The sequence below is a fragment of the Cygnus atratus genome, chromosome 12, assembly GCF_013377495.2.
Source record: "Cygnus atratus isolate AKBS03 ecotype Queensland, Australia chromosome 12, CAtr_DNAZoo_HiC_assembly, whole genome shotgun sequence".
NCBI lineage: Eukaryota > Metazoa > Chordata > Aves > Anseriformes > Anatidae > Cygnus > Cygnus atratus.
The window spans coordinates 14,824,285-14,962,607 of NC_066373.1; the positions used below are offsets into that span (position 1 = coordinate 14,824,285).

General features: G+C 41.6%; 3 protein-coding genes across 3 annotated transcripts; all 3 read right to left on the bottom strand.

The window, feature by feature from the left end:
• Window positions 1-4,643: 4,643 nt before the first annotated feature.
• On the bottom strand, window positions 4,644-71,452 carry SLC6A2 (solute carrier family 6 member 2). Its single transcript, XM_035543435.1, has 15 exons — window positions 71,423-71,452; window positions 69,388-69,670; window positions 48,995-49,126; window positions 44,993-45,230; window positions 32,664-32,802; window positions 31,683-31,817; window positions 27,487-27,590; window positions 25,429-25,553; window positions 24,594-24,706; window positions 21,154-21,282; window positions 18,911-19,010; window positions 12,391-12,491; window positions 8,897-9,064; window positions 6,305-6,376; window positions 4,644-4,667 (listed from the first exon to the last, which is right to left on the bottom strand). The coding sequence occupies exons 1-15, from the start codon at window positions 71,450-71,452 to the stop codon at window positions 4,644-4,646; spliced, it is 1,893 nt and encodes a 630-aa protein (XP_035399328.1).
• Window positions 71,453-94,436: 22,984 nt separating this feature from the next.
• LPCAT2 (lysophosphatidylcholine acyltransferase 2) lies at window positions 94,437-124,309 on the bottom strand. Its single transcript, XM_035543320.2, has 14 exons — window positions 123,877-124,309; window positions 118,860-118,999; window positions 118,111-118,328; window positions 116,740-116,852; window positions 114,337-114,397; window positions 113,284-113,342; window positions 111,974-112,008; window positions 109,795-109,849; window positions 106,609-106,691; window positions 105,949-106,074; window positions 105,107-105,260; window positions 98,275-98,373; window positions 96,340-96,481; window positions 94,437-96,078 (listed from the first exon to the last, which is right to left on the bottom strand). The coding sequence occupies exons 1-14, from the start codon at window positions 124,018-124,020 to the stop codon at window positions 95,834-95,836; spliced, it is 1,674 nt and encodes a 557-aa protein (XP_035399213.1). The 5' UTR covers window positions 124,021-124,309; the 3' UTR covers window positions 94,437-95,833.
• On the bottom strand, window positions 102,178-103,681 carry CAPNS2 (calpain small subunit 2). Its single transcript, XM_035543321.2, has one exon. It carries the CDS (start codon window positions 103,545-103,547, stop codon window positions 102,801-102,803), a length of 747 nt encoding a protein of 248 aa, XP_035399214.1. The 5' UTR covers window positions 103,548-103,681; the 3' UTR covers window positions 102,178-102,800.
• Window positions 124,310-138,323: the final 14,014 nt, after the last annotated feature.

Consider the following 138,323-nt stretch of genomic DNA (forward strand, 5'->3'; position numbering starts at 1 on the left):
TGGACTTCTGCAGTGTATTCCAAATTGTTTAGCTTCATCTAAGAGCTTAACTTTCCCCTGCTTTGCTAGGTGAGGCCACAGTCCCCAACAGGAACATGGGTATGAGTCTGAGGAAGGTAGACTGAAAAAGCATTTTCCTTCGGAGGAAAGCTTCCAAAAGTTTTTATAGAAGATCTATCTCCCAGTACTACAGCCAAGCTTGTTTGTTGAAGTTCCAGTCTGAACCATCATGTTGGCTTTTAATTTAGGGAGATCAAGTTCTTGCACATCGGCTGACCCATGTCAGCCCTGAGAAAACTGTGCTAGAATAAATGTTTTACTGCTTTGAGAGGCTCAGAACATGCACATAATTCCTGCAGGTAGACTAATATATGCTGTCACTTATTGAGCTGTGATAAATGTCCTATATCTGAGTACCTCAGACCCATTTTAAAAAGTTTTAACTGGGTGAAGCAAATAAGCCATTTGTAAGTCTCACCTCTTTCAAGATTCTTGATCGAAGGTTTAAATCTGGGTCCTAGGAAAGAGATTAATGCTTGCCAATGCCTCGCAAAGCTCAATGAAATCAGTCCAGGACGTGAACGACAGCTACCTGCTCCCACAAAAGCAAATACCTGTTAATGGTTGCTGTATGAATCAGAAGAACTGTAAAATAGACATGAAAAGAAAAATAACTTTCTACGTGCCCTCCTCCTACAACCTAGCAGTACAAAATAAACTTGATTCATGTTAAAACAATAGAGAGTGGATGTATACACAAGATGTTTGGGCTTGACGTTTTTAGTAATAGCATTTAAAAGGCATTTTGCTGAGAAGAAATGGCCAATTATGGGGAACTTCCTCTGGGAAAATTACATACAACATATATTGCACGTGCAGTTAAGGAACGTGTACAACCGTAACAGCCACGTATTTCTCCTCCTATGTTCTATATTTAAAATACCATGTTTGATCCTGGATTTCCTTCACTAGGGTAAGATGTTTCAAGTGTTGCCAGGGTGTATGCCTCGAGACATGACAGAGCACAAGAAAGACGGACAGAAAAGGTTTGGCTCAAACAGAGGCCAAACACTAAATGCAACTAGTGCTTTTTGGGCAGCTGCCCGTGAAGGACCCATAGTCCTTCCAGTAGAAATATAAATCTCTGGAGTTTTAGTAATGTAGCCATAGAACAATAACTGATGAAAAATGTTCCTGCAATGCGTATGGAGGGAGTACAAAGGAAAATGGAGAGCCTCTCTTTGGTGTTAGTTAACTTTCTGTGGCTTGATGAAACAACGTGGGTCACAGGCAGGTGGTCTTCAGTAACAGAGAAGAAGGTAGGGGTGGCCAGAAGGGAGATGCTAACGTATGACAGCTGCTTCCTTTATCAGATTAAAAAAAGGTTTTCAAGACTATGTTTTTCTAGAACTGTGAAATAAGCAACTTAATCACTTCACCCAATTTTCTCCACTGGCTTGCTACTGAAACAGCCAACTTAATTAGCAGGGTAATGATGCTGCATCTTGAATAAGCTTGCAACCAAAATTTTTGCGTTTTGGAAGTGGGCTGCCTACTCCGTCAGCATATACTTGTCATCGCAGGGGGTATCTGGGAGAGCACCAGTCCCCAGAGTGGCTCTGCTCCCCAAGTAGATGTAGGTGAGGGAAATGGGGAGCTGCTTCTTGGCTGAAAATTCAAGACAGAGGAAGACTTGCAGGTAAGAAACCCCCTGGGTGATAAGATCCTGACTGGGTAATCTTTTTATCTGCAGTGGTCGAACAGAAGGGAGATGAGGATCTTGGTGGCATTTGCTATTTTCCATACTGAAAATGCATTAGGGAGCTTAAAGTGGAAGCCTAAAAGGAGCTGGGTGCCAGAGCTGTGGCTTTTTTATTACTGTCTATGCCATAACACTGGAAATAAAATCTTGTCTTCACAAGGGTTTTTATTACTTGAAAGGGTATTAATTTGATTCTAATGGCATCATTTATCGTCCAGGAGGCATGAGGTAGTTGAGCATCTTATTCTGTGGAGAATTGAGGACACGTTCTCCGTTTCTGGGACAGAAGTAAGTCATATTATTTTGTGGTTACTTCCTCTGGGTGACGTCTTGAACTTAAAGCCCAGCTGTGCAATCATGCATCATCTCTTTCATTAGGGCTATTCCTGGTAATAAGATTCCTGCTATCTCTGATTTGCCAATTGTCTTCTGTGTAGATTGCACATTTTGTCTGTAAAACCTCAGAACAAGATGGTAAAAGTGCAGCGGAGTCCTGAGCTATAAATATTACACTAAACCTAAGAAGCTAAACAGTAACAAAAATAACGTAGTGGGTATTTGCCTCGGGAGTTGGGATTTAAATTACAATCAGACCCTTATGCGCTGGGTAAAGCTGTTTCCACTCCCATGTTAAGATAGCTTTGTCCGTATTTCAGAGCGGAGTGGTGACGAAACAACTTTTCCTGCATGGGTTTTGCTACCCGGGTGGTGGTGGGGTGTTTCACAAGTGAACATGGATGCGGGCTGTTAACATTTACAAACATGAGCAAACCAAGCAATATATAATGTGACAAGCAGTTAAAACTCCCCAGTAAAAAGCCCCTTGGAGTTTCAAAACTTGGTAATTATATCTATGCTAAGAAGCTTTTGAGCGGTGCCAAACCTGTGACTGAAGCAGCTGTATTATTGAAAAAAAAAAAAAAAAAGCTTTATAACAATGAAAAGATTCCCCTGTAGTTATGGAAACAATAAAAATGGGATTATCTATAAAGTTGGTGGGATGTTTTTTTGAAACACTCACCATATTTTCACTGTTTGGACTTTCCTGTAATTACAGAACTAAAACAGTAACCTTTGAAACTCCTTTATTATTGAAATATATTTAATACCAGGGTTTAAATGACTATTGGCCATCAGCTGGACCAGAAGATATGACTGCCTTTATAGTTAGAAGACTGTCCTTTGGTTTAAAGCCCTGTTTAAATAAAAACCACTGCTTTGTCACACAGTCTTTTAAAGAAAATGGGACAATACTTGGTTTGTTCCAATCAATCAATCAAGTATTGATTCCATTGGAGGAAAAGGAAGAATAAGGAAAGAAATTTTCTGGCAGTGCTCAACAAAAATGGCCAACATCACTTGGGACTTCTGAATTGGATTATATAAAATGTGGGTGGCTGGGGGAGAACACAGGGAAAAGAAAACAATACAATTGTTTTATGAATAAAAAGCCCCATCCTTGTAAGTGGTCTCTTTAAAAAGAAGCTCTGCATAAACTTAAAAAATGAGCTGAATTGAATACATAGAGGTAAAAAAGAAGAAAACAGAAGAAAAAAATCAGAGGTAAGGTCCAGAGGTAAACTCGAGGCTGGATTCAGCTCGGAAGCTACTGCTTCTGAGAATTCTGACTTCTTATAGATCTAGTGATAAATACCTACAGGAAGAAAATCAAAGCTACCAAATCTAGTGATCACTGGGAAGATACTAGAGTGGTGTGTGACCACAGAGAGTAAGAACAGCACCCAAATGCAGAGTTTGTTTTGTATCTTCTAGCTTGCATAATGCTACCCAAGAGGAGAGCAGGAACAGGGTCAGGAAGCTGAGCATGCCTAAAATATCCTTCTAATTAATTCAACACAATCTTACTATGTTTTGGTAGGTGAATCCAGGTGAGAGTATAACAGCGTGCTCACGATAGCAGAATAAAACCAAAGTTTGGTATTTTGGTGCCTCTGGGAAGATTAAATAATTCTAAAAATAACTTTCTATATATTTTATATATGGTACATTCTTTATTTGGCATATAACAAAAAGATGAAAGTCTGACTATTTGTACGTGACTCTTTACAATTAACTGGACAAGTCTCTAGAGTATGGATCATGTGATAAAGCTATTTTAGTTATTGGCAGAAGGGAATATGTTTTCGACTAAGCACAGTGTGGTATAATCTGTATTCTGTACTTAGTAGCCACACCAGGAGTTCTGTTCCTGTTGCTTGTCAGCTTGTAGAATTAAATGGACAGAAAGCGGCGCAGACATGTACAGTAAAGACAACCTTCTTCACCAAGAGAAGAAACTAATAACAAACCCCTGAAAATGAAGCACTGTGTCTTCATTTCAGAAGGATGCAAACTCATATCCCAAAGGATAGTATGGCAAGAAAGCTAGTGACATTAATACATAGTTAAAGTTGCTCTTTTCTCATAACTGAGATGTACTTTTCCTTAGATCTAAGAATGTTCAGGTGGTGTTGGTTTAAAGCAGGTCGTGGCATGAGTATCTGAAGTAATTATTACTGTCTGAAAAGTTTAATTCACTTCTTCACGATAAAAGAGCATTTAACATATGTTGATTGCTTTTTTTTCTCTGCTCCCCCCTCCTCCACTTCTACTAATAGCGAAACTCACAAGTTTTGGTCATGTAGGGATCTCATGGCACCAAAGGAGATAAGAAAAATTAAACGGAGTCTTTAAAGATCATTTGAAGCCAAGTGATAGAAGGGAGGCATTGAGAACAGAGAGCAGATGTCTTCCCTCAAAGAGTCAGGAGGTAAGCTCTGAGCCAGCCTGGTCCAAGCGTCATTGAGGGAGCTTTGAACTTGACTTTTTTGTATTCCCAGTTTAGCTTAATTTATTGGCTTTTTCCTCAACCTGTCGGTTGTCATATTGTTAGCCAGTGTTGAAGCTGTAAGGGAACAGAAGTGGTTTAATAATGTTGAATCACGTGATAGTAGTTAGAGAGATTTTAAGTACATTGCTTGACAAATTTAGTTACAAAGAGGTCTCAGAACAACCGATAGATCACAACTAAATTTCATTGGATTCCAGTTAGCAGTGAGAAACACGCTGAGTATAGAGGCTATTGATTCAGCCCTCAGCTTAGTTTTAATATCCAGAGCTGTGGAAACATGTGAAGAAAACTTTTGTACGTGCTTGGTTATTTTGGTCAGTGTTTTGCTTACATCCTTAAAGAATAACAAAGCACTAACTACACTTTAGTGATAAGACCTATTCCTAGATGCTTGTTGAAGGCACCACCAAATTAATGTAACATGCCCTCGTGTTTGACACATTTTGAGGGGTCATTGGGGTTTTGCTTCAACGTACACTCTTATTTATAATTTAAGTGACGTCTGTTTGTTTCCTTTTTGCCATTACGGATTTGGGTTCAGAAGACCAGTGCTATGTAGGAATTGCTGTGCATATCCCATTCACACAGGAACATCTGACTCTGGAAAAAATTAAACTATTACTTACAGCTGCAGCATTACAAATCTTTGGATAACTGATGGCAGGAATAGGGGAATGAGAAGGCAGAAAGAGGTGCTTTGTTACTACAGAATCTTGGCCACATCGCATAAACTGTGGTCATGGAACAGGAAGCTTGTTTCCTGCTTCCATTCTGCACCCCATAAATCTGCACTGGGATTATTTTATCTAAAATTAAAAAATATATATACTTCAAACAGTTTTTTTCCTTAGTATTTTTCAGAGTAAGCAAAAGGCAAACTTCTGTTTTCAATACCAATGTACAAACCAGCACTATAAAATCTGGGTCATGTTTTGAGGTGGTGTGCATAATTCTAGTTGCTTTCAACTCTGAAGGCAGAAAGTGGTCCAGCACGGATGCTGATAAGAGTAACAAGATTCATATTTGCATCCTTTTTATCTTCTACGGAAAGGACTTTACTTCAATGAGCTCATTTTATTTGCTAAAAGGAAAGCAGCATTTGGAAAACTGTAGCATATATTTCATGGCTGCTTAAAAAGTCTCCAGCTGTGTTTCAGTCAACTGTAGGCCTGTGGGGAGAGCCTATTCCACACAGCCTAGCACAGGATTTCCTTAGGGCTATTATGTCTAAGCTCCGACACTGGATTTTTGGTTGCTGTTTACCCTGTGTCATACTTGAAATGTAGAAAATATGACTTCAGATTGCTGTGTAATAACTGAGGGAGAGGATGTGACTTGTTTAAATGCACACTATAGCCTGGAAATACATTTATCTCTTGGTGAGATCTTATTGTGATTAGACATTATGACCTAGGATACCGGATTTAAGTGATGTGCAGCATTGTCTATTTTGCTTAGTCATTCCCTTACAGTGCTGGAAGGAAGGTGCCAAAGCCTTCCATCACAGTTGGTGCACATCGTACTGAGCCTGGTGCATGTAGTACTGAGCCTCCTGCATGGCGCTGTGCTGGCAGGAATAAAGAACCACAGACTTGGGGGGATCCTCTGGAATTGGTGCAAACCTGCAGTTGTTGCTAAAGGCAGGAAAGGGTTGGTATGAGTAGACAAAGCATGGTGAAAGGAGTACAAACCTTAAACTGCCTGACATTTCCTTGGGCCACGAGTTGGTGTTCGTTTTCAGGTGTGATGCAGTAAGCTAGTCTCTAAACCAGAGGGGAAGAAGAAGAAAAAGTCAGACGTATGAAGTGGGATTATGTCTGCAGTCCCCAGTCTACAAAGGGGAAGTGTGAACTTTATTTAAAACAGTAACTTAAATCTTTAATATCACTGTCATGTGCCTTTAACTCGGTCACAGAGAGCAAGCTTCTTGTAAGCCCCTTGATATTAGCATTTAATCTAAGAAGCGACAGCAGAAAGTTTATGCAAATACTGAGTCCAAATATTTAGCAAGAGCGTATGGAAAAGAACACCACGAACAGGACTTACATCCCCTGAAATTCACACTTCTGATGTTAGTGCTGAAATGGGGTTGGCTAGACCCCGTGGGAGAAGAAGGAGGTGCTGACTGTATCCCTGCTCGTCTCCCTTGTCTGCCCACTGCCGTGCCATTTGGATCATATGCAGATTTTGGTTTACCAGGAACTTTCAACTAACCTAAGGACTTCACATTAGACTAAGTGCATGCTTTGAGCCATGATTTAGGGTATATTATACGGTATTACGGTAGTCACTTCGACGTAATATAATAGCACTTTGCCATATTTCTCATGAGGGGCCTGAAGAACTGCTATCTGCAGGAGCTGTAAAAATAAAAATTTGCGAACACTGCCAAATGAATGAAGGTTCTTTTTTGACTGTTTTTGGCTTCTGCATCCCACTGTCAGTAAGCTTGTGCAAGCTGGCAAAAGCCTGTTGGGGTAGTACGCATTATTCAATGATACTTAGGTACTGTTAGAAAATAAATTTGTAAACACACAGAAATGGAAAGAACTGAAGGGCTAATAAAATAGCCAGAAATGAAACCTAGACGTTATGTGTGACATAAGTGAGATGCAGGGCAAGAGGGGTTCCCACTTTGGGGTGCCTTTCTGATGGGAACATTAAGAGGTGACTGTAGTGTTTTGGAAACAAGGCATTTATCCCTTAGGGACTGCCAGGGCCATGCAAGGGGGATGTGCCCTACCCAGATAAAGGGTGAGATGCTATTTTCTGCTTAATTCTCTGTGTAGTGGTGTTTTGGTGTTTAAGAGCCTCAATGTCCTGCTGGAGCATTGCATAACTCTAGCTGTAGGAAAGGAAAGCCTTAGAGCTAGCTATAAGTCTGATTTTAGATTGGGTCATAAAATGATGGCCATGGGAGGGGACAAAGACAAAAACTGATGCTGTATAGCAGCGAGGAGTTCTACTTTCTAACCTAGAGGTTTTAAGGCCATAGATAAGAATTTAAAATGACAGCAATGGTAAAATTTATATGATCAGTGAACCTGGGTCCTGTGCCATTCTGAACTGATAAATTAGGAAAAGTATGGGGGAATGAATTGTAAGGAAATAAATGCATTTTTCACATGGAAACGAGGTTCCTTTTAAATAGAGTTAATAATAATATTACACATAAACATAAGTGAAGTTAAAAAAAGCTATTAAGCTTTCATTGTCAAATCCTTTACTGTTATGAAAATCATTCGAATTAGTTTTTTTTTTAATTCAGTGCCTTCTTATTATACTACTGCTTTTAACAAGATGGTCACAAATTGTTACTCCTTGGGATTTTGCTTTATTCAGTGCATGGAGCATGTATATTATGGGTAAAATGGGTTTATGCGGTGAAGGATGCTGCTACTTAGCACCCTGGCTCACTTACAGCAGTACAGAAGCAAGAGGCTAGATGATGAGACCACAGGCAGTGCCCATACTATAGGAGTTAGGAGTGCTTCTTGATTTCCAGATCTATTTCAGCACCTTTGTCTCTCTAGAATATAAAGTTTCAAGCATTCTGGTCTTAGTGATGAATACAATGGAAGGATCTGCATTGATTCTATCCTCTGCAAAAGGTTGGAGTAATTCCATTAAATAGATAAGGACATGTGTTTGACAGAGGAATTCAAACACTGAGTGGCTGCTGTTAAAGATAAAATGCTGGGCTAAATGGAACCTATTGCTCTGACCCAGTGAAGCATTCCTTCTGTCCTTGCTGGATGCTCATTAAGTGAACAAAGGCACTCCTGAACCCAGGGCTATGCTGGGGGCACATCCTGCCTCCCAGCACATGGATGTAGTTTTTAGAGATGGGTGCAGTGCTACGACAGCAGCTCTGAATTAACTTTGTACATAAGTCTGTAACACTCCCATGTAGAGTGATAAAGCGTGCTTGGGGCTTTGTTTAGGTAGAGCAGCATGAAGACCATCAGTTCAAGCTGAAAATGAAGATACCATGGTTTGTATGTCTTTTGTTAAGGACAAGATCTTAGCAATCAGATCAGTTGCATGCATCAAAAATCAGTTTATAAAATGATTATAGTGCTCTCTGGAAAGCTAATTTCTCTCTAGAAAGTAGAACAGGATGCAGTAATTCTGCCTCAAAACCCCAACCCATCAGACAGTTGGATCCAAAAGGTCACTCATAAGTAATAAGTTTGGGGAGCAAGAAAAATAAACTGCCAACTTCGATCCAGCGTTTCATTTCATAGCAACATTTCATGACATTTTATTAGCATTTCACTTACTTCTTTAAAGGTCCCACGCACATTCATAAATTTATAGATAATATAGGCAGGCACGAGTATCATGGAAGATAATGCTATTCCCCAGCCAATGCGATTTGCCCAGAGAGGGAAGGTGTAGTCATCGTAGGTCAGAGGTTTGAAATTTATAATGCTGACTATCACAACAAACTAGGGAAGAGAAAATAACACGCATCATTGTTTTGAGACATGAAGCTTGGCTGGAAAACAGATCTCATGTGTTTGCTTAGGCAGCTACCCTAAGGAATATTTCAACCCAGCTTTACCATTTACCTTCATCCTATTTATAGTGTGTCTCGTACTGCTTAAACCGTTGATGTTTTTGATGCATTTACTAATATTAACAGTTGTTTCCTTTCAGCTACTTTGGCCATGGAGTATTTGATATTTTGGTGGGAAGTTCAGGTGGTTGTCTGCCACTGTCTCACTTAAACTAGTGTTAGAGATATTAAAATAAAGATTCTGCAGTCGAGAAAGACCTATTCAGGATCTTTGTTTCCCAGAGGCATTAGGTCTCATTTCCGTAGGAGTTCTGTACCCATTTCCCAATGAGAAGCATGTTGTAAACTCCAGCACAATACAGCTACTGAGTAAAGGTCGTGCTGCCTTAAGGCCTGGAAAATAAAGTTTTTTTTTTTTTTTTTTTTTTTTAACCTCCTGGTGCTACCCTATCCAGTACTGGAGGTAGGAAGGAAAGAGCAAGGTACCACCCTATTTGCTTCTTGTTATTTCCATATGGGTTGCAGAATTCTGTATTTGATTCTCTGGACCTGTATGTTCTGCTCCACGTAGCAATGCCAAATTGTAGTATTTTGAGCTTAGGATTTCGAAGGCTACGTGTGCAAGGAGAGTAATGGTGTGGGTTAAAGGAAATCGACAGTGAAATCATTAGACAAATACTGATTTCCTTTAGAGGTTTTCTTGCCATGATGTACACAGCAGCAGTTAGCATAGAGGAAAGACTTCAAGGGGATGTTTCCTAACACCAGATATCTGGATGACCCCAACTTGCCTTGCTTGTGGAGAATTGTGTTTACTGCTAGGAACTGCTGTAATACATTACCTGTCACCAACGGGGACTACCTCTGTTAGGCGAATACAGGATTGTTAAAGAAATAATTGAACCGAAGTCCGACAATTGTATAGCCTTTTCTGTATTATCCTAAACTACATGCATCACAAAACTATATCAGATTTTTATTTGCATAGAAGTATTGCTTTAAGAATGCACAGCTTTTATGCTATTAAGTCTTCTAAAATCATAGCAAGGTCCAATATCCATATTATTCATCCTGACCTTTTGATTTACAAATAAGCATAGGAGAAGATCCCAATATAAAACTGTAGTTTTGTTCTGAATCTAACCTTTACACAAAGCAGTGCTCACTCTTTGGGATTTTTTTCCCCAAATGAAAAACACAAGTGCTTTACTACAGATCAGGCAGCTTACAAGGTACATTTAATACATGTTTGGTGTTTCACATAATTACTCGGTATAATTGTATGCTACTTACTCTAAGCTGTCATTCTACCATTTGGGCATTATGGGGTCCTCCAGTAAAAAATGAATTACCAGTGGGAGATGTGCTCTAATAAATGTGATACAAATGCAATGATTTTTAATCAAGTAATGTCCTTGAGGATGTTGTTGCAATTTCTGGGTTCAGAGACAAAGCACACAGGTGAAAGGTTATGTCTCAAGAGGTGGTATACATAGTATACGCTTTGAGAGAAAGGGACAAGGTAAATCTAGTAGTAAGTAAAAACTTCTAAAATGCCTTCGTGAACTGCTAGATATAATTAGTAGCACATGGTGTTGAGCTGTTGGTATGATACTGGAAGACTGAAAGACCTGCAGCAGCCAGAGATCAGGTTGGGAAGAAAAAAGTATATACGGTTGTGTCTATGGTACTATTGCAGTGATGGAATCAACACATTCACATTGAAATTCAGGCTTTTTTTTAAAAAATCAGTCAAAACAAAACAAAGCACAATATATAATGTATACTGATTCTTTTCAATTGCTTTTCACATTTTGTACTAAAGGGGAAAAAAATCCTTCCTGGGTAAATCACTGCATAAATATTTCCAAGTCTTGGCAGAAACATCTGCTGGATGCTGTTGGATTTGGACTAGGCAGCCATCCTAGTATGCTGCTAATTCAGTGCATGAAGGCAAAGTCTGTATTAGTTGTCTTGAAGAAAAATATCTGCAATCCTCAACAACCGGAGCATCTGGAAACACTGCCCAGTGCACATCTTTGTGGAAAGGCAGAGAGCTTTTATTTACAGTTTGATTTGGCAACTAATAACATCAAGGTGAGTAAGCCTTGGAGCTGCAGATCAAATGCACAGTAACAAGCAGCAGATCCAGATTACAGAGAAGTGGATTGAATGTGGTTTATCTGTAACCACGGAACCCCAGCGGGAGTCTGCAGAACATCTAATTACTGGAATTAGGAAAGGTTGACCTGGGATTTGGTTGCTGTAATTAAGTGTGAATTTTTCTTTTAATATTTTATTCTAAATGAATAATTTTATGGCTCCAAGGTAAAGATCGAAGTCTTTAGATCTGACTGCTGTTTACACAGGTACATGGGTACATGTAGTCTGTGCATGATATGTTTTTTTTTTCCATTGTCAGGTCTAGGTAACAAAGATGTGTGCTTGTATAAGGCAGGTATATAATGATGCTTCCATTAAGTAATTTTGATTTCTGTGAGAAGGGGCATGGTGCATTCCAAATAATGTGTCTGATCTGATTTGGTATAAAATGGTGACCTTTAGTTCATGAAGTCGTTCTTTGTTTTTCACTTTCATTAACTATTTTATACAGTTTTCAGGCCTTCTAAATTAAACTTTCTTTGAATTACCCTATTATTCCTGTTTCAAAGATGAGGCCAGCCACAGGATGTTGCAGTTTTTAAACTCAAATCCGTATCAGCTGAAATGAGAATGGTGAGGGATGGTGAACCTGATGCATTCTGATATACTTTACGTAATTTTATTCCCTATAGATAGCAAAGCTTTAGTAGTAAGGGCATTTCACCATTGATGAGTTCAGCTAAGTCATAGACAGACTTGGCCTTTCTCTCCAGCACACTCTTATCCCTGGCTAGGTTATTTTCCCAACAGAAAGATTTTTGTTTAATGCTTGGGAGGATGCTGGGAAGACACTGTCTGAAGCCATGCTTTGTGTTCCCTAACAAAAGCTATTTCCTTTACATCTTGAAGAAGTGAAGGAACAGAAGATGATCTCTGCCACAATTAGCTTCTCCTTCGCAACGAAAATATTTTATACAAAATACTCCCTATGATATTGAAGGAGAAAAGAATTAAATAGGAGTGCCTTCTAGTCATCCTGGCAACACTGGGCATAACAAAGACTACCTTGCTCGATACCTTGATACTCGATGGCATATTCTAGGAAAGGCATACTAGCATTCTTTTGATGATGAAATAATTGTCAACACTTACCAATAGAAAAGCAGGGCTAACAAATTTCCAGCACAATCTCCAGTAGAGGCCTGGCTTGAAGCCCATCATTTGTTGGATGTCTTCACTGAATCTGTCCACACCTAGAAGGGATGTGGACATCAGACCGGCATAAATCTAAAATGATGAGGTGTTGGTATATCCCAAAACATGTGGTCTTCTTTCAGAAAGACTTCCGAATCAGAAAAAATACAAGATAAAATTGATCTCCTTTCAATGAGTAGGTGCATCTTTGATATTGCTATATCCAAGAATTAAATACCTGTGAGCACATAATGTCTGTTGCAAATAGCTTTACCATTGGAAAGGGGCACTTAACAAATACCTAGCATTTAATTTGTGAACTGGATGTACAGTTCTTGTAATAATTGACTATTGTAACCTAACCACTCAGCAGTATTATGAGTATATTAAAGGAAAACCCAAACCCTTACACAAACTCTGATAATGAGATAGATTCATGATTCCTAAATTTACAAAGGAGGCTGTATTTGTTTTGCTTAGTGGCATGCTTCACTTATCTTTCAACGTTTCATTAATTACCACAGAACATTCATTATATTTATGACAAATGTCATTTCATCTTTCATCACCTATATAAGGAATGGGGTAGATGCTTCTTCTGCTCAGTGTAAATGCATACAAAATAAACTAGGAAGGTGCTGCTGGTCTGTTTTAGAGTATCCTCTGTGAGTTTGTGAATTACTCTACGATCTAGAATTTTCTGAAATTGTTATCTCTATGCATCTAAATATTCAGTAATATCATACAGCTTTTGTGGATACCCTAGAAGATAAATGATCTGTTCATGTGAGTAAAAACCATGAGTAGTCAGAACTTCTACCTATTGCAATAGTTAAGGCAGCAGAGGATACCAAGAAAATCATTAAATGAAGACAGATCAAAAATTAGTCTTGCTCATTATACCAGAAATGTATAATACGGATTTAGAAACAGGGGTGACTTGTTTGCTTGCTTAGTATCAAGACCTTGATATTAGTAATATACAATATTTCCATTGTATTTTCCATTCCCATTTGTATATTAAGCATGCGAGAAATAGCGTATGAGGCTTTCCTTGCCAGCAAAGCTATATAATGCTACTCCATTCAAATCACTGAAGTTAGCTATCTATAGTGGGATTTACTGCACCACAGTGTAGAGAAATGTAGGTCACAGACAAAAATTCTCAGCAGCTTGATCAGAGGGAAGAAGAGCTGTAAGTAACTGCTTATCAGTCTTTAGTGTTTCTTGCATCCGTGTAGTCTGAGACTTTTCACGTGTGTTGGTACTTAGTACCTCTGACAGTCTAAGTACTAATAGCTATAAATTGGAATGGTAAATGGAGATCTTATTTTGGACAAATAAAATGCAAATAGTTGTGGTAGAAATCTCCTCCTGCAGGCAACACAGAAAGGAAGATCTCCTGACTTTGCAGACTCCCATTCAGAAATGCTCTCTAGAGAGTGACTTCAGAACTGGAATAGTTCATTCAACACAGGCCAAAGCAAAAACCACAAATTTGCCACCCTAGGTTACTCACTGTTACAGAACGGGTATGTCCTGAGGAAGGAAGAAATGACGTTTCGCTCAGCCCCTCCTAATTCCTTATGGGTTTTACAGGTTTACGTAAGTGTTCTGCACTCCATGTCTGAACACCTTAGCATTGCATGAGTACAGCGGGCTTTCTGTGAGTGGCATTAGCCTCAACCGGTTACAGATTTTGAGTAGTTTACAAAGGCATTTCCATGCTTTGCAGTAATGGATTTTATAATGGGGTGATTATTGCTGATATCAAAAAGTGGGAAAAATATTTCTTCAGAGTTGTCTTTGAAGAAGGAAACAGTCTCTAACTGCATGCCTTAAGGATACTGGCTCAGAGATAAGTAGTTCTCTCTAGCTCCATCTGTCTGGGCAGACTGCTGGTTTGTAGTTGATAATTCTGTTTAATGTTTTCAATAAGTTTGATTTTAATCCTGAACCCAATAGGTAAACAGCAAAAAGGCAGCTTTTTGCAGCACGTTTGTTAGAGATGCTGTATAGTTTGTCGTAATTGTTCCTCTTCATGTGGATCCATTCAGTAGTGTTTATTTAATTTAAATAATTAGGACAGCTCAAGTTTGCCCTTTGCATGGAGCCAAGGAAATGTATTTACAAGGTCTGGACACTTGAATGTGAACTTTGATTCTGCTCCCCCTTCCCCCAGTATTACATACAGGTGAAGCAAAGTAGCCAAATTTAAGAAAGGATCTGTAAATGCTCTTTGAATTTAATCTGATTCTATTTGCAGTGCCTTCTGTGAACTTTAAAGTGACTGAATTTCAACTGCTGTGAATACGGAGAGTGAAATTTATCATTGTGCAGAAGGTCAAAGGACTAGATAACCATGAATAAAAGTTTTGCAGATGGCAGACAGATGTACCCACAGCTCAAACAGTGCTTTGTGTTCAATATCTACTGAAAAAAAGGGATAAACAGTCCATGTTCTCAGACTGCTTTTTCAACAGCATGCTTTTTGGGTGCTATACATCTTCAAATAACCATTCAAAGAATCAACCTGTGAAGTAGAATGTAGCTACAGCTATATATGACAGTACTTGTAGGGCTTTTGTTTCTTTTGCAGTTTTTGAAAGCATTTACACTATTCTTTTGTGATTCTGTAGGATAACATAGGCAACTCAGTAGAATAAACCTAAACAGGGTGATTTCTTCAGTCATAAGACGGAACTGGTACCACAAACCAAACTCCTGATTACTTGCTGGAGACCTGGTGTCAAGTATAGAAATAACTTCCTTGCTTTTTCAGTGAAAAACAAGATAGATGTATGTACAATTTGTGACCAGGCCCCATAGTTAAATACACTAAAGAGAATTTAAGTGTAGTTTCTGAACTAATACACTATGTAGCTGCCTGGGAATGTCTCCACTGCAGTTGCCTATTAAACAGCGTAGAAAACTTGGCCCATTCTCCATGTACATAGTATCGGGGTGTCAAGGGAATTAACATGCGAAAATTCAGATTAGGTGGAAGTTGAAAAGTAGATTTAACTATAAATGCAAGTTATCCTCCTAACATTAGGACAGGATGTTTTCTTCCATCTTGGCGATGCAGAGATCTGAGTTCAGACAGAATTGAAGTACATGTTGACAATACCTCCTGCACTCCCTGTGTGCTAGACCTCTAAGTCATTTGGCTATACAGGCTTAAGAACCGTGCATTTGTGCAGAGGTGAAACTCTTGACTGGCCATGGCTGAAATATTTTATGGGCATGTTCCCAGAAAGTAGTGTTATAGCTACAACAACCATTTGGAGACCTAGAGGCATTTCTTGTATGTGGTGTTTTCCACTCCTGTCTTGTTTAACTCTGTATGCCTATGTGATGTGTAGTATTCTTTCATAAGCTTGGATTCTTATTTTTTACTTTGGAAAGTAAAAATTAATAATAATGCCCTGAATGCCATATATTTGATTTAAATGAATCCAAGAAATCAAGTGAACTACACTGAAATAAAAAAGTAGTAAGAAAAAGGAGTTTTGAATCAACTTAGCCTATTCTATGCTAAATTCGCTTTCCATGTAAATGCTACTTTTTGCTTCTTCATATTAGTAACTGTCCAGTTACAGAAGTATAAGGGATAACACAGTTTGCATGCAAATGAAGGGTTGGAGTAACATTGCTTCGTTGAACCATCCTGTATTTTGGCCCATGGGAATTACAGTAAGTCACAGAATCATTGAATTGTTCATGCGCGAGGAGTTCCTGAGAGGTCTCCGGTTCAACCTCCTGCACAAAGCAAGGCTAGCACAGCTTAGAACAGCTTTCTCATTGCTTTGTCCAGTTCTGACCAATCTGTTGCAGTATGTAATTATCTTTACGTAGAAAAAAAAATCTCCTTTCAACTTGATCATTGTCTTCTGTTCTCCTACTGTGTACCTCAGTGAAAAGCCTGGCTCCTTCTTTGATAACCTCTGGATTTGGGTCAGAGGGAGAGGTGTCTGGCTTTTCTTAAAATATGCAGCAGAGGAATGGTGTCAGTGTTGCATAAAGGCAAAACAGTGAGTCACAACCCAAATGGATCCATATGTTAAAACAAACTTGCTTCCCCTTCTCCCTTACATGTTCAGGTGTACTTTGCAGGAAGAAACTTCCCAGTAAGTGGGCGTAAGTATAATTTGAACTAAATCTAAAAATTGCCACATTTTTGGTCTGTGCCAAAATGTCATGCTTGCCTTCAGGCTGGCTTAATGTTCTGCTGGGTCATTAAGGCAGCTGGGGTCTATCAGGAAAAAGGTAGACAAGACCATGCCAGATTGAATCAGTCAAAGCAGTTTAAATAGCACCTGGGGCTGTAATAAGTTCTTCTTTATAAAGCAGCAGGTCATTCTGTGTCAGTAGAAGCATCTGTCAGCTGCTTAAGACAATGAATAGATGGTTTCTTGATTATGAGGAGGCAGGAGGGAGAAGGGAAAGGATGATGAAGGGCAGTAGTTGGAACAGTTAAGGTCTGGCTAAGCTTGGTTTAGACTGAACTGCATCCAAAGCCTAGCTGTTGTAAAGCACAGTAAATCCTGTTTTAATAGGGGCAGATAATAACTTGCCTTTACTAACCAAAGAATACTTTCATGCCTCTGCTTCCAAGCTGAGCTAACTCTTTTGCATTCAGCTTTTACAGGGATTAAAAACCTCTGAAAATCTAGTGCGTCTACATGTTTTGAGAGCAGCATATGAGCTGCTTACTAATTCTGTCATCCAACATCAGCATGGCGTTGTTTAAAGCTAAAAGCCTTTTCTTTAGTAGGCTGAACAGCTTTACATGTGAATGCCATTCTTTCACCTCATGTGCTCATCACTAGCTTTTAATTGAGAGAATGACTAGAAGAATGTGGTGGCGTAGTACAGGTGGGATAAATTACTGACTGAGGGAGGTAAATGGCAGTAAGGATGATGATGGCTGAAACCTTCTGAATCATGTCAACTGTAAGCATAATTTTTAAATAGGAAAGATAATGTCCTTTAGGGATAGAACAGCCTTATTGGGAATCAGGGCAGCTACTTCCATACAGACTTCAGTGGGTAAAAAAAGTAATGTTGGCTACTGTGACTTTTGAACCCCAATAACAATGAAGAGAAGAGCTGTGGCAAACCGGGAAGTATGACATGAGAATTAAGGGGAGATCAGGAGGAAAAATAACAGCTCAAGAAAGTTGATTAATCTAGCAGCCAGCAATTTCACATATCAAAGATAACTTGGACTGCTGCGGTGAGGTGACTTGTGTAAGATCTAAGATTTTCAGTCCTAGATGGGTGATTGAGCTAATCACGGGTTTGTGATTAATATTGCATTGCTGAACTGTTTATCTCTTACCCATCCAAAAAATGAGGGGTTCTTCTGCATCACACTGCCAAAACATTTACAGTGCCTCTGACAGAACTGACAGCAAACAGTCTTTTGAAAAGTAGTTTGTAGAACCAAGGGAACAAATTTAAAAGCAAGCCAAGCCTTGCAAAAGGGAGCCTGAATGTGTATTTGGCTTTGAAAGTGGATAAGCTTAGCTGTTAATGGTAACTGGTGGTCAGAGATAAGTATTGAATTTTCGAAAATAATTTGGAAGCATGTATTCACAACTTATATTATCTGTGAAGGTGGCTGGAAACATGGTCAGTGAGGCTACGAAGGCAGATGTGCTGACGGTTTGTCTTTTCAAGTTAGAAGGTTCCTTTTTGTTATTTGGGAAAAAAAAAGAAGAGCTATTCTTTTTGAAGTCCTTATAATTTTACAAATCTTGTCTGTGAAAAGATAATGAATAGTGTTGGCACGCACAGATTCCAGCCTAGTGCAGGGGATGAGGTGAATTATCCTAGAGCCAGCCATACTGAGGTTAAAGCCAATTATTGCAACCTTTTTGTGGCATAAATCATTGAATTTTTTTTAACCATTTCTAGGATGTTGGATATTCCATGCCATGCTGTGAAAGAAACAATTTCTAAACTGCTGGTGTTTTTATAATTAAGTAGAATGCTGCCTCAAACCGAAGTGGCTAATGTAGGAATTATTACAAGTTTAAGACAAACTACCTTTGTTAGTATTGCACTGGGGGCTTGGGGTTGGCCCTGGGGAAATTGTGGATAGCAGGAACAGGGGAATCTGTATTTAAGCTAATCCACTTTGAAAGCACGAGGTATAAACTTGCTACTGCAAGTCGTGGTCTGTCTTAACAGATGCAGAATACTGGCAAAAGAGGTAGCATTTTCATCTCGTTGCAGTCACCTTCATAAGTTGATTTCCTTTGGATTTGTGTGGAGTTTCAAAGTTTACCCCACTAAACATCTGCATTCCTGTCTCTATTTGTAAATCAGGTGAAAATTGTTGCATAAAACCCGTCCCGTCATGCCTTCGTATATACAGTGCCGCACTAAATCCCCTTAAGACAATGTGGGAGCCTGCCACGAGCTCACTTGGAATATCAAAGGCTTTGCAGGTGTGAAGGGAATTGCTTACCATAAAACCAGGAAACTCCAATTGCCTCCATTAAAACAGCAAACAATATGGACGTCCCAGCTGCAAATGTGTCCAGCAGTGTGAGCACATAAATTCCACCCTAGCGTGGGGGAGTTAAGAGATGCAACAGAAGCAAGTTAGAAGTGGAGTCATGTCAGCATCAGGTTAACAGAAATCTGCTTCACTTGAAATCTCTTTACTCAAGTCTTTTAATATGGAACCGGTGCTGCAGACACATGTTTGTATGTACACACAAAATAGTGGAACTAGGCTCTTCAGAAGGGTTGCAAATCTTTTTCATCTGCCCTAACTGAAAGGGGAAACAGAAACCTCCGTGTGATTAAGGAGTGCTCTCAGCACTCCGTATTTTCAGTGGCAATGGAAGGCTAAAGAGGAATGGAGAAGCACGGTATGTTTACTTGTTTCAAAATGAAACTGAATTAAGTGTTTCAAGCCATGCTTTGTCACATGTGAACAACAAAAATGTGCGCATTTGCAACGCGTTTCAGTTAAAATCCTTTTTTTCACAACCACACTCAACTTGCCTAGGCCTGTTCAGAAGGGGAGGGAACAAAGGAATTAGTTTCTATGCTTTTCCCAATGGTATAAATAGCATGTGTGCTGTTTAGATCTCTAGGTGGTTTTAAGCTCTGCAGTTTTTTTTCCCTGATTAAAACCATGGTTTTCCAAAACAGCTGTGCATATTTGCAAGATGGGAGAGACCACTGCTTAGGCCTTGTCTAGGTTTTTAATTCTGTGGGGACTTGACTGGAAACTGAATGAACTTTGGTTGTTGTGTGAGAAAGAAAATGTTGTTTATTCAATGGCATTTCGGCCTGACCTCTTGTTTTTGTTCTACACCTGCTCTAAATGGATGCCTTCACTATCAAAGCTTAGTGAAGTGAACAACAAGTATGCTTTTGTAAGAGACATGTTTTGAAAATACAGCCTCAAGTTTTTGGAGCACAAAATCAATCAATTTAATGTGATGGTATCACAAGGAGCTTTCTTTGTAACTTGTGCACATTAGAAATGTTCTCCAGCCACGTGAACCCGGACATCTGGACGAGTGCGGGCAGTTCAGTGCGTTCCAGCTGGTGCGGGGACTTCATTCCAAACAGGTGCCATTATGTGAAAGCTACAGCCAGACTGCTGTCTCAAACTGCTTCAGCCTGCATGAAGGCACTGGGATCGCACCCATAGGCACCTCAGTTCTTACCCACTGAGTTTGTTCTGATATCGTACTTAATTTTTTTTTTTTCAGTCAAAACTGAGGATGAAGAAGGAGCACGTTGAGGTCTTTAGGTAACAATGGAGATGGCATGGTTTTAAAAGGACAAACTTTAAATGCACGTATTTTTAGTGTCTCCAATATTTTCCAGTTTGAGAAAATGAGAGTAAAAATATTGGGGTAGTCTTCTAGTGTACATAGAGCTTTGTTATCTTAAATTAATGCCATTTCAGTAACCTTAATAGGTCTGGAAACCATTTCTAGGGGAGGGAGAGAGGTTCAGCACATCTATTTTCATTGCGACTACCTCATGTTTCCCTCATTCTCTGGCAGTTTTGATATTTTTGCTTACAGAAATTCTTGCTTTTTGGCAAAAATCAGAAGGTTCTCTTACTGCAGGACATCCAACCTAGTAGACTGTGGTTCTCATCCTTCAGTTAGTTGTCAAAAGCCTGGTGAGGCAAATCATTCAGGATGAAGAAATCTCAGGGTAATGGTGGTGAAAAAATAGCTTACTAGATGTTCAGGGTAGGTTATGTGTCATTTTATGGTGTTAAGAGTAAGAGATCAGATCTAGGAACATTAAGAAACACATGGGGGGAGGAGATCATTGTTCTAAAGTCCCTTCATGTGAAGCAAAGGCTTCTTATTTGCTTCACAAAGAAAATAGCCAGATGTCTGATGGACTGGTCACTCAAAATTCTTAGTTCCTCACAGAGGAATAAGTATTCAACGCAATTCTGTTTAATATGACCTCCCCCCAACATTAAGAACATAAACAGTTCTTTGAAACAGAGGTTTGTAGGTTCAGATGGTAGCTAATAAGCTTGTCCAAAAAGAGCAGAGAAGCATCGTGTAGGTAAGACTGAAAGTAACATTCTGACTGTAAGGTTGTTTAAGAATTAAAATTTGTCTATAACCAAAAGAGTCACCTGAGCCCCTTGATATTTCCAGCTGATGAGGTTAACTGCATTTTTAGGGTATTTGTGATGGAAATTTTTGTTGTACTTACATTGGTAATGCAAAAAAGGGCAAGTAGGAAAGTGCCAAACGACACGCCAAAGGTGAAGAGCTTTCTGTGCTGCTTCAGAATTTGGAAGTCGTCTGCCAAGCCAGTGATGACAGCTTCCATTCCGCCCATCTGAGGAAGGGAAGGCAGGAGTTCTTGTTAAACCGTGCTGATGTGTTCTACATACAGAGTAAAGAATATAGGCAGCTTGTGTAATTTATTCCTAACCACTGTATGGCCGCTGACATTTCAGCTGTATGTGTTCAGAGGTACAACTGGTTGTCCCTTGGTACAGAACTGAGTCAGGGAATTCGCCATCCAGTGCCATGACTGGTGGTTAACTGCTGTATCCTCTGCTGGCTCACCGGGACAGTGAGATAGTAAGGCAGTGTGTTGGGAAAGATAGCATCCATTCAAATAAAATCTGGGAAGAAGTTTTGTCAGAAGTAATTTAACTCTCTAAGAGACTTTATGTATAAAGAGAGACACCGTACTTCACACGCACCCAGGGAAAATCTACTGAACAAAGATTCGGTTTAGCCATTGGTTAATCAACTCCAGTTTGACAGAAATCTTTACAGACCTGGAAGCCTCACTGCATAGCAAGCTTCATGTCATTTTTATGCTGACAGCATGAAAGAATTTTTATTTCTTTGTAGAATTCGTTTCTTTGTAGAATTCAATTCTGAATATTAGCTTTGATTTGTTTTTGTTGTATTTTAATGTAGGAAATGCACTTTCCAAATTTTCATTGAAATTGCTGAATTATATATATAGGTTACTATGAATTTTAATTTCTTTCTACTAATGAAAGCATTCTGCTCCTCCTCAACCATAGTTATGGGGGAATGAATTCCAGTGTCCTGTCACGATAAGTTTGTTTGTAAATAAACTTGGTAATGCTTTTTGTGGTGCTGAAAGATCATAGCAAAACCTGGAGTGCTTGGTGCCATGCAAGAGTTAGTATGTGCTGACATATTCTGTCTCTTTTCTGTAACAATCTGATGAAATGAGCATTTCTGGTTCAAACAGTAGCAGAGTTTTTTTTCTATAGAATATGGATGATTCCAATCAAAGCCAAGTTGCTGGGGATGGTGGAGCTCTTTTTTTTTTTTTTTTAAAGGTAACTAATGCTCACAACTGAGGTCGCAAATCGTAGCGTGGGCTTGTGCTTACTGTTTTCAGGGAGGGAGTGGGGGGCACAATTGAGCGCTGTGCTGTTAAGCCCAGACATGGCTTGCTGGGCTCAGATGTTGTTACTGTGTTGGCACTTTAATGAGAGTGGAGAAGTTGAAGTGGAAAGAGATGGTCTGGATGATTTTGGCTAAGAACCAATTCTTAATGTGCCACTGTTTATTCCACTGGTTAATTCCCCATGTCAAGCTAGATATATACTCCAAAAAGTGTTTGCAAACATTTCTTCCATTTCCTGTCCTTTTCATTGTTGCTTGCTGAAGATTGCGTGATCAGATTTCTCTTTGCTTAAACATTTGGACAGTTACATTTTTGTATAGATGTCTGCATTTCTGTGTCTGTGCAGGTTTATGCACATGAATAAAAGTGGTTGTATATAATTATTCATCTTTACCATTGGGCTTATTTGATTTTTAGGTTTAAAAAATTTAATTTTCCCTTCAGGGGCTTGATCAGTCAAGTAGGGGGGAGAGTTGAGAAGACCACCCATAACAGATACTGCATGTCTCAAGTTTTCTTAGGTAAATGATTTAAAAAAAAAAAAAAAAAAGAGCAAAATATGAACAAGCAAATCCCTCCTCCTTCTTCTCTCCCCCAGCTGTTTGTTAGAAAGACAGAGCTAACTTGGTCACAGTTTTTCAGCACGTAGTATTGTAATTATCTCCACAAGAAACAGCTTTCTCCACTTGCAGGAAGAGTGTGTTCTGCAATCTAAATCCTTGTCTTTGTCACCCAAATGTTTCTAAACATTGCTTGAATTTACCACTGTTGTGCAGTTAATAGTCTTGGATCTAAACTCGTGTGCATTTTTCTCAATTCTGCCTTGTTTCTACTGGTCATTCATGTCCTTCCACTGTGCTGAAGCTTTCCTTTCTTTCATGCTTGCTTATAGTTGAAAAATGTCCAAGCTACAAAACCAGATTGCAATCTTGTCTTAAACTTTTGAAGAGGAAAGGAGATTTTACTGTGTAGGTTAAGATAAACTTCACTGAGCCTGAGCTGGAATCCTCAAATCCACACGCTTGAGAAACATTTAGACTGGAATCTGACATTTACAACTCAGATTTCACTTTACAAGATCTCATTCAGCTATTTGCCAATGATTATCACATATTTCTTCTGCAATCTCATCATAGTTTTGCTCTTTTCCATGCCAGTTCATTCTTTGTCTTTCTTGTCCTTGAAAATGAACTTGTCACTTCCAGCAGCAAATTCCTAGATCAGCTCTGCACATTTAGAACTGCAATGCTTTATGCCTCAGACAGAACCCCCCATGCTATCAAAAATGAGTGATTGTTCATTGTTGACTATTCTTCAAAGACCCTGTTTGTTTTTCCCCCAAATTAATAAACTTTTAAGCTAAATATAATGGGATGTCTTTGCCTCTTTGGCAAGAACAAAGCAGTGCAGTTGTTATGGGACATTGGGATATCTTCTGTAGGGCTGAAGTTTCTGTGATCCCGAATGTCATGGTACAGTCCAAGTCATCACACTAGAAAGACCAGATGCACTCCTTTAGTGCTGAATAACAGCCAGAAGGCCAAGCTTAATACTGAGTTTAACTGCAGAGAGAAACATAGCACTGCTAATTCTTAATTGTTATGTCCTTATTGTGAAAACAGGTGTTTCAGTATTTCCTAGTCTTCATTTTATATAGGTAGGAATTATATAGTAAGATAATATGAAACTACTATGGAAATATTCTGATGCAATAAATAAATTAAATTTGCAGGAAATTCACTCTCACTACTTGTAGGGAAAAAAAAGCCATCAGACATTGTCTTGAACAGATTAATGAATTTCGGCACATGTGAAAATCACTTCTAAAAACCCCTCTACTGAGTGCTGTACAGTGGCTTGTGTTTTGCAAGCTGGGTCTGAAATCTCATTGCAGGTTCATAGTAGTAATTGTTCATAGCAGTGGTGTTGGGTCATACCTTGGAATAATAATAAAAGTTGATGAACAGCCCCTCCCTAAGGTCATAAAAAAGAAGAGGTGAGTAATTGTTTGCTGGCTTGTAAATTATTTGATCTCTTCCTAAACCTCTTAAATATTGTGAGTCTTTAATTAAATATACTGCAAGGAGTAATGCTATTGGTATGTTGGCTGTGACTGATAACAGATTCAGGGAGCGTACAGAATGTTTATTTGAAGTGCAACAAAACCCTTATTTAAGGCTGATACTTCTCCAGTTATATTCTGCAACGATCGAGGAAAAGTGTCAAGGCTAGAAAGAAAAACTACTTACAGAACTGTCGATGCCAAGGGTAAGGAGCATGATGAAGAATACCACAGCCCAAAACGTGGATCCTGAAAGAGTTGAAATTGCCTCTGGATACAGGATGAAGACTAAACCAGCTCCTGAAATAGAAAAGTAGAAGTAATACTAAAAGGTGTTTCACAAAAGTGTGTATTTTAATAAGATAGATTATGACTAAGTTGACTCCTACATCAGTCCACATCACACTGAGTAGCTGTTAGACGAAAATTGCATTACACCAAAAATACACCCAAAATACTTTAATAATGTACTCATGAAAGTTTTGTGTATAAAATCTATTCCATTCTTTTACACTTTAAATAATCTTCTATGGTATTCACGATCTTTCTAGCTATTTTTCAGCTAGGTAGTAAAGAAAGATCCCTGTGGATATGGACTGCTGTTTGGCAGTAGAATTCTTGGATGTGATAAGGGAGATACAGGAACTGAAACCACGGGTCACCTGTTACCAGTGAAAGGACCACAGCTAAGCTCCCCAGGAGCATTCAAAACAGTTATCTATGGCACTGAAAAGCAACACTTCCCCAGGATACTAGGCAGTGGTAAATGCCTGTTTGCTGTAGAGGCTGAACTTGTGCAGGGCATGATGCTGGGGAATCTCAATTCAGAAGAGCTGAGATGAATCAATATAATTTACAGTTCACATTTTAGCAAGGCACTTTTACGTAGTTTGAGTTCCAAGTAATTTCATTCAGGTCACTTTCATGAAATCTTTTAACACTTGTTTGAAACAAATATAAACATATTTGCAAGGAAATGATGGATGAAAAGGAGTAAAAGTAGTATAAAATTCGCTTCTTACCTTCAGTGGCTACATCCTCAATTTTAACTTTATGCTCATGAGCCATGTAGCCCAATATGGAGAAAATTGCAAATCCTGAGATGAAACTTGTGACGCAGTTAATAGTACTAGTCAGCAAAGCATCCCTAGTGATAGAAAGAAGAATGGCGCGGTTAAAACAAACACATTAAGGTGGGGATTGTTTTGTGATACTAAGATTCTTGTGAAAATGCTAGTTGTGCAGTTATCCTGATGATCAAAAGCTTGTATCAGCGTACTACGCTAGGAAATGACCTACTTCTGTTCACTAATTTGGTTTTAAACTAAATTCTGCTCAAAAAGAAGATGAGCAAAGTTATATTAAGGTATCAAGGAGTAACATCATCAACCTGGTAGCCATAACATAGCAAAAAAGTGGCTTGTAGAGAAAGAGACTCACTAAGGAATATTTACACTAGTCAGGAGCAATTCATGTGAGTAGATATTCAGGAATATTTTCAGATAGGTCCAGGAGTAGTTTTAGCAAGCTGTGCAGCCATTCACAGTAATGACAGTGGATGACACATTTATCTGTAAAAAATATACTACTTTATCAGTCTGTACAATTGTTACTGTAAATGCACGTTGTACAAATGTAACCTTTAAGCCAAATAGGCTGTTGTAGCAAAGCTGTGTTTTTTCCATCTGCCATGGTATTATGATAGAGATATGTGTTTTCCTTTGCATTAATGGCTCCTATCACCAAACTAGCTTGAGGACAAGTAGGCCCCATATCTCTAGTCTAAATATATACCTAACCTGCACAGTGGCTGATGTGCAGTCTTCTGCTGCATGTGACCTTCAGAACAGAGGGAATGTCTCCGTGAACGTCAGTGATGCCAAAGGGTGCTTTAATAAGCAGAGAGTAAGCACGTTTCCTTTCATCAGTTCCACTACCCGAAAACACAGGTGCCATATGCCAAACTTTACCCTCCTCTGGATCCTGCCACAATCTGAAAACCCTGAAGAGTTTGTCTTACAGGGAGGGCAAGTCTTATGAAGCAAACCGAACAAATACAGTAAACTAAGAACTAAATAATGCCATTTCACATATAGTCTGTAGCATTTTCTTGATTTCAAGTGTATTTTTTCCATTTCGGAGCAAAATTACTGAGAATATAGACTGAGGAAACATTTATACAGGAAGCTGCTATATCACATTAATAAAAAATCTGCAGAAGACAATAAATGTTATTTTGGAAGATTGCTGTGGTTAGCATTCTAAGTTCTCAAACCTAGTGATATCACCTACTGTGAATAATCAGAGGCTCTAAAGTCATCCTGTGTTGAGTACCAAGTTCTCGCAAATTGGTGGAAGGAAGTATTCCAGGATTTTGGCTTTTGATCCATTTAAAGCTGCTCAAATCTAAATGTTCTCTTGCATCTTTTCACTGGAACATTTTTGCTATCCATCAGTTCACAATGTATTTATAATACATTTACTTTCTGAATTTATATTTCATGGGAAATTTCAAAAAAAAAAAAAAAGTGTGTTTTCATTCCAAAATGGAATGTTAACAAACCTTCTGAAAGTTGGAAGTTCTCAGAAGGTGCAGAGTGGCTCTGGTTGAATTTCCATGGCGGTGATTCAGCAAAACAGTTATAAACCAACTTGATTTAAAATACATTCCTAAATTGGAGCTCAACATAAAATATCAGAAGCGTAAGCCAAAAGCACAAAAACAGTTCTAAAAACTGGAATCCTTCTGCTTTTAGTTCCTGGACCAATAAGCTTTCATCCCATGTTCACTGTTGCTCTTAATGGTACTTTTGAAAGGCAAACACAAGCAGAGTTTACACAGCTGTCTAAAGTCTAAACCTAATCCCATTCTGTTTTGCAGTGCAGCAGATATCTTGGCAGGTTCCTGTTGCTAAAATTTCAGTAAGACTGTTTCAAGTTTTGGTTGGTTGCTATGTCTACACAAGACTGGTCATCATTAATAAGCGACTGAAGATAAAAAGATATTACTTATTCCAGCTGCATTTATCAAGTAAAATAGCATCATTCTGAAGCAGTAATGAAAGCTTAGTCTGTCTTACCTGTAGCAGTTGTTGTCAAACTTATTGTAACTGGCAAACGCAATTAAAACGCCGAAACCAGCTCCTAAGGAGTAAAATATCTGAGTAGCTGCATCAATCCACACCTGCATAATGACACCAACATTGTCAGAGGGTCAGTTCAGTCCAAAAGATACATCAGGGAAATGAGAGAATGGTACAAGGCAACTGGCTTTTGAAAATAAGTGATCAGTACTCATGGTTGTGGGAGTGTAAGCGCTGTGCAGCCCCCACGAACTGTTTCATGGAGCACGCTCATGGTCTGAAATCACTCAACAGGAACTGGGAAAGGCCAAAGTGGTGGACAAGCCTGCAGTGCATGCGTGCTGCTGCGTCTGGGGGTATACCGTTTGGATCTGGACTCCTGAGCTTTTGTTGAGTGCTGAAATGATTACATGAGTTTTCTTCTGGCTGACAGAAATATGCTTCCACTTGCTCTTTTTTCAAGTCAGTTTGGAATGCACAACCGAAAACCCAAAAATAGTTTGCAGGTCAGGAGCTACAGGACATTTTCTTTCCCATAAGAGAGCTTTCTTCATGGGACTGTAATTACATTTTATATGATTCTTTCTTGCTTCAGAAGCTAAAGCAGGACTTACATGCTGTGAACAGAACCATTCAGGCTTTGTCACCTTCTTTCTGCCTTGGTTGGAGAAGGAGTTATTCCTGTGATAAACTGTTGTTAAATTTCAGTTTAGACGCAGCTCAGTCACTTTAAGAATTGTCCACTAGGGAAAACTTCTTTAATGCTGTAACATTTTCTAAAGTGACTCTCCAGCCCAACATCCACTCACAATGTGCAGACAGCAGTCAGGAACGATGCCACAGTGCTAGTCTGCTGAATCAGAAGCCTGAAAATAGTCCTCCCTGGTTAATGAGGGTTTCATTTATTCAGTTGTTACACAGAGGTATTTAAACAAACATCTTCACTCTAAATTCCATAAGGGTAACAGTCAATGGTGTGAATAATCCTCAACTTTTCTTAAAATGGTATCTTCAGCTTTGGCAAAATCTGCCAAGTGCTCGAGGCTACAATAAGCACTGGATTTTTTTGCCATCCATCTCTGCAAAATCAGACCCAATGCATCAGCAGAGGCTCTCTAAGGGATCTAAGCTACAAGCTCCATCTGCCTTGGGATGGTAATGGTAAGCTTTCGTGTTTGGCCTACTCCAAAGAAAGAGAGTTTTAACCCATTTTAACATGATTTATGAAGGCATTTATGCTGACGATCTATTTTTCCTCAGTGTAGATGCTTTCAACTCATGCTTTCTAAAGATTAAACTCTTTATTGAACTCTGGATTTGGAGAGAACTATTGAGAGTTGATAATGATTTGAAAGATGAACTGAACAAGAAGTTGTAGCGCATTTACTGTATACCAGTGGATAGGTGGATGTGGTTTTTCTCAAGCTTCTGTTCAAATAGAGTTTAGGATCATGGATTTTTTTACTAAATAGTAGTGCAATTCTGTAAAATGCGTTCCTTATTCATTCCTCTTATAGCCAGCTACATCTTTGTTTCCACACAAAAGTGGAGATCAAATAGGGGTTTACTCTCTAAAGTGTGTTTATATGGATAAGAGTGCAGAAGGAGGAATGTAAAACCTCCTATAATTTTTCTTTAAAAAACAAACAAAACCCACCACCACCAACAACAAAAACACAAAACTTCACATATGTTGTGTTGCCAAAGTGCATGATTAAAAAAAAAATTGCCTGAACTATAAATAAACATGTGTTTCCATCACAGGGCATTTGTTTTTAGTGGCTCTCTACCTCTTCTGTGTCTTGCCAACGGAGTTGTACTCGTACTTCCCCTCTCTTACTATTCAAGCACTGTTAAGTATCTGCCTAAATTCTGTTGATTCAAGTATGAGTTTAGCACCTGCTGCCTGGCAAGTGAGCTACATGTATGTTAAACTGTCTGTTAAGTCTAAGATCCCAAACTGTCTGCTCAGTAAGAGCCTTGGCTCATAATTTGTTTCCTTATCAGCTCCTAGGAAGTTGAAGACAAAGAAAAAAAGAGCAGAAACCAGAAATTCCATTAGAACTAAGATTAAATGCAAAGCATTCCCTTTGATGTAACAAAACAGGATGGGAAATGGTCAGTGGGGCTGGCTCTTCTGCAGTTTACGTCCATGTTCTTTGTTCTCTTCTGCTGAACATCTTCTGATTAATGCATAATCTAATGTACTGTTAGATACTGTTTTTTATATGCATTAGAAATGAAGAAACAAACGTTTTACAGTTGGTTGTCACCAATCCTTCTAGTTTTCTGAATGTCTGTTTATACCATTATAACTTTTGTGTGTATTCCTTCTCACATACGTAGATTTAAAGAATTTCTGTGCTGCGTGGAGGGAAAACGTGTGCACCTCTAGATGTCATGTAATCTTCAGGAGACTTGTTAAGGCATATGAAGGAGCCAGTGCCTTCCTTCTCCCCTCTTTAGAAGAGGGACCCTTTGTGGAACAGTATCACTGAAAACTGAGGTGCCTTAGGGCTTGCTCAGTGCTGTGCAGTACGTGCCCTTAGAAAATGAGGGGGACCTTTCACATTGATCAGGATGCTCTAATGCCTTTTACAAGAGCATTGGCAGAGCCCACTGCAGGTCATCACTGTGACTTATGGCATTTTTTGGTTAGATTAATCATTTGGGAGAAAGAAATAGATTCAGGGACACTGACATGGAACTGTAGGGGCTGAAGACAAAGATTAAACACACGCAGCCATTGCAGCAGCAGGTGGCCCAGGTGCTGAGCAGGAGGAAGGCTGACATGATAAGCAGTTTGAGAAACTTCTTATAATTGATCTTCTGACTTTTATTATTCTAGAGAAACAGAATAAAAATTAAAGTAATCTGAAAAATGTAGTCTTAGCAACAAATAGCTTCAGGGTCAGCCAAGTAGCAGCTGCAGAAACGTTAAGCCAAGAAACAGCAGTGCACAGAAGTATTGTTCCAGAGGCAGCTCTGAGCATGAAGGCCTAGACTCTGAGCTGAGGCAAGCTGGCGCTGCTCCATGGACATCCAGAACATGTGATGTTTTTTCTGAGCAGCACTTAAAACATTTTTTAAGAAAACATTTTTTAAGAAAAATTAAGCAGCTCCTTTGTTCATCCTTGTGTCTTTGTATTTATTTATGTACATGCATAAACGTGAGCAACTGAGGTGGCTGCTGCTTTGATGGCAAAGGGGAATTGCAGCCCAGTGTTTGAAGTGGGTTTTGCTGAACAATTAGAAAGATCCAGGTAGAATGCGCATATGAAACATATAGTGCAAGGATGTACAGACTAACTAGGCATATCTGAAAGCTGCGAATTTTCAAGAGTTCATGTCCTACTTATAGAACTGTGTCCTTGCTTTTCAGTTTTGCATCTATTTGAATGGTCTGGAGACCTATCCACAAAGATATTACGAGTTGTTTATAAGACAGCGATGATTTTGGAATAGCACCATGGTACGATCTATCTCTACTTACCACACCATTGTTCTTTGTAGGTCTGAAATACTGGTGATTTTGTGAATAATGCCTATACTCGTAGGTCTTGCTTTACAAAGGATGAAATAACTCAATCATTAGTTCCAGAGTACTCCACAAATTGGGTTGGTTTGGATGGATTTCATGAGAATATCTTGCAATGTTACATGATACAGTGAAACGTACACTGCTTTTGATAGGAAGGGAAGAACCCCATAGTGTTGAGATTGTTATTCATATGAAGGATAACGATTAAGAGAGATGGTCCTGACTTAGTATGTTTACTACCGTGTTCATAGGCCTGGAATTTTGTTTACCAAGTAAATGTTTAGCCTAGTGATTTAAAAAGGAAATTTTTTTGAGGTAATTCTGAGACTTCGGAGAGCTGAATTTGTGTGTGACTCAATTTTCATGTGCAAACAATATTGTAACTTACGGGGTACACAGTCAAGCATGGACTTTTTAAGGGACTGGCACACCTGAAATTGCCCTCATACAGTTTTTTAGTGATCAGGACAGTCTGGGTTCAGGCTGAGATACTCCTGTTATGGAGAGCGTTGGAAATCTAGGCTATCAGAGACAGTGGGCTAGTGCAGTGTGGCTATATGTCTTCAGAACTTAGCTCTAATAATTTCAGTTTTAATAACAGGGGTAACAGGTTTAACAATAACATGGAATGAAAGCAGAAGAGTACACTTACTGTGGCTTCTTTTAATCTTCTGAAATCTATGTGGAGGTATGCATTTATTCCGTTGTATGCACCGGGCAGGGTTATTCCATGTATTAGCAAGACAAATAATACAACATAAGGCAGAGTGGCTGTTATCCACACAACCTGCAGACAACAGAGATCCCAGAGGTTAATGAGCTGTTACAGATGATTTAGGAATGAGTGAAAAATACAGCAGGCACTTCCTTGGTTTTGTCCATTCAGTTCTATGCAGTAGCTCTTTTTAGGATGCCTTGGGGGAAATGCTGGGAACTATAATGAAGAGTCTACGTATCTGTTTTTAGAGCAGGAGATGGTTTTGACAAGCAGAAGACTTGGAGTGCTTAGATATTACCAGTGTGTGTTAGACTGCTCATTAGCTGTTCAGGCATCTGTTAGTTTACCGAATAATGCAGTCATTGCCTGATGTTAGGTGGTACTTTCATGAAACTGTACACAGAGCTCTCAGGTATCTAACCCTAGAATTTCTGGTGAGGCGGTTTCTGAGGGATGTCAAAGAGTAATGTCAAATTCCTTTCTTTACGTAATATTTTTTTCTGGTCATGGCATTTTATGTAATAACAAAGCATCTTAAACCAACAAAACATCCCATTGGCTAAGAATAACAAAACACATCGGCTACGTTGGCTAAGAATAGGAGGCACATTAGAGATGATGCAAAACATCTTTGTCTGTCCAAGTATTTTCTAGATGAGACCACCAATGCTGAATTGAGAATAACGTGCTAATAAAATTCCCAGTCAAAACGTCATGCAACCAGAATTTGTAGATAAAATAAAGGCTGAATCTGGACTGTGTATTCACACTGTACATATACCAAGGCCTCTCACACGATTTAGTTCCTGAGGATCCCTCAGATGCAGTGATTTAGTGTCTTGCTCCCTAAAATAAGGAGACTTCTTAAAGGAGACAAAGAATGTAGTTGAGATAGAAGGACAATATTATCTCTACCTTTCCTGAAGTCTTCACGCCTTTCCACAGACTAAAGAAAAGAATGATTACCACCACCAAGAGGCAGAGGGAAAGTTGCCAGCGAGGCAAGCCAAGGTCATGGATTCCACGGCTTTCATGCAGGTGCAGAACTCCTCGCCTACATACCAGATACACAGAAACAAAGCGAAGTCACTGGGGGAAAAAGCTTTTATCTCCCTCATCCTGTGAGCAGCGCAAATAGCTGTTGCACTGCGCTAGTAGCTGCCCTACTAGCAGTGCTAGCAGTTAGAGAAATCTCTTTTATGAAGCCAGGTGTTGTGCTGCCTTTATGTTCTCACTGGCACATCAGTGTCCGCTTAGCACCATCGTTTTGGAAGTGTCATTCTCTTTTTTGGTCTGTTTTTTATTTTTATTTTTTTCCTTGAGCACCAAACAGATGCCCAGAGGGGCTGCAGAGTCTCCACCCTTGGAAATTGGCTAGTAAAGGCCCTGAGCAGACTAACTCAGTTTTGAAGTTAACCTTGCTTTGGGTAAGGAGTTGTATTAGATATCTCTTAGAGATCCCTTTCAACCTAAATATTCTGTGATTCTAGATAAGCACCAGCTGGCTTTCTGCACCTTGGGCAGTTCTGAAGTTACTTTCAATATCTTCTTGTATAGGCTATTGTAAGGCTGCAAGTGGGAGAAGTGGTCAGATAGGAAAAGCAACAGTTGGTAAATCTAAAATGGATATAGTGCTCTGTGTTGTTTGCTGAGGAAATGGAACAACAGTAGAAGAAATTCTGTTGCTTACCAGGGCACACTAATTCTTTGGGGATCTATAAAATGTGAAATGAAGTGTAGAAAGGAGTATTTCTCCAGAGGGCTGGTGACATCTAAAAGAGATGTCAAGAACACATTGAGTGCAACAGGCTGAGGGATGTGAGTGGGATGTTAGAGTAGATCTCCCTTTAACTCCATTCTATGCTGTTGAAGGGTTTCTTGCTGCTTGTTCAAATCTAAACAGAAATATTTTGCTTTGCTTATAGCTGTATTTGCAAAGAGGAATGGCATTGTGGCTGGAGCCCTGTACTAGAGAAGAATTGCAGAGGTAACTCCTGGTTCTGATAGGCATCTAGGGGAGGTTGGCTCACGGGTGCAATTCCGTAGTCTTTCAGTGCCCATTCAGAACAAATCATTGTGACCTTGGCTCCTCTCCTTTCTCTATTACCTTTACTTACCATGCACTGCTTGGGTAAAATAGACAGTTGTACTCTGTTGGCAGCTCTTAGCACCATGATGACACAAGTCAAAGACTCCCTTTTCAGTAGTGGACTCCAGTGTATTTTATGAAGATAACTACAGTTTGGAGAAACTGAAGTACGGAGTGACTTGCCCTGCATGACTGCAGACATGTAGAGAGTAAAGCCACCAGTGGAGTTCCCACCCCAGTAGATGTCCATGTATTTCAGAGTTAACTTAAGCACTTGTCTTACCAAGCCAGAGATGAGTCAGACACAGCTGAATAAGCTCTAAGATAGAGCAAACCTGTGTCAACTTAAGTGGGGAAAAATGCAAAAATGTCTCTGTACTACTGAAACTGTAGAAACATGCTAGGAAAATAAAGGCCTATGGGTACAATCTATCTGTTAATATAAAGTAGTTGGATGTGATTCCTGTTTCATCCCTAAGGATGAAACGATCAGCTAAGAACTGTAACAGTTCTGCTTCTGTAGTTTTTCACATTTAATAAGAAATGCTGTATTCTTGAGCTGTTTCTATTATTTATCCCCAGTTGAATAAAAGATGCTTTTAGAAAGCATCCTCCTAAATTAAGCAGCTGATCTGTTTCTGTTGCATTGTAAGGCTAATAACACGTGAGGCATTAAAAGGGTAATGACCATGTGTCTGTGGCATCCAGTCAAAGAACCTTCCTGTTTAGAAGGTATGAGAGCAGTTTAACTCGTACAACACTGTAGCTGTCATCAACTGTTACCCGTGGAAACAGTAAAACAGTGAGACAGCCAGGCTTCTTGATATCTCATCCAGAAATCCATCCATCTTTACATGTAAATAAGTAGGTGGATGTCACTCAGCTTTTCCTTAGTGTGAACAGAAGCTACCTGTGGTTCTGCTAGCAGGGTGTATTTTCATGGGGGATGCAGAGGTGTAAATGGGTTCTGGGCAGAGATGTCTGATTCCATTTTACATTTAACCAGGCTGGGCAACGATATGTGTAGCTGGGAAAAGCTTCACAGACCTCACATAAGATCATTTGTCCAGGGTCTTGGGAGGGATTTGGCAATCTCCGCTACCACAGCCACACCGTTATCACTATTACAGTTGGACGTTGTAAGGAAAGTCCTTTGGCTTACAACGTGTAGATGTACCCTCAGAAAAACTGAATCAGAACTTGCATACTTTGTGCCCATTTAGCTTTTTATTCTTCTTGCCCAAATATTTTTCTGGATTTGTAAAGAAGCCTGCTTCCTTCTGTTTGCTTTCCAAGAAGCAGCTAGCAATGTGTCTTGCTGTTCGGAACACTTGCCAGAACTGCCATTTCCAGTGTGGGATTCCCAGGATTTTCAGGAGAATCTCCAAACCAAGGGGTCTGCTCCCGTAATCAGGGTAAGGGATCATAAAAAAAGAAGAGAAAAATACTTTTGTAACCAGTCAAAACAGCTGTGTAACTGATCAGCTAAGCAAGGGAATCTTCATAAACAACTGCTGTTTCTGAGCTCTAATACTGGCAGGTTTTGCTTCCTCTTCCTTTTTTTTTTTTCTTTTTCATTTTTTTTCTTTTTTCCCCTCTTGTGACCTCTGAAAGCTGCCTTTTTTGAGAATTGCTGGGAAGTAGTTCATGAGTGCTTACCCATTAGAGGCTACATTTGTGTTCCAGTTGCTCCATAAAGCAAAGAAGTCTGGTGCTAGACTGTGATTTGGGTTAAGGTGTGCTGACATCTGAAGAAATTGAGGAGAGAAGCAGCAAACTACTAGACTAAACCTTCTTGGCTTGAAGGATAGCTCTGTAATGTTCTTTGAAAAACAGACTTTTTTCCAATTTGCCCTTCTCAAAAAAAAAAAGAGCTCAGCATTCATCATGTTCATCAGTTACTGTATATCAGTGATGTTATAGAAAGTCCAGTCAGCAGCTCAATTATGCTACAGTTATTCTTGTTTCACATCAAGTAGTACTTTATTTCAGGAGCAGCTGAAGCTGCTTTTGCCCTGTCTCTGCTAGGGCAGGTGGAGTGATAGATCCCTGGCAGGCTCCTTCAGATTGTACTCAGGCACTTCCCTTATACTGGCCCCAAAGAGGACAATGGCAGTAAGGGATACTGCAAGATCCTCCATTCCTGAAGCTCTGAGCTCAAAACACCCGAGATTTCAGCCTTTTGGTATTACAGCAGAATGATGCAAGGTGGCCAGTGTCCATTCCTGAACTGAGCTTGTCTTACTACAGGATTGTGCCATTGCCCAGTGCTGTAAAGATTCTTGTTTCATAGAGAGTTTGTCCACATCTGCTAACAAACTCATAATTCACAGAATCTGTGACTTTAGAATAATTATGAATCAGAGAAAAAGCAAAAACAGAGGCAGTAAGGTACCTAGAAATAGTATTTTGCCTGCAAATTTTCTTTGTTGAGAAAAAGAATGAAAGTAGGTGAGATATATGCAAAAAGGAGAAGAAAATGTTACAAGGGGGAAGGATGGAGAATAGACACTAACAGATGAGCTGATAGAAAACAGAACAGGGACATACAGTGCTGAGCAAAAGAAAAGAGGAGCTAGTAAGAAATGGACTTTTTTTTTTTTTTAATTTTTAATCAGGCATTTGTGCAAAGGAGCCTGATTTATGCTAAAACCACTTTCCGTGTAAGGCAGTGTAAATTACATTTGCAATGACTTTGAGACTGTACATCACTATAAATATAGGTCCCAAGAGTCTGTCTGCCTATCTGCAAGAGGAGAGTGAATGTGAAGGCATTTCAGATTGAAGCTATATTCTGGCTTCTCTCTTTGGGAGATTTATTCTGGTCCTCTCTTGTCCAGCATTCCATGCTGGGAAGGCTCCCCAAGCCAGCTCACAGCTCTGGCACCAATTCTTGCTTTCCTTTCACACCACGTTCAGCCAAAGGGAAGTAGTTCACCTCTGCTGAAATCAGCAAATGGCAGGTTGTTTGCTGGATCCCTGTCTTCTGTTTTGTCTTTGTGTAGAGCTTGGTTCCTCTTTAATCTGGTGTCAGATCCCAGAGAGCCAACAGCTGTTGGGTATTCACATATAAACCCTACAAAAGACAAATCATCAAGGAGGCAGCGGGCAGCTGCTCAGAGGGACTCAGTAACGGATGGAATCATAGCTACAATAATGTCTAACTTGGAGCAAACCACTTCTTCCCCGTTTCTTGGTGTTCCCTTCTATAGAATGAGGATTATAACAATCCTTCGTTTTGTCTCCACTCTGAGCAATTTAGAATTTATTCCTTATGGAAATGGTGAATGTTAAGTATAGACAAGGAACCACACAAAGGAAAAAGAAATGCTAAGGGTCTTGATCTGAAAACTCCTCTATGTTGTTCACTCCAAAACATGTAATCCATAGACAGAAAACAGGGTAAGAGCTTTAGATGTTGAATTTTCCTACATTACTTTGTCAGATTGATTCTTTCTAAGGATTTTGTAAGGAGCCTTTTATGTAATTCATCCCTGGGGAGACTTCCATGACTGTTTTGGAAATTTAAAAGGTTTTATACAAACAGGTCAAGTTAAAGGTCTTCGAGTAAGCCTTGTTTTTCTGATCCCAAATCAAATATAGTTTTAGGTTTCAATACAAATATGATTGCACAATTCTATAGGGTCATTCTTTCTTTTTAAATTTAATGTAAAAATTATTTGCCTAAATTGGATGTGATCAATAGAAGTGTCATTCATCCAAACAAGTTCTAGATGTGTTGTATCAGATTTTAGCTGGAAAAACGTCATCGATTTATCAGCAAATCAGTAAGTTAACTTACAGATTTACTTTACAGTCTGACAAACTGAGATTCTTCCAACAGAAAACTTTCATTAGAAACAAAATCTTTTGGTTTCAGTGTTTGTAGACATCATTTCTGAGTGCAGGGTTGTCTCTGAGAAATGACTGCTAACACGCAATTTTAGATGAGAATATTTTGGACATGAAAACCTGTGAATGCAAAATAAATGGGCTATGGCTTTCAAAAATAAAATGTAGGGAGTTGGCCAAGTCCTACAAGCTAACAGTCACTTTTGAGGGATCAAACCCAAATGGCTTGCATAGAATAAATAGCAGAAAATTGGCTGAGCTATAAATAGATACAGTCCTGATCTTGTGAGCTCTGTTCCCTATTCCAGTAGGTAGGCTAGTTTTTATGATTTAAAACTTAATGCAAATTGTAGACTGAAGATTCCAGAAGGACTGACGGTGTATACGGTGTGCAATCTACAGAAATTAAAATACATACTCAATTTAGAAAGCAATTTGAGGCATGGTAATTGGCTCATTTAGAAGGCTCTCCTACAAGCATCTCTTGCATTTTATGTATTTGTGCAACCATGGTTCAATCATCATTGCTGCCAGTTTCCTTCAGAGTATAAAATACAGGTTTTCCTTCTGTCGATGGAAGGCTATCGGAAGCAGCCTTGGATGGGATTCTTTTTGCACAAAGTTTGCCAGGCTCTTAGTGTTATAACTTCAAATACAGCGCTGCTTAAGTTCAGCTGTACAGTTTCTGTGGCAGTTTGCATCCACAAGGTGTACATGTGCAGCTGTGTGGGGCTGAGCTTGTGCTACAACCCCTGCAGACCTCAGCTGGCTTCATCCAGGTTGAACACGGGTGTTTGCGGGCTGCACTTCTGTGGTGCGGTGCAGAGAGAGCTGAACAGCTCCACGTGAAGTCAGCAAAGCCCAGCAGGGTTAGCCTCGAGATATTTCAGCTCCCTTTTGTGTTGGAGAACCGAGCTCTATGGTGGACTTCAAGCTAGACTTGGGGAATCACTTACAAAAAGATGATTTGTCAGTGGCACCCTGGTTGGCCCATTGTGATTTGAACTGAATGAAATGGTGCTTTTTCTTGAATCACGATACTTCTGGAATTATAAATGGCCAGCAGGACTAAACTCTTAATTCCCTGAGAATGTTTATCTCCACTCATTGAAGCCTTTACTCTGCCTAAATCTCCCATTAACCTAATGATGGCGACCTCCCCTGCTGTTTGTGCCACAGCTCAGCACATTCAAGTCTGCACAGCACTCTGAAGAAGGGGTTTCCAAAATCTACCCATTATATTAAGATTTGCAGAGAGAATGGAAAGGCTTGAATTTTACCCCTTACTAGCTCCAGTAAGTACAAAACTCCTGAAAAAATGTTTGTTGTTTGAGGTTACATGGCAAAGCAGAGCACACATGCTCACCCAGCTGCCAGAGTCCCTAATTGGCAAGTTAGCATTTCCGTTCCCCTACAGAAAGCAAAATGTAGAACGCTAGAGGAGAGACCTCTGCTGCCTTTGCCTTGAGCAACACAAACGGGGATGGAAATATTCCACAGGCTCTGCCTCTGCTTGCCAGGATGTTAAATGCAAGGTAATCTAGGGGAGAGGTGCTGCAGCAGTGTCCTCATCTGCTGTAAGCATTGCTCAGAGCCTGGTACCCCCACCAAGCTGTATCAGGTTCTCTGTGTGAAGATAAGCTGTTAGAAATCCTCCTACAAGCTAGCACAAAGCAAGTCGGTTGCATGCAGCACAAAGTGCTGCTCCTGACGTTTGCAATATCTCATGAAAACTCTCTGGAAATGTAAGTTGGCAAAGTTGTTATTCCTCCAGTCTTCCGGACTTGTTATAAAAAGGCTTGTTGTGGTTTAGGAATCATTTCCATAAAGCTGTCCAAAGCCTGAGAACATGTGTACACACTTACGCGGATTGACTTCCATTGTACTCACATTTCATTTCTTTTCTCTTTGTGTAAGTAAATGGTCAACAAATGTGAAGATGTGAGCGTACATGAAAAGCAAATTTCAAAGCTGCGCATGTAAATATTTTTGGAATAGCCTTTTTTTCATGTGCGTAAATACTTGCACCAGAAATTTCTGTACACTGAGTCAAAAAGAGAAGGATTGCTGAGTTACTTAGTTGAGTCCAAAAACGTCTACAGTCAAAAAGCAAATATATGATGTGCAGGGATGCACATGTGTTAGTCTCAGACTACGGACATGTAAACGAGGCACTCAAACACCTCCTAAGTATACCTGTGCAATTAACGTAGTATTAATACACTAATGTCTAAAGTAGTTTGTCCATTGCTATTTTAGTGATGGGCTCATAAATTGCCCACGTGTAACTGATTCTAAGCCCGGTGAAATCAGAAGAGCTCTTCAGTTATGTTCAGGGGATTTTTGAGGGTGAATGCCCAGAGCTTGGCTAGAATTATCGTTGGATTGCGTGTTCTCGGAGAAAGTAAACAAATGACTGCTACCCAGAGATCAGAAACATCTGACGACTCTTTTCTTGCAATTAAGGTTCAAAAGATGAGTAAGCCTAGATGGCTGCAGAGGTTCTTACTTTCTCATTGCTTACCAAAGCTCTCAGACTCATGTATAGGGTGTGGGTGCTGCCTGAAGAAACCTCTTAAAGGAGCTGACAGATGTATTCAGATGAGGTTTGGTGTCCTGGGAAGCAGTATGTCACTGAGAATTGCCAGTCAGGTTTAGCACAAGCTTGTCTTTCCTTACCAGACATCATTAGTAGAATACAGGGCTACCCACTCTCATTAGGTCTTCTTTGATTCAGTTCTTATTTTAAGCAGAGTTGTTTATGTTTGCTCATGAAATGGTGTTTTCTCTCATTTGGAGCAGTTGCTCCCCGGTCAATACAGGGACATGTCTGCGTCTTCCACTGGAGCACTGAGCTACGGCTGGCTGGTGGTGGTGTTCCCTGGGAAGACTGGTACCCCAAAGCACAAACCTCGAGGTCTCTAAAAGTAACCTTTGCTGTACACAGTGAGGATCTTTGCAGGATTCTTGGTTCACACACTCCCCAGAAATTAATGTTTATAGATGATACAACTGCTGTGACTAAATGTTGTCTTCATTCCTTGTTCTTAGATAGCCTTTTTGCAATTACTCACATCTGGGCACACTTGCAAATTCTGCTAATTTCCTTTACTGAGTCTGGCAGGAAAATTTCCCTATAAAAATGTTTTATTTCTTACGCAGGAGGAATGGATTACAGCCCTGAGAAAATGTCCTGTCAGAGGAAAATAGCTGTAGCTCAATGCATTTGGTGATAACTTTAATATTTTGTTTAAGAAACTGTCCGGATTCATTCCTACAACAGATGATTGTTTTTTAACAGGCACAGTGCCTCATGAGCAGAACAGTGCTTTTGTTCCTCCAGACTGGTGTTGTTTGATTGTCAGCATACATGAAAGCAAGATGGTAACAAAATCTTCCTTGGCACAAGAATGGAGAACAAATATAAAGTATACCAATATTCAGATAAAATACACAGGAGAGATAAGGAATAGATAGAGGAATGGTTTTTTGAGTGATGGACTTTTGTTCTTCCCAAAAATGTTTTTTTACGAATTACTTCAACATGTACTGAATGGATAGGATGTCTTTAGCATTGTGTGTGTTTAGTTCCAAACCACTAAAGGGGGAAGTAATTAATGTGCATCTCAAAGAAACGTGGAATTGGCATTTCAGACCCTAACTGGGTCTCTCTTATGACTGAGTGTTACGAGCAGAAGGGCACCAGGTTTTATCAGATTTTGGAGTTTTTGCTTCGCTAAGTTTGCAGTGTGCAAATACTTTGTAACTGATTTTAATGGTCCCTAATGAGGTATCGGAGAGGTCCCATTGCATCCTGTGTTCCTGCTTTAAGCAACTGTCCACTGACGTCAGTGGCATCTTGGCCTGGAATAAGCCCGAGTGACTGAAACCAGACAGGGAGACAAAACGCTCTCTAGAAAGCATATGGGTAGAACCGCTTCAACCCGAATTATTGCCCAACTCTTACGGCTTGAAAACAAAATCCAGACACATTTGCCAGAGTGCCTCTGTCACGCCTTGACACGGAAATTACAATTTGAAGTGGTTTCTTCCAAGTCTGAGGCTTAGAGGCTTCTCCTTGCTCTCCCTCCCTGCCAAACACTGGACAGCTGAAAGGTTTGGCCTCGCTCCGTAGCAAGTTTTCCCTTCTCTCCCTCAATACAAGCCGTGAGAATCAGTGTGTTTCTGTTGAACTTAGAGGTGCCTTTCTGGAAGCACTGGATGAAACGCTGCATCATAGCACTCCCACCTCTTCCTACGGTTTTTTTCCTGTGCCAGTGGAGGTAGAGATGGAGAGACAGCCCTGGCAGCTGCATGGTTTTAGGAAGTCATCTACTCTGTTTCTGCTGTCAGAACAGCTTTGTGTTGTGAAGGACTTACGTCCCAAAGAGAGAACAAGTCTCTGTTTCCTTGTAAGTGAAACCACACCAGCTGTCTGCGTGGGGCTTGTTTTGGAAGGACCTCCCACTGCAAAATAGATGGCTAGTGTTTCAGATCTCCCTGTTTACATAAGCTTGCATATATTCTTGATGTAACCATACAACCTAAAGAAGCAGGTTGAAGCTGTACCACTTCCCATGAAGTCTTGAGGCTGAAGGTTTAAGTGCCTGAGCATCTAGCATCCTTAACAAATTTTCCATATAGATTCCCACAGGCTGTGGTGCATCCCACTAATACAGAGCAGCGTGCTCTTGTTATGCTGGTTGCTACAGTTGAAAACACACCACTAAATGCTCCCAATTGGAGTGTCTCCCATATACCTGGGTAATACTGAGGAAAGTAACAGACCAGTATTTTCACATCCATGGACAAAATCACTCCTTTTCTATGCTATTTTCACTATGGGCACCAGTGCTATTGCTGGTATTGAGCCCTGTTTTAGTATTTCTGGCTATCGTGCTGTGTTATGTGAGGTCAGAGGCCAGGCTTCCACAGGTATCCCACTGATGTTTCACGGGGCGTAGTTTGTCATGATTTCCCTCTGGTATAAAAGTAGCTGCTCTGTTTCCTTGTTTCTCAATGTAGCTACTAAAAACTCAAATTCTGAAATCTGCCTTCTTAAATCTTTTGCCCCCAAAGTAATTGTTTCTGCTCTTGCTTATATCCTACAAGACTGGATAGCAGGATGGACATTAAGAAGTAAACACGATTGTATGATTTGGAAACCAGTGTCTTCATGATGCTGTTATTAAAAAAAACAAAACAAAACTCTTACTCATCCACAATATTATTGAGGAAGGATCAATTATTTATCTACTGCATCCAGAAACGGTACAGCATTCTGTAAACATGCTATACTGATGCAAATTTAACATTTACATCATCGCTCCTATTTTCTGACCCTGTTGTGTGTGATATGAAGCTTTGCAATCGGAAGATTCTGCTCTCCCTTTTGTAAAAAGACGATGGGAGTGAGTGCAGTTATTTGATATAAGAGATGAAACACTGTTTTCTGAATTGGGCTGGCTTTCTCAGGGTCAATCTGAACACACTAAAACTTTGCATGTTTGGGTCCACACCTGAGCTTTACAGCTGGACTTGATGAGCTAATCCAAATATTGGAAAAGTGAGCATAATGCCCCTTGTGATTCCCTGTTTTTACAGATGGGGAAGCAGATGTCATAGATCGCATTACTTGAGTCTTTATTCTCATTTTTGCTATGTAATCTAGTTGCTCATGAGCATGGGGCCTAGGGAATTAAGAACTGCCCCAAAATTCAGGGATCAAATCATAATGAGACATCAGACTCCTTTTTTATTTTTACCTTTTAAAAACTGCACCTTGAATCTATTTCATGGTAAGGAAAGAGCCCTGATATTTCAAGTGTTGATGTGGAGGCAAAATCCCAGATTGGGCTGTTCCCCAGATCTGTGGAACTTAAAATACTGGGCATAGTTTCCACCACCACGCCACCCAGTACAAACACAATATTGTCCCCCAAGCATGATGTGATAACTGAAAATGGAGAGAACCACTTTAAAGCGTAAACAAGCCAAGCGATTCTATGAGGATTGCATTTTGCTTTAAAAAAGCTTAAGCACAAGAAAAATGTAAAGAAAACCATTTTTAAAAAAGCTATTCACATGAAAGTTCTGTAATAATAGTTACTTTTTTGAAGAATTTTTTGCAATTCACTTTAAAGTCATGTTCTTTGTCCATACACAATATAGCCTTTGCTCTGAATGCACTCTTTACATTTGATTTATGAACACATATATTGTCTTTGTAAGGGCAGTAGATTTTTTAGCAGTCATTATTTGCCATTCTGTTGAGTTCCTTTAAACTCAAATCCCCTTATTAACTGTTTTCAAAGCACATAATTTAGTTTACCCAAGGCCTGGCCAACAGGTTGTGTACTACTACTGAGGACTGTGCTGTCTCCAGAAAAGAGCAAGCAGCCACAAGTGTTTCACAGTTCTGAACACAGACCTTAAGATCCCTGCTGAATTACACGTTTTCGGTAACAGTGGTGTCCCTTTGTTCCTGCAAGGCAGGACTCATTGCTCAGCAGATGTGTGCCCTGATATCCTTCCGTTCCCCACACTGAAATATTAATTGATTATTGGGATTTATTCAACAGCTGATTCAGTTAGCCTGATGCCCACCCTTATTTCTTTCTCCTAACCAAATGCTGCCTTTCTCTGGGGATCCACAGTGCAGTTATTTATACACAGAATATTATTGTTTTATACTTATTCATACACCTTTTTGCTTTTGATTTCGAATGTTTGATTTGAGCGTGTCTTTGCCTGTCTTGGCCCATATTGCAGAATGCTCTTTCACTCAGGATTTAGAAGAAGCCTGGCTTTTTATAACTGTGGTGCTCTCCTGCCTGCTCAGTGCTGCATCTCACTTCATTGAACTGCCGAGGCAGCTGAGCAAACAGGTCTGCTCTGAGGTGTTTTGCAAGTGGAGAACCAGGCAAAGTCTGTTGAATGAATCATTATTTTAAAGCCTGAGAGACAGCTCAGTTTGGCATTCAGTGGTCTTCACAATATTGCTGTGTTTCTTTGCCCTGGCAAAGTTGATGGCAGCAAAAGTGAAAGGACAGAAAAGATTTGTAGCTCCTGTAGAACCCCACATTGCTCAGTGGCAAATACTGCATTTGTACTAGGGAAACTGAAGCTTGCAGAGGCAGGGGGCTTAATCACACAGGAATACAAATGAACATTACAGCTGCATTTTAACCTTAGTGTTCTGATGCTTGTTTTAGAGGCTGGATGCTATCCTATTTTACCTTCCAGAGGAAACACACTGAGACACAGAATTTTAAATAAATAGTAAAGTCAAGTCAACACTTACTCATAAAATTCAGCAGCAGGAGTGAGCTTGTACTTTGAGTATTTGGTGCCATTGCCAAGCACTGATGCGTTGAAGAGTTTGGGATCTGTACAGTTTGGGCTGTTCCAACTGTTGTCGCAGTTTGTCCAGGGGAGCTCAAATGTGAACGATGAAAATAGATAATACAGAGACCAAGCTATGATAACGTTGTAGTAGAAACCCACGTAAAGAGCTATGAGTATCACTGCATAGCCTACACCTAAAGACAAAGGAAAACTAGATTATACATTGCATTTTACATGCAACAGTACATGCAAACACAACTAGTGTAGTACTCATACACACATAGTTGCAAATTCATTGCAAGTCTTCAGACAAATAAAACTTTTTTTTGTCATTTACATACACGAGTCATTGACCTTAAACCAAATAATTACATGAACGAGGCTGGAAAATGAGCAGCCTTTAGGAAATCCATTTGTGTTTTCCAGAGAAAGAAATTAAGCAGCTCAATGTCAAAATATGCTCTTGTACAACTCCGTTGCTGTTTTTCTTCCAATGCACAGAACTGCAAGCCCATGTTAGGAGTGAAACTTGCTTCATCTTCATAATGTCAGAGTCCTTGGCAACTTGCCTTGGAAAGTAAAGCTCAAGGCATGAGAGGTTTCCCTGTGTCTCATGCTCCAACCCCAGGCTAGTTTGGAACAGACACCAATCCCTCTCCCGTCTCGCTCCCAGTGTTAGTGTCCAGATTGGCGTCCATCAGCTTGTGACTACGTTCAAAACATGCCCAGAACAGCCTCTGCTGTTCCACTGAGGGGCTCCAATGGGTTTGGAGCTTGCCAGTAAATCCTAGTGAATATCAGGCTTGGGGCTAAACTGTGCATGGACCTTCAGATCAATTCATTGTCTCCCCAGGATTACAGAATTGAAATCATTGCAAAATGTAACCCTAAACCTTAAATGCTGGGTGGCATACTTGGTGAATCCCACTGTAAGCATTCTCTGTTGGCTTTGAACATTTGCTTTGTGTTTTTGCATGCTGTGAGGTGTGCTCGGAGTGTCTCTTAAGTGAAAGAATCCCAGAGAGTGCACGTTCTCCTCATAAAATGTGCATTTTAAAATAGTTTGGGAGGAAGTTTTGGTACTAATGCTCAAGCAGAATAAAAGTTTATTGCCAGAATTTTTGGGGAAGCTTGTTTTACCCTGGCTGATAGCATTCTTTTATTGATGTATGAGCAGCATTGATCTCTGAATCTTGTCCCAAAGTTATTTGTATTTGGTGTTACAGGTAGAGACTACATCTGCTTTATGGCTATCACCACTGCAGTGTCACGGCACCTAAGTGTAAACCTTTATTTCTATTTTTCTCCATTTTAGATATGCAGAAATACTGCATTGGGGGCCTAACAGTTGGGTATTATTAGGCTCTTGTGTTCCCTGATAGAACAAATAAATAGCACACACTTTGTGTATTAGTCCTCAGTTTGCAATTTGTGTAAGAAACAGATGCTGACCCTGAAAGGGTTCAGAGACTTCTATACACCAACTCTTTGGGAGTTTTTTAATACATAAACCAGCTTGCTAATAGTGGGAAAAGATGGTGTAAATAAAGATGAAACTGTATCTTGAAATGTTTGGTGGTTAAATGAAGGCGGTGCGGTAACACTCAAACTCTAGGGATACATAACAATAGGGAAAAAAAATCACCCAGGAGGGTAATTCTTAAATATTAACATGAATGGTAAAATATGAAGTGTGAATGTCGTATGTTGCACTGAAATTGGATGATCTCTGTTCAAGAAAGTATTGCTGAAATTCTTCCTGTTTAGGAGGACGATGGATATTTGATACCAAGATTCAAAAATACTGGACCAACTGTATCTTAAATGTCACTCCTTTGAAATCATAAGAATATTCAGGAATGAACTTTTGTTTTAAAGTAGTGCTGCACCACCCACACTCTAAAATAAGCCTTGGAAAAATGCAGAGATGAAAACACTGCTGCAAAGGTTACAGGGTATATTTTTAATTGCATGCATTAGGAGAGCATTAGTCGAGTTCTTAGAGTTCACAGCAATAATATTCATAGTTAAAATTAGTACTACAGTGCTGTTCTTTTAGAGAAGCTGTTATAAATTTGCTTAGACTGTGTGCTTTTTGAATTAAACCAGAAAAAAATCAAAAGCATTATGAATTTAGCAGTAGAACATATTTGTGCTTTATCAGATTTGATCAGAGCTTTTAAAGTACTGAGTTTATACTAGTGCTGAGATGCAGATGGGATTCAGCACTTACAACTTTTAAAGAATCAAATACCTCATGCTATTCTATATCCTCTTAAGACCATTGAAAGCTCTCAGTGAGGTATGTTTAGTCTACCTTGAATATGTTCTCTTAAAAACATAGCCAGAATGTCAATAAGGCTACACGTGTAATGCACTTTATTTTCCTTTCTCTTCATCTTTTCAGTCCTGAAGTCAACAGACTGACTGCTTCTGAGCACAGTGCTGTTCTTTTTCAAACACTTTGAGATTCTTGTGGTCTAATTCTTGTGGTTAGGTTTTCAAAATCCTTGTTGCCATCCAAAAGTATTAACCGACACCAGCAGGAGCTTTGAGCAAGGGGCTGCAGGTTCCTAGGTGCTGGGATGAACTTTGGCTCTCATGAAGGCATTACAGAAGGGTTAGTTAAACCTAGGTGAATTCATTTTTAAATTTAGGGGCATGTATTTTTTTAGCTCGCCTATTTATCATTTATCTTTTATTATATCTCTAATTTGACTGTTTTGGGTTTGACTGATATGAAAAAAAAAATGCAGTTCTCCTATTCTGCAGTGCTAGCCTCCTGGAAGAGAAAAGCTGTATTTTGAGAAAGAAGTGTAACATTTACTCAGTGTAACCTATATCCATGCACTGGATTGGCCAAGTTTGGATTGCCATTGTTAAGCTCTTCAGCTTTTGTCAGTCACGGGATGAACATGATCTGAATTTTAAGCTTCTAGGATCAGGCAAGCTTGAGTGGTTTCATTTCAGCTATTTCGGAGAGCTCCGTGTCAAAGATTTTGCTTAAGATTTTACATATGATCTGGTAGAGGGGTAGCTCACGAGTTTTGCTGGTAAGCAATGCTTAAGAAAATTCTTGAGGCTCTTTAAAGGATATGTTTCATGTAGAGAAAGCATATATGGTTTCTTTCACCCAGGGACATCCCTTTACCCCAGCTCAGTGCCCCCAGACACCTAACCCCAGCTATTTCTTGCACAATGATTGCAACTCGGCGCACAAGACAGTGCTGTGCAGCCTTTGCTTCAGTGATGCTGGGGAGTTAATGCTAGAGGAAAACACTTGGTAGCGATAATGCTCAGGTTTTAATAAATGCTTTTCGTTGCTGGATTTGAAAACCAGTTTAAAGAGGCTATCATAATCATTACCCTCATTTCATAGCCAGGAAAGCCGAGCTCCAGTGCCACAGGTAGCTCATCTGATGGACAGGTCTAGTGGCTGAACTAAAGCCTTCACAGCTCCGTTTCAGTGTTTCAGCCTGCCTCTACTCAGACTCTGGCAGAGAAAGCTCCACAAAATGAGCTGAACGGGGCCGGTGGCTGTGCGTTGCAGGGAGACAGGGCAGGACTGACCTGGGTGGGATTTGATATTTCTAATCTTCACATCACCAGCCCTTCCCTCCCCCTAGGGAAACCCAGTTTCCCCTGTCCCCATTAGGCAGGGGAAAGGGGGGAACAGGGCTGAGCCGCTCCTCCAGCTCACTGCTCTCCACTGTGCTCCTCTGCAATAACCTTGACAATGATTTCTCTGGCTTTTTTTCATTTTCTGCTCCACCTGTGATAACAAAAAGGCTCCTGACTCCAAGGGTTGGGGAAAGGTCAGCAAATATCAGGCTGTCTGGGGCGAGATGAGAGAGACCTTTCCGTTGCTGGTGCAGGTGTGCAGCACCCTGGCTCTGCCTTTCCTCTGAGCAGAGGAACACATATTGGGTGCCTTTCCCCTGAGCAGAGGGACACTTACCTTTGAACACCGGGCAGATTTTCCACACAGTGGCAGCTCCTTCTCGGTTGTACTGTCCCAGGGCTAATTCCATATAGAAGAGGGGCATCCCAGCAATGATTAGGAAGAGGATGTAGGGAATAAGGAAAGCACCTGGAAACAGAGTGATTAAACATTGTAGGCTGTATTTTGGTTATATTTTACTTTCTCTAAGTAACGTTTTTTCCATTGCTTGCTTCTAACTGGCTAAAGACAAAGCCACTGCTTTTGGGAGCTAGAAGGGAAATATCAGGAAAGCAGAACCCATGTTCTCTTGACCTTTTCCTGTATCTTTTTTAAAGTCTCAGAGGTAGCGTCCCTGAACAAAGCTGTAGAGTGTGCCTTCTATTTCCCCCTAATTTTCCCTCTTCATTTTGGCTACAAAGAGAAAAAAACTGCCTCTGAAAATGAGTCCTTAACTGAAGAAGTGATGCAGAACACACCTGCAGAGCTACAAGGGAAAGGGACAAGGAAAAATTCTGTTAAGTTTCTTTTAGCACAGTATGTTGAAAAGGGATGGAATGTGGAGGCAAGCAACGGAGAAGAAAATGCCATGCAAGTTCCACTAAGTTTAAATCATGCTGTGTAAGGTGTCTGCTGGAACCTCTGGCTCAAAAATAAATTGCTGCTGGTCCATCATATGGACTTCGAGCTCCTATGGCATATTTGGGTTGTTGGTACAATAAATTCCCTTCTTTTTATGAAATACATTAGACAACACATCTGTTCTCCAACCTAGTGAACACTCGTGCCAACCGAAATGCAGAAGGATCACCTAACGTAGAAATTATCTGAAAATGTCTTAACTGTTTTATACAATCCAAGTCACAGACAGAAGACTCCTCCAAAACGCAGGACTGTATATGATGATAGAAATTATCAATCACAGTTGGTGTTGTGCTGATTAACTGGTTACTCGGTCAGTCCTTTGTTTTAAGGTTCCTCAAAATTGTAGTTTTATGCTTTATTACATAGTTTACTTGGTTCTGAAGAGTTAAGTTCATGTATAATGTCTGTTTAAAATGACTGGATTGTTGTGGTGAACGAGGAGCTGAAAGAATAGTTATCATAAATGACTGCTTGGTCTCCTTAGGAGTTACCTATTGAAAAGAAAATAGGTGAAAATCCTAGTTAAAATTGTTCAGCAAAAGAAACAAACAAACAAAACAAAACAAAAAAAGAAAACAGCAGCAGCTGTCTTTCCCTTTTTCCTAGCTGCAAGTAGTAGGAGCCTGTGCAAACCTTTAAAATGTGCTGTAGTGGTTTAGTAATTTGAAAACTTTCCTCGCAAAAGGAAAGTAAGTTGCCCTGTTTCTAAATATATAAACTTAGAGAAGGTATGTGTAGTCTATAAAAGCTAAGTTTGACTGTAGCTATCTACACTAGGCCAGTAAGCAGAATGAATGGCGTTATAAAATTACTTCTGAAGGTACTGTCATGCTGTCCAAATAGTTGTTGCTCCTTTACCTTTCAGCTCTGCTTTTCACAGATGTTACTAGTGTGAGCTGCCCAGCGTGACTGTTCAGAGAGGGAATGTGGAGTACATCCTGGAGAATAAGAATGCAAAACCAAGCTCTGTTCCCTTTGTACCACAAATCCACGTTCTAAAAGTAATGTCCTGTAACCTAATGGTAAAGACAACGTATTCACCATTCAGTAAAGTTCAGGTATTTGAAAGCTGAAATCTTGCCATGAAAGGGTGACAAGATGTATCAACAGAAATAAAGAGTAGCATAAAACTTTGCAAATGTAGTCAAAAAGCTGAAATAGATTGGTTGTATCATTTGAGGGGGGCAGGAACCTTCTTTTTCATGCTGTTTATAAGGAGTGTAGTGTGACTGCAACCTGTGTTCACAGGAGCTTCTACAGTACAAACGATGCATGCTTTAATAGCATTTCAGTGTAATACATAAACCTTCTTCTATTATTGCGCTGCTTGAACTGTTTAAATACTGTAGAGGAAAAAGTATTTGTTTTTCAATTTGTTTTTCAGTTGATACCCTGTTGTTCTGAGCTATGTTCAGTATTGAAACACTCAGCTAATTCAAGCTGGGAGAGCCCGTATTGTTTTTGTTAAATGCAGTATCCAGAAAAACGATTTTAGGTGGGCTTACTTTGTAGGTCTTGTAAGTGACAGCCTTTTAAGTGCCTCACTTGTCTTGCTTCAATAATATTACAGCGTGCAGAGCTGACTCACAAACCTAGCATGTTGCATTTGGGATGTATCAGAGTTGGTGCAGAGTGCAGCTTTAATATCGAGAGGCCATGGAAAAAATGATGCCACAAATTGAATAGGGAAATTTGCGTATGAGATAATCGTGGAGATGTGTAGCGGACATGCATATTAAATGGTAGTTTAAAATATGTGTTCTCTCAGTATGACTAATAGTGTGATGAACTGTGAAGTGTACTGTACTTATGCATGCTTGCTTAAACATTGTATATTTGGCTGCAAATCATCCCAGGCTTTAGTTAAAGGAGGTTTTTCTTTTTGCCTTTCCTTCCCTCCCCCAGAAGGGATTACCAAGGTGTGGTGCAGTTTTCAGCACAGAGCAGTTGCACAGGTCGGTAGCTGGGGTTGCTCTTCAGGGAACTAGGATGGTGAGTGAAGTATTTTGAAATAGAGATCGATTGGAGATAAAAATATTAGAGATAAAAAGCACCATAAGTAAGGGTTCATATTCACATAAGTCGACTCAAAAACGTTTCGGAGATTTCTGGACATTTTTTGTTTAGCTGCTTCTCACTAGGTAACAAATACCGGAAGTCATATATTTTGTCAATATCTTGATATTTGCTCTTCTCTTCCTACCCAGGGAAGAGAGGGCCCCATCACAGGACCGGTCTGTGTACAGAATCTCATGAACAGGAGGTACTGTTTTGAAAGGAGGCTTTGTACCATCCTGCATGCTTGTTTCTGGCATCCCACAGGCGATGCAGAGGCAGACCAATGTCCTGGTGGGTCTCCTGCTGTAGATCCATGGCTGTGAATTTGGGCATCAAACCAGACTTCTCTAAAGGAGCAGTCTCACAGTTAACACCTTCCTGGTCTATGAAGCCAAAACATGTTAGGGTGATGTGATGCCCTGCCTGTGCCACTGGCCATGGGAACTGCTGCGCTCTGATCTCCGTGAGTCTGAGAGGCCGGGCAGGTTTGCATAGGCTGAGCTCCTGGAGAGTGCATGGTTTGGCTGACACTTCAGACGAGCCAAGTAGCTTGCCAAGAGCTACCTACATACCTCTGAGCTGGGGGAACATAACTGTGGGGCTGCTGCACTGGCAGCAGTGTGCTGATACCGCTCGAAGGGATTGTACTCCCCCATAGTGTGATGGCACAGGGCTGAGCACGCAGCTGCACCCCAGGAAGCAATACTGGTCCCAGCAATCCCTAATGGTTCCTCGTTTCCCCTCCCAGCTAAAAATCTGGAGTAATTGACATCTGTGGTACAGCTCTGGCACGAGAGCCATACTTGTCTTGTTACTGAGTCACGTGCAGCTTAAAAGCCACACGTGGGCCTCTGAGTGCTGCAAATCGCTACGTCTCTGTTAGCAGATGTCATGAGATCCATGCACTTCGTTCCCAAAAGGTACCAGTGTATATATGGAGTTAGAAAACCATATGTCTTAGGCGAAACTAGATGAGGTGAAACTCTCCACTTTTACAAAACCACCAATGTGAAACTTCATGTGGAAAGTTGCACAAGTTTGCTCTTTTTTTTCTTTTTTTTTTTTTTTTAATCTATCATGTTTCATTAACAAATTACAAGACAGGCTTTGCATTCTTGAGTTCAGTGCCAAATCGACTTTTTCATTTGGATAGAACAGAACCCACTTGAAGAGCTCGTCTCCTCCCTCTGTTCTTCGCAACCTCCTTAAGGGGGGAGCAGAGAGGAAGACAGCCCTAAATGCTCCTCTGTCCTACAAGGACTCATCTCACTCCTGAATACCAGAAAGGAAGCTGCACTAAATGATTTTTTTTTTAATCATTAGTAACTCAAACAGCTGCTGTTGTCCTAAAAGGACTTGCCGATGCCCATAAAAGAAGCAGGCCAGGCCAGGGTTAGCTGAAATAATCTTGAACTATTCATGCCAGGCTGTTATTAGCCTTCTGCCTTTGTTACCATGGATATTCGAGTCAAAATGTTAACTGGCAGGGATGTCTGCTAAAACAACAAACTTTGGGCAAGTATCGCAGTATATTTTCAGATAGGAGAGTTGCCAGTATTTCTGCAAGAATAGAGTTTAAAAAAAAAGATCTTCCAGTTGGTGAATTCAAATACAAGCTAATCTCTGTATCAACCCTGCTTGCTTTTTTCAACCTGTATGAGTACTGAAACAACATCAGCAAACAGTTGACAATGCAGTAAGTTTGCTTGGACAACATCAAGGTGGGTGGCAGCTAATCCGTGCAGCCTCTTGTGAATAAAGTAGGAAGTCCCCAGGGCAGAGATCTCAAAATCTAGGTTGTACAAGATCACCAGAGATAGAAAAACGAGGTAACTGGAAAGGCAGGCATTTCTGAGTACACGAACATTAGTTCTGGGTCTTGGGACCAGTTGCCAGCTGGCTAGCACGGCTGCAGAGAGCACCCTGGGGGAGGTCAGCTTGCAGCGGACTGGGATTTGTTGCAGCTGAAGTATGAGCCCTGGCGGGGGCTGCTGCTGCCTGCCCCTTTCTTCCTGGGGGTGGGAAGAAAGGGGCAGGCAGGCAGACCCAAGTGTTTACTGACCAGAGTAAAAGCAAAAAGGGTTTGCACAGCACAACAGAGAGAAGTCAGAGATGCAAAGGAGCATGATGTAACCCCTGTGTCAAAGCCAAGAATATGATTTTAACAGCAGCTGTATGATGATGTTGAACCCTGCCAGTGGTAGATGATAGTAGTCAAAAATAACAATTTTCTGCAAAACAGATCACATGGCATGCTGTAAAAACTTCAGCAGCACTTTGCACATATAAAATCTTCAAGTATGCAACATTTTTATGGGAAGTATTTCTGCACCATAAAAACAGTGGAGCTATACCATGGTGAGTGGCATGTTTCTGTTGAAGCCCTTATATTTAGCTACTCCCTCTAATTGCTAGATTTGATCTTATTTATATTCCTGCTCTGTTTGGGCTCAGACCCTTCAGTTTTTCCGTAATTCCAATTTTAATAGCATTCCTTTCACTCAAAGAAAATGAAAACAAATAGTTTCCAGAAACGGTTCAATGCTGTTCACGGGCTGATGTCAACTGAAGCCTGCTTTTTTTTTTCTGTCTTGAGCTGTTCACCTGCTGCTGCCTTGAAAGCACTTGAAGCAACTTGAAGTGCAGTCTATTTATAAGCTGGTCACTGGGATGTAACAGAAAGGGTTACCCGCGCTCTTCCATGTAAACCCAGTCATCTCTTTGGCTTTCTGTTACAAGAGTAATGAGCTCAAGAAACCCATTAGTAGCTATTTTGAACAAATTAATGAGAGTTAAATATACCCAGCCACTCAGAGCAGCATGATTCATTCATAAATTACACCCAAGACATTGGCTAAGGTCCTATTTACATAAATTAATGAAATGATCACATTTATAACAGGGTGTAGTTCAAAGATAACCACAGGAACATGTAAGAACAGAACCCTGGCCTGTGCTCTTTGATGGGAAACTAAAGAATAAATAAAGAAACAAGATGGGGTTGGGACAATGCAAGTCAGGCTGGTCCAAGGTGGCTCTGGGAGGGGATTTCTGCTGCTGACCTTCACTGCTGCTGGCTTGGGAAGAGAATTAGGCCATTGCCATCTTCTACCAGGAGCGTGACTGCAGAAGGTGCAAACATGGGGGTTTTGCCATTCCCAGGCTGGGCAGATGGTGCTAGTCAGGGGAAGCGCATAACCCTGAGCTGCTGGGTCAGCCTGCAGATACCCAGCTGGAGACGGACACTACTTCGTAGCAGACATGACTAGAAGCTTAAGAGGTGCTAAATTAAGAGACAAATTATCTGTCATTTTACTAGCTTTCCACTGCTGGCAGTTTTTCCTAACTTTGCAGTTACTAGGTGTGACACAAGGATATATTCACCTGCAACTGAATCATATCAACAAAACCACCCCTGTAAGGTGTAGGCTGTACTCGAGATGTAGAAAATCAAAGTGTTTGTCAAAATGTACTCTGATTTATCAGTAGCAGAACATCCTTGTCTAAGAGTATTTTTGACTGAAGACATCAGAAGCTATTTGCTGTGAGCTTATAGGTCAAGATCAGCAGGTTTTGCTTAATTCCTGCACTGGAAAATCCCCAATAACATAACCCCATGTGACAAGTTTTCCTTGAAACGTGCTGAATTTTCTGTAATGTACAGAATACAGTCATGTGCATGAAAGGAAATATTTCCTCAGCTTTAGCTGTCTCTTTTAAGTGTAGGGAAGTCCTTGCTTGGTGCCAGGGAGGTTTTGGCAACTACTGTTTTACTTTGGTTCAGATACAGGCTTAGTCATGGTTTTCTCTCCCTCCTTGGTGAACTTGTATGCTCATTTTTGTTTGTTTTGTTTCAGTGTGCTGTATACTAAAATGAATGTTTTCAGCATCCACAGATCCAATTTTGGTTCCAGAAGGGATTGTTAGGTACTTTGATCCAACTTCCTGAAAAACATAAGCCACCTTCATGCAGAGAAACGTACCGTCCTGACGTGAAGACACCAGGCAGATCCTTTTATTTCACTGCTTTTGGTGGTTAAAAAAAATAAAATAATGTATCTATTTTGAATATATGACATTTGATTTTACCTGTACTTTCCCGGAGAAATTAAAACGCCCTACATTACTTTGTTTTCATCCTGTGAAGGTGTGGAAGCGCTGCATCCAAGCATTGCAGCTTTCTTCTCATTGTCTGAACAGAGTGAGTAAACTAAGCTGATGAATTAATGTCATAGATTTTTTTGTTTTGCTTTTCTGTCTAAAATTCCCTCCTTACTTAGAGGTGTTTCTTGGTGTAGCAGGTTCATGTATTGACAGGGTGAAGAGTTAGGTGGGCACCTGTACCCACGTTACCTCCCCACTTTCTGAGCTGCACATGTGACAGATTACATCCCTGAGATGTGCCTCCTGCTTCCAGAGCCTGGGATGAATGCACTGGATTTCAGCCCCTCGGTTAGGCGCTGTTAGTCCTTGTTTTGGTCTTTCCAGTCTGGAGTCAGAACCCAGCCAACATGTGCCCTTGTGGGAGCTGCTTGCTTTGGGGTACATTCTATGGGGTGTATACGGGGAGACTCATCTCCTGCCTGTGGCACCTGCACTGGGTGCCTGTTGGGAGGTGACAGGACTTCTCCAGCATGCTAGTTAGAGCCACAGTAATTAGAGCCATAGCAGTAGTTGAGGTACACCATGGGATGGGGTATCTTCGGTGTACTTTGCTCTGTGTGGGTAACAGTACAGTTTGTGGTTCTCAGCACAACCTCAAATGCAGGGTGTTCCTCTCAGGCTGCTTCTCTTTTGCAGGTTGCCTTTAGTTGTCAAAATAAAAACCAGCCCCAAGTTAAGCACCCTCTGGAGAGGACAGAGTACCCGTTTTAGGCACCATGAGACTCATAACTGTGCCAAGGTGAAACAAAATGCTTAAGACATCTTAAATCAGCTCTAGACAAGTGCCAGGCAGCTTTCAAGAGGATTAATGTGCGAACCAATAGGAGGTAAATGCTTCAAAATTCTGCTTGAGAAGAATCAAGTATAAACATCCTGAGGTACACTTAAAACTTGCTGTACCGTTTAGTGATTAATCCAATCTGAAGTTGTAAATCCAATTCTTTGGGGCACAATGACCAAAGAAAAGTGCTCTTTTCCTTCTAGGCTTCATTAGAGATTTATTTATAATACTTTTTGTTATTGTTAATACTTTCTGTGTTATCTTACCTTTTATGAACTCTTGCATAACAGAATCCTCTAAATTCTCCTTGTCAATAAAGTGCCGTGCTCTGTCACAGAAGTATAGGAGAGCTGTATGTTCCTATCTCTAAGAAATCTAATCAATCAAAGCTTTACTCTCAGCCATTACAAACAAAGCCTTCAGGATCAATGCTCTTTCTCATGCCTCTACAGGAAGTGGAATAACTGTACTGTAAATTATTTATAATGCATACTTACACAGGGCTTGAAAGTAGAAGGCGAACGCATTTCCATACAGTACAAAGTCACTCTCTGTGTTTTATTTAAACCCACCTATGTTTTCTGTCAGCACTACTGGGAAGTGTTTATTCTACCTACAGTTTGCTGGTACATTGCTATTAGGCATGCTATATGCAGTGTAAAACTGTGTATTTCTCACATACAGCCTCGAAATGACGCAGTGTGCTGTCTAGCCATAAATAATATTTCTTTATTTGTAAGCTATGTGCTGCATCACTATTTGTAACCCTTTATGGGGGTGTGATGCTTTGAATATTTGGGTAAATTTACCATTACAGTGATGGATGCTACTGCATAATTACCAAGAGCAATGCAAGACCCCTGCCCTCTTATCAAAATTTTGGTTGCTATCAGATTGTGCTAAAATTTTAGAAGGCCTAGATGAGGGTGGCTCCCTAGTGGCTGTGGTTTCGTTACTTTGTACCTTCTGTAAGCAGTGACGAATACAAGAATTTCACAGAAACTGTGTCACAACATTCTTTATGGGAAACCTCTCCATTTGGGGGAAAAACCAAAAAGCATACTGTATTTGGTCTAAGGTAGTGCTGGTAATACTCCAGATAAAAGGCACAGCCAGCAAACGGCCTCTCTGAGAATCTGGGCACTGCGGGCACAAAGCAAAGCTTTTCAGTAGCATCACTGCAACAGGAGGATTGTACGAACTGCTTCTCTTGATGTTCCCTTGCTCTGAAAGGCAAAGTGAGTCTCACCTAAACCACTATCAAACCACAATGCTGCTGCATCAGTCCTGCTGTACTGGCTAGCCACATCCTTTGTTTTCTGTCCCAGAACTCTCCCTCTTCTGTGGGCATTAATCAGGTGAAAGTTTTTATTTAAGTTGGAAACCTAAGCTTTATGGTGGTTCTTATATAAGGGACTATTTTTCTGATGGGGACCAAGCAGCAAAGTGAATTTTCCGCTCAGGCCAAGCAGTCCAGTGGGCACTCCAGCACTGCCATCCTGCGTGGGCCTGGCTGAAATGCTGGGGGAAAGGGCGAGCCTGACCTCGGGGCCCATCACAGCTCACTGCCCAGGTGAAGCAGAGGCTTAGAAACAGTTTGAAGCAAAATCCTTCTTGTTTCGTCACTCCGCAGGCTTTTGTGCTGGCAGGTTGGGGGGCAATCTTTTTCACTGGGTACACAGACCTCATGAGAAATCAGTGTGGCAAAGTTTGGTGGTTTTGATGGATCACAGCTCTATTTTTTTCATGTTTCTGAACAGCTTTTGAGCACGTAATACCCCATGCTTGTAAAACAGAATTTAGAAGGGAAACTAGGTGATCTTGAAGATGTCCAAATATCTTAATTTAGGGTTAGAGGCAGGGATTTTGTCAGCAGCCTCTATATGCATCAGTGAAGGATCACGCTGCAGTTTAGAAATAGCCTGGACACTGTTTTCTGTCACTTTGTTTTAGGGAAGAGCAAAGGGAGAGAGTAATCAATGCCAGCTCGATTTCTACACCTGGCAATAAAAAAAATCCCAAACCATGCATTAGGCTACAGAATAAGTCTAAGTGTCTTAAAACATAAGGTCTTCTAGTCCAGTCCTTTTGTTTGCCTTCCGTCTTTCAGAGTCTCATGCTTGTTTTGTGTTTTCCCAGCTCTTCTCTTTAGCTGCGAGAGCTAGAAAAAGATTCCTGCCTAATCATTTGTCTCTATGAAACTGTGAGTAAAAAGCACTTCTTAAAATAGTGCATTTTTACTGCTGGAGCACTGTGTAGGAGAATGCTGAGGTCACAGTCCCACTCTCACAGAGTAAGTTTGTTTTGTGTGTTAATGACCATCATCTATGGAAGCCCTGACATTCTGCATGCTAGCTGAAGTGCTGTACTATTGCACTGAGCGCAGATCGGTTACTGGTCAGTGGAAGTCTCCTGTAGCAGTTTAGTCTGAATAGTTTTTTATTGCTTTACTCTGTTTTTCTTCTCACATAATTCTTAGTCTGGAAATTCTGTCTACTTAGGAGTCCTTAAGAGAGAGACGTCTGTTATTTGGGTTGAAATCCTGGCTCTGGTGACGTCAATGGAAAAAAAACCACCCATTGACTTCAGCTGGGTCAGGATTTCTCCCTTGTGGTTTACAAATCTATTGATTTTAACTAAGGCTGTGGAACTATACGTAAATGAGAAACAAACTGCAGAAACGGAGCAAATGATCAAACTCTTCCCCAAAACAAAATCCTGGAGTGTCTCTGGTCTCGCCAACACCTGCCTCATGATCTCATTGACACATCTGCATTTCTCTTTAGGCAGGAGACAAAAGCACTCCACAGCATGAGCTAGTCCTCAGTTTTGTGATAAACCCTGTAAATAGGATGCCCGTGTGCGTATAGAATGGCTCCTTGGCCGGGGGAAGGAACTTCTGAGCTTTCTCTAGCATCAGCCTTGTTGGTTATCAGTGGACAGATAGTCCTGCATCCTAATAACAGCTGTTTGAGTAGTCCTGACCTGTGATCTTGATGTTTTGACAAGTGTTTTTAACGCTTGGCCTTAAACTTTGTAATATCATAGTTATTCCAATATGCTTAATTGTTCTTTGCTCTCTGTTACTGCTATTGAAATACTAATGTTTCTGCCAAGAAGGCAAGGTACTGAGACCTGCTGGAAGGCGTTACATTAACACTGGAACAGAAAACCCAAACCAGCTCTTATTGTAGGATGGCAGTGACAGCCTGTGTGGAGCCTGGCTGTTTTCCAAAGCTAAATTGTTTGGGGGTACTGCAAAGAACAGCCCCCTAAACTTGGAGAAATTATTTCCTCCTGTAGCATTCCTTGGAGGGAATGGATAGTAATCTCTGTTTTAATGTTGCATTCATTTCTCTCCTTGCTTCTTGAACTCTCCTTGCCATCTCTGTGGCTGTGCTGACAGGGGAACCCCTGGGTGTGCATCAGGCATCGCTAAAAGCCACTCCTATTCACTTCCTACTAAATGAAATGGATCAGGACATCCAAGAAGGATCTGCTTGGAGTGATCATTGCTGGTACTGGGCAGCTCTGTATCTGAAAGTCACGAACCACCCTGTTAGGTCCTCCGGTCATTTTCCTTCCTATAAATGCAGTAGGTTGCCTTCAGGTTAATTAGCAGGTTAGGATCTACTAAGATCTATAAGGATCTACTGCTCCACCTTGTGGTCTGAAGAAAGTTTGTGTCATTGTACTACGTAGAGTGGTGTGCCAGAAAAAGTCCAGCTTCTCTCTCTCTCTCTTTTTAAAATTAGATAGGAATTTGACATCAGTATGGTAATTTCCTCAAGAGATGCAGATCTTAACGTGTTGACATCTCTGGTGTACTTAAGGACAGGCATTGCAAGAGGAGTTGGATTACAGAGGAGAAAAAGGGAGAAGGAGAAACAAAAGTTAAATCAGTGAGGAGTGCTACTTAGTGTGCATAGTTCAGAAGGTGCAGAATAAATTATAAATAGCCAAAAATAAGATACCCAGCACTCGGCTGCGTATTTCAGTGCATATGCTGGGCCCTTGGTAACAGCTTGTTTGTATGGTCAGCGAGGCAGGCAGGCAGCCTGTCCTCCTGCCTGCTGCCGATGGGCCAGAAACCCGCTGCTCGCTTCCCACCCTTCTGCAGCCTTCAGTAGAGACAGATGCCATGCAACTACCCGGTCCCGATCCTTCCACAAAAGCTGTTTCTCAAACTAGCACGAGCGCTGTAGCAAGACATGGCTTTTGCTCGCTCTGTCACTAATTGCAGTGCTTGGAAATCACACGCTTTTCCTCCAGCTCTGAAATGAAACTGCAAAAGAATGATATGCTGCTGCTGGAGTCACAACTCCTGTGTACTTTGGTGGGGTGGGACCAAGCTCTGCTCTTCTGCTGCTGTTTGCCAGGCTAGTGTAACACGCGTGTTCTAGGGAAGCACTTTATAGCTAAACAAACCAAGAAAGGCTTCATATTTGCGTAGTCTGGCAACACCAGTCTGATAGCGTTGGATCCTATTTTGGATGCTTAAATTAGCGTGTATTCTCAAACAATAGAGATAGCCACATAATAGCAGCCAGTTAATGTCTACATTAATAGCCCAGCTTCTGCACTCAATTGTGACTTTGGAAGTGAGTGATTGTGCTCATAAAGCCTTAAAGGGCAGGAACACTGGAAAAATTACAATCTTCTATAAAAAGTGTTCCTGTATAATAAGGGCAGCTTGTTTTACTGCGCACCAGCAGTCAGGATGCTAGTCACAGAAAGCATTTATGGACTGGCAAGAGACAACTGCCTGCCCGTTCCTGTCTGAGTTTTGTTTATTAATGGGTTATCATGGAATTCTGTGCGCTGGAAACTTGGGAGTGTGCTGTGGATGAATATGGGTGCAAAGAAACGTGTGGCTGGTGTAGCCAGGCGTCCCCGCTGACAGTTTCTGCTTTTGAATGGGAGACCCTAGTTCTCAACACAGAGTCAGTGCTGTCACCTTTGTCATGCTTCAGAGGGAGATTGCAAAACTTGTTTAAATACAGAATAGGGGAAAGGAGAAGGAGGAGTGAGAGTAAAACAAAGGATACCCTTGAGAAGTAATTTAGAGTTTTTTTTTTCCTACGGTCATCATGAAGAACATGTCACAGTGCAAGGACCTTAACTGTTTCCTTTCCTTTCCAATTATCCCCTTTCCCTGCCTTTATGAAATAAAAGTTTCAAAATCAGCAAGGCTTAAACGAAGTATGTTGAATCTCTACAGAAGCTGAGATGCTGAATTATACTACAGTTCTCTCTCCAGGACTTCCATGAAAACTGGGCTGGGCTGGGCACTTTTGGTGCTGGTTTCCCAAAGGACTCAGATGTCCATCTTTAGGAAGTAGAGTTTTGAGTGGCAGGAGAGCCTTTCATAGGAAACCATTCTCAGCTGGGCACCAGTGCACAAGATGTACGCAATTAGGATGAGATCCTGCCGTGCAAGGTCCAAGACAACTCAGAGGCAGCAAAGGGGAAGATTAAGGAGTTGGAGGAGGGAATAATTGGTTGTCAAGATATGGGTAACAGGCTGCTGACATGGATGATTTGCCTCCAGATGTCCCGAGGAAGGGAAACTGAAGGTTTACAGTAAGTGTGATAATCCCAGAATCTTTACATCATCTTCATTGAAACTGGGTTGAGGCGGGGGAGTTGTTGTGAATGAACTTATTTCAACTTCAATAATAATAATAATAATAATTTCTTGTCACATTTCAAGTTGAGAAGACAAGAGTTAGTTGCAAATTAATCATAACTGCTGTTTGTCAGTGTGAGATTCCCTGAAGCCCAGTACCATGGTTCTGTATATTCTATATGATGGATACGTACAGTGCAGCTAGAAAATACAAAGAGTGAGGTAGGACTAAAAGATCTGGAGCTGTCTCACAACAAGACTCCATTTAAACTTGTCTCCTGCCTCCTGAATTACAATATGTTAATATAAATATATCTCTAAGTATAGAGGGGTGCTTTATTATTTTGTAACATCGCTGAGAGCAATTAGGTAAAATATCATCTAGTAATTGCAGTATATTTAAACGCTATGGAGCTTACAGTACAAACATAATAGAGAGCCACGCTACAGTTAACTTTAATCGGCTGGTGAACCTGGGACAAAGGCTTCAGAGCTGAGCACAACTGAAGAGACTCCCCCTACACACAGCAGAACTGCATGCATGAGCTATTTGATGTTGTTGCTCAGAACTGCTCAGATTTCCCTAAACCATTGGTTTCCATTTTAATTCACAGCAAGAGGTTCAGTAATTTGTGGACTGATTTTAATCATAATTTCCCTCGTAGCGTATCTAAACACTTGCTAAAACTGTATGTTCCCTCTCATCTTACGTGTAAGTAGTTCTGTTAGCATCCTGTTTCATATTTCATACTTAAGTCTGGACAGGAAAGTAATCTGCCTTGAAATAACTCTCTTTAGGCTGCTGTAGTTGTATTCACATATTCACTGAACTGGTGACATTTTGGGTTCTTTAGTAAAGACGGGCTGTTGGCTGCTGCACTCCTGATATGGCCTTGCTGTTTTCCTTTGCTTCTAGTGAATTCAATAAGGAGCTTAAAAAGATGTCAGTGAGAAACAGCCTAGAAACAGATGAAGCTTAGATGCCTGCTGTCTCAGCTTGATTGAGTATCCCTGGCCAAACTATAAGAAACTCATGGATCTGTTAATAGGAACATTGAAAGCTTGCTAATGTGACTTAGAGAACTTGTTGAGGAGGGATACCTGTCCTGGCGGAATGGCTTTCCAGGGGTATTTCACAACTTCAGCTGCTTGGCATAATTGACAAGGGCACCAGAAATGGAGGGGGAAAAAAAACCTTAAGCAGAGATTTTAGATTCCCAAACAACTGAACTAAGATAGCAGTTTGCTACTTGATGCCTTTTCTTCCTCTTAGTTCAGAATAAAATAGTTCTGAGTGGTAATCAAAGTGTGTTCGTTCATTGTTGTTAGAAAAAGGCTTTGCTTTTGTCAGAAAACCAGCTCATCTGGGTCACACCAACTTCTTGTATTGTCTTGGTAACAAGGAGGAGTGAAGCTGGAACACCAGTTTGATCAGAGCATCTCTTTGGTCAGTTCTGAATGCTTGTCCTGCACTAACCACAGGATGGTCCTCATATGGTCTGACCTCAAGCTAAATACCAGCAACCTGCTCTAGAACCTTTGTATATCTCTAGAACCTTTGTAAAATTGTCAAGCTAAGGGTTGTTAGAATTGTTCAGGGACTGGCTTGACTTCTGTTAAGACAGGTATTTAGCTGGGAGTGCATACAGTGTACCAATTGTACGCTGGTTCATGGTGTCTTACCCCAGACCCAGAAACTGGAATTTTAGAATTGATAAAAGATGTGGGTAAGAAATATTCAGTTTTTCCTTGTCGAGTGTTCATGATGCTTCATATGCAGTAGGTGTAAAATACAGTAGCTTATAGCCCTGGGGAAATTATAGTTCTGAAGAGTTATTTTGTAGAGCCAGCAAGCCTGATGGACAAGTGGAGGAGAAGAGGGAATTTCAGAGAAGCTGTTGGCATGCAAGCTACAGTGCTGGTGAGCCTTAGTGAAGCCATGCTCTGTATGTACCAGCTGATAAATGATTGTCATGGGGAGGAAAGAGGAGTGATGAAGTCATGTGTGAAAAGGAGAGAGCAACTGTGAGCTGGCCACTGAATCCGGGAAGAAGGGACTGTCATGTGGCACAACAGAGATTGTCCCAAACGTCACACGAAGCCCTGCAGCACAAAGCTCTTAGCCACGGTATGGAGGTCAGTATAATAGTTCAAGACCTGTCTGAGGTCCCTGGTTTGATGCAATAATGGGAATTGAAAACCCGTATTAGGAAACCAAAATCGCTCGATTTGCATCCATGCTTTGATTGATTAATGACTCATACTCTTGGCATAGTCCTTGCTGTGAGATTGCTTCAAAGTTCACTTATTACCATCATCAATGCTATTTTGGAATGTAAACACTGACATTACAAGGCAAAGGTCAGCCACCTTTGAAAGGTAAAGTGCCAGATGGTATTCTTTCTCAAATTAGTGATTAAATTTACTGGCAGACACTTGGTGTAAGGCAGGGAGCAGAGCCTGGTGGAAAAGCAAGGTGCTGCAGGTCAGCATCAGATCATGCTTTTGGTCAAATGGTGCACTAGCCATACTTATTTATATATACATATAAAATCTGTACAGTAGGGGATATTTGGATTTGGTTGTATGCTGTCTGTGGTACCTCTGCTTGTGGATTGCTAAGTCCCGCACTAGAGCTTGTGGAAGTACGGATAAGAAACAGAGCATTAGGATAAGTTGTAAGATACCTCTCTTCTGAAGTGCATTGATTGCTGGCGAGCTGTTCTTTGAAGCAAATGATTTCTCCTAGAAATAACGTGGTCTAAAAACATTTAAGAAAATAACATCTCAGAGGAGATTAAAAGTGTATATTATGACAGCTAGAGAACTGTTAAAATATTTATCTGCAGCTGTTTGTAAATTCATGAAAAACTTAATCTGATTCTTATGATACAATAAGTCTCTGGTGACTAATCCGACAATTACATGCTTCCTAATGAATAGTCTGAACATGACTGCAAATACTTTGGCTCACAAAAAGGAGTATTTTATGTTGGTAAATTCTTTTTTCATAAATTTCAGTGGGAAATATTATTTTTTCTTATGACCATGAAGGAAAACGAAGAACGTTAATGCTAAGAGTATCTGGTACAGAATCAACAATAGCGTGGTTACCTAAGGCTGAGCATCATCCTCCCCCACAGGGAGCACATCAGTTAATCATACCAGGCATTACTCAACTTCACTTGGCATCAGTACCGTTTTAGATGTAATCCAAATTACCGAGATAAATCTTTCCCTAAACTGACGAGAGTCTAATTTTAATGCTCTTCTTCTGTACTTCAGCATCGCCTCGTACTGATCGGGGGAACACTCATGAGGTTGGATATGCTATAAGGAGTTGTCTTGAGTACACTTATGTTGTCCACTTACAAACAGATTCATACAGCTAGGGAATCTTTTTTTTGTCGTTGTTACCAAAACCAACAAAAACCCCACAAACCACAAAGGGGCTGTTGCCAGAAATGAGTTATAACGAGGGAAGAGCACTTGTGAGAATAGGCAGCAGAAACAGCCATGGCTGCTGATTTCTCCAGCGACATGCCCTGCTGCTCTGAACTCTCAGAACTGGACTGCACAAGTCGTCCTTGATCTGCTGCAAATGGTGCTTTTCCTTTGTCTTGTGAGGGGTGCCGGAATATATGTCAGATGTGGTGTTTATTCATCAGCCAAACTGACAAGGCAATGGTAGAGAATCTCCCCCCCTTTCTGGAGTATCCCCTTATCTGCTTAATGAGAGCTTGCAGAAATTCACCTCCTGTGCAGAGCCTGTCATTTTATAAGGTTGTTCAGGATACATAGTGGGCATATCCTGCTTCCAAGTAGTCCGTGAGGGCAAGATCTCATCCAGTCTGTTCATACGAAACTGTCCTGGAAGTTTTCTGTGGCTTCATGTTATAGTACAGCCACTGGATCTGTGCCTGCCCTGGTAAAGTAGGCAACTCCTATGGAAGGAGGTAGCTGATACAAAGGATAAACACTCTAGCTTCTTAAATCTTACTTAAGATTCGGGATTATTTTTCTTAATAGCTGAAGACTGTTTCCAAAAATCACAGTCATTCACAGAAGGGTTACATTCTGCCATCTATCTTTGTGCACAAGTCCCATTGGGGTCTCCCAGCAGGCAACTCCCAAAACACAGATGTTTCTGGCTATTCATTCAGCGGTTAGTGCTGCTGGATGCTTCCTACTGTCTAGCTTTTTGTTACTGGGAGTAACAAACAGTTGTTTTTGTTAAAATACAAATACATATTTACATATTTTTAACCATTACCAGTGTTGTCTCTGAAGTTATATAACATAAAAATGTCTATAAAGGTACCACTGGGCAGTGTATACCTTGTGTCAGTAAAACTCAGTGAACTAATGGGAGTTTTGTCTGTGTGGGACTTCAGGATCTAACACAAAAGCCTCTATCTCTAGTTTTTAATCAGGAAACTTCCCTGGAGTTTACCAAAGAAAGAAACTCGAGGATTTGGCTAGTAAGATGTGGGTGTGTATATGCGTCTATCTCCTTGTAAAATTCAGCTTTGAGGGAATGCAGTGTGTATTTGTACCTTCCTTCTGAGGTCCTGCAAGTTCTCACGCTTGATTGAGAACCACCTATTTTTACAAGCATGGAAAGGCCCTTAGTGTGTGTGTGTCTGCTGGCATCTCAAATTAATCATAGCTGGTCCTAGGAACATAGCAGTCCACATGTCACTTTTTGCAGATGTAGAGGGAGATGCCCTTTCCTACCACTTCAGTGTCCTTAAACACTCTTATTTAACATTTAAAAGTAGTTGTACAACCTTGATGGGTGTAGATTTTGGAAGGATAGCACTTTTTTTTTTTTTTTTTTACCAGATAGCACCAGCTATGCTGAAAACAAAAGTGTTAAAATATCTTAGTGGTTTAGGACTTGTGGCGTTACAAGATGCTTCCTTTTCACTGCCTTGTTTTGTGTCAATCTGTCGAAGACACACAAGTTTGTACCCCATACTTGACTAGCTTGAGTTGGCAAAGTTTACTAGCAGAAGTACTAAGATGATGTAATTAAATTTTCTCCATGTCTGTTAGTGCCTTTGTTTTTATGGCATGTAGTAAAGCACTTTTAAAGGCTGAATCTCCTACAGGAGTTTCTGCTAAATGAAATTGATATATACCTACAACATGGAGGCAGTGGATGGGAGATGTTTAAATAGCATAGAGACAAGTGTTGTAAAGAGAGAAAAGAGTCAGTGACCCTGCCTGTATCTGCATTCCCCACTTCTCAGCTCAGGGTCTGGCCTGGAAATTGTCCTAATTAAATACTGTTAGCTGATGTGGTGGTGGCCATGGTCTATCAAACAGATAGAAAAAGGAAAAAACAATCTCAATATGATTAATCTTCATTAAGTCAAACACAAGCTAACTGTAAAAATTAGTTTGTCCTTAAATAGGCATAGCTAATGTGTCTTCATTCGTCTTCCCGACCTCATTTGTTGCTGCTGACTTGTGACCATCAGGATTATCCCACCTTTCATTTTACACTGAAAAAAGTCTTCTCAAGTGCTAGCAAAGGGTGTTGTTACATTATCTGCGTGCTCAAGAATGACATCCTAGGTATTGATTGCGATGCTTCCTACTGCTGTTTGTTCTCTATTGAAGAGCAGATTAAATGGAAGTGTTTATAATCTGTACCAATAACCAGTTCTCGGTCATTGTGTAGACTTTGATAGCACAGGGCCCCTCTACCTTCACTCGTAAAGGTTCTGATTCCCCTTGGACAGTATGGAAGAATGGGTGCAAAGGAGAAAGGTGCCTCTAGCAGGTGTGAAGTAGGTGGCTTGCTATCCACCTCACTTCGGAGGTATTTAAATTAAAGAGGGGAGAGGAGATCCTGGTTTCTCTAGCTGAACTGACATAATGCGTGGACGCTGAACAAAATGCGGACTGTTACCTCCTGTGCCTGAGCTAGCAGCAAATTTACAAAGGAAGCAGGCTAGGACTGTGATTAAAAGTGACCCAAAATGATAGAAAGGAGTCCGAGCACTGTGAGCATCACCTCTATATAGGCATTGTATTTGTGTCCCTAAACTTTGCAGGAGAGAGCTCAGAGGGGTGCGTATGCACGGAGCTGTGTGAGGGATGCTCCTGCTCCACCTGCACTTGACAGGGAAGCCTGCTGGCTTCATGCTGCGTTGTGCTGCTGCACTGTGAGCTACCTGAATTATTTTTGGACATAATGAACTAAGGAGAGGGTTTTTGTGTCGGTACTGACTGCCTGCAGCCTGTCTGGCTGGTGAGCGGAGATTTTCTGCCCCTCCTCAGAAGTTTGGAGGTCCCAGCTGAGACTGAGTGTTGCAGTACCAGCCCCGTCTCATGCCCCCTTAAGTTCTGAGGACCAGTGTAACCCCGCTTGCCAGGGATTTTCCCATCCCACACTCCTCTTTTCCTGGGCAGCAAATCTTCCATGCTACAAGCGTGAACCCTCAGCCTTTATCACCAGGCAACCACGCTCTCAAGACGTACCCGGCCACCCTACAGAACCCGCTCACCACCCGGCAGCTCCTCCATCTGCACCACGCAGGGCTCACACGCGGCTCTCCATCTGCTGGGCTCTGCTCCTCCTGGGGGGCTCTGGGAGCACCCAGCACCCGCCTGCTCCTGCTCCTGGCACCTGCCCGCTCCCGGGGCTGCAGCACCCGCCCGGCGCGGGGCCCTGCCTGCAGGGGCTGAGGGGCTGCTGGAGTGCAGGTCCTGAAGCTGGGCTGGGCACTCCGGGCTAATTCTGGTTACCGGGTGCCAGCTTTTTGTGGCTGGCGGTGCCAAAGCGTGCAGGGGGTGAGGCTTTGTTGGTAACAAGTCCCCTACCTACTCAAAGGAGGGGAAAGAGCCCCCGAAGTGCACGCATCCCAATCCCCCATTAAAATCACTGCAGAGCAACCTTTCCCTAGCCCGGCGGTAACTTTTCTAGATGCTGTTTTGCACCGCTCAAGTTTGTTTTTTTTTTTTTTTTTCTTTTCTACACCGCACTTTGCCACCGAAAAAGCCCCGTCGAGCGGGCGGAGGGGGGAAGGCGAAGACCCCGCGGCCCCAAACTGCCCCGCGCTGGGCTGGGGCAGGGGGGATGCGGCTTTTGGGGTCGGGGCGCGGCGGTCGCGGGCGGCTTACCCCCTCCATTTTTGTAGCAGAGGTAGGGGAACCTCCAGACGTTGGCCAGGTCCACGGCGAAGCCGATGACGGAGAGGAGGAAATCGATCTTCTTGCCCCACGTCTCTCGCTCCGGGCCGCCGTAGCGGGGGGCGGCGGGCAGGATGGTGCTGGCCGTGTACTGCACCCCGTTGTGCTCCTTCACCAGCAGCAGCTCCACGTCCTTCCGTGGCCCCGGCCGCTCCGCCAAGGGGGCCACCACCGACACTTTGCGCTCGGGCTGGCTCTGTTTGTTCATCCTCGCCTGGAACGGGCACAGAGAGGAGGATCGGGGGGGGAAAAAAAAAGGGGAGGGGGGGGAGAGCTCAGCCCGCTGGAGGCGGCTCCGCGCTTGCAGAGAGGCAGGAGCGAGGCCCGGCCGGCGGCAGAGCCGGAATAATAAGGGGCCGTGCAAATGGGGCGGGGGAGAAGGGGGGGACCGGGGAGCCCCCGGGGAGCGGCGGTGCCCGCGCCCTTCCGCCGCGGGGAGCGGCGCACCTGGGGCAGCTCTGCCTGGTCTCACTGTGCTCCTGTCCTGCCTCTGGCCATGTCCTGCCCCTGCTCCTGTCTCTGTCCCTGTCGGCACTCATCCTGCCGGAGCCCTCGGGGCGCTCGGAGCTCTGCCTGCCCGTGCTGTGCAAGGTTCCCCCCCGGCGGAGCAGCCCCGGCAGGTGCAGCTCGGTTCTGCCTCATCCTCCCCTTCCTGCGCCGCTCCGGGAGGGAGCCTGCGCTCCCCTGCCTGACTCAGGTTAAACGCTAAAATTTGGCTTTGGGGGTTGCAACCCGGAGGGGATGACAGGGCTGGATGCTGCTGGGCGTCCCGCGCCAGAGCTGGTGGATGCCCAGCGTTTTCTTTCTTTCTTTTCTTTTCTTTTCTTTTCTTTCTTTCTTTCCTGGAAAGCAGCAGGCTGGTAGCGTTCAGCTGTCAGGTTGTGGTATCTGCAGGGCATTAAGTATTTACTGCTGTTCCAAATGAGACCCGGCTCTTTTAGGTGTAAAATGAGTAAAGAATTAGCTAGCAGATCAACAATGTCTGGTGCCAAAAGCTGGCTAAATACAGCTGCAGGAGGCTTTCGGGGCCCCTCCTGTTACAGCTGTGAGCAGAAACTGTCCCTTGGCTGCCTGCTAGGCAATGCAGTCTGAGCACAGAAGGCAGAAACAGGCAGCTCCCCACCAGCAATGCCAAATAGCTTCTCTTCTGCCCAGCATTAGGGAGAACAGGTCAGCTTGCAGAGAAGTCCCTTAACAGCCTACTGGTCTCACTCTGCTGGGACTGAAACTCTGTTATTATAACCATAACGCATGCAGAGGCGCTAGTCTGAATTTGCAAGGAATCCCCGCTTCCCCTGCAGATTTGGAGTGTGAAGAAGAGTCTCAGCTGAGAGCTGAGCTTCTAAATCAGCATCTTCCCCTCCTCTCCGGACCACAGACTGTGAAGGTGCTCCTGAGACAGCTATTGATAATTTGGGGATTTTCTGCCTTCACAAAAAGCTCTTGGCATTACTGGGTTTCTCATGCTCCTCAGCTGTGACTTGGTTCCCAAAGCCCTTGTCTGGAAAAACCATCTGAGCAGCGTCTAGACTGTTTCAGAGCAATTGCATGCTCAGAACACGTGGCTCGTGCTCTCTTTCCATCATTCCACGGTTTCATGCTTCTCCAAATACACCACGGAAAGCCATTTTCTATATCCCTTTGACACTTCAGGCCGTGCACGCTGCCAATACTTCTGTGCACAGTCATTGCATAGCGCTCTGTGAACACCCAGGGTTTGCCCATGCCCATGTTTCTATCCCCATGCACTGCTGCCTGCTCCTCGCAGCACCCCTCAGTCACCTCCCCTAAATGCATCACACAAACACCCAGTTTCCAGTTTCATGTGGTGTCCTCGAGCGTGCCTGCCTTTCAGTGAGCCTGCACGCCCGCCTCGCGCGGCAAACCAAGGATGGGCGCTGTGTCTGGCCCTGGGAGAGCCCCTCTCCCTGCCCCGAGCCCTGAAGCCACCTTCCCGGGGACTCACCAGGTAGCACTGGGGGTGTTTCTGTCCCATTCCCTGGCACCTATGGGCAGGGGCAGGTGACTGGAGGGGGATTCCTTCTTCCACTGCTCCGGGACTGCAACCTCGCTGGGAGGTGAAGCTGTAGCCTAGGCAGTAAGGAGCTTTTTAAACCTGGTTCCCCTCTCTCCACGTGACTATCACCGTCTTAATCTGCACGGACTTCCTATGCTAGACAGCAGTGCTCACATATTGCTTCTGGAAAATAAGCCCTCGCTAAGGAACACCCTTTCCCCACAACGGTCTCAATTAGCCAAGCTTTATCATGTCGGTGGTGGGAGGAATCTAGAAAGCCCCAGCTTATTTCCGAAGAGAATTAAATCACTGTGCATATATATATATATATTTGCCTTTAGTTCTTGCATGGAAAGTGTGCACAATCTGGTTAATGTAATATCTGCTGCACCCTCAAGGTAAGAAAGTCCTCAATTGGATTTTATAAAAAAGTTGCTTAATCTTGAATCTGTCTGGATCTTGTTACGCCTAATGGAGCCTGACAGCGGGTAGAGTGGCAGGCGGGGAAGGGAATATTGTGTTTAGAAACCTCAATGGAGCCAGGCAAGATGGCAGGCCGTTAACGATGTCCCACAGTTGACTGGGAAACAGGCAGTATCTTCAGAAACTCATCTGGTGTTGCTGGGTTAGTGACCAATCACTCAAATTCATGTCTATCGCTCTCTTTGCAAGGTATGGGAGAATCCCCTATACACTATAGTAGCAAGCTGGGATTGTCACTCTCATACCTTAGTGTCTACAAAGGAAAAAACCCCAATGAACAACAGCTCAGACCTCCATTAGCTGCTGGTGCGAAGGCTCGCTGTGCTCTCTGGAGCAGGGCTCGTGTTCACAGCCTTCAGCGGCACAGCACAGCCCTCTGCCACCCGGCTGACAGAACTGCAGGCGCTGGCTGCCCTGCGTCCTACAAAGCACCTGCGAAGAAGGGCCCTAGGGAACTGTGTCCAAAGGTCCAGGACCTGGTGCCTTTGGAAAGGGTCTTGCTTAGTGCTGATTCTGAGCTGCCTGATGGGAGAGCTCGGCACGTGAGCCAAGCAAAACAGTGACTGAAGGGGATATGGGTGCGTGATAAATTAAGGCAAATGTCACTGGAAAATGAACAGCAGAACAGCAGCATTCAACCAAACTGCAAACAAAAAATGAAAAATTGAGCTGGAAAAAGAGAAGAGTGCTAACTATCAGAGTTGGGAGTACGGTAGAAACTAAAGAGGGATGTTGATGCTCTAGGATGTTGTTTTATGAACGAGGTTGTATGATAAAGTTGCCTGTGAGAGCTGGGCTTTGGGCTCGAAGGCCCAGGACATCACTTTCTTGTAATCCAACACATACTAAAAAGATTAAAAAGGGGCAGGGGATATATAAACCACCTCCTTAATTTCACGTGCTGGTACATCCACAGAAACTCTAAGCTCGTTCCAGCCGTGGGGCTGACCAGCAGTGAAAGACTCCGTGTTTTTCACACGAACTGCATAAGCTGAAGGCAGTTAGCTTTGGTCAGTCTGTGACAAAAGAAGCTCGGGCACTAGCCAGTTGCTGTAGGAGTTGGGTGCAAAGTAGATGACAGCCTTCTTACTGAATCAATGTTAAAGCAATTTCCCGGTGCTAGGAACATGGCAGTGGCAGGGGTGCCCATCTTTCTCGGTTAGCAGGTAAAGGACACCGTGTTGTACCAGACGCCTCCTGATGACAGCAGATGTATCAGCTCCAGCTTCTTGGGTTGTTAGGAGTGGGTCGGGCAGTTTTGCTTTATTGTATCTCTAAAATAACGTCGCTATTCCAAATGTAGCATTTACTTAGTATTTAAAGTTCTGGGTTGTATTGTTAGGAGGCTGTTCTTACAGTATCTCTTCCCTAGAGCCAAAGAAATACATCTCCGTGAGAGGGCCCGTTTGGGTTGGTCCAAGCCAGCAGTTTGACAGCCTGCCATGCTACAAACTGTCTTCACGCTGCAACCAGATATTGCAAAAGCTCTCCATGATGTGTCGGTATTCCATTTACACAAGAAAGCCAAGTTCTATGGGAAGACAAGGCCTCTCCTCCCTATTTCTTACGATGGCAGTGTTTGTTTCCTCCTTATCAAGCTGCTTGAGATTGGCACAACCACGCAGCTCCCAAGCTGCTTACCTGGGATCTGCTATCCCTGGCGTCAGGTTGTCTTCTCAAGGGAGCACCAGGGTGACCCGAGCAAGATACCCCATGGCATCTTTTTCATTTTAGAAGTATTGGCTGGGTCCAGGTGGGAACTCTGTGGGGAAAACCCATGGCAGAGGTCCAAAATTAGGTGGTTGGAGCCTCCACAGAAAGTATGTGTGTGTGTAGAGGATGATGGTGAAGACTTTTGGGTTTAGCCCTTACAATTTCAACACTGTGCGGGCACACCATCTTCACCTGACTTCGGTCTCTTTCCAGTTTACTAGCATTTACTTTCTTTTTCATATTATAAATCTGCTTTAGGGCTTTTCAAACCAGAATTAGTTGTCTTTCAGCTTCAAGGATATTCTTTGTTGCTACCTGTTCTGAATTGCTACACTAGCTCTTGCTGCTGCTTTAACCTCTGTTTTACTTTGTCTTGGAGATGGTTGTGTCAGAGCAATTCGCAAAGCCGGGTGTAAGTGGGGTGAAAGTGGGAGCGCTCCCAGTTTCAGTCCAAGTTTAACATTTTATCCTGTTCACTTCCATCCCATTTCTGTAGCTCAAGGATTTAAGAACATCCTTTTTTCCTGAGTGAGTCCCGTTCTTCCGTGTTTTAATATTGCCTGCCAACTTCGTCATCTCCACATTTCATTAGCAAACACTAACTTTTGTGTGTGCATATTATAAATGCAAATATTTCGGGCTGTGTAACCTCATTCCAAGCTGATAATTACCCTTACAGTACAACACTATTGTTTTCTCTTCAGTTACTTCCTTTCATGTCTTAACAATTCTTTTATTTATCTCATCTCCTCTGCTGAGGTTTACAATTACAAGTGTCACTGTAGCATCTGCTTTTCTGAGTTGATGAGAGATTAATATCTACCCCCTTTTCCTTGCCTTTATAAAAGGCAGTTATCAGAATAAGATACCAGATTAATCTGCCTTCCTTTGGGAAGCTCATTTTGCTTGTCCGACTCTTCTGGTTTTATATGGCTGTGCATGTGAAGAGGGTTTTAACCGCTTAATTGTAGGAATAGTGGGAACTCCACATGCTCATAGGATTATTGCATCTCCCTAAATCAGGGCTTTCATAGAAATACTTCATAAGGTCAGTTTCCTGCAGTGCCTGAATGAGACACCTCGCTCAATGTCTAAAGCCATACTGAGAGGTGACCCAAAATATATCCTGCTACTGGAAACTCCTTGAATTTCAGCTGACCCTAAGGCTAGATTTTTTTTACTGTACTGGTAATGACAAGGTGCTGGATATTATTTTTCTCCTGTGGAGAAGACTAAACAAAAACCCAGAAGCAATCTGTCCTTGCTTGCTGGGAGAACCTGTCTCTTCTCCTAGTGCCAGTCTCTCGCTGCTATCTCTGCTTGTACAGCTCGTAAAATGTGTCCAATTGTGCAGGCTGCAAAAAGGCTGAGAATGACCACTGATATCTTGCTTAATTAGAAATAGGCACCTTAATGTTGGTTTATGATCTTAAGTTTATTGTGTACCGCAGTGATTATTGGAGGCATTCTAAGCCAGTCTTTACATAGCCTCACTCATGTTAAGTCGTCGTGCAGCTGTATCTGAAGGCACAATAGGACAGACAGGTCATTCTTTTTCCAAATGCATAACATCTGATTGCACTGATTGCACTAAAGCCCAACCAAACAGCGAGGACATTTCAGTTATTCAATGGTGGTGCTCTCTCCTAGGACTAATATTAACATTTGGGACCAAATTATTTTCTTTGGTCTAGAACCAGTACTCCCTTTGTGGCCGGTGATAATGGTATGTGTGCATGGATTTGGAGAGGAGATTTTGGAAAATGAAAGCCTCACTTATCCAAATTCCACTTGTCGTTTTGTCATTTTTTAAAGTTATTTTTATGTATATATATATTTTTTTCCTGAGTACTCATAGACAAGCCACTGACTTCCTTAAGCTTTCCTTGATATGCTGTGGTTCCCTGTCTGTGAGTCAGGAGAAAAAAACAATAGATAATTGAAGGTAGTCTCCTTCAAAGCCCCGAATGAGACCAGTTCTTTATTTCTTTTAAAAACAAAGTCAATCTGTATAAATATACACACTCAAAAGGACCCAAATCTCATCATGGGTATTAGTTGAAGAGCCCAAAACAATTTCTTCTCAATGTTTAAAAACTTTTGTATGTATTTGGCCTTATGGGAGTTTGCACATTGATCTTGCAGGTGATTTCACGTGGCCACCTTGTGTAGGTTTGAGTGGATTTTACTTATTTTTACTGTTCAAAGCCTTTGCAGTTCTATAGCAACAGGTCCATGTAAATCCTTTGAGCTGTGAACTGATTGAGTACTTGGAAACCTCTGGTTGCCCTCAGTTGTAGCATTTATCCAAGCGCAGCACCAAGTAGCAGATTAGCTCCCTAGCTAACATTGACTAGTTTGGACAGTTATAAGTAAATTGTTTTTGTTGAGCTGATTGTTTTAAAATTAAGCCTCCGAGCACCGAAAGAATCAACAATGCCAAAGGAGACTCGGAGCCTCTCTTCGAAGTTATGACAAGTCAGGCACTTGGCAGTTTTCACAATGACCTATATTTTAATATGGGCTATTGGATTATTTCTAAAGAGGCTTCTTAGCCATAAAAGAATTATGCTCATTGGCTGGGCTGTGGCAAAAATACAATTGAATTAAGGATCGAAATAATTTAGGATCCAGCTGGACAAGTTGTCCCTGCGGCTGAGCAGTAACAGATGTATTAAGCATTGGAAATTGCACAGAAAAAAGGTATAATTGATCTAAGGTAACCTCACTACTTTGTATTAAATAAATCAATGCTGATAAGCTGAAAGGTTAGAAGCAAGAAGCTGAATTGAAGGAAGGTGGACCTGGGAAAAATTAAGTCTAGGTAAAACAAGTTAACTTTTAGGTCCTCAATGTGGCAGGGACTGTGAGTCCCACTTGGGCTCTGTACGTGCACTGGCTGTGAGTTTCCAAAGCAGTGGGATGCTGGGGAGAGCAGAGGATAGGGCACCAAATTGCCCAGCCCTGCGAAAGGGACACATTTTCTAAGTGGGGGAGAGGGGAGGGGAAATCAACCAAAAAAAAATGCAAAAAAAAAATCCAAACCCTTCTCTGTTACTTTGTGCATCTAAAATCATCAGCCGTTGAAAACTATAGGGAACACATGGTGCTCGCTCACACATTTATGTGCCTCTATGTGTCAGTGTGTTTCAGCTGTAGAATTAAAAGGGGAGGCAGCAGTGTGACACCACCACTGCACGGAGCAGTTGATGTTTTAAGAGTGCAATGCATGCGAGTGGATTGAAAGAGGTCGGTAAAACTCAAATGCTGGCTGGTAATGTGGGCTACAGTGAGTTCTTCCTGGAGACGTGCAGCGTCTGGACACCAATAGGTGGAGCAGCACTGGGGTGGGAGGCTACAGAGCAGAGAGAAGGAAAACATACTTTTCTAGCTACTTCTGTTCTTTGAAAAGTGAGAGGCAAACTTTACACAGTGAGAGCAACCTCAAATAGACTCATGTGTATATGTTTAACGTAGATGGCAATATTGAAAAGTAGCAGAAGACAGGGTTTCTCCACTGTTACTTCAACTTCTGATCCCTTTTCTACATTTTCAGACTAAGCACATATGGTGTCATCAACATTAACCTTGTTTTACAAAGAAAGAATGAAAAGATATAGAGAAAGCACATTATTGCTTTATTGCTTTGGGGGTACATACAGTAAAGGGAACTTACACTTGCACGACTACTGAAACTGGGAAAAGGAGACAGGCAGCAAATGGGCAAAAACAGGTGCCAGGATGAGTTACATACATCTAGATCGGGGTTATTGATTAAGTGCTCAGAGAGATCCTAATTATAGTACTTGGGCTTCTGTTTTCTGAGCAGAAGTCTCTGCTCGGGTTGCCCTGATGCTCCTCCTGCTGGATGCGCCGCTCCCTGCCAGCTGTGGGGTGCAGGCGTCCCGTCCCACTCAGCAGCTGCGTTTCAGAAACCTTGTCTAAGGGAAGTAGGATCCTGGCTGGTGTGCCTGTTCTGCTGCTCCCGTGAAGTACTGTAGACCTTTAGAAACAACTAGAGCTCAGTGGTTTTCTAGAGAATTTCAAGCCACCTGTTTTGAGGGGAAAGAAGGCACAAGCTTCCTTAGTGATGCAGCAAATATGAGTTACCAATGGCAAGGTTAAAAGCCCGTCCCTGTTGCAAAGTCAAGCAACCAAAGTGTAAGAAATGCTGTCAAGGTAGTGTTTTAGCTGAGATTTTGCTCTGGCACAAGTGGGTGGCAGAGCTGGTGCTAGATCTCAGAAGGCACCCGTGCTGCCCGCCCTGCTGTTGGCCCCTGCCCTCTTCTGGCTCTCTGCCTTTTCCAGGGACCCAAGCTTTTGGGACCTACAGCTTCCTCACAGATCTCCTAAACCCGGTATCACACGTTGTCCGATTATTCTTTGCCCTGAGCAGGCAAGAACCTTTGAGGTAAAGGGAAGGGGAATGAGAACACGGATTTTGAAGGTAGGTATGGATTTGGAGAAATGGTTTCTTTGTTCGTTTCAAATGAATGAGCTGAAGTGCAACCAGCAGGTAAGCATGCAGTCACCCCTTCTTGCTGTGATTGTTTAGTTTTTAAATGTTTCTCAAAGTGTATTACTTACATCTCAGTAAAACATAAGCATAGAAATGGATGAACATAAAATTTCATAACGAATAAAATATGATACTTTGACCAGTAAAAGCTTCAGGTTTAATGTACTCAGAGAGCAGTGATACCAGAAGATTAATCAGCACGAGATATTCTTTGTGAGTTGGTATGCTCTGAAGGAGAGATGGGGTATCAGATACATCTTCAACATTGGAAACATCTCTCTTGCTTTCTGAAGCTTTGCACGTTGCATTCTGTTTGTGTCCAGGTCACAACGAGAGAGCGTATAATTCCTCGTGGTCAGGGTCAAAAATGATCATCCACTGGGAAAGTGTGATGGGCAGGTTGAGTATTCTCAGCTCTATATGGTCGTTAACAATTGCTGTGCTGTTTCTGGAAGAAAGTCATGGGTTGTTTGACAGTAGAGCTTAGAGCCCCATTGTAATAACAGGTCCAGGGGAGACTTGGTCCTGTGCCCACACATGGTCAGAGACAGGGACCGAGGATCACGATGGAAACAGAAGGAGAGAAGAAGTGGCTCAGACTGTGCTATGGGTGAGGTCAGCTGCAAGTCCATGAACAGAATCAGATCCCCTGAATGGTAATTACTGTCTTTTCTGTAGACTGAGGATGTGTCTGCAGACTGTGCTGTCTGTTCTACCTGAAATCCGTCTCCTGGGTGGCACAACGTCAGGATAACTTTTCTTCTACACATCAAGGTACCAAGTTTCCATCATTCCCAGGAGGTTTCACAGTGGCAAGTAGGGTAACGCTGGGATCCCCCATAACCAGAACCCCTTTTGACTTCGTGAGGCACGAGGAGAAGTCGCCCTGCTAAGAAGAGCAGACAGCTCTGCTCCTTGCCTTACCGAACACCTGCATTTCCAGTCTCCTCATTCTCTCTCCCCCTCATGGCCTTTGATAGCCCTTCACAGATCATTATTAACTGCAATTAATCCATGTAATCTCAGCTGATAAGTTTCCTGCCTGCCTTCCCCACGTCTGCAATTTGGATTTTGCAAATTCAGGCATAGAGAATATGCCTGTGCCCTGGGAAGGCCAAGTTGCTTGCTGCACAGCTTATCCGCCGGCGCGGCAGAACATCGTGCTACGCGCCCGCCCACCCTTCATCTGTGCCTTTGCCTCTGGGGAACTGTGGCCACCATTGTGTTAGGATTTGGGCACAGAATGGGATCCCGAGTGACACTGTTCTCCCCTGGTTAAGTGACACAAGTGACACAGTTCATGCAGTAACGACAGTGCAGTGGGAATCAATGGGACCTGGGCTTGCCTTCCCAGTGTGCAGGGAGGAACGGGGATGAGACAGCTATAGCTGCTCTTCTGGCCATACAGAGGAACCCAGAGGAATGAGCACAGGGTAGAACAGTCCTGCATACTCTGAGAAGGGATTTCTGTTGAAGGGTGTCTCTTTCTAAAGAGAAAATGAGAGCATGGCAGCCCCAGTGTGTGCCGGCAGTGGGGCTGGGTTGGAGCCGAGCTGGGGAGGGAGGGCTGGTGGTGGTGGTGGTGGTGCAGCAGGGCTGCTCTGCTGCAGCTCCAGTGATCCTCCTCCTCTGAGGCTGGGATTGCCCACACCTCATGGTATTTGGGGTGTTTTCATAAAGCACTCATTTTGATTAGAAACCCAGCTTCTGTTCAGGAAAGTGACATTCCTAGCCCATAGGCCTGAAAATGTGCACCATACAGTCACAAAACCAGAAGGGAAACAAGAATAAATGCTTTGCTGTTTTTGGGGAGAAAAACAAACATAATTTTAAGAGTTTTTTGCTATTTTTTTAGTGTGTTTTTCAGTATTTTTTAGAGGGAGAAACTTCTTAAGCGTCTTTCTCTGGGCATTCAGGGAGACATCCCTGCACCTTTCTGAGATCCTTCACTTTCTGTAGGTCTGCCATGGGAGGGAGGTACATGTAAGGAAGCAAATGGGATCAGGCCCTAACTACACAATGCCCTACTCAGTGGTGCTCTCCTGCAGCTGAGCAGTGCAGACGTTTCCTGCACAAAAGAGCACATGGAAGTTTTAAAAAGCCAAAAAATGGAGGGTGGGGAAAGTGAGCTGGATGTGTGTGAAAGGATCACAGAATCACAGAATCGTCTAGGTTGGAAGAGACCTCCAAGATCATCTAGTCCAACCTCTGTCCTAGCACTAACAAGACCTCCACGAAACCATATCACTAAGGACTACATCTAAACGTCTTTTAAAGACCTCCAGGGATGGCGACTCAACCACTTCCCTGGACAGTCCATTCCAATGCCTAACAACCCTTTCAGTAAAGAAGTTCTTCCTAATATCCAACCTAAACCTCCCCTGGCGCAACTTTAGCCCATTCCCCCTCGTCCTGCCACCAGGCACGTGGGAGAATAGACCAACCCCCACCTCTCTACAGCCTCCTTTAAGGCACCTGTAGAAAGCGATGAGGTCTCCCCTGAGCCTCCTCTTCTCCAGGCTAAACAACCCCAGTTCCCTCAGCCGCTCCTCGTAAGACTTGTTCTCCAGACCCCTCACCAGCTTTGTTGCTCTTCTCTGGACTCTCTCGAGCACCTCCATGTCCTTCTTGTAGCGAGGGGCCCAAAACTGAACACAGTACTCGAGGTGCGGCCTCACCAGAGCCGAGTACAGGGGGACAATCACCTCCCTAGACCTGCTGGCCACGCTACTTTGTATACAAGCCAGGATGCTGTTGGCCTTCTTGGCCACCTGAGCACACTGCTGGCTCATATTCAGCTGCCTATCAACCAGTACTCCCAGGTCCTTCTCGGCCAGGCAGCTTTCCAACCACTCATCTCCCAGCCTGTAGCTCTGCTTGGGGTTGTTGCGCCCCAGGTGCAGGACCCGGCACTTGGCCTTGTTGAACTTCATACAGTTGACCTCAGCCCATCGGTCTAGCCTATCCAGATCCTCCTGCAGAGCCTTCCTTCCCTTGAGCAGATCGACACATGCACCTAACTTGGTGTCATCTGCAAACTTACTGAGGGTGCACTCGATCCCCTCGTCCAGGTCATCGATAAAGATATTAAAGAGGACCGGCCCCAGCACTGAGCCCTGGGGGACTCCACTAGTAACCGGCCTCCAACTGGATTTGACTCCATTCACCACAACTCTTTGGGCCCGGCCATCCAGCCAGTTTTTAACCCAACGAAACGTACGCCAGTCCAAGCCATGAGCAGCCAGTTTCTTGAGGAGAATGTTGTGGGAAACGGTGTCAAAAGCCTTACTGAAGTCAAGGTAGATCACATCCACAGCCTTCCCCTCATCCACCAGGCGCGTCACTTGGTCATAGAAGGAGATCAGGTTCGTCAAGCAGGATCTACCTTTCATAAACCCATGCTGACTGGGCCTGATCGCCTGGTTGCCCTTCAAGTGCCGCATGACGACATTCAAGATAATCTGCTCTATGAGCTTCCCTGGCACTGAGGTCAAACTAACAGTCCTATAGTTCCCCGGGTCTACCCTCCGGCCCTTCTTGTAGATGGGCGTCACATTTGCTAGCCGCCAGTCGACTGGGATCTCTCCTGATAGCCAGGACTGCCGATAAATGATGGAAAGCGGCTCGGCCAGCTCCTCTGCCAGTTCGCTCAGTACCCTCGGGTGGATCCCATCCGGCCCCATCGACTTGCGCACATCCAAGTGCTGTAGCAGGTCGCCAACCATTTCCTCGTGGATAACGAGGGCCACATCCTGCTCCCCATCCCCTTCCACCAGCTCAGGGTACCGGGTATCCAGAGAACAACTGGTCTTGCTGCTAAAGACTGAGGCAAAGAAGGCATTGAGTACCTCAGCCTTTTCCTCATCTTTTGTAACTAAGTTTCCCCCCGCATCCAGTAAAGGATGGAGATTCTCCTTAGTCCTCCTTTTTGTGTTGATGTATTTGTAAAAACTTTTTTTGTTATCTTCAACGGCAGTAGCCAGATTGAGCTCCAGATGAGCTTTGGCCTTTCTAATTTTATCCCTGCACAGCCTCGCAACATCCTTGTAGTCCTCTTGAGTAGCCCGCCCTCTTTTCCGAAGATTATAAACCCTCCTTTTTCTCCTAAGCTCAAACCACAACTCTCTGTTCAGCCAGGCCGGTCTTCCGCACCGGCTCGTCTTTCGGCATGTGGGAACAGACCGCTCCTGAGCCATTAAGATTTCCTTCTTGAAGAGTGCCCAGCCTTCCTGGACTCCTCTGCCCTTCAGAACCTCCTCCCAAGGGACTCTGCCAACCAGTGTCCTGAACAGCTCAAAGTCAGCTCTCTGGAAGTCCAAGACAGCGGTTTTACTGGTCCCCTTCCTGACTTCGCCAAGAATAGAGAACTGAACCATTTTGTGGTTACTCTGCCCAAGACAGCTCTCGACCACCACATCTCCCACCAGTCCGTCACTGTTTGTGAACAGAAGGTCTAGCGGGGCACCTCCCCTGGTAGGCTCACTAACCAGCTGCAAGGATGTCAAGGCAAAAGCAAAGCAATGCATGCTGTGCACTCTTACACAAAATCAGGATACACTACCATACCCGGCGTGAGCTATCAAACAGAGCAGAACAATTCATTGTTCTGTGCTCACTCCTAATTCCCCCCAAATTTTTTGCTGTTAGTGGCAGGCTGCTGTTAATTATTAGCCTGCACATTATTAACGTAGGCAGTTCTAGTTCCTAACACATTCTTGTGATCCTAGGGTTTTCTGGATTTGCCTTTTTTAAAAAAATAATTTTATTTCCGAGGTTTGGACAAGGATCTGCCTGAGCTTCCATACAAGCTGCAGAAGGAAATCAAGGGGCCAGCCTCATCTGTGAAGTCTGCATCTCATTAGCAGTTTTCAGATTTTTTGGGCAGGGAGTGCAGAATGTATTCAGTGCCTCTTTACCAGCGGCTCAGAGTCCTGCTGGACCACCCAGCCACGTGGTTTGCCTGGAGCAAAGCACTGGCCAGGAGTTCAGAGCCCTTCCAGGGAGGCAAGTGAGTTGAGTTAGACTCAAAACTTTTGGAGGAAGTTAGGAAATTTGGTTTCATTTCTTCTTATTTTTTCTTTATGAAAGAGAGAAAAAAAGAGGTAGGTACTGCTGGGTCAGGGCAAGGATGTGCTGGCCGCTAAGAGCTGGTCTGTTCAGGATACAAGAAGAACTGGCTGGAGCGTTTGTTGGACTGTGATCTCTGGTTAGCACAGGAGCTCGTTCAACAAATTGACAACTACAGAGGAAATTATGGGGGAGTTTGAGGATGGGAGGATGAGTTGTTTTCATTTTGGGCTTCTCTGTAGCTTCCTGCATCATTTTTTGATCAGGGCAATACTCTAGGTGATCCTAGATAAAATCAGGAAGGCAAATTCTACTTTGGAGGAATATTGTGCATTTAGTTAGGTCTGCACATGCTGACTTAACAAGACTAGAAGGGAGAAAAGAAGAAGAATGAGCTGAATTAAGTTGATCTGGCTGGTAGTAGCCTCATCAGGGAGAAAGCTACTGAAGGTAAAACATCTTCACTAGGTCTTTCACTAGCTCCAGGTCAGTTGCTGGTTCATCTGCTTTCTTCAGCCCCAGAATCACTGCAGTTGTCTTCACCAACTCCATCTGAGGGTCCTTCAGCCCCCGCAACTCTAGGTCTGTGTGTCTGTAAGGTGTGAACAGGATTTAGTGCAGTAGTAGCACTTCAGTGTTCTCAATAAGTCAATCAGAAACGCCGACCACTCACTCCCATGTTATTTATCTTATACTTTTCCCTATTTTCTCTTACCCTCATTCTTTTTTCCCCTCTTCCAAGTCAGTATCAGCAAAACTTTGTTCCGGTCCCCACTGCGGCACAGGTCTCTGCATCCCCTGGGGGGAGAAGGAGAAATCGGGGCAGAGCTGGGCACGGCCGCCTTCCTGGAACAAGCACAAGGACAGCAGCAGAGCAGCGCTGGAAGCTCAGCACTGCAGTCCTCTGGTACAGTAACAGCTCTGATGGCACACTAATTCATTGCTTTCACTGTTAGCAACCACTAAGACAGCACTGATGCTTCCTTAACTGTGCTAGTTCATTATCATGCAATGTAATTATCTGATTCTGGTAAGGTTTGTAGTCTTGGACCTAGATTCTGGGACCTGTTTCTTGGCAGATATATCTGATAGCAGCTTCAAAAAATGTACATTAAAGGGTCAGATTGCTCTGCTGAATAAATTATTGTTTCTGTTTTGGTGGGGTTTGGTGCTCTGTTATGACAGGCTCTGTAAAATGGTTAATGTAAAGCCAGCCCAAGCCTTGAAGAACTCAAGCCCTTTTTTTTTAAAAAATAAAAACCCACGCAGATAAGAGTATGTAATAGGCTCAAGTCAAAATCCCAACCTTTTTGAAGGAATTTGGATGTAAATTGGAACTTGGCAGTTCTGGAGGGTTTATAGATAAAAATGCCAAATAAAACTCTGGTAGAAGAGCCTTACTATGTCACTGCTGACATTAACTTTAGGCTGCCTTACTGGGATTGATAGAAGCTTTCTTCTTGTTTAATAATGTATTTCCTGTTGGAGGAAAACTGCGGTGGTAAAACTCAGCAAAGCCAACAATGCCTCTCATAAACAAATTCATTTCCTTCTTCAAACATTGTTTCATTCAAGAGCAATACATTCAAAATTCCTTTTGGCACCGCACTTTTAATTGGTTCCACTTGTAGGAATTAAGTGACCATTCTCTGAATCTCCCCTGAAATTTGCTGAATTTGTTAAAATCTGCTGCATTATCGGCTGTTGGGAATGCATCCTTTTCTGACCTGCAACCTTGATAACATACTTGATGTAAGACTTTATTTGGAGTTTTTTCGGAAAAATCCCCACACTTCTGTTATTAATGGTGAGCATCTGCCTGTAATACGTAAAATAAGAAAAAAAATCACCCTTGAAGTATCTGAAAGGATACAGTTGAGTTTCAGGATTGCATAATGATTCTTAAACCAGCAAATGAGGGAGAGCTGTTCCTGGACATCTGATTTCATCTGTCTGAGAAACCCCCAGCCCATTCGTTTCTTCCAGAAACTTACTTAGTAAGGCCCAAAGAACGGGTACCAGGGCACTTTGAATCATTTAATGTTAAGCATAGCCTTTGCTGCTGTTTCACTGATTTTTCATTTTTCACATACTGTTGTGAAGTACAGCTGTGACCTCAATGCCATTCTTTTATTGAGACTAGATACTCTTTGCCTCCAGTTCACAAGTGTAGTTATTTGAAACACAAACACGTCTGTGTGACTTCCAGTGTTTAATGTTCTGTGCAGAGAAGATGTGGAAACAGAGAGAGTAAAGGTAAAGGGGAAGAGGTACAACCTAAATGGTTTTATGGCTTCAGACTGAGAGCTGACTAGATCTGGGAGGAATAAATCTGGGAGAAATAAAGGGTGGTTTGCAATTAAAAGAACTGAGTTCACTTTATTATACTCTGTAGATACAAATGAGATTCAGATTGCTAGTTGCCAGACATTCATTGAAACAGTTATGCAACTAAAGTTACCTTTATTTTAGCATTAATACTGTCTGGAAAAGCATTTATATTTCCTGGAAAGCTGCTGTTCAGGTTGCTGGTTTGTATTCCCTCCTCTTTTGAGGCTGTCTTTGTTTTCTTAAATAGTTTAATCCAGTCAAGGAGGAGGGGACACACCATGGGGTCAGGACCCTTTGGTAGGAGTGGTAAATGGGGCTGAGCTTGTGCAAGAAGGTCTGCAGGTTAACCAGGGGCTGAATGTGTTCGATGAAAACTATTTGTTAGATGCTCTCTAATAATGGGTAGTTCACAAGAAAATCATCACTGACTTTTGAACTATTTATCAATTGCTGAGAGACCAAGGTTGTAATGAGTATGATGACGAACACTGACCAGTGGTAGTAGAAGCTCCTAAGACAAAATATGGCACCGTGGCTGTGTTCCTTGCCCAGCCCTGAATAATAAAATAATGGAACAGAAATCAGCATTGTTGGAAAAAAGCCTATATACACAGAGCTGCCTTCCTCGCAGGCACCAACCTTCAGTAGCACTGACTAAGGCGGCATGCCACTGTGCTAGAAGTGAGAAGAGCTTCTTCGGGCTTAAAGGAGGCTCTCAGAGCAGAACACACACTGGCTTTGTTGTGCTGGGTGCCAGGCACCTTCCATATTCCCTGTGTCAGTGCTGATTAGAAATCCCTTGGTATTTGGCAGGAGGAGGCACCTGTAAGTCGAAAGGGCTCTGTCATGCTGCTGCTGGGCCTGCTTACCAGAACCAGAGTCTGGTGCTTCCACCAACGCTGTGAATGCTGCCTGGCTTCTCTGGGGTCTTTGTTTGCTCTAAGAAAGCAGGGGGGGAAGAACAGCTTGTGGTTTTCCTGCAGTTCTGTGCTCAGGTCCTCTGCAGAGCTTATTTTGGCCATTAAAAGTGAGTTAACAGGGATTTCCGTTTTCTCTTCCATCACATCCTCTTTGTGCCCTGCACTTTGTTGGGCTGTGCTTGCTGAAAAATCAGAGCAAAAAGACATTTTAATGATACCTGGTCTTCTAAACTATAGGTGGCTTTTGGAAAATGGTGCTTTAGGCAGAGAAATATGTTCGAGCTTTAAACAAAATGACCTGTCTCTGGGCACTTTCCATACAGTATTTATCTAGAGATCTGGGTATCTGGGTAAATCTTTACCTATCTGAGATGCTTCCTCTGAAAGAACTGCTACTAAAGAAACAGAAAAAAAGCTTTTTTTTTTTTTTTTTTTTTATCACTCCTCACTGTCTGAGATTGGGTGCTATCAATGGGTCACAGGCATCTGTCTCCTGGCAAACTTCTGACCCAACGAACATTCTCATTTGATGCTTTGCTTCACCATGAACTGTACTGAGCTCCAGTAACTGGAGACACATCTATATCTGTTTTATTCTTTACTTTGTTTGAGTGACCTGCATTTGTACTGCATTTCTGGGAGAGAAGAGATGCTGAACTGATCATCCTGTCTTTATTACAGTTGAGGTTGCAGCTAGAACACAATTGATTGTCAAGGTGTTTTCTTTAATGACTTTTTTTTTAATTAGGTAGCATCACCAAAATAAATTGGGTTCAGTTTTGCTTTGTCGAGTATAATATAACATGGAGAGCATTGTGAGCCAAAAGATATGTAGACACCTAACACCTTAATGTCATTGTTCTTTCTTTATTTTTATTATTTTATTCTCTATTCTTTTATATTTTCTCAGTTTGGAAGAAGGTTGGATACCTTGATGGACTATCCAGATGTAGGATCAGGGTATGATTAGAGAACATTTTTCATCTCGAACAGTGTGGGTGTTTCGCTGTCTCCTGGGAGGTGTTCAGAAGCCGTCTGGACACAGTCCTGGGCAGCCGGGTGGAGGTGGCCCTGCTGGAGCAGGGGCTGGGCCGGGTCACTTCCAGAGGTCCTTTCTGTTCCCGCAGCTGTTCCCTGACTCTGTGCAAGGGCTGGGGGCAAAAGATGCAGTTTCCAGCAGACCAGTCAGTTTGACAGGTTAAGGAGCCAGATGGGGAGCTCTGGCAGCAGACAACACTGTCTCTTTTCTCAGTAACCAGGAGGTGCTCCCAGGCTCCTGGTTCTCAGCAGCCTGCTGATCCCACCTCCTTTTCTCCTCCATATCTACATTTTACTTTAGAAAGTGTAATTTGTCATGTTGTGCAACAGAACAGATGCATCTCTGGCAGTGCTTACCCCCATATGCCTTTTGCTGTTACTTTGAACTCTGACTGTCTCAATAGATTGAGTTTGTGCTCTTTATTTGTTTCAATTGGGCCAGGCTGTAATTTTGTTTGGGGTTTCTGCACTGCAGGGCATGGTGAGGGCTTTATCTTTGAGCTGGACTTCTCAGTGCAGGGCAAGTAGTACTTAAGGATAGAGCAGACCCAGACCCTGGGCACAGATTGCCAGAAAGAGAGGAGGAAAGAGCCCCAGAGCCTGTGTGGGTGAGCTGAGCGGGGCTGTGCAGGGATGGCAATCGGAGCAGGAAGAGCTTCTCATCCCAAGGCCTTGCCTTGCACCCTGCCTGAGCTAAAGACACTTCTAGCCAGCTTGGTTTTGTATGACCGCTCTGATATTTCCCCAAGAGACTGAAACACTTTCTAAGGAGGGAATACATTGTCCTCTCAGCATCAACACTCCTTCCTTGGGTACGTCATGACATCCTTTTTGAGAAATGTGTTTGCCACCACGCTGTACGGGAGATGTGTGCGTAATGAACCCAGTGGAAATAAACACCGTTTCTCCCCCTCATGAATATTTGATCTATGATTTATTTATCTGCCCAGACTTGGACTAATAGCATGTCAAATGCTGCCTGTTTGTTTTCCTGTTGACATATTTCTATCAGCGGTGTCTTCTGTCTTACGGACAGGAAAAATATTAGCAGACTTATAAAACAATGGTTTAACGAGAGCAATTCTTTGATGTGAGCTAGATGGACTCCACTTGGGAGAATAATAAGCGATTAGGTGGAGGGGAGGGTCTTTTTGTCTGCTGTGAAATTATTCACATTAGGCTGGAAGAAGAGTAAATCGAGACTGACCGACTCCAGCAGAAGGTCAGACACTGATGGGTGCTGGCAGGCCCGTGTCTGCGAGAGCAGGGCTTGCCCGTGTGCCCTCTGTGATGGTCATACGGAGACCGCAGGGCTTGCTTTTGCATCTGGGTGTGCACCACAGTCATGCGAGCAAGAATCAGGCTTGGTATCAGGGAAAAGGCTCAGTGACAGCAAGCAGGTCCGAGAGAGCTGCGTGTGAGCAGTACGAGCATTTCCATGGGGAGAGATGCTAAAGGCATGGTCTAAACAACTGATCAAATCTGTTTCAGCATTTCTTTTCGTGGTTGGATGCTGAGTTTGCCTTCCTGCATCTGAAAAGAACCATCAGTGGGAGTGTTAAAGCAAAAAATATCAAGTCGGTTATTGGGTTTGGGACGCGGTGAGCACTCGAGGGTAGTTCTCCTGATCAGGAGTCAGAGCACCTGGATTTCCATCTCCACTCCCACATGCCCTCCTGAGTAATGTTAGGCAGGGTTGTCTCTTTCCTTTTCCTTGCCTATTTGTAAACTGATAAACATTCAGGAAGGGTAGAAACTCTTCTTATGTGTTTTACACAGTACTTAGTTCAGTGGCTGTTTCATCTTTTAGAGCTGCTAAGGCCCACTGTAATACAACAAATAATATAAGAGAGTTTTGTCAGAGGTGTCTTTCCCATTACTAGGCATTTTCTGAAGAAACTGGCTTGATTTGCTCCACAGCATAATATTTCTACTAAAAGAGAGGTTTCCACTATAGAAAGCCTAGAATTTGGCCTTCAAAATTGGCAGTAGGAAAGGTAGAGACAACAGCTCCTGCTTGTATTTATTTCAAGGGCTGGCTTAGGATTAGTTTTGGGTTAGTAGTAGTCCAAACTTGCACTGAGAGGGGTGAAAATGCTGCAGCTTCCCTCTCCCCAGTCTATTGACAATATACTTTTCTGCTTACAAGAGACAGGCTGTCAAAGAAATGTAATTAAATAACATGATGGAGATTGGCATGCTTTCATTCAAAACAGCAGCGTCCCAAATCTAAACATTGAAATGATTTCTGCTTTGAATAGCTGCTGTCCTTCGTGGCTGGTTATCTCCAGTTTCAAAAAGACTTCCGGCGGGGAGGAAAACAGCTCTCCTAAAAGCTGCTGGCAGTGCTGCTCTGACTCCTTCTAGTCTCCTGCACTTTTTCCTGTTCGTTTCTTTTTTTACGTTTTAAGAAAACATTCCGAATTTTCCTGCAATCTTTGATATCAGGAGATACGAGCAGAAACACAGACTTGTGTATCTAATTGTGCACTTGGCCTTATCTTTGTCTGCAAGGCTGATGTTTACCTTTGGAAAGGAAATTATTCTTTTTGAACAATTATGGACTCTAAGCTTTCATCATGGCTTTCCAATTTGTAGCGCTTTGCTTCTAGTGCCCTGTCAGATGCTTGGTGAAGGTTTAGGAAGATAATGTCCTTAACAAAAGGAAAAAAAATACATAACGTAGTTAGAAGAGAGCTCTCTTTAATGATAATCTGAGCTGATCAAAATGTTCTTGATAAGCTGATCTTTTACATTCAGTAAGGACAATGCTAAGACACTGCAGTTAAGCAGGAACTAGCGGTTGTAAGAAGAGAGAAAGGGGGACTCTGGTTAAGTAGCAGTTCCTTCAAGGAGGATCTGGGGCTCACAGATTGATGATAGTTGTACGTAAGTGGGCAGTGCCATGTTGCTTCAGCAAAGCCAAGCCTTACACTGGACATGCGGAAGCAGAGATGTTGACTGCAAACTGTGTACAGAGTGTAAAGAAATCCGTCTCCTCTACCTAGGAATGGTAGGGCCAGAGCTCAAGTGCTATCTCCAGAGAACCTAAATGCAAATAACACAAGTCTGGAACGTGCCAGCTGTGAGGGAAGAATGAAGGAACTTCTTCTTTTTGGCTTAGGAGAGGAAGGCTGGGAGATACAAGAGTGGAATAGCCATGATGCTAATCTCTGAACATGTGGATGTACATAGATATAAAGGAAGATGCTCTGCAAAGAAGTAGAAAATGGATTCTCTTTGAGCAGGGTGTGAACAAGACCTCATGCCTTCAGCACAGAAGAGTTCAGGTCTGACCTTGAGAGCTTTTCTATCAGCCCAAGTGGTTATGCAAGGGACTAGGTTGCTGGCAAGGCTGTGCAGTTGTCCTCTCTGCAGGTCTTTAATGACAGCTTTCACCTAATGAATTTTCACTTTGGCAGAAAAATTGTGTTTGCTGGGTTATGGGAAGGGAATGATTTTCTGCACGTGTTTACTGGGTATTCTTGCCAATAGTAAGTGAAAAATAAGCTATGTAACGTTCTCAAAATGCCTCAATTTTGTTAGCAATTCCTAGAAAACACAGATTCCCTTAGCTCCTGTATAAAAGCCATGCCTGGTTTGAAGGGTTCAGTTTTTCGTTTCAGTATTTAATAATATTAAAGTGCAAAGTAACTGTAATGTGAGAACAGAGGAGGGACATGTATTTCTTTCAACCTGTTGCACTGGGGTTCGTGTGTGTTAACAAAGACAACACTAGGTAGTGTCTAGCTAAGGTAATGAACGATTTCCTATTACAACGTGTCTCGTGTCTCTAAAGTCTCACCAGTCAGGCTGTGAATATCTTAAACTAAGAGGATGGCACAAAAAATGAAAACTTTCATAAAGTTTAATTAATCGTGATACTGTTTTCCTTGGTGAGGGGGATCTAATTCTTACCACCATTATCAATGGCTTACCATAGATTTTTTTCATGTTTTCTAATTATTAGTATTATTGTGTAATTTTAATAAGCTCAGAGGATCTCAGTGATGGCCACAGGATAAGCATACACTTCAGTGCTTACAGAAGTTGGGTCCTTACATGACCCTTCTCTGTTTCCTTTGTCACGGCACTAAACCTGCTGTGCTTCTTGAACTTTATCTGAATGAGTGCTGCATACTGCATTTATATCAGACACACTTTTTGTTTGCATTTTGGCTTTAGGAAATGTCAGAATCAATCTTATACTAATGAAATGTCCAAATTTCATCTCAGCTATCAACATAGCTGCTAATCCTATAAAATGTTTACTTTCTGCCTCTCTGGCTATGTATAGTAACAGAGAGTCTGCCAACTTAAGCACTGCTGACAAACGTCTCCCTGCTGCTAGTCAGTCTAATAAATGTTATTTCATTGAGTAAAGATTTAAAATTAATTGATTAAATGTCATTACAATCCCTTACAACCTTTGACAGGTTTGATCTCATTGCAGACCAGTAAAGGTAGCTACCTAAGTGCTGTGTAAGTGCAGCCAGGATCTCACCCAATTCAGTAATGGTTCATGTTTTAATCTTACAATTTCTTAACTTTAATCATTGTGGAATACAGCTTTTGTCAGTGGTGCCTGTATTTTGGGGGGAAATGTGGAGGAAGACAGTAGAGGGAAAGGCGGGCTGTTCCAAGTAAGGCAAAACAGAGGCAAAAGGTAAGCCCAAGGCCACTGTGAGCATGGTCCAGCTGTCCTAGCAAATTGTACAGAATGTAACCACAAAGCTCCCAAGCCTTTCACAAAAAAACTGATGTAATTTTTTTTTCCTGTGGCATTCTCAAAGTGAGAACTCTGTAAGCCTCAGCGTGAAACTTAGGGCTGCTTTGCTTGTTGAAGGCTGTGCTCAAATGGTTCAGGCTGTCCACAGAGCAGTGTGAGTCTGTTTGTGTATTTTTCATGTTTAGTTTCTAAGCTTCAGGCCCTGATTTTTCACATCCATGTATCTGGAGTAGCCCTTGGCACCTATGCAACCACCACCAGAAGCAGGAGAATGGTAAATTTATTTGCATTGGCATAGTGCCTGAGGGATTACCCAGGAGTAGGGCCCTGGTGTGTTGGCCACCATAAAAAAGATCTCAACAAATGTTTCTGAGACTTCTGATACCCAGGGAATGCTTTGTTTTAGATGAGAATTGCTAGGGCAGATGACAGAACCCTTCACTTTCAATTTTCTCATATCAGACCTTTCCCTAAGAAATCAGCCTCTGGAGTGGCCAGTGGAGATGCTATCAATTCACCTTCCTTAAACAAATTGGTCAGGATTTATTGTATTAGTATCTTCTCTCTTTCCAGGTGAACAAGGAAGGTCCAGTTTCCTGGGTGAGCATCCATTGCCTGTCATGTGTTCAGGAGCAGGAATCTAGCTTTAAAAATTTAAATAAGATCTATTCAGACTGATTGTATGTACCGCATGCACATCGTTATCAGAAAACATGAAAAACAGCAGCCCATGGGCATCTGTTCTTGGGAATTAGTTGTGCTTTCCTTTTGCAGTGGACTGTTGTCCTCGTCTGATTCTCATCCTTGCTGAGACCGATGGAGTTTGTGTAAGGTTCACAACGTCTTACTTTGGTATCTGAGAAGGTATTGTCATCAAATCCATGTTACAGCAGGACAGAGCAGTACTGATTTAAATACATGATGTTTCCTATGGTGGCAGGAGACCAAAGATACCTTTCTAGCTCTACTGTACGGGACTCAAAATGATCCTTAAGCAGGGCTGCTTAGACAGGATCTCACATGTCAGGAAGTCTCAGGCAGTGAGGCAACGCTCTGTGCAGCAGCAGAAAGGTGTCACTCCTCAGCGCTTGATGGAGAACCATTTTCTGTTTAGTATTTTTAGCCTTCTCTTTCTGTTCAGTTCCTGCTCTGCCACTTAATGCAATGCCTGTTTGTTGCAGCCTGCTTTTAGTTTGGTCCTTTTAAAAGCTTCCTGAGGCACAATGATGCCTAGAAATTAATGTATTCCCTTCCCGCACATCAAGCAGATGTGTGTATATTGAGTTAGTGTCTCTAACGTTTAGCCAAGTTCTTTCCAGAGGATACTTGAATCACTGCTACCTACCAAACCCATTTGTGGCCTCTCCTCCTTAAACTATAGAGATATGTAGATTTATATACACGGTATTTTTAGCTTTAATTACCAGGCGTTTGTGTGACTTGCATGTATTTATAAAATCACTAGTCCTCAATGTGCTGCACTAGTGGGCAGCACAGTGTTCCAGTTGTTTAACGTGGCTGGATTCAACAGCAACATGTGTAAGGCAGCCTCAGCAGTCATGGATCTGGAGCAGTTGTTCTTGTCATCTTTGCCCACCCATCTTTTTCTTACTGGCTGAAACAGAAGCCTTCTTTGAAAAGGTTACTGCTGGTTGAGAAGCTGAGGAATTCACTTAAAGTGATAGTCAAAAGCATCCTTGCCAAGGAATTAACATGCATTTCACTTAACTGTACAGCCAGGTTAGGGTATCCCCTGCTTCTCATTCTCTCTTGATGTTCAAATCACACAAAGCCATGTTAGTTACTTTTCAGTAACTGTGGTTGGAGTCGCTCATTTTACATACCAATGGTGATGCCTTATTTTCTGCCAGAAAAGAGGGAGATCTTTCCAGATACCTGCAAGTCTTCTTTGTATCATATTCCTTCTTGCTGAGGCAGGCAGCAGAAGTAACTCTTTGGAAGAGCATCAGTCCTGTCCTACGTTTTTAGCCATAGCATAAGGAAAAGTGCCATCATACTCTAAACTAGAAATACCCACTTGGAATTGCACTGTGTTTAGCAAGGTAAGACATCATAAGGATGATTTCCTGGAAATCCCCCCAGTGCCTCACAATAGAATGCCCTTCCAACTGTACTAAAAAGACGTGCATTGTTCAAGTAAAGTCTTCAAGTAAAAATATAGATTTATTTTAAGCACGTGAAACATCAGGATAGGCACAGTTATAAATACAGAAAAGATTAAACATGGCAATACACTTGGAGCCAGAAAACGCAAACAATAATTTAGAGGCAAAGCTTGACATTTCACATATGAAAACCACCTGAAAATAGGTTCTTTTTGGTACTAGACATTCTAGACTTTGCTCACCTCAATTTTAGTTTGAAAATATCCTGTCATTACACTCCAAGTTTTTATTTAGAAGCTATCTGCATAAATACCTATATATTTAAAATGCTGTATAAAGTGCATTCAGATGAAGGACAGAAAAAGGAAAAGGCTCAATTTCCAGTGCACTAGACGAGACTGAGGCAAAACATACTCAAATCATTGACCAGAAAGAGCTTGGTTTTGAATCAGACCCTACAACCATAATGAGTAATGGCACAGTAATGCAAATACGGTTTCTAGGAGACTATTTCAGAGTAGGTATAAACTACTGGAACTATGGTTTGACAGCATATTTACCTTTCAAGTTTTGCAGAGCAAGGTCACATTCCTCTGTTGATAACTATTAGAATAAAAATATGCTGAGGTTTGAAATGTTCCTCCTAATGTGGTCCTGAACAGTTGTTATTGCAAGCAACATTCTATTTATTTTGAAATAGTCCATTAATTCTTGGGTCTTATTGTCTACATTTTCCTGTGGTCTGTGAACTGCTATCTTGGAATTCTGATTAGTTTTTTGTTGTATAGAAATGCAGCCACTTCCATCTTTAACTAGCCTTTAAGCCTAAAGCTGTTACTGTTAACATCAGTGAAACAGCATGTCCTGTTCAGAAGCTTAGGCTTTATAGTTCACAAGTAGTTAAGGGAAATCTAAGGACAACTAAAAGAAAACACCAGCTTCAACTCTCAGCTTCCTGTAACTAATTTCTGTCTCTCTGAAGAAAGTCTAAGGGATATTTGAAAATTAAAACACTCTGGTATAATTATTTTTTCCCTTAAGACATGTTAAGGATGTAGAAGAATTGAGCAGCACCAAAAATTCTACCTGTTTTTATACATTGGGACTCCTCAGTCTCTATTGTGAGAGGTCATGTCAGCGCTGGAGCCTTTTAACCCTCTTAGTACATCCGTTACTTTTGTGGAAGCATGAACTTGGAAGACAGTGAGCAACATTCCTAATGGTGTGATACTGGAATCAAAGACAGAATAATTACAGTGTTTTTTCCCTTACACTCAAACAGGAATAGCTCTTCCAGATATGAAAGTAAAAAAAACATGAAACTTTTTTTTTTTTTTAATTATAACTTTCATCTCTATTTTCTATCAGTTGTGCTTGTGAATAGGTAGGGAAAACATTCCTGTAGAATTCAAGAGATGAATTCTTCAACTGTTTTCAGTCATCCTTTTTGTCTGAGGTACTTGAGTTATCCCCTTCGTTGTCTGCAGGACAGACTTTATTTCTTGCCACTGGTCTTGTTTTTGAGACTGGGACTGCATTTCCAACTGGAGTGTATTTGGCTTCAGGTGGCTGAATGTCATCTTCCTCCAACATACCTAGCTGGTATCTCTGTAGGTCTAAGTATGTAGTAAACAGTTTGGCATATTCTGGATGCTTGAGTGCAAAGTCTTTGAATTCATCTGAAAAATATAAAAAGCACAGATACTACAGTGCGGCAACAGAATCAAAGAAAATTTCAGAGTCTGCTCCTTTTAATGAAGGTGACCTCCAGTTAGGTTTTTCTGAAGCATCTCAGATATATTATGCAAAGTATCTAGGACTGTGCTTCAACAGTTTTCCCCAGAAACTATATGAGAACCAGCAGATATTTTTGGGAAAAAGAGGTCTCACTGTTGGTATGACCATCAGAGTGCTATTCATTATAAAAGGATGTAACTTACCATAGGACAGCTTCCCAGTTTCATCTGCATCTATTTCTTTAAAGAGGTTAGAAACATCAAGCTCAGGCACTCCCAGAGCTGACTGAATGATACAAGCAAACTCATTTTCCGTTATAGTGCCATCCTCATCCACGTCAAAGAGCTGGAAAAGACGTATGTGTAGAAATGCTTTAGCATTCGCTTGCCTGTGAACCTTCTGTGTACAAACCAGCCACCCATATTAGATTTCAAGTATTCAAGAGATGATTTGCGAACAATGCCTGGGATTTGAAAAGTTGACCAGCTAACTGGTTCCACCTCAGCTACCTTCTCTTACAAGAGCTTTTATGCATTTTCTCTGGAATAATACTAAGCAGAGATTTAGCAGAGCAATGTACATGCTGTAGTTGGGATTAGAATATTCTGTACTAGGAAAAGTATGCAGCAAACCTGCGAGAGCAAAGAAACCTCACAGCATTAGCTCCGTAAGAGAACTTATACAACACGTAAAAACAAAGGTTTATGATAATTATCACTGCGAGCTATACTGAAGGTCTGCTGGATTCAACCACTCTATACTATCATATCTTAGGTTTTAGTCTTCCAATTTAGTCTTCCAGTTATGGCACGTCTGGCATCTGATAAACTTGCCATAGTTTATGCTCTGATGTATAACACCTAACTTCTAGTATATCTGACCTGTCACCCAGGAAAGGAATTTTGGTGACTGGAATGCAGGCAGTACGTGTACACTGATCATGCCATCCTTCCCAGCACAGCGACAATATGCATCTGCTATGAATCACCCCCTTGAGAAAGGGATAGATGGCTGTAATTCTTAAGCACTTGCTACAGGCAAAGAGTCCCATTATGAAGGACAGTACATTTAGTGGCAAAGAAAACAAGTAGCAAAAGAAAACCCATAGTGCCATTTCAGGACAAAATGGACTTCTTACCAGCTGAACCAGTCATTTCACACTGAATTGGGAATTACAACGAATTACAATTTTTATAATCAATGCAACTGTTACACTACTGAAGAGCGTAGTCTAGAAAACAAAAGAATAAAACACCAAAGGCTTGCTTCTTCTGAGGAATCTATAGTAATAAAACATCCTCCAGAAGCATTAACAACTTTGAACAGCTATGGCACTTATCTGCAAAGCAACTATAATAATGGATTGCCACAAAAATATGGGCACTTCCTGAATAAGAATCAATATTAAAATGTATACAGTTTAAGATGAATATGATCAATATCTTAATACAATGTTCAATGCTGTTCATAAGAGCAGAGTGGTGGGTAAAATACCTGAATCTGTGTCAAATATCTACTAAAAAAAAAAAGGCACTTAGGCATTTTTGTGTTCAAGGATTCAAAAATGGGCATCTCTGGTTGCATGCTGCATGCTTGTACTTGGGATGTGAAAGGTGCTACCACTCCTCAACTGCCCAAACTATCAGGAAACCATAGGACAAGCAAATAGATGATCTCTGATGCAGCCCAATTTTGGATATGCCAGTCCTGAATAGCCCTCTTGATTCCTCTCACCCCAACCTCCTAGGCTGTTAACAAGAGGGACTTTACTGAGCACTTGATCCAAGAGGATATTGTTCCAATATTGTTCCAGCTATTGTCTACTTGCGACACTGAAGAATCACAGCAGAAAAAAACCTCAGGGGAAAAAACTGCAAGTGCTGCTGAATCATTTTTGGAGTTAGCCTGCCAAGTTACATATTCATTAGTGCCTCCACATGGCTTTTGAAACCCTTTTCTATGAAGTTGATGCCTGCAATTCTCCCCCTCCCCTTCACACTCTAAATGTCAATTGGTTTAAGAGAATTACTCACATTTGCATAACAGATTGAAGCTATAAACTTATGATTTGAAAACTAACAAATTCACAGTCAGTCTTGATTTGTCAGGTTTATAGATTTACACTAAAGTGAACTTACCTTAAATGCCATCTGAATAGTCTCTTCTGTGTTGGCTGGGTTACAAAGAATAGACAAACCAATTACATATTCTCTGAAGTCGATGGTGCCGTCTCCATTCTGAAACCAAAATATGTATGGTAGGAGTTATGGTTAATAGTGCAAATCACTTTAAAAGCTGTTGTACCAATCAACTACGCAACACGCACTAAGACAGCTACAACATTAAGGGCGTTTTTTCTTCCTGGATAAAATACTAACAGCTTTCTAAATTTGTGTAATAATAGGGATGAAGTAGCAATGTACATATTTCCAACAGACAGAAATTGATCCCCAATTTGGGGCATCAATGGGTATCAATTTCTATCTTGTAAACACCCAAATGAAAAGATTTAAAACAACTTAGGAGATTTTCTTTTGTGTATGGCCTCCAAGAAGCCTCTAACAAGAACTGGAATACAGGTGCTTAAGGTAAATGGAACCGTTCATGTAGCACTAGCTCAGACTAATGCAACATCCTAGAATAAAAAGGTCAACAGTGAGGCTGTTGCCTTGAGTTAATTCTCCCTAAGAACCTTCAGCAATAAAATATCTGCCAGCAAAAGTACAGCCTGACAACGCAGTAAATCAACATGGTCTATCTTAAGCTTTTCTTTGAAGCAAATGCATTGCCCTACATGCTGTTTTGAAGCAAATACATTGTAAGCTAGAAATGCAATGAGTTAATTGTAGCAGCCTGTCTGATAATTGCAGCTTTGACCTGAATGAACATTTCCACGCGGTAACTACACAGCTCTTTCAATTGATGCTTTCATTGATGGGATTTGTGATTAATTCCATGTAAGCTGCATCGTATTTCCAGACAGGGAAAGCTGCAGACACCCATTGGAATACATGTTTAAGTCAGTAATGTTCCTGTGACCACACTGAAAGTTTTCTTGAGGGTTTTGGGAAACATCCAGCCTAGGGAAGCAGCCATATGTTAGTGTTGGTGATGGGACCCAGAGCAGCTAATGAAAGCATAGCTGTGATGACTCACAGCTTATAGTTTGGAACATTCACAGTTAAGGACATTCGTCAAAAACATTTGAAAAGCAAACAAAAATGTAAAGCAGAGTTCCTTTCGTGGATAATGTGCTGTACATTTCAAGATTTTTATTTTTTTTTAAGTGGACTCCCTAAGTCTGAGAACAAACAGCACAAAACATTTTCAGCCAAGTGAAAGAGGGGTGGTCTCCTGGGTAAATCTGTAGCAAACAGCCAGAACTCGCTTCTATTCCTGGCTCTCCCACCAGCTTCCAATGCCCACTTTAGCATACCATGCTTAACCTTTCTGTTCCTGGTTTTCTCCTGCTGAATAGTGGAATATGGAGCTCCCCAGTGGAGAAATGCTAAGGCTGCTCTGTAGAGTGCTTTGGAAGTCTTGGGCTCTAGGAAACAGGGATTTCTGTTACTGAGATTAGATCTTAAGATAGTTTTTTAGCAAAAATATGAATAGTTTTAAGTCACTCTGGTGCGTGTCAAGGGATACAACTTTTGACAGCTTTTAATCATCAGAAAAGGACAATATTCTCTCATAAATGCCGTTTTAATTTAACAATCAGTTGTGTCATTGTGCAGCAGAGGTTCACTTTAAATATTTTGGCTGTGTCACAGTTCTCCAAACTATAATAGCCCTAGATTTAAAATGTAACATTATAAACCTAAACTCTTAAAACAACTGAAGCAGAAGTGTAGATAATACTTGTCCAAAGGGCTTTGGAATATTATTTTTGGACAGTTTTATAGACTTTATTCTTAGCAAAGGATTGTTTGATGGCATTAGAATATATAAACATACATAAAGTTAAGAATATTTATCACAGAAAAAGAATTGGACAGTAAACTTTAAAATTAATTCAAAAACAACTTCTGAAGTCAGTTAACACAGCTTTGGCTGCACATGGAAAAATGACAAGAGCTAACAAGGCTCACGTTACTTTACTTAAAGCGTTAAAACCCAATAATCAAAACTGAGAGCAATCTGATACAGCGAACGCCAGCAGCTTGAGTATGAAATGAAGTTACTGTACTTGTAAGATCATGTTGTGACTAGGTCTACTAAGCCCTAGGATGCTGGCTAACTTCCATATACTCTGGCATTTTGGTTAAGGAGAAATGATAGGGTTTGTTGCCTGGGAAGAGAGATGGAAGTAAAACTGAAAACACTGGAAAACATTCCATGTTTCTGTAGCACCAACACAAAAGAGCAACTACAACAGTTGTTGTACACATATCTAGCTGTGTTTGCAGCCTATACACCCAAGCGTATTTTAAGGAAATGTGAGCTAAGCTCCAATTCTCTAAATATCAAAGTAGAACATGTTTATATGTTTTTAATTATGTTATTAAAATAACCAAAAGAGTGTAGCCTCAACAGTCCTTGTTTTCTTAAATTAAACAAGTTTTCTGCTACTATTTTTGCTACAGCATGTGGGGTAATTAGGGTTTTGATGTAGTTTTTATATAATATAATGAACCTTACTCTTTAGAGAAGGAAGTTTCCACTGCCATAAACAGTCTCCATTTATGGCTGCACAAGGAGATCAAAGCTAGATAACCAGTTAGCTTTACGCAGCTGGCAAAGCTCTCTGCAAGACAGATGCAGTCGGTAAAATTTGAAGTACTACTGCCCCAAAACTTGTATTGCACAAAGGCAACAGGAAAAATCAAGTGCACATGTGCACTGGTCATTCCTGTTCTGATTAGCTAAGTAAACCCTGAGTTGGCTACAGGGCTACCAGAGAGAAGCCACAACTGGACCACCTGGAGAGGAACTGCACTTGCATGGCTCGTGTTCACATTCAGGCTCATTATATAAGAGGCTTTTGCTCTCACTCAAAAATTTCAACTGCCTGTTGCTACATGCAAGTTGTAGCTTGTCAGAAAGGGAATTCTGACGCAAACCTGGTAGGGTGGTGCTCACCTGGAGGCATCACACTTTCTCTCAATGCCCACTTTTCTGTTACTCAGAGAGCCCAAATGCCCCTGTGGATAACTGTGCACTTTTCCACTGAATACCTGGGGTGAGGGTGAATGTCATTTGAAAGGAACCGACTTCTTTCATCACAGTTTGAGCCAACACAAATATTTTTACTCTTTGTGTTACCTGGCTTGGTATTAAACACAGTGCAGGAGGAAAAAAAAAAAGCAAAAGTTATAAGTTACTTTCTTCCTAAGTTGCAAGTAAAAAGCTGTTGTAAGCATACCAGGGAGATTTCATCAGTTTAGAAAATAGTTTGCTGAGTGTAACTGTAAGATTTAGAAATCAAAGCTATGGAAATGTAGAAACAAAACCAAACCTCAGTACTCCATTAGCATCCAGTTGCCTTGCAGGTATTGTGTGGTATTTCTCAGTCACTGATGGAGACATCGGGAGGAGCAGGGGCATTGGACTCTTACACATGGAGGCTGTGTGCAGCTGCTGCCTGCTCCACTCATGGTGTCACATTCCCATCGGGCAGCACACACCCTAGCCAACTTGCTTTTAAAGCAACCCTGCTGGGAAATCTTCCTTGTTACTTCGCAGAGCAAGAACCGTTTATCGTCAACTACGTAGTCCTTAATTCAGAAAAATGGGCCTTTGACAGTTCGTGTTATTTCTTGTTGTATGACTCAAAAATTGACATCTTGAAACTGTGTTATTAGCTTGAGTGGGATGCTGCACCCCGATGCAAAGTTATGTCTGATAGCCAGAGGTTGATTTTGGCTGGCTGGCTGCTGTGTGACTGCATTACTACAGCAAACTTCTCTAAATATAAATGTAGTATTTTAAGTTGTTTTCATTATAACTATAATAAGGTTTCAAGGAGAGAGAGAGAGAAAAGATATGGTAATAGAGTCGTAGGAAGGAGAAAAAGGTTGTAAAAGTAGCCTTATATGCCTTCAATTTTGTCCTGGCTACCAGGTAGAACTGACACTTCTACTCAGGTTTTGTTTCAGCAGACAAGCATGAAAAAGCAGAAGTAGGAAGGAAGTAAAATATGACTATGTAAATTCATTGATCATTACAGTCATTGCAACTTTAATGTTTATTCCCTTGTTAGAAATAACTGCACAACTTATGAATCCATTCAACTCCACTGGTTTGCTTGCCTTCAGGCAAGCAGAGCTTTATTTCAGCTTACTGAATGCTGACAAATTGGAACAGTAACATCACAAAACACCACCATACTTAGAGCTTTTTTAATAATAGTTATATTCCAATACAAGCCTGCTTTATGTGAGGAAATAACTAAGCTTTGATCCTTCAACATATTCCCTCATTTCAGAGTGTAGAGATAGTTTTCTGAGACAGACTTATGCATCTGCGCAACTGATAACTTGCACAAACCCTCCAGAATAGCAGACTAACACATGCACAGGAGGAATCACAGCACTTCAAGCTAAGCTAAGTACCTCTACCTACATCTACCTTAGAATAAGGAAAAGACTACAGCTTGATAATACAGGATTGCAGTCTTCCATGTGTATCTTTCAGATAAAGCTTATTCTTCTCTGCTATGCCTTCAGGAATACATGGTCAGCTGCAGCCAGTCTTCAATGGTTATTTTGATCTGCCCACTTCCATTTTGGTCCAGGGACTTGAAGGTCCGGAACATGCTGTCCAGCCGCACCAAGCAGCTAATGAAGTTGTTAAAATCCATGCTACCGTCCTCGCTGGCATATCTGCGCACGATTACCTGGCAGAGCTCTTTGTTCAGGTGGAACCCTGCAGCCCGCAAGGCCTCTGGCAGCTGAGCTCTCCCAACAGCGCCTGTCTGGTTGGTATCATACTGCTTGTATACGCATTGCCATTTCTTGATGTTGTTCCACAGATATTTGAACTCTTCAAAGCCCAGTTTGCCATTTGTATCGCTGTCCATGACTGCTACCATGCTACGGCATGTGTCTAAGCTGAAGCCATCTGTCTTCAGGTCTTGATGTCTGGAAAGCACTTTGTTCAGGATGTCCCTTAGCTCGGTAGCAGACACTTCCATATCATCTCCAGCCAGCTGGACAAAAAGGCGACGGAACTGTCTAATCTCCTCGCTCTCATGAGCTTCAACGTTTGTAAAATGGTTGTGAGGAGGTGGAGGTGGCTCTGGATTATAATGAGCTGCTGCTTCACTTATGAGATTGACAAGACCTCCAACAAGTCCTCCAAGGTTCCCTCCATGTCCGCCTCCTGTGAGGAGTCCTCCAAGGCCACGTGCGAGGCTTCCTCCACGGCCACTACCGCTTCCTCCACTCAGCAAAGCTTTAGCCAGGAACATGGCGAAGATTTTCTGAAGGGAGTTACTCAGAGATCCAGTGCTTCTGTAACTCTCCAAAGCCGTACTGTGTCTGAGCTGGGTGTGGGCAGAACACAGCTTATCTGCATGCTTAGACTTTACCGTGTCTGTGCATGTCTCCAGCTGCCAGAGTTATTGCAGATCTCAGCAGTTTCTGCCAGTTGTTGATATGCCTCTGCTTCTTTCTTCTTGTCTGCATATTTAGCTTTATGAGATTTGATAAATCTTTTTAGCAAAAAACCTGACGAGACTGAAAGCCAAAAAGCAGAAGTCTCAAGATACATATGCTCATAACTGAAGCAGTTTGAAAAGAGCCCTGCCACCTTAGTGTGACTGTTTCTCAGTAAAGCTTCTCTCCTAAAGATGAATACAGGGAAAGCTTACTAGAGTCTCAGCTGTTCTTGCAATCTTTTATGCCTTCAACTTTTTAGTGAACTGTGCATTACGTTGTTAATTCCAGTCACTGAAGCAGTTGTGCCAGAAAGGGGAGGTGAAAAGAGTCCTGATTGCCTTTAATTATTTTGGTTGCCACACTGTATTTCTCTTATATTTGTGCTGTGCTTCAGAACTTAGCTACGTGTTTGTATGAGCCAACAGTCCAAGGTGAGGAGGCAGGAATGGAAAAAGGATGAGTACCTTATCTGCTAGAGCTTCTGTGCATTCAGCAACTACAGAAATACATTTGACATATCTCTATTTTAAAGTCTGTAAATCCTTTGTATTTGGAAAAATCCTGGAAGTTCAAATCAACACAACAACTTGCCCTCCCAAGGACAGGTGTACTGCTAGAACTAACTTGATTGGGAAGAATGATGCTGCATTAGGAAAGCTCCCAAGATGAGAAACAAACTCTGGTTCATAAGCACTTCCAGTAAAACACACTGCTTCCAGTGTAGCACATATGGGACACATACAGTAAGATGAATTCTACGCTGTGCTCTAGTTACTTAAGTTTCTGCTGTAGTTAGAGGGGCACATCCACACAGCAATTTTCCCCATCTTCAGGGATGAGTATAAAATGGGAGAGATCACCACTGACTATGGAGGAAAGCCTAGATGATCAGATTAGCATTGGCACATGCCTTCTTTATGGTTGGAGACAGGCAATAGGAGTCTTTACAGTGTCTAATAGCACCTTTCACAAACACAGCAGGAACACACATTCTAGTTAGCTTCAATCTGCCTTAAATTATTTACTTACAACTACAGCACTTAATTAAGCTGTCAGAATGTAAATGAGTGCAAAATCTGGGGTAGGCAAAAGCAAATATTCAGCCACTACCAGCATGGAGATTATCATCTGGTGGTGGTGGTGCAGCAACTTGTTCCAAGAGATGGCTGTCATCTCACAACTCCAAACTGACCAACTTCTTTCCATCAAAACAAAAAATGGTAACTGTATGAGTCACCTGTCTAGCTTGTGGAATTGCTAACCAAGAAGCATTTACTAAGCTGGATGTAATGAATTAAATGTCCTTTGGGATGTAGTTCTTAACAAAACATTGCCAACAAGATCTCCAGCCAGGTAACAGACTACTCACCCTATCGAAGAGTTGAAACAGCTCTTTGAGGACATCTGAAATAGGCAGCTTCAAGTACTCTGCAAACTCCTCAATTCCAATTCTTCCCCCTTTGGAAGCACTTGCAATAGCAGCAAAGGTATCCAACTGCTCTCTGACGTGATTCCATTTTAGGCTATGCAAACATGAGGGAGAGGAGGTTTTTCTACACAGCAGATCTTGAACAGATGGAATTTCAGTAGGAGTTATTATAGTGTTCAAAGACAAAAAATAGCCAAGAGCGTGAGTGTACAGCACTGGAAATGCTGTACTTCCAGGCTGATATTTTGTATGAAATCAGCAATTAAGGACTGCCCCCCCATGGCCATTACTACTAAAAGCAGCCAGTTCTATCCTTGGGTATTTCAGAATTCCTTAGATTACCTTCCCAAACCTGTTATCAACAGGCTAGTCCAGTGGAGAGATTTTGTTTTCATTGCCATAAATTCAGGTATAACATTATTTTGCTACATTAGGTGTTACTGTGAATATTTCTTTAACAGAAGGGTATATATCTCAACACTGTTAGCTAACTCTCTACCCAAACACTAATATTGCTGCAGCCTGGGAAGTATCTGATCTCTCTACAAAATTACAGCTCTGCACTTTGGTAAGAATAATTATGATTGCCATGTAACTACTGAAAATTTTTCCAGATGGAGTTGTATAAATGTGTGGCACATATGTAACAAGTCTAGATTCACTGTGCACAGACTTTATATTTGACCAGAGCCATGCCAGGTCAGTTGTCAGGTCATTTATCTTTTTGTAGATAACAAATGAACTGCAGTAATTATTACCACCAACAGCTTAACTTCCCTTACTTGAGTTTCTTGCTAATTTTGGTGAACTCCACCAGCCCTGCTTCCATGGGCAAAGTTAGCTGTCCTGCTGAAATCATCAGTCTGCAATCTTCAAAAGTATGATCAGTGACTGGCACATTCAAAGCACTGAAAAACAAATTAAGAAAATAAAGGAAAAAGAAAATCAACTTCTTATATTAAAATGACTTTGAGTTGACTGTTTCTGTTCCCATCACCTCAGCTTGGCTTTAATGCTAATACACAAAACACGTGATAATTCATTCTTGCTTTGCTGAAGGTAGGATAGAGCAATACATTTTGTGAAGCCATACTGTGAAACGTTATGGCAGTGTCATGACGGGTTAAGATTTACAGTCTTGTAAATACAGCCCAGTAACCTTAGAGAACAATTTACATATTCTTGTCAAGCAAGTAAGGCAACATTTTATTCCAGCTTTCCATGTTTTGAACATATTATGTTCCAACATAATCTGCTTTATGCTCTACATAAAAGCAATGTTTTGGTATAGGAATTTGACACCTATGTATAGCACATAGGACTTAACTGTGTGACAGTGTACCTGGAGTACATGGCTAGGATGTGTATGGACATATATAAAAGTATATATAGATAGAAATGAAAGAAAAGTTCTCTAAGATTTTATTTATGACATTACATACGTTGCCATGGTTTGTCGGACTCTGTTGGCAAAAAGAACGGGATCTTTCTTTTCTTCCTCAGTAGGCACATGAACAGGCAAAAACTGAAAGAAATGAGTTATCGGATCAATTAATAGTCACCACTTTATTAACAACATGGACAGTTTCTTATTATTGTCTGGAATAGGGGAAAAACAGGAGAAAAAGTCAGCCATGCAATGAAAGAACTGGACACTAGAGGTCTCAACTGCCTTAGAAACAACTCGGGCTCACAAACGAGATTAGTCCAAACTGCTTCTTAAAGGTTGGTAGAAGCAGCTTTAAAAAGAAAAATTAAAACTCCAAAGAAGAAAAGTAAATACATACATAGTTAGAAAATTAAATGCTGTGTCTATAAGAATGCACATCTGAAATCCTGTACAGTCCTTTTCAAAGATTCCTTATAAATGATGTTATTAGTGGAAAAGTGTGTAAGATTTATAAGTTTTTTTTTCATACATGCCACAGTAGCACCCAATACCTGTTAATTGTATCTGTCAGGATGTGATCGATAAGTTTCCTGTAAGTTTCTCCTCTGTGGTGAAAATGGAATCTTAGCTCTGAATTACCAACACAGCGCTAAATGGATACTGATGCTATAAAATTTTGCAACCCCAAGCAGAGAATAAAAAAGCCCAACAAAACAACCCACTCTTTTCCCAAGCTCAGAAAACATAGCAGATATCTAAGCAGGTATCCATTACAGCAGTTGTGTGTGTGGATGTGTATTCTGTTCTTCCTCCTTCAGTCTACAGAGTGGTCACCTGCAGCTCAGCTTCCCATACCTTTTCTCAGTTATGGTTATCAGTTACCTCACGCTGCCTCTCACCCTGCAGTCCTGCCCTTCAATCCTAGACTGCAGCAGTGCTAAAAGTGTAAGATGTTTCACACTTCATTGGTAGACACACTTGCTAAATATCTGTCAACATGTTTCTTCAGTTTCTTATCTAGTTGTTGGTGATACACTACTATAATGGTAACTACATCCAGCTGGTAACTATATATACAGTCCATCCTGACCAGCCTTTTTGTCTTTGATTTTAAGGAATGCTGCCTCTTCATTACCAAAACCAGTAAGTTTATGGAACAAGTTATCTGTCAAATAGCCATAACAATTCTCTGTTTATAGCAAGGAGTTTTCTCTCCTGGAAGGACAGCAGGGGCCCAGCAGTTCGCATGAAGTTTTGAGATTTCATTCCTTCTACAAGGAGCTGCCAGCTCTGTTCAAGGCTGACACATGTCCCTGCTTATTACAACTCCCCTGCAGAAGTCATGTAACTCTTAGGTTGAGGAAGCACAGATACTCTGTGCAGACACGGAGAATGGTGTTATCACTGGGTAAGATGAAAACACAAGTCTGAGAAGTTTATCTGTGTAAACATGGTTTATGGTCTTGTAGGTGGTCATTATATCATTTGAGGCTGAGGTCTTGCTCAGACAGCAATTTAGATTTTTGGCAGGTGAAACACCACCTCTTTTTCAAAAAACCTGCCTACCACTAATTATTCATAAAACCAGTTTGCCAGAAACCAGAGCAGGAGGTGAAGAATTTGGTTTCTTGGTCTCCCAAGGAGGCATGCATAATCTCACACACACCCAGCTGCTTATCAGGTGATGACTACTAAGTATACCTTTGCTGTCATATTGCAATCCTATAAGAAAAATTCTTCACAGCACTTTCGGTATCAAAAATTCTTCTCTGATTTGCTTTTGACCTGGACTATCTTCTTACAGAATTTGCCAAATGCTGCAACTTTTGCAGCCATAAAACTCACTGCCACGTTCACTGTTTAATTGTCAATATACACAATATGGCTAGATACTTCCTCAGACTGCAGTTGTGCATCATGGTTGATGCACTGTAGGTAGAGGCAGAGCAACACGGATGGGAATGGAGAGGCTGCTTGTTCACAGTATGTGGCAGTCCACTGCTAAAAGGAGTAGTCTGATTTCCTCCCTCTCCAGGTCAATCTGCCCCTTCTATTTGGCCTTTTGGTAAGACTTTTGCATTGATGCTAAGCAATTATTTTCACCCTGAGGACACATGCTGCTGTGAAAGCTGTGTATTTCTTCATGGTTTTTTTTCACCTTTGGGTACAGAACTTATTTTCTAACAGGCAAGTTTGAGTTCCATTCTGAAGTAGGGGGAAATAAACCTTCTACTGGAAGGGCTACATTAATTATTTCTTGTTCCCACATATATGAATTACACAGGTATGTCCTTCTGTACAAAATCATGAGGAGAATTATATCTTTAGTACACATTCCATAAATATAACTGTTTACTGCATGTATTATAGTATACAAGATGCTCCCTTAAAATGAATTTAGCTGTTTGACAACAAAGACTGTATTGCTAGTTTTCAGTAGCAGCAACACTGCTTGTGTTCAGAGAGCTCTGCACAACTTTGTGAGTTCTGTATTTTTCATATAAAGAGCAAAAGCTGTCTAAATTTCTCCCATCACTCAGGTCCCTAAACCAACTTACTCGATACTGACAATCTTTGGGGTCTGTCAAGGAATGTGAAGTACAACCCTCAACCTGATCACAGCTGTTATCTGGCTCCTCACTACTGCGTTCCGAATGTTGACTCTGACAGGAATCAAGCCGTTAGAGTAAGTGTACTGCTGTTATGAAGTGTATATGTCGTGTCAGTTACCATTCATCTGTCTGTGTGCTGTGCTACTGGTTTTACTGATCAAGGCTCAGCTTTCTCCACAGTACAAACACTAGAGTCCTTGAGCTCTTAGTTGCAGAAACCTTTCAGAGTTCAGTCTGGGAAGGTGGTGAGGAAGACAGAGAGTCTTTAAAGGGAGCAGGGAAATGAGAAGGTGGGGAAAAAAACACAAGTTACCTTTAATAGAATGTATTATAATTGTTAGTTTATACATTTGTAAAATCCATGCAGTGACTTAGCAATGATTTTACAGTGCTTTAAAAATAAAGGCTTTTCTGCCAGCTTTCGTTTAGGAATGCATCAGGTTAAATGATACAGAGATGTGGACAACAAATCTGAATATATTCTCACCGTGGTACTGTTCTTGTTGTTGAGACATTTGTTTACTGTTCACTAGCAGTGACTAAGAACGTGAATAATGCATTTATGCTGACGTATGAACTCAGTAGGAGTTACTGAACCTTAGTATAAAATTATTTTTGATTCTTACCTCAACCTCTACTCTTGTGAAGAGCTGACACATCGTCATTACAAATAGCTCTTTTCTGCAGGTGGGGAAGAGAGAGGAAGAAAAAGACATTTTAATTATTTTTAAAAAAGTATTTGCAGATGAAACATTTTGAAGCATTGATGAAAACACAGCCGATATTGGGCAAGGTTTTTAAGTACCTTGTAGTAAAGTTTCCTGAAATGTTGTTTGATGTTTTTCTGTAGGAATTCTGCATACACCAGCTGCTTGCTCACTGGGCAGGCAACCTGTTATCAGTTGTCATACTTATTAACAATACTATACAATTCTTTGGCTAGCAAAATGTATATGTGTTATTTTATCTTTAAAGAGGTGAACACATAACAGATTTTGAAGCTTTAAGAGCTTTGATTCTGAGAAGCAGCTTTACTTCCCTATTTTTTATTCTCTTATCTGCAAAACAGCCAGTAACTTCCTTCTGCAGAACTGAAGCAAGGATCTGTAACTATTTGCTACCCATTTTGCAAATTATAGTAATGTTTACACAGATATGTTAATTAAGTGTCAGTATGTCCAGGACCTTCAGAGCTTTAAGAAATGGACAAGTTTTAACAGGTAGGGGGGAAGAAGAAGCTGGAAAAAAGGATAAGCATAACCACTTCTATTTCTGACTTGTTCACTGAGATTTTTAAGCAGAAATGTACATTTGCTCTCTACTTTAAATCATGTAAATTAGAGTAGGAAACTTTAAAGCAATCTTTCTTCTGTTCTTGAATTTGAAAAAATAAAAGGGAGAAAAAATGCAGAACTAAGTGATCCTTTTTACTCTCTGCAGGAATCCACCCTTAATGCTTGATTTCCTAGCATGTAATTTTAGGCATGACACTCAGTAAAACACAAAAGTAGAAAAGTAACAAGTGAAAGCAGAAACTGGGTCAGGAGGTTTCTGAGAAGGAGACTGGTACTGTCCATTCTGGCTGCAATACCCAAGATGTTTTATGAAGACTGCTAGTTCTGCATTTTCTCTCACAACTAAAGACAATTGTTTTCAATCTTTGAGCATAAATGCTTCGTCGAGGTAATCTATAGTATGCTACTGAATCTGTACTATATATTACTATCAGCATGCTGATAACTGTGACAGCAATAATACGAAAAATCTTTTGAAACTAAAGAAGATGGGTATTTTGATCTAGGTCAACTTTCAAAATGTCCATTCTATAAGTCTGTGAGTGCTAGGATTAACTAATGATAGCTTAAAAGGCACTTTTAAGTAGAGCACTTAAAATGCTCCACTTCGCTAGTTCAGATATGTCTCAAATCAGTTGTCTGAAAATTTTAGTCACATAGTAAATCATTAGTGCTGCACTTAGATGCATTATATATGCCACATGAAAGTATGGTCTATGAATTCTGCAAATCCACATAATGTTCTAGTGAGTGTTTATGAGCTGAAAAGTGCTTCCCAGACAGTAGTTTTAGTATTTTCAGTACAGTTTATAGAAGTTTTTTAATAAAATATTTTATCATATCAGAAGACCACCTGTGTTGACAAAAAGAAACAGCAACAAAAAAAACAAGACCCATAGCCAAAATGGTCTGTTAAAACTTTTTTCATTGTTTAATTGTCAGAAACTATATATTTAGCCTCGTCACTGGCATCTCAAAAAAGCAATTGCTTTTGTTGAGTCAGGTAAAAGCAAAAAGAATCCTAGATGTCAGAACAGAAAGACAGGGAAACATAATTGTTTTGCCTGTCTTCTTCACCTATTGTCATGTTACTCTTCAAGGAAGGTGGGGAAAAAATAAATGGAGGGGATAAAATAACATTTATTTTCTCTTGTTTGTATACCATGTAGGAAACTGTTAATATCAATGGCATTTGATGGCCACTGATTGTTCCCAAAAGAAAAAGAATTTCCAATTTTCCCTTGGTCTAGTGTAATGTGCAAAACATAGGAGAAAATTAAACAAAGCAGTGGCAGAGATGGAAATAATGTTTTCCCGTTTGAAAACTCCTCCTCTAGCCATTCAGATATGAAATCTACTGCATGACAGCATTATCTCCAAGAACTTCTCCCTCATAAAAAAAGACATCTAGAAGAACATGAGTCTTAACTTAGCCCAATCTGTCCGGCAGACTGTTTAGCAATGGGGAAAAAAATCTATGTGTAATTTTTAGTAAGATTAAGAAACTTACAATGAATAGCCTTGCCATGTCCAGGTCACAGTATCCTAAGGATAAAAATAAAACACAGAAATGTATGACAAAATGAGATCAAAGTGAGAGAGCAGATAGGTTACAACATAAAACAGGTACAAGTTTAGTAAAAGCAGATGATGGTGTTATAGTGCTGTAGTGAAAATAAATAAAGGTGACAATATGTCTAGGATTTCTTGCCGTAAAAAACTGGAAATAAGCATGGCAGACTTGTGTTCTATCAACAATTAGGAATAAAACTTAAGTGGTTATTTAGATGTTTTAAATCATTCATTCTAATCTAAACAACAGAAGTAGAAAAAAAAATCTGATAAGTCTTCTGAAGTGGACTTCACCAGTCCACTTAGAAAGGCAGCCTCCTAAATACATTGGACAAGGACATATATATATATGTTATATTGTCCATAAATATGTTTTCAAGGACATCTCTGCATAGGTAATCTATCATACTTTTTCTTTGTGTTTTTTTTTTTTTTGGCTTTGCATTTTTTTCTTATTCTATGTGTATTACTTCCTATATATAATTTTTACAATGTGTGCTGCAGATCCTTACATCCTATCAGTGAAATGCAGTTCCAGTCCCTGTTAAGTGGTTCACTGTTTTGAAATTGATCTGCAAAAGGATTTTACATAGGAATCATTGTAAATAATAAATGAAAAGTTTGGTCTTTTTTGGATTTGTGTAATGAGGAGGGAGTGAAAAAACATGTTAACAGTCACTAGACTCGTGTCCCAGTATTACACCTGCTGGTGAAACAGAGCCATATGGCTCAACCCCTATACTTCGCAGGGAGTGTAAACACTTACCCAGCAAAACAAAGGAAAGTTACACAAAAAGAACCATCTGCAAAGCTGCCCTCTTGAACTGCCTGAAAGAAAGGGGTATTGGAAGTAGTGCATGGTTCAGCTTCGCTTTTGTTCAGAAAGCCTGTCTGCAGTAAGAGGACTTTAAGCTTAACCAAAAAAGGATAACTAGTAGGGAAGTTGTGTGCATTTTAGACTTCAAAGTACAGACTCTGTGGCTTTGCAGGAAGTCTCTAACTTCCGCTGCAATATTTTCTTACATTCCCTCTTCCTTGAAGTACAGCTAAGATGCCCAGAAGTAAGTTTTTCACAATCAGAATAGCAACTACGTCATGCTGATTCTTGGGAAGCCTGGAATTCTCCAATGATAAGCTCAGGGCAATAGATTCTTCAGTTACAAAGCAAAATATTTAGCCTAGGTACACTTTAAGTCAGTATTTTGACTTCCAGATTACCAGTTAGTGATACAAGAATGTTCTGCTCACCAGCTTGTTGGGGTATCGGAGCAGCACAGGCTGCACAGGAACTCGTGGAATGAATGCACCTGCAACCAAAAAATTTGTATGGGTTGTTAAGACTGAGCTTCATACAGCAGTTGGAAGTTCTAAGAGATTCAAATAAGATATGATATCTGGAAGGAGAATTTTTTTAAAAGGCCAGAGGAATGGAAAGTGTTCTTTTTTTTTCTTTTCTTTCCCGTAAAATCATCAGTGCAACTAGCAAGGTGTCAGAACAGACAAAAAAAGGGCTGTTCCCTAGTTCAAGGAGAAAGCTGCCTCAGATTCCTGGACTGTTCAAACTGATTTTCTGTGTATTTCCTCCCATTGATTGCCATTTGTTTCAAAGGATTAGATTCTCACAAGGCTGTTGAGTGTTTCCTGCACTCTTCTCTGTTTTGATCATCTTGGTAAGTGATACAGATCTAAGCATGTAGTACTGGTTTTGCACTTTGCTACCAAAGATACTGTACAACAGTGAGAAAGGAGAGTGCTACAGCTTTAACTGAAGTGCAGCACAACAAGCTAGTGGTCAGTGATGCTATCAAGCCCCTTTCTGTGTTAAAAATAGTCTATTGGCCTATCTTGCTAAGCCACACAAACAGATCTTGTAGTTTAGTTGCTAAGTCTTGCACGGCAAAATTTAGAGGAAACTAAGTTGGCATGATTGTAGGTTGAGTTAAAGGAACATCGTAAGTAGCACGCATTTTGGTAGTTTATGTCATAGTAGTCAGTCATTTTTCTGGGTAACTAAAAAACAAACAAAAAAAACACACCAAAAACCCTACAAACAAGTATGCAGCACATATGCAACCTACAAAATACCAAAAATTAGAAAAGTCAAACGATAGTATAAAATAGTGGGTTTAGTGCGACTGAAACATCAGTGATGTAAGACATTACTACAGTACTGAAACTTTAACGACAGAAGACATCACCACAATGCTGTTGTGGATATGTACCTGCAGAAAGCCATACTAGAGCTACCAGACTAGTATTTCATACATTGTTTTCCAACAAAGATGTGACAAAATTTCTCACCTTGTTTAAATGTGATCAGACAAGATCGGTTTGTGCAGGTGCCTTCTGGGAAAATCAGTATCTTGGATTTAAAGAGAAAGAAAGCAAATATATATGTGTCACAAAAGGATTATACTTCAGCATCAGTTTATATGAAGGCTGAATTTTTATGCCAGCTCTGTGACATGTTACACTGCATCACAAGAATACCATTACTGTTTCAACAAGAATAGAATGAATTAGTAAAGGATGCCCACAGTAATAACAACCTGATTCATCTTGATTTGGAAACAAATGCTTCGTACGAGAGAAATTTTGGGGAAAGGCCTTTATCAGTTCAGAAATACAGTACAAAATGTTTCCAGTGTTTGACTTGAGATGTTTAGTGTTGGTAATGATAGAAGAATTGCTTCTCTTTGTTTCTCTGCCAGCAGTTTCTTACTGAACTGCTGAGTGTATTACCACTAGGAGTCTGGGCTGACATGAAGTGCGTGAGGCACTTGAGCATTTACAGGTACAGATGCTATCAACATGAGTCAAGATGCCAGCTATGATGAGAAGATCACAGCTTAAGGGGTAGCAGCAAAAGGCAGAGAGTAGGTGTATCTCTGATGTAGAGCTCTGATGGCACTACACACCACTACACAGCCTCTTAATGACTCAGACACAGCAAATACCCAGAAGGACTCTGAATTAGCTTCTGAAAAATACCACATTAGATGTGTAGCGAGCTTCAATGTGACACACTGAATTCAGCCCCCTATGGAATACAAAGAAGCTTTGTATTTCTCCTATCACTATAGGATTATAAGCAGCATTCCAAAAAATCTCAGTACAAGAACTGGTCTGGATTGAGAGGGTTCAAGGTGTGCTCCCACTTCAGTCCGAATTAACAGGTCAAGGCTAGATGAAGGAGGGATTGTTGCTCAGGAGACACAGGCCGTTCTAAGATATGATATGCTGGTGCTACGGGCACAAAAATGGGTATGTTTCTGCTCGGCATACATCATAAGCCCCAGAAAACATAGTAGTGACTGCCCAAGCAGTAAGTTATCATACTCTCCTTCCCCTTTTGTTTTGGTACAGGGTTGGGAGAAGCAATAATCAGGAGCTTATGCTATTAATAAGTGCGAGTGTTGTCCAGCCTGTCATGTTTCGGTTTGAGGAGGAAAGAATTGGGAATCCAGCTACTCCTCCGTTTGTGTTGTGCTAAAAGAATGCAGCCCAGGCACTCTGCTGAGGTTATCAGAGACATCATCTTGTGGTCAAGGAGGAAGGTGTGGCCGCTGGACAGGACTAGGAATCACCCTCTGATACCCCCAGCTGTAGCTGATTCAGTCTTGAAGATTCCCAGATTACTTGACTCATAGGCTCTTCGTGCCATAACATAGTTGCAAAATTGGTGTAAAGCCAATTCCCCTTTTTCTCCCCATGCTGTCTTCAGCAGAGGTTAGGTATTGGACTTTGCTGGGATCACTTTATCCACAACAGTTTAACAAGTCATAAGCATCAACGCAGATTCTAAGCATAGTATTAAAAAAAAAAAAAAAGCCTTGCTAGCTTTCATGAGTGCATATTTAAAATCCTCCATACAGTTGATAAACGGAAAAAAATAGAGGTGACAGGAAACCACAATCAATACATCAGAAGAGAGTGGAGAGGCAATGCCAAGTGAGATGCCAGTATATGCAGATTTCTATCCCAGCCTTCTGCCTGTCCAAAAGCAGCAGAGTTGCTGCCTCAACTGTTTTCTCCTTCAGAGCAGCCCCTGCCCCATTAGGTCTTCAGGATGAAAAGCCACCCAAGGCCTAGAAGCACAACAGCAGCTTGCTGCTGAGGAATGACCATGGGAAGCAATGTGCAGAATCACTAACTATTGTGTCCATGTTAAAATTGTTCCACAATTCAGACCAATCTAAAAGCCTTGTTCTTATTGGACTGTTACCCTGAAGAGTGAACTGACCTTCAGATCAGCTATTTTCCACCTGTGAAATTAATGTTTTAAGCTTAAGTACTGTTTATGATGGAGCTCACACAGTTTGGGTTACTCATCAACTGCTGTGAGTGCAGCTCTGCACCACAGCTTCTCACACATGAGCTTGCCTGAGAGTAGTGATTCACATATACTAATACAAGTCAACTGCTACACTGAGGACAGCAAGTTAAGAATTAAAATAGGGGATGAAATCCAAGAGCATCTGCATTTTAGAACAGCAATTGGTATTGTCTGGATTTAACTGATCCGTTTGTCGTGACAAAACTCTTTCTGGGCACCAGCCTCTCTTCTTCCTTTCCCAAACCTGTCACAGACCTGAAAGCTGACTTTGTATGTCAACAGAATCCTATTCGTCTGGGCACTGCCTGATATTATGATGCACAGTGTATCTGGGATATATCACAGAAGAGTAGTGGTATCTTTATTACCTGTGGCCACTGGCCTCCTGATAATGCCCGATTTGTTATCTCAGCGACTGTATTCTTTCGTGAATCAGGGTCTTGACGAGAAACTGCTACAGGCTGAAGGGAACTTAAAATTGCTGTGAAAGAGATCCAAATGTTCATTTGTTTTACACTAGTGCCTAGAAAACATGTGTTCAAGGCTCCCCTGTAACAAAAACTTGTTATGCTCATACTAGGAAACAGACTACACAAACAGCTTTCAGACTAAATAGGTAAGAGTATCATTATTGTCCTCAAGCTGAGGAGCTTGACAGTAGGTATGAACTTATCAAATTCTCGTGCACACGTTCTACTATTACTGTTATCCTTCACTGAGCGTTTCCACACAGTTGTAAGAAAGAGACCTGGTCAGGTATCTGCTCACAGGCCACACTGGGGCCCAACGCATCCAGACTGCAATGAAGAAGTACCTTGAGCCCAAGCTGAAGAAGCAAGTGCTTTTCAGTTACGAAGCAGACATGGCTTGTGAGTAATTAAAAAAAAAAAGAAAAAGAAAAAACAAGACTGATTTTATCAGAACTCTACATCAGAATGTGTGGACATGCTGAAATGTGATGAGAAAACGAAATAATTATCTTTGGCATCCCACTCCTGTGTTTTTAAGATAAGATCACTATATCACCAGTTAGTTTATTTCCTACCAAGCCACTTGTCTGTGTTGCCTACTGAGTTCTGTCTTGGGCTACTGTTGGCTTGTTCTTTTAAGGGTCCTACGGAGAGAAGAGGCAGATACAGCCAGCAGAAAGGCTGCTGCTGATTCCAGGAATAATGCAAACTGGGATTCTTTCTGTGCCAAAAGGAAGAGAAAATAATAGAAGCATGACTCATCTGATCTTTCCCATTCTCTGCATTTCCTTTTTGAGTAACTTCTCTTTTATTCCTTCCTGGTTTGACTCCCATTAAAAAATATCCATAACAGTGCCTGCAAGTTTAAGTTTAAGATTATGGTATTTTCCAGACTGCTGTAGTTCAGATCTGTTTTGAAACAACCTTTACCAAAACATGTCCTGTGTTTGTGGGCCACACTGTTAAAAGACAGCAGTTGAACAGATTGTTCAAGCTACCTACTGAGAGAATTTTCAGAGAAATTTTCTACTCTGAGCAGCTAGGAAACATGCTTTCGATGTAAAGCACATTTAAAGTGGTATTATATTCCATGCCTGAAAGGAAACAGCATACTCTCAAATGTTTTGACCAATTCTGAAAGATAAGCTGCCCCAAGTGATTTTACTGAAAATCTGACAGTATCTTTGGAACTCAAGGATTTGAAAGTCTGTCCCTTAATCAGTTTCACAGATAAGACTTTTAACATTTTATTTTTTCATGAATACTTACTGCCAAATACTGGAGTTGAAAGGTTCTCTGCTCTAGATACTATCGATGGCATTCCAGTTAAGGCAGAAACAATGGCATCAAAAAAGCTTGAATGAGGAGCTGCAACGAAGATGGGGGCTTCCAGCAGACTTGCCACTTTCCCTTTTATTTTCACTTGGAAACCCATTACGAAGAACAAGGTACGAGTTAGGCATGAAAGGCTTGTCTGGATCATCCTCCTGGTAAACAGATACACAAAAATATCATCCAAATTACAGCTACTTTTCTAAACAAATGCATAGATCTCACCAGCATTGTGGCCAGGCACAGGGTAGGAACACTACTCACAAGGAGAGCGTGGGGTAAAGGGGAGGAAGCAGAGGGAGGAAAGGACCATCACCTTCTGTGTTAGAGCTTACAATTTCACAGCTACAATTTTAAAGATAAGGCAATGTACAGCACCTCCTAACAATGTCCCCCCCAACAAGTTCTGTTATTTCTCTGGTCATATTTTATAGCATTTTAGCATGATGCTACTGGGAGGGCAGGGAGAGTACTTAGCAGTTTCAGTGTCTTTTTTGTATGAACTTATATCACTCTTGATACCATTATTTTATTTTATTTTTTTAAATCAGTTTTAAACAATTAAGTGACAATCTTCCCATACCTGGGGCATGTTCCCTCAGTGGGACTCTCCATAATCTCTTGGTCTTGTGTTATTTAAAAAAAAAAAAAGCAGAGACTTTTTATAAATCTTGGTCACACTTTACCTTCTCCATCCTTTTAATGGCACAGATCCTCCTCCATGGTGACGGTAAGTTGCAATTGATGCAACCAGCCATGACAGCAGTAAAATGAATGTAATAAATATGACACGGAGAGGTAGCAAAATAATCCCCAGAAGAATGGTCTGAAAAAAGAGGGGAATTACTGATATCTATGCAGTTACATTTTATGGACTGTGAAATATTTACATTACTGCCATATGATTTAATGTATGAAAGCACTAATGATTCCTGTTTTCATATGGGGAAGTCGGTCATCTGTAGTGTTTCAGAAAATATTTTTGCGTTCCCATTTCAGTTAGAATTAGAACATCTGACTGTTTGGGTTTTTGGCTCAGATGCTGTTAGACAGAGAGGGTAAACAGTTTGCCTGCCTTAGTTTATACTTCGGCTTGTTCTGCAGCATACAAGGTCAGAGGAGTCTGACGAGCTGAAGTGCATCTCCACTCCGGAGCCTTCTGTCACCAGCTGCCATCTGTCTACAAGCCAAGCGGGATTGCTAAGATGATCACAATGTACTTTTGCTCCTTTTAAAATGACAGATCTTGTGCTGAGTCACACTACTGCTGCAAGTGATCCTCAGTACGACTGCCTGGAGTAGCGCAGAGGCCACATAACTTCATCGCCCCTAGTTAGGACTTAGGCATTTTTTTTTTTTGGTAAAATTATACTTGTGGTTTAAGGCATGGGTTTGGACTTCACAGCGCTGTTGTAGCAGCTCAAGGCTGACGGCCTTTGGAAGTCGTCTGCTCACTGCTTGCAGTACACATACAACAGGGCCCTTCAGATTATGGGGACTAATTTCTTGCCTCCTGTCTGTGTGAAGCAACCTGGCTATTAACTCTGTGCTGGGATCTCCTTCAATACTTCAGAATGAATTGAAAAATCATAGTTCCCTTTTCTCCCCACAGTCAGGAAGCTGTTATTAGCTCGCTTTAACTTGAAGCAAAGAAACTCTTGAGAGAGTTCTGCTACGGTCAGACAACCACACTGGGTAGCAAAGCTGGTCTGAAACAGCCCCAAGCTGACTTTGCTCCTCACCGCTTCCTCAGTTCTTCATACACACTTGTAAGGGGAGTGGGGGGGGAAGTAGAAACCTGACATAACACTGCTTGCAAATAATACTCAATTATTACCCTCAACCCCTACTAATGAATATTCAGCTTGCATTTTTCCGTGCACAGCTCTGGGAAGGAGGTGCATTGGCACAAGGTTGTTAGCAGCCTGTGGTGCAGGGCAGGAAGAAATTCTCAGCTGTCTTACCTCAGCACATTAATTTAGAAACTATATCCTGAAGGTTGGCCTTTGTGGCGCAACAACAGCCCTACATGGATTGAGCAAGCCCAGGCTGGGAGGCAGATGAGCTGCGATACCTTGCGGAAGTCACAGCGCAGCATTCCCGGCAGGCTGCAAGCAGCTCGACGCCTTCTGGCACCCAGCCAGCTTGGGGCTTGCTGAGCATCAGTTGTGTGTGTGTATGCACACAGCAGTGCACACCCAAGCAGAGTTATTATAGTGAATAATTGTTTTTATTTGAGCTGTGTTTGTAAAATCCCTCAGAACTTAGAATATGGCTGCATCGGTGGTCACAGACTGACAGCTCCCCCAGTTCAGAAGCATGGCAGAAGTTAGTCAAGAAGTGTGGTAGTTTTAGCTTACACATTTTGATAAGCATTTAGCTTGTAATTATGTAATAACATCTATTGTTCTGCAGAGTTTCTAATAATATATAACACACCTTTGAATTTAGGTAAAAAGCCTGCATGATATTCATCTTGTCTTTTGGGGAGGTATCAGCCTATATAAATCTACAAAAAGAATTTGATTCATTAAGTTTTATACCAGTTCTAATCAAATAAATAGTTGTAAGAGGAGAAAGCTCCTAAGTTCCCATTTTGGAATTTAAATCTGAATGGTCTATAGTCACAAACTGCCAGCAAGTCAAGTGGATTTTGATGTGAAGGCGCACACGTTTCTCTATGTCATGCCATCTCTATGTCATGCCAGATCAGATAATGAGTTTGGACTAGCCAAGTTGTGAGCTTTATTATTTTAAAAGGAAGCCTACAACTGCACAACAGCACTCCTCTCGCAAACTCAGCCTTTCTAGACATCTTTTCAGCAATGACTACTTATGGTACATGAATTGCAAGGCTTTGAATAATAAATAAGTTTTCCAAATTTGTTTGTACTTAAATACTTGAACGATGATTATTAAGCACTACAGAGGATTTTAAATTACTTCTCTCCTTTCCAAAGGAACAAATGATTATAGGACATTTGGAATATAAGCATCTTTATATTAATCCAATTAATCCAAGTATTATTAATCCAATTCCTAGATACAGTAGCTTGGTTCTAATTTTCCTTTCATTGACACAGTCCTCCCGTGGGCTGCCCAACTCCTTCATTCTTCCTTTGTAATATCCTCTTACTGCCCTCTGGCCAATATTCAGGAGAGGCTCTGGCTTTAGTCTCTAAACCTGTGATAGTGACAGGGATTAACAGGAATTCTGGGCCTTTGGGACTCTCTTCTGTGTTACAAAAGGTATGGTAATAACATACCAAACTTGACAGTGGATATGCAGTGTAAATTAGGATAAGTAGAGGCAGCAGGTGTTGCAGCTTATGTTCTCTAAGCACTGCCACATAACATGTTTCCAGGGCAGATGGACATTCAGGTATCATTTGATTCTTCTTGAAGTATACAATGTTTTTTACATAGAAGTTGTATCGAAGTAGTTGCAGAAATTTAATAGTAACTTCAAGGTCGGTAAGAAAATGACTACTATGGACACACAGAAATGGATTCGGTAGCTGGGTGTAAGAGATTTGGCCCTGGGGATTTATTGCTCTTTTGGTACAGGTCACAGCGAATCTGAAAAATTCAGGTAGCAAGTTGGACCAACCAAGACTCCCTGCTTGCCTCCCAAAATCAGATCCCTATTTTTTCCACCATGTGCGTCCTCTTGTAATGTGATCTTGAGTCCCGGTTCAACGTTTCAGCTGCATTCAATAATGTGCAAGGGGCAGCATAAGCATAAATCAGCATGTTTTCACTTAAAATACCTTTTTGCTTTATTAAAAAAAAAAAAAAGTAAATTTTTGCACTGACCTACAATGAAAAAATAAAGGATGCAGTAGCAAAAGCAAAACAATTCCTCCCTCAAAACTGTAATAAATTCATTAATCTATTTTAGGCAGATGCACAGGTGGTACTGATGTGCTGATGCAAGCTATTGGCTTTCTAGGTCACTGTGTAAGGAGGCAGAGTTGATTCCTGCTCCATCAGCTGCAGAGTAGGGTAAGAAAAGGACAGAAAAGAGAAAGGTCAAGGTAGGTTAGAAAAGAAAAAGTTCCGGAGAAAAACGTACAGAGGAAAGACAGGTTTAAAGTTCAGTAACTATTAAGTAGGATCAGATTTACTCATTTCAATATGCAGTAATTACAAAGATAAAACTATCCTGAGTCATCCAAAGAACTTTTCCCCAAATTAGGAATCACCTGGGTACTTTCTGTTTAAGTTGTGTACAACAACTGTGTAACCTTTCACTACTGCAGTCAGTAGTGATGACTGCAATTTTGCTTCAAAGCTCACTAGTGCTGGGTCCTGTCCCAGCTGGGTTGCTTCTCCTTCCAGGTACATTGTGGAATTATGTATAGAGGGTATCTTGCTTTAAAACATACCATGTTTTCCATCCCTTCCTCCTGAAGGAAAAAGGGTATATTTATTACAGATAAAATGGTAATTGAAGCTTAAAATTGCAAGCTTTTAAAAGTAGTTTGTGGATCCTCTACAAAGAGCAGCCAGCAGAGAGAACTGTCCATTTCTGGAACCTCATTAAGAAACTGCTACCTGTACCTCGGGGTTCATGCCTACAGCTTCTGATTCAGGTGCACTTGAGCTGTGCTGGTAAAACACAGGGGTTAAGAAGATTTGAAACTGTTTTCCACATTTCTCAAATTTTCTCTAACTAGCTACCTTCAGGGTAAACACCATTTATAACTTGAGGGAGAGCTATATGGAACATAAAATATTTAGTTGCACGTCAGCCTTAGCTATGTGTAACAATCAGCAGAAAATGCTGAAAGTTTGCCTACACGCTGCTATGCTCCTTGTCTTCACTGAGATGCCAGTTCATGGCTGGTTCATCTCCTCAGTTTTTAAAGTGAAGATATTTGGAAATCAACGCCCAGAAATGCTGTTTGCTTTCTGAGTTGTGCAAGTACCCTCAGCATGGTCCAGCACTGTAGTGGGACTGCAGGAGCCTGATCCAATTCACCCAGCGACAGCAGCAGTAAGGCAGGGGAGGCGGGCATACCCATTTTTTGGGGATATGGAACTCAGAAAGGGGGACTCCTTCCTCCCCCAAAGCAGGCTTAAAATCAGCTTACAGCGAGTTATGTGTCTGAAATGGGATTATTGTAAAAAGAGAACGTTATTTTCTATTTTAGCACATCATTTCAGAGAGAAGCTGTCAGCATCTTCCCACTAGCGCCAGAGGCGTCTGGCACCACGGACAGCATCTCACTTTTGCGAGTGGGGACGCAGGAATTCTGTTTCCTCCAGAAGCGATGTGTTATTTGTAGGGACAGCACAATCCTTGCCAAAAGCTCGCTGCACTCCTCGCATCAGGAGCTCAAACCTAGCGTCGATGGGCCGGTGCGCTGAGCCCACAGCCCCAGGCCCTGCTAACCTGGAGGCTTTCCCCCCTTCCAGGGGACAACGACGGCTGCCCTACAGCCCCGGGGGGGAGCCCCGGCTGTCCGGGAGACCCTCCCTCCTTCCCTCCCTTCCCTCCTTCCCTCAGGCGGCCGCTGGCTTTCTCCCGCCCGGCTCCGGGAGCCGCCGCAGGGCCGCGCAGGCCCGCCGCGAAATGGCGGCCCGCGGGGCGCAGCCTGGGGCAGGGGCAGCCGCCCCCCGCCGGGAAGCCCTTCCCCGGCACGGCAGGGCACAGCAGGGCAGGACAGCTCTCCCGGCACGCCGCACCGCCAGCCTTACCCGCAGCTTGTCCCCGGCGCTCAGGCGGCCCGGGTGCACGAAGGGGTTGGGGACGACGGGCGAGCAGAAGGAGTGCTGCCTGGGCAGCGGCAGCACCCGCGGCGCCATGCTCCGGCCGCCACCGCCGGGCGGCTGATTGCGCATGAGCTGCCGGCGGGGGGGCCGCGATGTCCCCGTCCCTGTCCCCGTGCCAGCCCCTGCCCCTGTCCCAGCCCTTGTCCCGGCCCCGCCCGGCCCGGTCCCGCCGCGGGGAAGGAGCCCTCAGGGGCCGCAAGATGGAGCCGCCGGACCCGCCTCTGCCGCCCGTCTCCTGAGGTGGCAGCAAGAAGGCGCCGGGCTCCCCCCTGTCGCCGCCAAAGCCGCCCCTAGCCCGCTGTCCTCCTTCCCCTGCCCAGCCCCGGGTGCTGAGGGGTGGGTGGTGTGCCTCGTTGGCAAGCACCACATCTGTTATCTGAGAGATAAGGGAGGCAAATGCGCTCAGGGTGTACAACAGGAGGCTTCTTTGCCTTTTTTTTTTTTCTTTTTTTTTTTTTTGCGTGGAGGGTGCGTTTCTGTGCTGTGGAAAGCTGCCAGGAGCTAAGGTCAGGAGGAGGTGAGGTGTGGAGGCCCACCGAGGCCTTTCTGTTAGGCAGGGCCTCCACTGGCATGGCCACCTTGCAGAGACACAACATGAGCAGCATCCATGGGCATGGCCATGGATGGGAGGCTGTGGTCAGACCGTGCTCCTGAGGCAGGGGTGGCTGAGGCAGAGGTGCTACCCGCCACTCACTTTACTTCACGCTCATGTGGCTGCTTCTTTTTTCAGCACCGAAGGAAGCTTTGGCCTGACGGTGTTGAGGAGGCGAGCCTGTGGGTTCTCACGCTGGATCTGCTGTAACTGTGAGGGTGAGCCCCCAGAGCGCTGCGCTCAGGGACTGGTGGCTCCTGGCCTCCAGGCTGTGGCCTTGGTTCAGACACTTCACTGTGGCTCTCCCTTCTGTCTCACATCTGTTCTTCACACAAAAACATGGATACTTCCTCACACAATGTTAGTCTGTCACTGGATTGTTTGTATTTCCTTTAAAAAATTGTTATAGAAACCTCACAGTTCAGTTCCCAGTTTGGCACGTCTACTTCCACAAAGATAGTAATTATTAATTATTATAAAATTATTTTTCAGTTGTGGCTTGATGTGCAGGTGCTTAAGGAATAATCAAAATAATATATTTGGGTTAACTGAAGCCTGTGTATAGTGGAAGCTTGACAAATGTAGGATTTCCCTTGGCGGGCTTCCAGGGTCACCCTGTGACTGCCCGTCCTTGGAATCAGCACCGGCCTCTGAAAAACCAGAGTGTGAACCAGTGCAGCACAATCATCATGGGAAGTAAGACTAGAGGGAAACCCCAGAGCAGAAAGATCAGTTCTGCCTCCGTCATTCTTGACAGATGATTCGCTGATTTGTTCCAGCACTTCTTTGGTTACATTATGAAACATTTTTTCTATATCTGAGCAGAGTCTCTTTGCAATTTATATTCACTTGGTGGCTATGAAAACTGTTTTCTTTCCTCTTTGCAGCTACTTTTTGCACTCTTTTATAGTGCTTTTGTGATTTACTCAAGCCTTCACTAGACTCAACAATTCAGTGCTTTCAGGTTTTCTCTCCCAGGTCATGGTTTCTAGATATCTGATTATACTTAATGCCTTTCTCTGGCTTTTCTCCAATAGGTCCACACCTGTCTCGAAGTACCCAAACTGGAAATGCTACTCACTAGGAGGACTGACCAGTGCTACTGATTGGGCAGGAAGGGTTGATTTCTAACACGTTTATATATCCCTGCTTTTATCTCAGTAGCCTGGCCTTGTGACTCACACTGTAAGTCATGATAATTCTTAGATCCATTTCTGAATAATTACTTGTCATTTACAACACAAAGTTCTAAGAATAAAACACAGCATTTGTCCTTATTAAATGGTTGTAATGATCTTACCTCTAGAACCAGGAAATAATAAAGCATCTAGTTTGGCAGACATGATGCTTTTATTATGTAAAATAATCTGTTTCTGGTAACTTGTACATTTGTTAAAAAACAGTGATACTGATTGTAAGTATTTACTCATCTAAGGCTGGTTAGCCATAACATCATGAAAAAGGCTTAAGCAAGCACCAAGATACAAACAGTGCAAGAAAAATGTGTTAATGTTCAGAATGTGAAAAGGTGTGATCCTTTGCCTAAACTGACATCAGTCTCTCTTTTGAATAATAAATCCATTTTGGTCTGTGAGACTGTGGTGGAATGAACTTTGATCCTTGTTCCACTAACACAAAATACCACCAAGCTATTATGATACTGATGTCTGGAATCGTTTCAATATCTTTATTTTACCAGAATGTGTATCTGGCAATGTGGGAGCAATAATATTAGCTTGTTACTAATTATTTTTGTAGGTTGAAAACACACCTTTAGTTTTGCAGGTCAGTAGGAAGGTATATGATTTCCCTAAAGAGCTTTACCCGATACTGTCTTGATTTTACCCAGAAACTAAAAATAGTGGCTCCAGAGCAGGTGTAGCTTCTGTATGCAATCCAGGTGAATCATATCAGTGACAGAGGACAACCCAGTAAACACTTCCACAGCGTAAACAGCGATTCTTCTTTCATATAAACTGTCACAGTTTTAAAAAAGTTTATGGAACTTTATTGTTTTTAGTATAAATTATATGTACAGCTTAAATTGGATTGTGATCTTTCTCTCATCAGAGCTGCCTTTGGAACAGCTTATTTTCCCTGGCATTTGTAAAAATATACTCCAACATATCCTCTTACCATAATAATTTTAATAAAACTACAGTAATTTATAAGTATTTTCAGTATTTATCAGTTCTGTAAAGTGTGGGGTAGACTAAATCATCCATTGCAGAATAAGGAATTCTTGTGAACTAAATCTTCCACTAGCAATTCCAAATCTGAACCAGAAGCTAAATGAAATTGCCCTTTTTAGCATTTTCATCTTTAATTCTTCAGTTAGGCCTGTTGTCTTAACTTTATAAAACACATTCACAAAGGCGTTCTTTGATACAGAAACTGAAAACCTCCTTCGTGTTTGAATTGCTGTTTGCTTTTGACCAAAATGCCCCCTCTTGTGGCCACGGTCATGTAATATTTCTGCACAGAAAATTTAGCCCAATATCTGTAAACTGCTCGTGAGGAAAAAAACACGACCCTTCCTCAAGAACAAGTGACAAAATTTCCTCATGCAAAGTAGCATCCTGATTATTGGCTTACTTTATGTGATATAAAATGTGAACTTCTTGTACAAAATGGGTATGAGAACAGAAATAGATTCCTAGTATGTTTTCATTGTCAGCTTAAGTTCTCCTTCCTTTCTTTCCAGGCCATGGTCCCCTAACGCAAGTTCAGTCTCTGCTTCCCTCCTGGAGGAATGCCGACTAATTCCTTCCAAGAGAAAATCTGGGTGCAGCTGACGGGATGTTTTCTTCAGGGAACAGTGAAGCCAAATAGAGTAATGTAAGTCACATCAGCTTTGTTTTTCTTCACCTGGCACAGTCTTCCAGTGTTATCCTGGTAAGCCATATACCCTTAAAGGTCTTCATGCCTTAGTCATGCAACACACAACCTCAGTAACACGTTATGTTAATAGTACTGTGGCAGGCTGCCACAAAAAACACAAACATTTCTGATAATTGTATCTCAGAATCAGAAGGGCATTGCATGAGGCTCCAAGCAGACTCTGGCTTACTGTTAAGCACTGTGCACATACTTGTCTCCCTGATGATGTCCACAGGGGTAAACGTGGCCTGTTGTGCAGTCCGTATCTGCTGCAATAGTAGACAGCATACTTACTGTGGGAGAGGAATCAGAAACACCCTCTACTGTTTCAAGTTCTATACTGATAAAGGACAAATTAAGTGGCAGACGCTGGGGAAAAAATACATATCTGATTATAGAAGGTAAGTGAAACAAGCATTACTGAACAGTCGCTATTACTAATATCTACTTAACACTCAATAAAAAATGCCATCCGTGGGAACATTCAATGGGCTGGATAATGTACGGTGTAATTTGTTAGGGCTCCATCAATCAGTTTCAATCTGCTGAGGATCTAGATCTGCACGACCCTCAGTAGAATTTATTGTTTCATTCCTACTTCAAACAAGGGAAGCAGTTTTGGCCTGTTCCTTTCATGGTGCTCAGCTAGTTGTGGACCAGAGGATGTGCTGACAGGCATACATAGTCCATCCAAGCAGACACACACGTGTGCGTTCAAATGCATGCATGTATACACAACCCCTCCCAGCCCCGACTTTGTTTTTCTCTTTTCAAGTCGGTTGCAGAGATGCACATATCTTGGAGTTTTCATTTAATGTTAAATAAAACTGAACCGCCTCTAAAGCTAAGGATTCTCCTGGGTATTACTAGATGTTTCTTTTAACAAGAATTCCTTTCTCTGCCACTTTCCCTTGTTCAGTAAACATTGGACTTTCTGTCCTAGTATTATCTCTCTTATACTGGTGTACATAGAGTTCACACAATGTTTGCCTGGTAAGTTTGTAAATGAGTCATTACATTTGAGTTATTTCTAGATGTTTTTGTCAGAGGGGAGTTGCCATCCCCAGTCTGTTAAGTATGGGAGTCCAGCCCATTCTCTGGTATAGGTAAAATAGTCAAGAATGTGTCCTGGCATGCTACACCAGAGAGAGAAACCTCTAAGAGTGCCCTGAATGTGCTTCTACTGAATTCCTTTCTCTTTGCGTTGCTAACTGACAGAAGGCAGGTAAAAGCAGAGGCAAGAACCTAGCCACTTCAGTTTGCAAGTCATACCTGATAATGACCTCCGCAAAGGCAGACGCTTGAGTAAATGCTTAACTTGCATGTTGTTGGTTCCGGTGGAGTAAGTAGGACTTGTGTTAGATTTTAGGTCCTAGACAGGCAGATAGATTGCTGAGCTAGCTCAGTTAACAAGTTAGGAAAACATACATTAGCATTGGGCCTTGCTGATGCTGGCTGAAAATAAAGGTAGTATTTATCTCAGGGAATCTACTGGGGCTGTCCCCTTGGAGAATCCTCCTGTAAACATTCCTCACCTGTGGTGGCTGCAAAACTGGACAACTTGACAAGAATTTCTCTTCTGTTTCTCTGTGTAGGGAAAACTCTAGACTGATGAAGGGGGATCGCCAACTCCCAGTGCTCTCAAGCTGGCACCTTCCCTGATTATTAAATTCACTTGAAAACAAAAGAAAAAAGTAGATTTACAAGAAAAAGAGAGACTTCAGTGAATTGCGTGAGAATGAGATATAAAATTAACGTTTTTTTTTTTTCCCTTTGAACTGAACCCAGGAGTCTCAGTAAAGTTTACCCTATTTAAAGCATTAATTAGGGAGCTGACTGTACATAAAGATAAAACAACTCTTAAAGAAGTCTCGAGGGACTCAAAAAAAACTAGTTTTGTCTACATGAAGCAAAAGAATTTTAATTAGAAGCAACTGAATTGAAGTGAACTGATATGAGCAACAAAAGGAGAATTTATCCCACAATGTATTCAGGGAGCATAATTGAATGTTCATTAGCTAAGAATTATATACTGACTGTTAATGAGCAGAAATGAATATGTATTATTTCTTATTAAGCTGGAAATATATAGAACTAATTGCATTTAAATATAGTAGCTATAAAGCTGTGTTTATTAAGTGTCACAACTAAGAACAGGAAAGACATAGGTGAATTTGTATTCCTTACTGCAGTATCACTTTAAATATTTATTATGTTAAGTGGTATTAATACATAGCTTTTTGTGGAAATGGTTATTATGTTGTGCTAGTAGGACTTGTGGATGCCTTCATTTGGGTAGGATTTATGCTTTGTTTATTATAAATTAGGGAAGGCAGTAGAACCAAGACACATGCTCTCGGATTACTGTAAGACTGTTATTTTTGCTTCTCATAATGAGAGTCCTCTGTTATTCATGATCAAATGGCAAGTGGCTTATTGGTATTACAGCTTGCTAATAATCTCAGGAGAGAGTTTTGGTAAGATTTCTTTGTTGAAGAACTACAGGAGAAAGCTATCCGGCTAGTTGGTGTGGTGGTAGAAGAGTAGAATTAATTTGTATTAATACAGTCGATGTGTTGTGTCTGCACCCAGGAAGGGCCTATGCCAGCCAAGACGTACCTACACCTCTCTCTGGGGACTTCAGTAGGGACTGCAACAAAGGCAGACTCAGACCCATGATCATTTATTGCCACTGAAAGGCTGCCTCTTCTCTGGCCTGGCAAAATATGTTTTTTTTCATCATCCTGTTTGCTTTGACATTGAAGGATATTTTGCAGCTGTAGTCAGGAAAGGTTAACTCACCTTTGAGCAAGCCGTGCCTTTTGAGAGATCAGTGCTGTAGGCAGTGATTTTGGGGAATTTAGATTGCTATCTCCTACTTTAATTGAAAAAATACCTGGTTTGGTCTGATTTGTTTGTTTTTTAATTTTGTAATCTATCCTTTTCTGATAAAATTCTTTTGGTTACTAAAGGTCGACCCCCTGGTTTACCGTTATATCTGTAGAGCTAATAAACATAAATTTGCACTGCTAAAGGTAGCAGACCAGTGAGTCTACCTTTAGCAATCCAAATTTATGTTTATTACTTATACAGATATATTTTTACCACAGGATTCATTAGTAGTAACAACTGCACGAACGTTTGCACGTTCATTTTTCTGAGAGATTGCAACCTTTTTCCTATTCACAAGAGGGCGATAAATCCCTAGTCATCTTTATTCAGCCTCTATAAAGTGATCAAGTGAGCAGTAGGCTACTGCAAAATGTCACAAAAAGCAGCATGGTGTTAGATAACTGATACATAGAGAGACTTGTATAAAATATTGTGATTCCTTGTCTTTTGTTTTATGGGATGTTTAGGCTAGGCTCTGTTCGTTTCATGCCACCGTGGATCCTATTGTTAGTAGAAACTGGATGTGGAAAGGTTTTTGAGAGGATTCCCCTACTGCAAATGTTTTCTTCGTGGTATACTTACAAGCATTACATTCAGATTAATGTCAAGTGCCTCAAATAATGTGATTTTCAGCATATTCTCCAGGAGAGTTTTCTATAGCCTAAATGTTGTCGTGTATGCTTATTTCTTCCTCACGGTGAAACTGTGTCTTTGGTAATCAGAATTTTCCATTTCTTAACTTTAATCCTTTGCCTCAATCAAAGTATCTCTTCTGTTAAAACTCCCCACCAAATGCAATGTTATTTCATCTAAATGCAAAGACCACAACTTGAAGTCTGTATGTGTTGATAATATCAGTATGGGGAGCTGCACTGTGATTTCTCTATTTGTGTAAACAATTTTATGAGCACTTTATTATCCTTTTAAATATGTATATTTATTCACTTTCACATCCATTGCCTCTCTGCAGTAATTTCTGTTTTATGTTGTATGGTAGAATAGTTTCAGGAGTTTTATGTAGAATAGGGAAAAAAGGAAAGGAAAGAAAAAAAGAACTGGTTTAGTATACTAAATTACTGTATGTCTCTGTTGATGTTACCTGAGTTCCTTCCAGCTCCTTTATTTGGAGGGGCTGGATTCCTTCCAGCTCTCAAGTTCCAATGACCCAGCCCATGCAATTTTTAAGCTGTCGGTATTAGAACAAATTCTTAATTATTTATGATATAGTATGGCCTCTGAAGAATATTCTCAGTCTGTGTCTTAATATGAAAAATAAATAATGTCCAAAGTCTCTAGCAACACACTGAGGCGCTTGCTTGAGGTGTTAGTACAATACCCAGCTGAGTTTCAATGTCTCAAATGATGTGACTTCCAATATATCCTTTAAATAAGGAGACAAATCTAAGACTCTTGAGGCTCTTTCTACAATCCAGATGGAGTTCTGGGGCTGTCTCAAGTGGCTGAAACAAAACCACCTTTATATTGTCTTTCAACAACTTTAAGCAGCCTTTGGTTGCAGGAATCCAGAGGCTTGTCTGGCCCCTTGCTCAGCGTCTCATTATCTCAGGCCGGTGGTAGGATGGATCTGTTAGCAAGCAGGGCTATCCTCAGCTCATTTCTTTTGTATTGTCCTGCCCAGAGCAACTTTCCCAGCTGACGGTGACCCATCCTCACCTCTGGTTTCTGCAGGGTAAGGGCAGAGCCGTCCTCGAGCATAGCACCAAGTCTGTGCTGCTGGCTACTGAAATGCAAGCACCAATGTGACTGGGCAGCGAGCAGAGCTTGGAAGAGAAGCAAAGAGGAATTTTAGGGTGGAAACCCCAATCTCACCCGCTCTGGTTAAATTAAACTGGTCTCCTCCATTCCTTTCTTAATCACCAGACAAGGTCTATGACCTCTTCACTCACTGTGTTTTCTCAACTCCAAAGCCAAAGGGGTTTTGATAGCTGTCTGGTCACAGTCAGGAGTTCCTGGGTTCGGAACTCTAAACACGAACTCCTTCACGGAGGTTCTCTAAGTACAGTTGGGTATTTTGGCTGTTTCAGTTAAGACCAAAATTAGATACCAAAACCACGTGATTGTGTTTTTTACCGTGATTCTTACCATGACTGTGTGCCCTCCAGAACTTCATTCATATGTCAGAAAGATACCCAAGTCCTATTTGTGTCATATTTAAAGTTCTAAGCGCACCACAATAGTAGGAGATCAAGTATGCAGATGGATCCGCTCTTTTTATATATCAAGAGCAGCTGAGAGGGAAAAATCAAGAAGCAGCATTTCCAACCAACTCACTATCTGCAACTTAGCTTGAGGCATCTAGGAAAGTAAGATATTAAAACTATGATTAAGGGGGAAAGGAAGACATGCAATACGTATTTTTTTTCTAGCAACTCTAGGAAGATGTCCTCCAGCTTTAGGCAGTTTGGTTAAAGTCTGGGGGCTTCTTACAATGGGCCAGAAAAAAAAATTTGAGAACTTTTGCTGGATACCTTTTAAAGTGCTAACAGTGAGGCTATCACAATGCCATCAGTAAGACAGGTGTGGCTGCAAGATTACAAGAGCAGCAGTAAGATTCAGGTGGGTGAGCTCAAATAACGGTAATGTAATCTGCCCTGAAGCACACCCTGACTTCTCAAGTGCTGCAAATGTGGTGCTGATGGTCATGAAGCTGGGTAATTTAAAGCAAGGTCAGCTGCTGGTGCTGTTTGCCAGTTGGGATCCCAGCAGCTCTGAGGACTACAGTAGTGTCTTTTCTACACAGGTACTCATAGATTAGGCTGATATGACACAGGGATCAGGATAGAATTTTGCTATGAGGTACATAACAGAGAGGTACTGTTAACAGTGGGGTATAGGTTAAAAATTTTTGGATTTAATTGTTATTTTTATATTTTTATTTTTTTCTGAGGGAAACAGCATGAAGGTTGGAAATAATGACAGTCTTACAAGAAAGTAGGAGCGAAGAGTAAGGAAAAGGCTTGGTAGGAAACTTGGTGTTTTGCCGGGACCTGTTGCTAGTCAGGCATTAAGAGTAAATCTTGGGCTTTTTTTTGTTGTTATTGCCTGTAGCCAAAGTTGGTGGCCTGTTAAAAGGCAGAGGAAGCTCTGGGGAAGAGCGTGCATGTGACAGGTAAATTTCTGCAACTGGCTGCAGGTGCTTTGTATTGGAGCTTCTCATCTCAGAGATTTCAGCCTGAAAATGTGCTTTAGGACTAGAAATACTGCCTAAACTCTGTCCAGATGGCTTGGAAGAGCTCTGGGACACTGAGGCAGGTTCAACAGACTGGGATTGTGTCTTGAACAGTTTAACAACCTCTTTTTCTCCAGTAGAATCAGATCACAAATGTGGATGTTAACAAAGGATTATGGAGCTGTAGCTCAGTTGTCAGAAAGAGAAGCGGTGATTAGTTACGGAGAGACCTGTGAGCTTCTTCCCAGCAGTGGAGGAGCATGGAGCCACAGGGGCTGGGTGCTAGAATTTCACCAATGCTTCCCTGGGTAAATGACAGCACCTCTGGGCTGGTTTTCCAGTGTGTAGTATGGTTTGGCTGTGTTGCATGAGGGATTGAAAGGCATAATCGATTGTAAAATGTACTGCAATAAAAAGTGCTATCTCAGTGCCAAGTGGTTTTATCTACTGCTGCACACCCAAAGGCTCCCAGTACTGAAAGGGGAAGCTGGGGAGGGGCTCTTTGACAGGGGATGCAGTGACAGGACAAGGAGTGGTTTTAAACTCAAATAGGGTAGATTTAGATCAGATATTGGGAAGAAATTGCTTACTCTGAGGGTGGCGAGGTATTGGCACAGGCTGCTCAGAGAAGCTGTGGATGCCCCATCCCTGGCAGTGCTCAGGGCCAGGCTGGTTGGGGTTTGGGCAACCTGGTGTGGTGCGAGGTGTCCCTGCCCCTGGTAGGGGGCTGGAACTGGGTGATCTTTAATGTCCCTTCCAACCCATACCATTCTGTGATTCTGTAATTTAGTTCTGAGGTGGAGACACATTTCTTAATGCCTGTGACTTGTACAGAAACAATCTGAAATCATAAAGCCTTGGGTTGGTGGTGGAACCTTGACCTCAGTGAGGTCAGTGGCAGTTCTGTCACTGCTTTCAGTTTGAAGAGGATCATGCCATTTTGTCAGGAAGCTTTAGGGAAATAAAAGAGTTTCCCAAACTAGGGATCTGGGACTTCTGAAAGGCTAAATTATGCAGTGCCAGTCCTCACCCCAGTAGTCCAATGGTGTAGTACAGCTTGATATGTCAGTTAATTACTTAGGGATTTATTAACTCAAAATTTTAAGGAAACTGCTAACTTAGTGCTATCTACAGGAGAAAAAAAAAAGTGAACGCTTGAACAGCCTAGGGATTTTGGCAGTAAGTGAACATAAAATAAAGTAAGTTAATGGAACAAAGGATGTGCCATTAAAATGTATCATATGATCCATGAAAGAAGTTACAAATATTGTGCACCACTGATTGAAAAATGACGGTAGATGGGGAGAAACCCAACAGAAAGAAAGGGGGAGCGTGGGGGGGAAAAACTTGTGGAGATTTATCCCAACATAAGTGTAGTTTAATATGTATTGATATTTGGGAGATGTTTCTGACAGTTATTAAGTCAAACAAGAAGCATGGCTTTTGCTCTGAAGAATTTCAGAGTATGTAGATCTGCTAACAATTTATATATCAAAGCAGTCACCAAATGGGCTGGAGAGGCAGAGCAACAAATCACTTCCAGAAGCTGCCATTATCATGATTTAAAAGTAATGTTAATCTCAGTGTTGCTACAGAAGTGAATATTAATGTATATTTTTAAAATAAAATCTGATTTTGATTTCAGTGTGGGGCTGAACTCCTTGGAATTGGTCTCGCAAAGCTGTGCTCTAACCATGTCATCTGGATTCTTTTGTCAGAAATCTAGAAAGTTTTTCTAAACTCTGTGTACTTCATCCTTAAATCAGGGTGCAGTGCTCATCTGACCATTGAAGACCTGTATAATAAGTAGAACTAGGACAGGTGTGCAGGTGACTTTCTTAATAAAAATGAGAGTATCCCTCATTTCTGATGCTTTTAAAAGGATTTGTGCTTCCAGACAGCTTTATGCCTTTGCATTCATTTCTGATTTTGGAAAAGGAAGATCTTTTAATAATGTTTAGCATGGACCTCCCCCACCCCTGCAATTTGTGCTGCTCTGGTAGAAGTGGTGTTCCTCTGCAAAAGCTCATAACGTGCTATATGAAATGTCAAGAATGATAAAGCAAAACAAAGAACCTCTCAAGGAAAATGTGCTGCAATGAATATCTGAAATGTACTGAACCGCTGCCTTATTATATTGAAATTTCAGTAAACACTTTTCTTAAGAGCTTATGTTTCAGTAGGCAGGGAAATGTGTTTTCTATGTAAATAGCAGTGTTTGCCTTTTCTTTAAAAAAATATATTCTCACCACAGTGGTAAATCCTACAAGCAGACTAAAACACAGTTGAGGCCATGAGGTATGGAATAAAATCTCCAAAACCTCTCTGTGCTTGTAGGATTGTCATTCATGGCTGTAGAGCAAAAATGCCATAGAGAATTGATCTTCGCGATGTTTTTACGTACCTTCAAGCTTTGAAAATGAGAGAAGGGAGGAAGCCAAAACCTTCAAAAGGGCAGTAATAAGCTCATTTTGCCTCCTCCTTGTTTTATGTCTTACTCCAGATTTTATTACTTCTCTTAGCAGATCTTGTATGGCACAAGATTTATTTCTGAGTGCTTATCACGCCTTAGTAGGAGGCATTTAAGTTTTTCCATCAGAATGCTTTCTATTCACCTTCTCCTTGATAGCATTTTTATCCTCTTACTGTACGCGAAGTATCACTTAGAACGCTGCTCAGAGGTTGGCGAGGGTAAGTGTAACCATTAGTGCATTCGAGTTGGATGCCGGAGGTGTTACTTGCTTTGCTGCCAGCTGTGTTTCAGTGCTAGCTCTCTGGTGTCAAAGGACTTCCTTTCTTAAATGCAAGGCCAGCATTGTCCTTGTCTGAAATCTCCCTTGGTAACTACTGAACTTTTGCAGTCACTGCTTTTAGTTTCCCCAGAAATCGGGCTTACAGCCTTGGAACTTTGAAAATATATCTGCAACTGTTTGACAAATGTTTGCAAATATGCCTGGTTTTCCTTGGTAGCCATTTCAACATGCTTCACTTAGATCTCTTGAGGGTCAGTTTAGGAACCAAGTCAAGTAAAAAGAACAGTATAACAAAGCCAATTTGTGACTCCATCCTTTGCAGAAATATCACTCGAATAATATTTTCAGAATGAAGGGCATAGCCTCCACTTCAGTTTTATATTCTCTTTATGCTTTTGTACTGCCCTCCTCTGCATAGTTTCTGAGAGGTTTGATGGAGTTTTTCAGGTAAGACAACCGTTACCTGTCATGCAGAGCGCTCTTTTTCCCTCCTTATTCTTCCCAGAGAGAACACTGTAAGGGAGTAGGATGATGATAATAATAGTATTACTACCTGTATTATATTCAGTGCTGTGTGGATTGTTTAATTATGCAGAGTAAAAAAAAAAGAAAAAAGCCTGGAGAGTTGTCGTGTTTTTAAATCTGCTGGTGTTTTTTTCTGTGAGGTTGGATTGGTTCCCAAGCTGGTTTAGGAAATCTGTTTCACTGGGGCTGAAACTGGCAGTAGCACTGCTTATCAATGAAAGCAAAGTCACTTGTTTTACACAGACCTAAGTTTTACAAACGCACTTTAAATAAAATTTTACACTGTTTTACACAGACCTAAGGCATCTCCCTTGGAGATAATCACAGAAGAAAGTAGCTCAATGAAGGAGGTCTGGAAGTATTGGAGAAATCTTAGATTATTCTTGAGATTTTGGCTTTCTGTTCTCTATCTCAAACTAAATGTTCTTTGTGTATATACATTGAATTGTATGTCAAAACCTCTAAAAATGCTTGCATAGCCTGGAATGAATAGGTTCTCCTGAGCATAAGGAGGTTCCTTTGCCATAGCCTGGCTGAGCACAGAGCTTCTGGCCAAGTTTGGCTGCTGTGCCGCAGTGGGAAGAATAATCGTGTTTAAGGAACTTTTAGATGAAGAATCAGGGATTTTAGCATGCAGTCATACAACAGCATTCTAGCTTGTTGTGCTTTTTTTTTTTTTTTTAAAAAAAAAAGCAATGTGAAGAATTGCTGATATCACACAGCGGTCTTATTGAATGCCACTGAGCATATCCATGGTGCAGCATGGGTGGAACTCTTACTGACATAACGAAGAAGGTAACTGCTATTCTGGGCTGTGTTGTTGCATGTTGGATTGATTGTCATCCATGTGGGAGTGTGTTGTTTAATAAATTAGGACGTGCTGCCACAGGTGCAGAAGTTCCTATCATGTTTTCTGGAGAGAAGTCCAATAAGAAATTGTACAATTTCTGTCAATAACTCTCAGTGCCAGATACCCCGACTGTGCCTTTCTGAAAAGGAGACTGTTTTCTTTGTCATACATGTTCTCCAAAGGCAGAGTCATGACACCAGCTAGTTTGTTGCTGCTGCTGGATCAGAAAGCTGCTGTCTTCTGGGCTAGCACTAGTAGTCTACCACCAGCCACCCCTAATAGCACCAAAATTAAGAAGCTCCGTGTTTATGAGGGTTGTGGCCCCTTCCACCATGCCCTGCCCATGGCTTGCCATGCAAGGGGGGGATTAGCAGATGCTTCACACTCATCTCCCCAGCAAACTCCCAGACATGCCTTGTGGATTAATTAGTTCATGTTTATAATGTTCCTTGAAGTAGGATGTGTTATTACCCAAAGCTCCTTGGTATAGAGATGCAACACAAACAGGTTTTAGTTACGAAAAACCTTATGCTGAGAAATGTATGAGTGTTACTGAATTACCTGAATTCCTGTGAGCTTTTCTTCAGTTTCCTGTTGCCATCCAGTTGACTCTTACGTACATGTGCTCTTTTCTCTCTTTTTTTTTTTTTTTTTTTTTTTTTTTTTTTAGAATGGGCATTACTTGGTGTT

Coding starts and splice junctions, on each gene's coding strand:
- SLC6A2 (XM_035543435.1), bottom strand. CDS start 71,452: ATGGGACAGAAACACCCCCAGTGCTACCTG. Junction 49,127..69,387: donor CTGCTACAAAAATGGAGGGG/GTAAGCCGCCCG, acceptor CTCTGTTTCCAG/GTGCTTTCCTTATTCCCTAC. Junction 32,803..44,992: donor CCTGCTGCTGAATTTTATGA/GTAAGTGTTGAC, acceptor TCTGGTATGTAG/GCGAGGAGTTCTGCACCTGC.
- CAPNS2 (XM_035543321.2), bottom strand. CDS start 103,547: ATGTTCCTGGCTAAAGCTTTGCTGAGTGGAGGAAGCGGTAGTGGCCGT.
- LPCAT2 (XM_035543320.2), bottom strand. CDS start 124,020: ATGCGCAATCAGCCGCCCGGCGGTGGCGGCCGGAGCATGGCGCCGCGG. Junction 119,000..123,876: donor GCGCCGGGGACAAGCTGCGG/GTAAGGCTGGCG, acceptor CTCTTTTTTCAG/ACCATTCTTCTGGGGATTAT. Junction 96,482..98,274: donor CTATTCAGATGGCATTTAAG/GTAAGTTCACTT, acceptor CGTCTTTTCCAG/CTCTTTGACGTGGATGAGGA.